Raw genomic sequence first — 144,179 nt, forward strand, 5'->3', positions numbered from 1 at the left:
TATAGTCATCTTTAAATACAATAAAATAATTAGCTTGACATAACGAAGTATGTGGCATCTTTCCACATACATCAGCATGAATAAATTTTTCTGGAACAAAGGCACGAGTCTGAAAACTTTATCTAAATCCTTTTCTGTGCAGTTTACCATGCTGACATTACATAAATCATTTGATTTTATCTCTGGATCGCATCACAGTTAGCTATTTTCTTCAAATTTTGGAAATTTATATGTCCTAACCACCTGCGCTGTAACAGAGCTAAGTCAGATGATGCACAGTTTGCTTGTTCCACACTGCCCACACAAAATAACATTCTATAACACTGATTTTCAGCTTTTACATCATTTTTCACTAGCCTCTTACTAAGTACCTCAATCTTATTGTTGTTAAATGTGATTTCCAAACCTTTACTGGCTACCGTTCCCACTGAAAAAATGATTTTTCTTCCCAAACCAGGTACTTACAATGTTTCCTCAAGTGCGTGAGGTTCCCATACACTATTTAGTGGTGCATTTAACTTGACTGATTCAAACCAGTTACATACAATGTATCCTCCAGTGTACAAGGTTTCCATACGCCATTTACTGCTGCATTTAACTTGACTGGTCCAATACTTTCAGCGCAGACAACTGAATTATGTCCTATCTGAACAGAAACGTCGAACAGCCCTAGTGGGTTAATCATTAAATACCATTCCTTTTGCGACCTCATTTGTTTGGAAGAAGCACCATCAGCAAGCTAAACATTATTACAATTAGCACCCAAAATGTTCATGATTTCTGCACTGAAAGCATGTTTAGCTTCTTGGTTTTCTCTTGACGATTACATCACTCTTTTCTTGCACTTTTATTATGACAATAATAGCATTCTTCTTATTCATAGAATTTTTGCTGAAATTGCTTTGCAAAGACGGATCCTGATATTTATCCCTTACCATTAACAGCAGTGAAAGCAGTTTCCATTTCCTCAGCCTATGACAAATGTGCCTCTTCTTTTAGTAACTTTACTGGTAAATTATCGAAAATATATCTACTTTGTTCAGATGAGTCCCAAGCTGTAACAAACGAATCATATTTTACTGGAAGTCCGTCTAACACTTTGGCAATTTTGTCTGTATTTCCCACTCGTTCACCAGCATCTGCAAGAGCTGTGCTAAGCTTCAGCTTTATTAACACTTTCTGCATACTATCACAGAGTCACATGTTATAACTAAAGAACTGTTGTTTCAATGCTACTTTATTTGTTACACTTCGCTCTTCACGAATTGTCTTATGCCAATTCCACATACCATTTGCTGTAGCACATGACAAGACAGTTTGCAACTGGTCAGATTCCATACCAGACGAAATAAAACGCACAAATTTTGCTTTAAGCTCATCCACAAGTTCTGGACATGTGTGCCTTCAAGTAGTCTAACTTTACTTCTTCAACCACGTGGAATAATTTCTCAACTAGAAAGATAATTTCCATTTGATACATCCATAACTGAAAATTATATCTGTCAAATTTTTGGATACTGTAAACTTGAGTTCGAACCATCTTCTTCCTTTTCAAATTCCAAGTAAAACCCTTGATGTAAGGGAACACAGTGTGGCGTGCAGTTAGATTGCAGTATTTTACATATCGTGGGCAGGACTACAACAAAATCAATTTCTTATTATTAGCGTAATATGAGGTTTCATTTAATCGCTGCCTCTCCCAACTAAAGAGAGTTATTCTGTTAAAGAGCGTGTAGCAATATTGTCTGTCAAGCAGTGTAAATGGTATTAAGTCCATGCACAGGAGTGATCTCATGCAATTTACCGAACTATTATTCAAGGTGGCAAAACTTTTCCTTAGGCAGAATGAACAGGTCTTACACACAATACCACATATGCACAACACTAATGTATTCTTTCCTGTCAAAAATATTTCATAGAAGTCCTTACGAAATAATCGGGGTTCATACCTTAGCAGAGAACAATTTTATCACGTAAGATGCTGTTTGCATTATATTTAGAGATTATTCGCAATCTAAGTCGAATTCATTATTTCTGAGTGGGTTCTGTGCCACCACTACAGAATTATTATGGTAAAAATTGACCATCAAGGTTCATGACTGTTTAAAAGTATGATTTAAAATTGCCGCTGCAATGTTTCACTAAGATGGTGGCTAACATAAGACAATCACTTATCGATTCTGGTTCAGGCATTGTTTTACTATCAACAAATAATATACATCTTAAATCTTTTCTCTACCTTTATTATATGCATTAACATTTAAAAGTATTTCTTAATGTTACTCACTGTTATTCTGCATTAGCCAATAATGCATACTGAAGATCAATAGCGCTAATGGCTGCATTCCTTTGTAGCTGATCAGAAAAACTTAACATTTATATATGACGAGAAGGACCATGAAATAAAACTCCAATACAGTAGATTCTTTTCAATGACACAAACTCTGTTTCTGAAATATTAAATTAACAACAAAATACAGTGTTTTACCGACCTCAGTGCTTCAAGACATCAGTCACGTCCGATCATTACAACAGTTCAAATAAGAAGAAGGAATTATTCTAGAAAAACCATAGGTAGAAAAAGATGGAGATTTTCATTGCCTTCTTCCATAGGCTTTGTCTGAGAGACAGGTTTTCACAGAATATTAAATTATGTCACTGACAATAATTATTTATCAGTTTAGTAACAAAGACCTTTTTTATTAATATCTCGAGAATGTTCACTCAGATTCCATACACAATAATGTTGTATATTCTGAATAAATATATGCATGGATATTACAGCATGTTGGAGACTTGATTGACATGAAGAAAATAAAATGTTACCTCAGTAAATTAACAAGTTCTTCTGTGCCCATACAGGCTCTAATCAAGTTATAACAACATATGATGAGCGAGTTTTATTTCTCGAATAAAACGAAGGCACTTGAAAACTCATGACACAGAACATTTCTCATTTCTGTGAAAAAAAGAAGAAATGTAGGTATAGGAATAAAAGACCGTATATTGGTCAGAAGTGGCAAAGATAGTAAAACATCATGCATACAAAGACACTTGATCAGAATAGCAAACCACAGACATACATTACTAGACTGACAAAAGCGCATCTCTTACTGAAGCCTGACGTCATAGTGAGGTAAGATGGCGTCAAGATGATTGTGTATGATACTAACGATTTTCTGGAACGAAGTGATGCTGTGAGCTGTGCTAGGTCGTCTAAACAAGTTCAGCAGTTGAGCAAATATTGGGTCTAGTGCAGCAGAGGATACAACCCGTCGGCTTTGAACAATGACGTCATTCCTTAGTCATAGATCGTAATGTCTTCACTTCGAGGCATTGATAATAAAGCAGTTCTGTGTTCTAATAAGCACTATCATTAAAATAATTGAATGTAAATCTAAAAGCGATCGCTTGATATTGGGTGCATCATTTTACTGATTGCTTAATGAAGTAGGATCAGTTTATTCTATCTCGTGAGATCTTTTTTTAAAAAAAGCCAAAAAACTCTTATTACGTACTGAAGGGAGCTAGAACACTAAGAAGAATCGCTTCTCGGCTTTTGACAAGATATTGCTTAATAAAGTAGGATCAGTTTATTCTATCTCGTGAGATTTTTTTTTTTTAAAAAGCCAAAAGACACTTATTAGGTACTGAAGGGAGCTGCTTAATAAAGTAGGATCAGTTTATTCTATCTCGTGAGATTTTTTTTTTTTTAAGTCAAAAAATCGTTTCTTTACTGATTGCTTAATGAAGAAGGATCAGTTTATTCTATCTCGTGAGATTTTTTTTTTAAAAAAGCCAAAAAACTCTTATTACGTACTGAAGGGAGCTAGAACACTAAGAAGAATCGCTTCTCGGCTTTTGACAAGATATTGCTTAATAAAGTAGGATCAGTTTATTCTATCTCGTGAGATTTTTTTTTTAAAGCCAAAAAACACTTATTAGGTACTGAAGGGAGCTGCTTAATAAAGTAGGATCAGTTTATTCTATCTCGTGAGACTTTTTTTTTTAAATTCAACAAACACTTATTACGTACTGAAGGGAGCTAGAACACTACGAACAATCGCTTCTCGGCTTTTGACAAGATATTGCTTAATAAAGTAGGATCAGTTTATTCTATCTCGTGAGATTTTTTTTAAAAAAAAGTCAAAAAACACTTATGCTTCTGACAAGATCAATGTTTATCTCTCTCCCATTCCTTTGTTTTTCAACATTCTCCTCAGCTCTTTCATCTCTGTAATACATGCTCTCTGGCGACTTGTGACGTCATTGTTCAAAGCCAACGGGTTGTATCCCCTGCTGCACTAGTCCCCAAATATTTACATATTAGTTGACTTTTCGCACATTGTAGAACCTGTTATGAAAAGAACAACAAGTTACATATACAGACGTTAGGCTGCAGTTTTCGTAATAACACTCAAATTAATAAAGACACATGTTATCAATGGCAAATAGCGCATCTAATTATAGGAGCATTTCCATAACTAGTAAACTATTCGAAGAAAAGCCGAAGTTGGCCAAAACTGGTTAAAAACACATCATTAAGCTACGTCTAATACGTGTAGTACAAAAACAAAAATACGTAAAGTGTTCCTTGTTATGCTTGCATTGAGGCACGTTACTTTTCTTGTATCTTCCGTCTGCTGTACGAAAAGTTACAGCCATACACGACGCATGTACTGACCATTATGTCAAAACTCTAAAGGTAGCGTACTTTTATCAATTTATCCCCATTTATTACGACTGCTTTATCAGTAAACATCAGCTGTTTACACGTCCTTCGCGCCAGCCACTGTATTGCGATTCTAAAGATCTACTTCAGTGATACCAAAGACAATTTATACAATGGTATCAGTCTAGTAATGTATGCCTGTGAAACAAGCAATAGTAAAAGTAACCACGTTACGATGATAATCTGAAAAGCGCGCGTCAGACGGCGATTATCATTATCTCTGACTGTATCATGTGCTTTCCTGTGTAACTCTGGGAGCCCGGAGGTAACAGCGGTCAAATTTCTACTTAGCTGAACGCATTGTGCTAAGTACATTTAACGTTGATGCAGTGCAGGCACCACTTAATCGAGATTAAGCTTTAACCGTGATGAAGGGACCCTCTGTTATTTTGCGTTTTATTGATGGTGGTGCAGTCGGCCATTAGTGTAAAACCAATAGACAGTGTGTTTTTGCCTTTCTTCAGTTTCCTGTATCTCCCAGGGCAGACTATACCGACATCGATTAAATAGCAAGATAACCTAGGGTTCCAAGGTCACAGTTGAAACTTAGTCCTATTAAGATGTCTCTTATGCTGCACCAACGTTAAACGCAAGCTTGCAAGGTACTTTCAGCTAACCCCAATTCAACCACAGTCAACTCCATGGGTTATAGAGGAAACCGCGCATGATAGAGTCAGAGTTAATGATAATCGCTGCCTGCTGTACGTACGCATACCGTATTTATCAGTTTTTTTGTTGTAACATGAGTGTTGTTACAGTGCTACGGAGAGCAGGTAAAGAAGCCCAATTTCTCAAAATTTGAATTTGATACCATTCACAAGGGCACTTGTCAACCAGCTGATGTGAAGAAAAGGGAAGGAGTTGAAACCCTGAAAGTCATTCTTCCAAAACAGAGGAATGGTGAAGGCTGCTCATGAGCCCAAAAAAAGTGGGCCACATTTGGTCATGGTCAACCAGAAATAATGTTATTACCTCAGACAAAGAGTAACAAATACTCAGTTTCTGAGCTTTGGCCTCATCTTTACATTGCTGTACTTCAGCTACGAGACTTTACCTGCAATGTGCTGGTACTGTTCGTCAAGATGACTTCCGCCTTCAGGACTGCTACCTGCCACTGTGAGTTGCCAACTATACAACTACTGATGAGAAGAGTTGGAGGCTTCTACCTCCAGCTTGCTGAACCAAACTGATGGTGTTTGGTGCACTGTCCACCTGTCACAGTACCTAAGAGACGCACTAACTGCTGCTGACTGACTAGTACTAGTCATTGACATTCCTAATCTTACTTGGTGGAAGGTCTATGCTGCTGCTCATCTCCACACCATGCAGAGCTGTTGAGAGATTACCTGAGCACATCTGATCAGTGTCTATGAGAACCCTCTGGTAAAAACATATCTCCATCCTGGGAAGCAACTCTTGCTGTACAGGCTAGCCGATCACCAATGCAACCAGCCAGCCAGCTGCTTGACACCGCAGTTACTGGAGCTGGACACGGCAGTGTGAGTTCGGGCAGAGATTACTGTGGTAGCATCAGGAAGTCCCAAAGCCATGCAGTGCACTACCCCTGGCCTGGGCGCCAGAGAAGAATGCTTTAATGTAATAAATTCTTGTTCCACTTATGTCGGATTGTTAGCATGCAGTGTAGCAATGGACCTGCTCCACTGCACTCTTGATCCTTTATCGCACCACAGCAGAGATCCAACCCGGGGCCATACAATATGTATTGTATCTTACCCACTTGGCATTCACTGCATCTCAAAATTTGTGATTCCAGTTCAAACAGGAAGAGCGTATAAGTCATTGTTCTCCACTGAAGTCGCCAGAAAACTTCTTATTACAAAACTTATAGTTGGCATCCATAGAATTGTCACCTAGATTCAGATCATCATCATCATCATCATCCTTGGTGTCTAACCGCATTGAGAGAACAACTTGACATCTTTGACTTTCTTTTAACTTTCCTCTTAGTGTTGGTGGTAAGATTGCCCTTTTGCATTGCTCCTTGTTGTTGAAGCGTCATTTGAATTGCTTGTATGTTTAGAAGCATAAAAGATTTCCAGCTTTTTCTTATAAGGAGAACTTTTCACATTTTCGGTTTTGAGATGGTAGTTGAAATTTTGGCACAGCTTTTATATCCTTAGGTGAGAGTGAGATGGGACCAAATGAGGAATGTGACTTGGGTTGAGGTTCACTTCCACCAGCAGACTGAATATGGCTGTCAAGACTATATGAAAGAGGCCTAAATGCTAGATCAACTGTGGCTAGATTTGCAAGCAGTTGAGGCCCACACTGAGCTTCAGATTACACTTTTGTCAGTTACCGTTTGGTCCATGAATAAAACCAGCTTCTGTAAGTACTGAGTTGTTATAAGGATAGATACGAGTGCCACGGAAACCACTCAGTGCGTTACTCGTGATTGCTGCTCCAATGAGTGCTTTGGTAAAGAGTGCAGCGACTTCATATTGCAGCACAGTTCTAACCTCATTATTGGAAACCTGCTTGTCAATTTCTTGATTGTAGAAAGTTTTAAATGGCTTCGTGAAAGCAATATCCAGTAGATGCACCCAATGTGGGCTATGAGGTGGAAGGCAGACCATTATGATGTGATTTCCTGTAGCAAGATTTATGACTTCTAGGTTCCTTTTGTGTAACTGGGTCTTCTGCAGTAGGCTTCACAAAAAAGGCAAAATGCTTCATACACTTACAAAAAAGTCATATTGAATCCACACTGATGGGTGAATCCTGGAATAGCTCCAGGACGAGTTTCCTTTATTAGCTTCAAGTCCCGCTTTTTCTGTGGAAAACTATCAACAGAAGGACATATTGTCTGGCAGCTAATATATATATATATACTTAAAAACAAAGATGATGTGACTTACCAAATGAAAGTGCTGGCAGGTCGACAGACACACAAACGAACACAAACATACACACTAAATTCAAGCTTTCGCAACAAACTGTTGCCTCATCAGGAAAGAGGGAAGGAGAGGGAAAGACGAAAGGATGTGGGTTTTAAGGGAGAGGGTAAGGAGTCATTCCAGTCCCGGGAGCGGAAAGACTTACCTTAGGGGGAAAAAAGGACGGGTATACACTCGCACACACACACATATCCATCCACACATATACAGACACAAGCAGACATATTGGTCTTTAAATATGTCTGCTTGTGTCTGTATATGTGTGGATGGATATGTGTGTGTGTGTGCGAGTGTATACCCGTCCTTTTTTCCCCCTAAGGTAAGTCTTTCCGCTCCCGGGACTGGAATGACTCCTTACCCTCTCCCTTAAAACCCACATCCTTTCGTCTTTCCCTCTCCTTCCCTCTTTCCTGATGAGGCAACAGTTTGTTGCGAAAGCTTGAATTTAGTGTGTATGTTTGTGTGTCTGTTGACCTGCCAGCACTTTCATTTGGTAAGTCACATCATCTTTGTTTTTAAGTATATTTTTCCTTCGTGGAATGTTTCCTTCTATTATAACTATATATATATATATATATATATATATATATATATATATATATATATATATATATATATAGGCAATTATGGTGGTAAGCTTTCTCCTCTCTGCTAGTGACTCTTTTAGACTGCCAATTTTCCTATCCTACAAATCACTTTCACCAGTTTTCTGTGGATGTTTGTGATTCCAGTTTCATCAACATTAAATTTTCTGGCAGGGTTGAACTTGATTTACCAAGTTCTACTCTGAAAAGGCAGAGACACGACCTCACTTTGTCTTGAGCTCTTGTCAGTGACTGTGGTGTTCTTATTGTTAACTGGGAACAATTTCATTTCAAACACAAGTTCATCTACTTTCACCTGCCATGTTCACTGGTTTAGAAAAGACATAGGGCAGATTGTTCCTTAAGGCAAGTTGGAACACCATCTGCTTTACATCATTTAAAGTCAAACCAAAGAAATTCTTTTCCATTTCCACGCAGTACTTGGCCAGCTCTTTCTCTACCTCAGGTATCAGCATTGGTTTCCTTCGAAGTTTAGTCTTTTCCTCTTCATTGTCTGCTTTTGCACGTATTTTAATGTACTCTAGAATCATTGATGGGCATTTCAAGCATCTTTGACACACTCAGCATTTCTATACCATTTTCTGGACAGCCCAGCATGCAACCACAAGGTTTGACATGCTCCAAGTCTCTTCTCCTTTACCCTAGGCATCTTGTGTATGAGCCATACAACAACAAAACTGAGGAATTTAATAAAGTACAGTCAGTTTTAAGAAGAAAATGAGTTTGGATAACAATGAGATAGATCAATTAACAAATTAAAATAGGTGTTTCCAGTATCGCTGAGGGGCAATATTAGGTCCAAATAAAGGGCAATATTAGGGACGCACTTCAGTCAACACAAACATACATGACAGACCTTCAAAACAACTTTTCTCACTATTAATAATACAACTGAAATCCTTATTTAAACGTACTTCCTAGAGATATAAATGAAATTATTAAATGTAAACACTTACCTGCTAGATTCCTTGATTCACTGCAGTCAATTAAAAATGTTTGACACATGCTCAAACACTTCCGATGCCATATTGTTTCCGTTATCACTCCACAGAAGCTTGCAACTGGCACTGGCTGTGGCACAACTGCAAGAGCTCAAGGCTAGTACAGCAACTCACAGGTTGCAGACATAGCAGCTTGGCAATACGAGTAAGGGGGTAGGGGTTACATTTGGGACACCCACCCTAAATATATCAAAAGCAGTACCTGATGTCCCCATCCCATTAATAGGCCTCTGCAGCATGCTCTTGAATTCAGATCATAAATAATTCATATTACACATTAATGCAACTGGAAAACTTTAGTTCGGCCTGATGAGGTAACACCAAAAAATGATCCCGTATGACTTTGTGGAATGAAAGTAAGTGAAGTATGCCAGCTTTTCTATTTATATAGATTACTTATATCTGACAACATCCACATTGCAAATAATGATTTGTTTAGGCACTTCAGCAGCTCTGTGGTATGCTCCTCCCAGTTGAATTTATTATCAAGCTATAATCCCAAGAATTTAACACTGTCAATTCCTTCTGTCTGTGTGTCATCATGTTTTAAGTACATGCTTGGTGGAAAGCTCTAAATTAAACAAAGTAGGCTTTTTTTTATTTTTTTAAAAAAGTTAAGTGATAAAGAAGTGGTAATTAACCTCTTAATAACATCCATGAAAATTTCATTCACTGATCTTTCTAAAACTATTTTTCATTTGCTATTTATAGTAATGTTTGCATCATGTGCAAACAAAATGAATTTGGCATCTTGTTTTGTTACAGATTGTACCGGGTGATCAAAAAGACAGTATAAATTTGAAAACTGAATAAATCACGGAATAACGTGGATAGAGAGGTACAAATTGACACACATGCTTGTAATGCCATGGGATTTTATTAGAACCAAAAAAAAAATACAAAAGTTCAAAAAATGTCCGACAGATGGTGCTTCATCTGATCAGAGTAGCAATAATTAGCATAACAAAGTAAGACAAAGCAAAGATGATGTTCTTTACAGGAAATGCTCAATATGTCCACCATCATTCCTCAACAATAGCTGTAGTCGAGGAATACTGTTGTGAACAGCACTGTAAAGTGTGTCTGGAATTATGGTGAGGCATTGGCGTCGGATATTGTCTGTCAGCATACCTAGAGATGTCGGTCGATCACAATACACTTGCGACTTCAGGTAACTCCAAAGCCAATAATTGCATGGACTGAGGTCTGGGGACCTGGGAAGCCAAGCATGACGAAAGTGATGGCTGAGCACACGATCATCAACAAACGACGTGCGCAAGAGATCTTTCACGCGTCTAGCAATATGGGATGGAGCGTCATCCTGCATAAACAACGTACGTTCCAGCAGGTGTTTATCAGCCAGGCTGGGGATGATGCGATTCTGTAACATATCGGCATACCTCTCACCCGTCACAGTAGCAGTTTTGCTGTCCAGCACCATCTGTTGGACATTTTTTGAACTTTTGTATTTTTTTGGTTCTAATAAAACCCCATGGCATTCCAAGCATGTGTGTCAATTTTTACCTCTCCATCTACATTATTCCATGATTTATTAAGTTTTCAAACTTATACTGACTTTTTGATCACCTTGTATGTAGGTAAAAGGAAGGGACTTATTTGGGGCCTTGTGGAACACCAAATGCAAACAGCTCCCAGTTGTGTAATGGCAGATAGCTTAACACAAGACAGTTTCCTCTTGGCACGTTTTGATTCCGTCAAAGAATACAATTTGAGCCATTTTACAATGTTTCCTGTTACACTGTAATATTCTAATATACTTAAAAGGAGATCATGAAACAGATCTTGATTTTGTCAATATAAAGACATAAAAATTATTGAAGTTTTGGAGAAGAACAGCACCTGAGTAGTCTAATAGGAGGGAAGATATTTTTAAGTACTGGTATCTGCTTTTTTCTTATATACAAAAACATGCGTATAGTAATTTAGAAGCAATTACCATAATTACCAGCATAAGTATATTAACACTAATCATAACTTATTGCCAGTATACTTTACAGAGGCAGTTTCATGATGGGATTTATGAAACATGATGTATGAATCAACAGAAGAATAACAGTGATATTGACTTTTTTTAGTATTCAGGTTGTCGCTCTATATTCTGGTCTAAATGATAACAACAAGGCCCAATGTGACATGAAAAAGGATCTTAGAATTGCTTAAAAACACGTAATAAAATATACCTTGCTAGCCACTTTCTGCAGATAATCTAATTCTCTAGATTGAAGGACTTTATTATTACTGCACATAGATAACTGTTGTTATATGTTAGAAATATATGTTTCCATTAAGTAATGGGAGATACAAATGTTCTATTAGTGCATGTGAGTGTTTTTAAAGTTCTAATTTCCTGTTAAATTTAACTTGACTATGCACAAATAGTTTATAGCAGTTTCAGAACTGTTGATTATTAACACAATTTTTGGTAACTGCTTCACTTTAATAATGCATATCTTGAGTCATTCCACACACCTGATGAGTTGTAAAGTATATAACAAAAGGAAGTCACCACCCTCCTCTATTTCCACTCTCCCTTTACACATCTGTTGATTTCTTTGCTTGGACCAGAATCTATTTTTTTAACTATGCACATTGTTAATTTCTTATGTTTGCTCAATTAAGAGGGTAAAAAGACAATTGTTAGCTTATCAAACATAAATTACTCATAGCCAGCTTCACTTTGCGAATAAGTAATATATGAATGTTTTGTTGTTTCTCCTGCTGTTAATTCATTAAACATTGTGGCCAAGTTCACTTGGTGTTCCCTCTCCATTAATGTTAAGGTTTTCATCACATAGGATAGTAAGATACTATGGCATAGAAATTGAGCATAGAAATTGAAACAGCCAGTTAGTCTACAAAAACTGGCTCCATCATTAGTCATTTGGCTACATGACTTTCTCTCAACCACACACTAATGCACTAATAAATTTACAACAGACCCTTGGACTGTCTGACACATTCTGTTCCTCACTATATAATCCTCCCCAAACTTCAGTATTCTTGCGTGCTTTATGCAGCTAAGTAACTAAGCATTTTATCTCCACAGGACATCCCATGGGTTATTCTGCCACAAAACTATTGGCTATGACAAAATCCTTTTGGAATTCGAGTTTTAAGCAGTACCTTATTAACCACGATGGAAATTTTTAACCAGAATAAGCCATTTGCTTAGGTCATTTCTGTACTTCCTTCACAAAAAAATTTACAGCTGGTACCACATTGAGTGACAATTGTATCAGTTTAGCAACTTAATTTTAACCCAGTAGACCTGCAATTCATCAAGGGGCATGTATGACCTAACACCATTTTACATATGCCTGTGTGCCTAAGGTGGAGCAATATGCAACATAGGATGCTATATTTGACAGAGAGTGGTCATGCAGCCAACACTTGCATGCATGCATCTCTGCGCCATTTCTTTGTGTACAGATACCATTGTGTAACAGCAGACTTTAATTGTAAAATTCAATTGAAGATGGCTACTTGCTTGTCAGCTGAAATATTACAGCAAGAAATAGACATAATTTGCATGCAATCTTGAAATCTCTTGCTTTACTATTCTAGCTTACCACAAGGCATGCTATGCAGCACAGTTTTCACAGTATAATGGAGTGCAAGAAAATCAAAATTTTATTTCTGAATAGGATCTTGACTTAGCTCATTGAATTTGTTTCAATGAGATCACATTTTCCCCTTGGAATAAAAATTCATTTCCATTTATAAAAAATACAGTTTAAACCTCTTCATTTGATGGTAATTTCTTGTCTCCATGCTATTATTACACTTTTGGAAACTGAAAATGTCACAGGCAGCTAAATGTAGGGAATAGGTTGGGTGGGGTGTACTCCATAGCTCCAAGTGAATATACTTGCCTCTACAGCGGCTTGGGTGTGATCATGCTCACTGTGTTTGTGCAAGGACACTTTGTTTTTCTTGGTCACCTTAGTTTTAAACGGTGTATGAAAAACCTTAGCTTTGAACAGTCTATGAAAATGATGACTCCACATTTCATTTGCAGTCATTCAATGACACCAGAAGTCCTTGGATTACACTCCCTTTATTGAGTATTTGTCTGTGTCAACATAAACAGTACACATCTCACACACGTTTTTCACTGAGTGAAGTTGCAAGGCTACCATGTGCTCTGTCTGCAGGAGATTACAAATGATCCTAGAGCGAGTTTCTGGTTCTGGGCTCCTCAGAAGATCATTGGATATGTATTATGTGATCTATTTGCAGTAACGATGATTGTACAGTTGTCTTCTGTTCAGTGCCACCTCCTGTGTATTTAGCTGGTAAGTTACTTTAGGAGATTATATACATAAACAAATTGAAAACCTGTGATGGAATAAGAACACTATGTACCATAGATTGCAACTAAACATACAGGAGTGGGGCACTGAACAGAAGACAGGCACATTTAAAACTAGAATGAAGGAATGATTAAGCTTTGGATTACATCCATCACACACACACACACACACACACACACACACACACACACACACACACCACGGCCACAGCCTCTGTAGCATCAGGGCACAGTGGCCCGACTGATATATTACCACTGCATGGTACTCAACTTTGCTCCACTGATATGAGTGACAGTAATAAATTTTGGTAGCTATGAGAAAAAAACAAATATGCACTGCATTTGTTCATTTAAACAAAATTCATATGAAAGTCATTTTATTGTGATAACCACTGGTCACTCCTATCACCAACTTATCCTACTACTTACCCAGCCACCAGTGTAAAACAGCCTTATTCAAATATCTTGTGTGTTACATCATTGTCAATAATTATCACTGAACTGAACTCAAAGGAATGGCACTTTAAACATTTTGTTTGTGAAAAAAATGAAAACATTTTCTATAGACACCTAGTGTCACAATTTTTTACCCATAAGTACGAGCAGAATTTGATGAGTGTATTCACTATTTGTGTCAAGTGTAGGGCAGTGCTTATGAGGTGAAGAACTTTGTTCAATATAACCAGTGGTACACACAGCTATGTTGGTACTATTTGCATCTTGACTGGAGTTGCATGTGGACTCTGTGGTTTACATGCACCTAACAATCCTACTACTTGGTGTTATTTGTCCGTTAAACACTGAGTGAAGTTGCAAGGCCACCATGTGCTCTGTCTGCAGGAGATTACATGTGATCCTAAAGTGAGTTTCTGGTTTTGGGCTCCTCATAAGAATATTGAATGTTTATTATGTGATCTGTTTGAAGTACTGATGATTGTGCAGTTGTCACAGTTCACGTGTATGTCCTGATGTATGCTTGAGGACACAACTACTCCAGTCAAGGTTCCCTGATATTGAGTGCCATCTGTAACTGTGAGTTAATAATTGCTGGCTTCAAATCCCATTTCAGGATAGCTGTGCTATTAGCATAAATGGTTGCTCATAAGTGAGGTAAATTTTTAAAATAGTGTTAACACAATAAGAGACCCTTTATGTTACACCCATTTGGAACCATTTAGTTGCCATCAGCAATCCTCTACACAGGCTTAAGTTGCCAGTTTTATTTTTCTGTGACTAGACAATATAAATGAAGCACATAAAATCTAATGTTAACTCTTTATAGCTTGGGTTCACAGTCATGTAAAATTTTGTGAACATCATGCTCACCTCTGATTGTAAAATTATTTCATTCTACAAATATATAATTTTACACTTAAAAGGCAACCACAGTGTAATTTATGAATTCTAATATTCTGTGCATCATCTTTCAATTTTGTGTCATTTATTGATGAGAAGATTGTTATAATTGCTTCTTCTGAAAATCTTTTATGTGTGTCTAAATACTGAACATACTTTTGCCATTTGAAATTACCTTTTCAATGTGAAGTCATCTTCGATAAGGTACATTTCTGCATTGAGTAACAATGGCTGAGAGCACCTGGATGTTATTCCTCGTGAGTCAGCTTTCTGAACATTCTGTAGCCAAGAACTGAATAGGTTTCTGGTAGGTAAGAAGTTTAAAGAAGGGTAGTGTGCCGTCGTCTTGTATACAAAAGTTGAATTTATGGCTTATAATTCAGGTGCTCAAGAAACTCTTCCACAATGCCTATGAATGTATCTTCAATGTACTTTAATGGTAAAGGGATATTTTACACATCTTTTAGCATTAGCAGTTTCTATCAGCAAAATAATGAGGACTTTTGTGTGCAGAGAAATGTAAAGTTTCGATGGAATAAAATCTCATCAGTGATAATAACACTTCACTAACTATGCTTGTAGTTATTTGATGGTTTCTGTTAACTGCAGAAACCCACTTTGCAACATATTCCCAAGTTTTGATGGTATTCTTTTATGGACATTTTACAATGTGTGAAAACAAGCAGAAATACCCTAGTTACCATTGCTCACTGTGCACTGGTAGACTGTAATATTAGGGACTTAATTGAAGAATGCCCTTCCTTAATTCACCATTAAAAGTTTATAAGTGAATTAGTTACATAGAACTGAAAATTGTGAGACGAGGTCAAAGGGAATGATGAATGCACAGTAAGTATACATGGTAACCATGCATTTATTCAAGCATGCACGGTACTTTCTCAAATGGACTTGACCCAACCCATCTGCCATCAAGGTTTTCCTACAAGCCACTGGCTTGCAGTCTGTTATAATGGCTCAAAAAGATTAAGTATGGTAATGTAAGGTCTTCAGGATATAAATGATATAACTGCATGTTGATTTTCTCTGTCTTGTTTAGTGTAACATGTAAACATTCATGGTGTATTTCTTAACAGATTCAGCAGCCATAGCAGGTAAGTGCACCAATGCAAATCTTCATTCAATGTTAAAAAAAATTAGTAGACTATGGTTCATTTTCCTAAACTGACTAAACTTCAGTAACAAATGACACCAACACCTATCACTTACTTGAAAGCAATTATGTAAGAAGAACCATAGAGAGCAGCAACATAATATTTTAAAGTGTACAAAATTATATTTTTTGGACTATGATAGCTCTCTTAAGAAAATTCTTTAACTCATTACATTAGCATCTGACTGCACCAACACAACAATGAACTATGAATTGTTGAAATCATAAGGAAAAAATTTAGAGATCCCACCACCCTCCTAATTTTCCAGGTTTTCCATGTGGACATAATAATTTGAGTTATGTTTAGTCATCAATTGTGTATGTCTTTCATTATGTGACACTATTATATATACTGATCCAAACATTGTGAACACCTACATAATAACCAGTATGTCCACCTCTGGCACAGATAACAGCAATGTCACATCATGGCATGAAAGCAATTAGGGCTTGGTAGGTCACTGGAAGGAGTTGGCACCACATCTGCACACACAAAGTCACCTAATTCCTGCAGATTCTGGGGAGGGGGCTGATGAGTTACGTCGTCATGTACATTCACATCTCAGATGCATTTGATCGGGTTTAGATCTGCCGAGTTGGGAGGCCAGTACATCAACTGACATCAATTGGAACTTGACACTGTCTTCCTCGAGCCACTCCATCACACTCTTGGTCTTATGATATGGTGCATTATCTTTTTGAAAAATGCAACTGCCTTTGGGAAACATTGTTGTGAAGGGGTGTACGTGGTCTGCAACCAGTGTATGATACTCCTTGACAATCAAGACCCCTTGCATGAGCTCCACTGGACCCATGGATGCCTACATGAATGTTCCCCAAGCTTAGTGGATTCGCCACCATCTATCTCTGTCTCGCCGCAGGTGTATCAAGAAGCTGTTCCCTTGAAAGTCAGTGGATTTGTGCCCTCCCGTCAGCATGATAAAGAAGGTATTGTAATTCATCAGACCCTGCAATGTTCTTTTACTGGTCCAACATCCAGTGCCAATGGTCGCATGTCCATTTCAGCTGTAGCTGCCGATGTTGTGGTGTTCACTTTGACATATGCGTGGGTGGTCAGCTGCAGAGGCTCGTCGTTAGGAGTGTTCGGTGCAGTGTGTGTTCACACACACACTTCTGTCCAGCACTGAAGTCTGATGTTAGTTTCCTCACAGCACACCACCTGTCCTATTTTACCAGCCTGCAACATCTAACACCTGTAATAACAGATGGTCGCCCAACGTCACAATATCTATAAGTGGTTTCACCACACATTGAAGACACCAAAGATAGTTGTTCTCAAACACCTGACAAGTTGTGCAGTTTCCAAAATGCTCGTGCTGAGCATCTGGGGTCATCACAATCTGCCCTTGGTCAAACTCAGGCAGATAACGTGCCTTCCCTATTCTACACACACACACACACACACACACACACACACACACACACACACACACACACAGATAACGTGCCTTCCCTATTCTACACACACACACACACACACACACACACACACACACACACGTGCGCGCTCACCGATACTACATGCACCATGCATGTGTCTGACTAGCAGTTATTCCTCGCCAGGTGATGCCGCTATCACCTGGATGGGTTTATATCGATAGCAGGTCAGTGGTCATAATGTTCTGGCTAATCAAGTGTACTATGCTACATATAAATTTTGGATCTTGTGGTTAGTGAATAGCGCAATGTCTATGTAAATTAACATTCCTATGCTGGAGTAAAGTGTATAGTTAGTGTTTTGTTTACAAATTTGAAGAATATTTTTCCTCTCTTTTCATAGTACAACTTCTCTTTTCAACTACTTTCCCTTTTGTAACTTGTTATAGACACTTTACAGGATTTATTGCATAATTTCATGTCAATGACTCATTCAAGAGTTGAAAAACATGCAGAGAAAAACCAGTTACAACTGAAGATGGATAGTAATTCTGGCTTCTGTGCTGGAGATTATGAAGTGTCATACTGGAATATAATCAAATGTTGATTTTCAGAAAAACATTTTATTAGACTTTTTACATAAATATGGAGTTAAGTTGTGTAAAAATAATTATTAAGTCAAGCATCCTAGGAACAATATAAAACTGCACCAGTTATCTTAATACTGCAACAACACACAGCAGAAGACTGCAGAATATTAATACTGATTATGATCTAAAAATTAAAAATATTCAACAAAGTCAGGACTGAAATCCTGAAAGTAAAGTCAAAATTAAGCTGAAATAAAGCTAAAATGATAGCACTTAAAAAATTACAGATATTGGTAAAACCATCCAAACTTCAAAAGCTGCCACTTAGTGTAAGCCTAAGTTTTCAGAATCAAAAGTTCATCAGAAATGGGGAGAACATGAAATGACAGAATTGGTAAAATGTGATAAAGATAAGACTAAGTGGTACACAATTTATGACTAGATCCTGCAGGTACAATGAAGTAGAATATAGCATACAGTATTCAAATTCTTGGGAAGCATTACAATCTTCTGTCTACTGGTCATTCATTGATGGTCCCAGGGATCTCAATACTGTAGGCTGTGTTCCTCTGTACTCTTCACCTATCTTTCCTCTCTTCTCTATGCTCATTTTTCTAAAATGTGAACCTGTATTTTCTGGTTTCACATTCTGCATCTTGTTTCTGATTGCACTTAACATATGCAGCTTCCAACATGAAATAAGTGCTACTGGAAACTAAAGAGTGTAATGAAATGTTTAGTCAAATTGTAATCCTTCATTTTATGAATACAACCATTTTAGAGATACGCAACACAATATGTTTTGTTTATCAAGGAATTCAGTGACCTGCCTAGTGGTAATAACACTCACACATCGCTTAACTTACACTCAGTGACCATTTCAGACAAACATAAAATTTGTGAACATTCAGAATTTTTGTTTATAGAAGTGTGTGCAGTCTGATGCCCTAACTGCAGATCCATTAAATGCTCAATATCCTGCAGCTGACAATCTGAGTTGTTATGGATAAGGTATCTACTGCTGTTACCTGTACTACCGCTACTAATGTTATTAGGATCATTCACACACGAAAACTTTCCAAATTGTTCATCTGTGAGGCCATCTTGGTCACATTCCACCTGAGACTGCAGTTTACTGTTTTTACATTCTGTATCCAAAGAAAAGTCTATTTTAAATGGATGTAACCACAGTTCCTCTTCTAAAATATCCTGTGAAGTAGTATTTGCTGTGAATGGGTATGCACACATATATTCAACAGCCATTTCAACGCCACTGGACAATGGAAAGAAATAGTTCTCTGGATCAATGTCCAATTTTCTTAGCTCTGACCTGTATTCTTGCAGCAACAGGTCATCGTCAAACGGATCACATATTCCTGTCTCTTCAGGGGATGTCTTTCCTGTAATACTGTTTATAACAACATTACACTTAGGTACATTTGTATTTTTACAGTTTTTGTCCCTAACGAATGATCTGTAAGGCGGCTCCTTTTCCGGAAACTTCTCCTCATAGACATCTTCATCCTCCACATCTAGCTGTTCCATCAATTTTTTCACTTCTTGAATCATTTTTACCTGTGAAAAGATAAAGATAAATTTAATTTGTATTACACGAGAAAAAAAGGTACAGCAGAACATAAGGATTCATGCAAGAACAATGTTTATGCAAATAGGCTACCAGTTCAGTAAGTAGAAATAAAAATCTGTCCACTTAACAAAAAAAGATGGTACTACCATTATAAGGAGGAGTATCTAATTACCTTACAATATAAACATGAGGTTTTGTTTTAAGATTATGAAATTTGTAGTATGTTCCAATTACATAATTTAAATTGTCAAATCCCTGGCTAACAGGATGAGGATTTAAAAAACAAGTAAAATAAATGTGCTCCTGTGGACTGCTGTTAGACAAGAAGATGCAGCACTCTTGAATATGCTGTGTCAAAAACAAACACGACTTGTTCCAAATACTCTGGAGCATTCACCATATTTGTTAGTAACAAGCGAATATTTGTTGAAATCTAACAAAAATATGTATAAATCAATAATTATTTACTAGCAGATAGTTACTGCTGGCACCCTCATAAGGATTATTGTGGCTATCTCTAATATTGACAATATTTCAATAAAAAACGTCATTTCTTCAGCATCAAAACAAATAATGAATAATTGGAATTGAGGGTGCTGTACACTAGAAAAAAGAAATATATCACCTAGAAAATGCTGATGTTATGCACTTAGTGGGCATACTTATCAGAGTAGTTGGTCACACTGGTTCTAATGATTTTATGAAATTTGTTGATTTCACTATTGATGCAGTCTCTGGCACTATCATGAAAATGAAACTAACATTGACTAAAATCATGTAACATTGTAAATGTAGTAATTCAAACACTAGGTTGACACATGCATTCTGAGAGTGTATGCATTACAGCTGAATAGATTATGCATTAATCAGCAATATGTTTAAGACAACATTAAGAATGACAGTTTTAGAGTTTTTTTATTCAGACTTCTTTTGTTAGATGACAGTGTACATAAATGTTGTTGTGCCACAAATGATATAAAGTGTTGAATAGTGCAGCCTCACATATGACTATGGTAAAGTGACGTTTTATCCAATGTCTACCTAAACAAAAAATGATGGCTGCGACAGTTGAAAGTAGTTTTATTAGTAAGTAGTTTATAATCACAAACTGTTTGGAAGGTGGTGTTACTGCTTGTGCATGTAAACTGTTACAAATGGATCCCACGTATCTTCAAGGAGGGATACTGCTGGCAGTTTACATGCAAAATGGATATATTGAAGTTTACTGTGCATTGTGATATCTGGTGGTTTGGCAGTTACCCCAGCTGCTGCAGAATAGGAGGAATTGCCAAAGACAAAACTTTTTCAATTTGTTTTCAGATTTTAGTTTTCCTATTTCTTCTTGTTTTTTTTTTTTTTTTTTTGTGCTTTCATATACCACACTGGCACAGGGTTTGTGTGGCTCTTAATGGATTTGGCACAGGTAGCTGGATGCCCTTTCTTTCACCACCTGTTACCTGCCCAGGACAGAATATGTGTTGGTTGAAGTGTTGATTTAGGGGAGGGGACCAAACAGCGAGGTCATCGGTTCCATCAGAATATGTGTAACCCAACTGTGTGCACGTAGTGTTATTAATGTGAAAATAAACAAAAGTCTTCTAAATGTGTGAGGCAGACTTGGGTAACAGCCCTGTAATCACCTAGTTAGATGTGGAAAACTGCCTAAAAATCACATCCAGGCTGGCTGGCACACCAGCTCTTACTGTTAATTGACCAGGCAGATTCAATCTGAGGCCAGAATGCCTCCCTGTCCCAGAAGTGACACTTTAAACAGCGTGGCTTTCAGGGTGGATAAATTTAACTTTTGCTGCTTGTCAGGTTTATTTATTTTATTTAGCTTACCATAAAAATATTTACAATTGTCTCAAATTACAAAATAATATCCAAGCCACAACTGTAGTCTACTGATACGTGCATCATCACCAGGAACTCTTTGGATCACGAGGGAAAACTCTCTGAGGGTTCTTGAATTAAATAGTGAACAATCTGCTACCCCGTGCCACAGTCACAACTTGGAGAAGTTATTTTCTTCCACTTGCACAGAGAATTGGCACACTTTCCAGTGTTGGCTCTTATTCAGTTAAGAATCAGCCAGATCTTTCATAGCAATTCAAAGCAGCAAGGTAGGTGGTTGATATCCGTGGCATCTTTCGTTGTTCTGCAGTAGCATTAATCTGCCTTGTCAGTCTCCAGCCATTATCAATTAACATCACTGCAGTTGCTAGGGGTGGGTGATGAGAGCGAAGCCTTCCTTTGCTAATGGTTGGAATATCTGAGTGAACAGGGAGATAAGAATTTTATTGTAATTTTTTGTACTCCCATACAAGCGCACTTTCCTGTTGCAGATGGAGATGGGTAGCCAGAAAGTAGGTGCGGGTCTGATTGTACTATTATCAGGTACATGATACGGTTGAACTGTGTGTCACCAAGGTATGTGCTCCCAAGCTGAGGAGAAACATTCCACAAAAAGGTGAACCAATCCCAGAGTTGAAAAACCGAACATTGATGCACAGGATCCCCATGATGTACCACGCAGTTTCTAGAGAATGTTATACAAAGTTTTCGATTTTAACAGCTGTTCTTAATAGATGTTGTTTGTGACTGAGCATTCTATCAACTGTGATGCCTATACATTTTGTGTTTCTGTTATGTCTGTGAGACAGTTCATATCACAGGTCGATGATGAAATATTTTACTGGCAGCACTGTGCACCCCTTTTTGGGCTAAAGTCAACCTTAATGTGTAATAATAAATGTCATTTTTTCTTCTGGTATTTTAATTATACACATAAATGTTCCTTTTGAACTGTAGTTGGTTATGTACAACAAACTTCATGACACACACACACACACACACACACACACACAGTCAAGCAGTAGCCAAAATACCTACCTCCTTAACCAGATGCCTACAAGATAACCATGGGTGCATCTCATACAATTCTTGTACCATGTTTTTGAGCAATGAAAATTGATTGAAAATACGCAATATATGTTAACTTAATGATTTCTCTCTCCCCAAGATTTGCAGTGATTCAAAGTGCAAATGTAGGTGGACTGAGTTGTTTTAGAAGATCAAGAATATGTTTTTTCCACTTCAAATCCTCATCAATGTGAAATATGGGTACCTGAAAATTTTGAAGCTTTCACGCTACAGTCCAATCAAAATTGCTTGACAGTTGACCTCCGCGCTTTGGATCTGGTTTCCTCCAACCAGAGCACTCAACGTCACACCCCAACTGTTTTACATTGCCAACCTGCCATAACAGTTGGTCAGTTCACTTCCAATTCCTTCTCCAGCTTCCTTTCTTGTGTGTTCGGATCTCAAATCATGGGTCTGGCACTTTTATTTCATATTTCATCACACACGATAACTACATCGAAAACAACACACACACACACACACACACACACACACACACACACACACATATATATTTCATACGCGCCACTAAACAAGCACTACTTGATACTTCCATACAAGACCACAATTCCTTGTCAATACACAGTTCTCAAAATCACAGCTTACATGTGATAAGCTTTGCTTACATGTGATAAGCTTTGCAAGACATTACATGAAGCTGAATTTTTGAAGGCTGCTATTCATGACAGCAACCAGGTCAGCAAAGTTGTATCTATAACAACTTCACCCAGTGTTTCTAATAGTTTGCGTTTCATTTTCATTACCTCATTGACATTTTTACTTTCTCTTATTTTTCTTCCTATCAATCATTCCTTTTTCATTTGGAATCTACCTGTTCTCCTATAATCTGCAATCCAGTGCCAAAATGGACTGCTTACTGGTTAGTAATACAGCAGCTCGTGTAGCCAGTGTGAGGATAGTTTCAGGTGCCCAATGATAGCAAGAAATTACAGTTTCCTTTTAGTGTTGAATCTGAATTTTTTCTGTCCTGAGTTCATTCATAGATGTTAGCTTTAACCACCATGAACAAAGCGATTATGATTTTATTTCTGCCACAGATTGTTGACCACCATTTTCTGAGATACATTGCACATCGAGAGGTTGTGACTAGTTTAGGACAAGAGTTTAAATTCAGGGCTACAAAAAGCATTGCTTGATGCAGTTTAATTATTGGCCACTTAAAATCAGCTGTTGATATAGCATCTCACATTTCCGACATACCTTGTGGTGGCCACTTCCAACATTACTCCACATTACACATTACCAGCATTTGTGAAGTGACCTGTCTTGTTTGTGTGTGTCACCTACAACTGAGCATTAGCTGGCAGCTGACGTGACAACACTGCAGCAGTAAGTGACAGACATCAACTATCAAGTAATTTTAATAAGACTTAACTTATTTCCTCTGCTTGTTTTACATATCGCTAATGTAGTATCAGCTGAGGTGCAGAACTGAATACACTTCGTCTTTTTAAAACTGAGAGACAGACCATTTGCAGAAAACCATTTAGATAGTTTTAAGAACACACCACTTCTTTTCTTAGTGTATGTATGTTTGGATTGATTGCAAAATTAGTGTCTGCCGCAAAAAGAACTAATTGGGGAAAGTCATCTGGAACTTAAAAACAAAAGCTGCTGGAAACCCATATGATTTGGAAGTCACAAAAATGACTTCAAATTACTTGCCTTGCCTTTGGAGATCTTTCAATACAAGTAGATGATAACAGCAATCAGAAAAAAATATCATGACAGACAACAAGAAGAGAAGAATGAAATTTTATGGGCATATCCACAGACTCCCAACAACAAGACTCACTCGGAAGATCATGATCTATGTAGAACAACTCAAAACCATTTCCTGGGTCCAGCAAGTCAAAACGGATTTAGAGAGGCTCATGTGAGTTCAAAAATGGCTCTGAGCACTATGGGACTCAACTGCTGTGGTCATAAGTCCCCTAGAACTTAGAACTACTTAAACCTAACTAACCTAAGGACAGCACACAACACCCAGCCATCACGAGGCAGAGAAAATCCCTGACCCCGCCGGGAATCGAACCCGGGAACCCGGGCGTGGGAAGCGAGAACGCTACCGCACGACCACGAGATGCGGGCGCTCATGTGAGTCCAGATGGGAAGTACTGCAAGAGAATTAAGTCACCACTAGACCAAGAATAAAGTGGACTGAAGAAAGAAAAAGAATCCACAGAGAAAACATGAGAGCTGCTTGGAAACTCCAAAGACTGAATCCTAATAGCTTTGAGTGATCTGATACGGTCCAATCACAAATAATAATAATAATAATAATAATAAATTAAAAACAATAGTGGACATAAGATTGAACCTTGTAAAACACCATAAGTGATGTCTCGCAAGCCAGAAGACTCTCCTCCACATACTTTAGTTCAAGTATTAAGTACAACCTTCTGCACTGTTCATCAGATACGACATCATCAACTAAAGGGCTCTACCTCACTATATTTAGGAGGATACTGTCATAAGCCATAGACAGGTCACAGAAAATATCAACGGGTGGTATTTTTGTTATTTCATGATTCTAAAATTTTATGAGTGAACATGTAAAAGTTACTCTTAGTTAAGCAAATCTTCTGTAATCCAAACTCTGATTTACTTCTCAACTCTGTGTTTACCACATCCAGCGTGTGTGTGTGTGTGTGTGTGTGTTTTTAGTTTCTACTTCTGTTCCATCAGGTCACTCCTAATGCTGTAGTTTCTGTCTTTAGCGGGGCTGTTCCCTGCTCCACCCACTATGATCATCTCATCCTTTTTGTCACAATCCTTACGCAACTTCCCTACATCCTCTGTCAACTGGCCAAGGCTTGCACTTGGTTTCATTATACATGTGACATGGAACCCTGTCCCTAAATTGATCTGTATCATCTGGCCTCGTGCCAGGACTACAGTTTAGCAGCACATTTTTTTTTCTTCCAATCTCTTTTGTTAGCTATCTACAGTTAGTTTCTATCAAAAGTCCACTACACCCTACTACAACCCACAGCTGGATGAGGCTCTTCCACCCCTACTTACGGTAACAAGTCAAACTTGCTGAAAACTGTAAGCTCAAATGTAATTGAAGTTTTGCATGATCTAATTCCGCATGAAGGGCATGAATCCTTGATTCCTGTTTAACAAAGCTCTCCTGTTTTTTCAGAGCCCACTGTTCCATGAGAGCCTCATTGAGTTCTCCATTCAGTTTCTCTTTATGATCACTCTAATGGAACTTCAATCCACAATGTCCAAATACAGCTGCCTTATTCTCCTACAGCAACATCCAGAGTTATCATGCATTGCAACACAAATTTTAAACTTAAAAACTGACCAGGGTGTATATGTGGACAAGGAAAAAAAAATCCCAGATTTCCCAGTTAAAAATACACTTTCTCCCGGGTGAAAATACACTTTTTCCGTGTTAAGTGACAGTATACTTTTCCTCGGAACTGTAAAACTTATCAATTTATAGATATTGCAACGCGCTTTTGTAAGCCAGTCGTAGTTCATGTCATGTGATCTCGCCACCCGATACAGCGGACATTCAAAGCAAAGGACACATCATGTTGTAAGCCAATAGCATTATCACTGTTAAGTAGCGCGTACACACAAATAGGAAAAGTTAATGGTTTAAATTAATATACATAGTGGTGCTACAAGAAAAGCAAAGCTTTCACATATAATATTGGTATCAACGATTAATAAGCTGCAAGAGAAGCTTAACTTTCATGTATAACGTTGATCTTCTTTGCGCGTGTTACACTTTAAGATACATCACACAAATGTGCCAGTAAAATTTTTAATAACGACATATATGTATGATCTTCTAGGCTCGAAATTTTTCTAAATGGTCATCCTCAAAGAGTTGATTTTTAAATGAGAGTCAAACACTCTGTGATTAAAGAAATTCATCACACATAGTTCATCTTGGGCAAAAGGAAATTTACTTTGAAAGTAATGCTTTTGAGTCAATCATTCGCAATATTTTCCCGCGACCTGTTAGAAAGAGGTTCGTTTGTGCAGTTGCCAGAGCGCGCCAATTACAGGCGTCACACCGCTTGCGCAGCTACGGATGCAAGACGTGTAAAACATTAAAAGATCTTACATTACATCATAAAAGAAACAAGACATCAGAGGATATTCCAAGAGCATCGGAATTTCGTGAACCATAATAACATGCATAATTCGGTTTAAAGTACACATTCGTTCGTCCAGATTCGGTTGTAAATTTTCTTGGAATACCAGTACTGTATTATTTCATTTTTGGTTGTTTATTATGGCATAATGCCATACTTACAAGAAGACGAAAACAGGCTCTTTTGAAATGCACAGAACAGTTGAAACTAGCCAATAGTGTGGAATTAAGCATTTGGTTACAAATAAATTGACTGCCTCAGTGTAAAAGATTAATAAAAACCACTTTTCTTTAGCAAATAGACAAAAATAACTTCATTGTTCTGCAAAGTGATTAATGTTTGACTGAAATTGCCACCCGGGGCAGATACCCCGGTTCGCTCCTAGTGAATATGGCAGCTTGCGCGCAACAGTAAAATTTTTCCGAATAGCATCTTGTTGCTACTGCTTATATAGCTAACAGACACACTTTAGTAGCCAGAAGCGGGAGAAGGTACTACACACACGCGACGCAACTGCGTATGCGCATGGGCCCCCACACGCAACTGCTTACACAAATCTAATGTAAACAGCTGTGACGTCACGCTCATCGGAGGCAATTTGTTGTTATGAAGCATTGCATAGTCTTCCTAAAGCCTCTGACACATTTTGCTGCTGGCAGATGCTTGTATGAGCACTGTTTTATTGTTGTGCATGGCACATTTCCTTTGAAACTTAAGTTTTATTTTAGTTTTTTTCTCTCGTCCATGTTTTATTGCTGCAGTATTATTCTGCAGTAGCAGATGGAAAAATTCCCGGGTCTCCAGGTTGTCCTGGGTCGTATACACCCTGCCTGACGTAAATTAAATAACACAGTTGAGAAAACATAAATGTTTGCTATTTATGAGCTGCAAAAATTAGGCTTATAGATATGCACTTTGGATGTATGATATAACATCCAAACTTACTTCTTCCTGCTTAAAACAAAAACTCAACACTCACTTAACTGCAGTTCATGTTAATTAACTTATTCACAAGTAAATGTCATGTTCAATCACAGCTTAACATGAGTATTACTTGATATTTGACAATGTTTATTACTGATAAATCATGGTCCACTTCACATGATGTGATACTACATGACAATTGACATACAAAACATCAGATAATGAAATCATCATTAAATTGTATGAAGTCAGTATAAAGAGACATGCCTGTATATAAAATCTGTTTCAAACAATTACTTTTTCCTGTTAAAGTTCCATAAGAATAAATACTCATCTACACGGAATGGAAAATGGAGAAGAGTGTGTACTTCCCTCCAGGGATTCCCATTTGAGTTAAAAGAGAATTTCCGTATCCTTGTGTGTTGATCAAACCTATCAGTAACAAATCTAGCAGTGTACCTCTAAATTGTTTTGAAGTTTTCCTTTTACACTGACCTTGTGGAGAGCCCACACTTGTAGTACTCAAAAATGGACAGCAAAAGTGTTCTGTGAGCAATCTTCTGTACAGACAAGCTACACTTTCAATGAATTTCACCAATAAATTTAAGTAGCATCTTTTAAAGCCACTCCCACAGATCAGGATAGAATCCCTGTCTCTGTAACCTTGAGCTCCATCTGTCTAATTGTGCATAGTTCAATATTCTGAACCATACATCAGAGCTGGTCTTATCGCGTCTTTGTATATATCTTTCCTTCGACCTCTATAGGCATTTTTCACATTGCAGATGACTCCTGTTAGTGACTTCCATTTCAACCACCCAGTTTTTATACAGTTTCAATGTCTTTATCTCTAGAAGCTGTGGGTGTTATCATCATCTAAGGTACTTGAACTGATTGGGTGATGTTATTAGGGCACGGTCCAGATGCTGTTACGCTTTCAAACTGATGGCCATTCCTGAGAAGTTACAATACATATTCTCAGTTTCGGCCCTACTTACTGGAAGGTGATTGGAACCTGCTTTTGATGTTTACTGCTCTTTGAAACATTGTTCCACCAGCCTGCCTTTGCTAATATCTAGTACTTCCTTAGCTATTGTTATTATGTAGCTGTGGAAATCATCCCAGAAAGTATCAATGCCTTTCACGCAGATTACATTAAGGATTATACAAAGCTATCTGGAAATTTTGGACAAATTGCACAATCATGTCAGACAGTCGTAAGTGCTAAATGCAGTCTGTATTAAGTCCACTGATTTCGAATCTTGCGGGAGCATGTGGACTCTTGTGAAAGAATACTTATCCCCAAATTGTTACACACATTTCCTAAATAAATCTGCAAACACTAGCTTATTTAGGTGAAACAGCAGAATGTTCAGCATAGAATCTTAACCAGGTCAACAGACTTTTTAAATGAAGTCATGAAAGATATGAGCAGACGTGTCTTCAGCAGTAAACCCAGTGCCAAGTTTCGTATTTTACATAAAGTCCAAGAAAAAGAAAAAGAAGAACACGAATGTAGATTCTTTCTGCATATGCTGTCAGGAAAATGGGCACAGAAACCAAGACTGCTAACTGATGATGAACCTGTAGGGTAGGTGAAAACAATGAATTGTTGCTTCTTCAATGTGTATACACAGACAAAAAATAATAATAATAATAACAATAATAATAATAACAATAATCCTGGATTTTTCCCGAATTTCCCAGTTAAAAATAAATTTTCTGCCAGGTGAAAATACACTTTTTCTGTGTTAAGTCACAGTATACTTTCCCTTGGAACTGTAAAAGTTATAAATCTTTTGAATGGCTATGGTTTTATACACTGGCATAGAATTTCTCTGCACTATAGGAAACGAAACTTAGGAGGGGGGGAATACATTTTGGAAAGATCTTTGATGTGTAGCAACATGTACACTGCATATTTTCGTATTACAAAAGTATAAATGTGAATTCCACTAAACACCGCATGTTACTTTCCGAAGCATTGAAATCGAGATTGCGATGCGCTTTTGTAAGCCAGTCACAGCTCATGTCATGTGATCTCTCGCCATCCGATGACAACGGATATTCAGAGCACAGGACACATGTGTAGTCAGCCAACAGGAACATCACTGTTAAGTAGTGTGAACACACAAATAGGAAAAGTTAATGGTTTAAATTAATATACACAGTGTTGCTACAAGGAAAGCAAAGTTTTCACGTATAATATTGGTCTCTAAGATTTGTGGGGACGTAGAACCACTTGCTAATCCCACAATAATATCGCTACCCTACGGCAGCGAAAACAGCTGTATGGTTGCCAGATCAGTTCTCTGTAGTGCATGCTCTATGCTACACGCATTGTGTGTATGCTGCGAGAATAAAAGTATTCATAGTAAGTGACAGGAGAGCGTGTGGTTGCTTATCATCATAATTACCACGCCCGTTCCCCACTGCCTATAGATTAAGAAGCTCCAAGAGAAGCTAACTTTCACATATAATGTAATCTCCTGGGCTCAAAAGTCTTCTAAATGGCTTGTCCTCAAAGAGTTGATTTTTAAATGAGAGTCAAATGCTCTGTGATTTACGAAATCAGTTTCAGCAGTTGTCAGAGAGCGCCAGATAACAGGCGTCACCACTCTTGCGCAGCTACAATGATGTAGGAAGCCCGTATGTTCGTATGTGTAACACATTTAAATCACTAACCGTAAACACGGGTCATGTGGAGACTACCCACCTACCCACTACAGCTCAGACTGCTCTGCGCATCTGCCCCGGATCTACAATATTTCCCCCCGCCCCAAGTGTTCGAGATAGAAGGCCAAAAATTTAAAAAATCGACTTTTCAAGAAATGTTCATATTGTGGCACACATCTTACTGAACAGTCTGATACATAAAACACACATGTTTGAGGAAATGAAAGACAGGATATTTGGTCTTCAGCGTGCCAAATGGCAGTGATGTTTCTTCTAACGCATTCACTGTATTTTGCTCTGTGAAATTCAAATGTGAGCATTTTGCACTCGGGTAGTCTGAATCTATGGATTTCGCTGGTAATTATGACAAAGTTGATCATTCGCAAACCCTCTCAACCACATAACAAACAGCAATTGGCATTCACCCATTTGGCTTTATTCCGCTCAGCTCATATAGCCCCGTCCCCTTTTGTTTGCAGGAAAGTTTATTTCTAGATGCAACCAAGATTACTCTGGCAGAGACATCACATACACTATGCATGCATTCAAAAATCAACTTTGATTCATTCAGAAATCAACTTGGAATATGTTCAAAAGTGTTAAGAAATAAACAGCAATGCATTTCAAAATCATATGAATAATCGATAGACCAACGTGCGCTGGATGCTAGATGCTTTGTGAAACAAGGTTTTTTCCCTCAAGAATATGAATTTGGCATCCCCTCCCTGAAATTGCTGCCCGTGACAGACATCCCAGTTTGCCCCTCAACCACCCACTAAGGACCCTAGACCCAGGCTTGGTGCGTATGCATGAACTGGTAGCTTGGGCCCATCTGTAAAATTTTTACAGGTAGCATCTGGCTGCTTGCTGCTACTGCTTATACAGCTAACAGCCACACTTCAGGAGCCAGAAGCAGGTGAAGGTACTACTCATATGCAACTCAACTGCGCATGCACATGAGTCCGCTCGCAACTGCTCAAACGAATCTAATGTAAACAGTTGCGACGTCACGCTCATCGGAGGCATTCCGTTGTTAGGAAGCATTGTTGTATATGGCGCATTTCCTTTGCAACTTAAGTTTTAATTTCGTAATTTCTCTTGTTCATGTTTTACTGCTGCAGTATTATTCTGTAGTAATGGGATACAGTAATATCCTTTGTTAGAGTATTGGTTCTTACCAGCCAAAATTACAAACATTTAACTGAAAACTAAAACAATGAAAAATTCCTGGAATTCTAAAAAATTCCCGGGTTTTTCCTAAATCTCCCGGGTCGTATACACCCTGTTCTCATGTCTTAGAAGTATTCATCACAAAAACTTATGTTTCAAATGAGATAAGGCCATTTATTCCAAATTCAAGGCCAAACACTTTCTTTCTGTGACAGACATAACGAGGCAAATACAATTCAGGTTTTTTTTATAGCCCCAAGTTTCACAACGTATGCAAACTGTCTGTTGAAATATAACAATTCGCAGCAGTACACTTGCTCTGACATCTTTGCGAATACAAATAAATCAATATTTTTCTTATCTATCATCAAACAAAAAAATTAAAAAATTGGTAGTTGCACCCAGAAAGATATAAGCAAGTATGTCCACTCAGCCACCAGGAAGAAGAAATCCTGGAAGCTCTAGAAAAAGATGGAAAAAACACCATGAATTTGAAGTTGGAACAGGATTTTTATCTAGACCATGAAATGCAGTAATTATCTGAAATTTCAAAATTCTTTTATGAAAAAGATTTTTCCAATTATTATTTTTTAAAGTGCAACTCATATTTGATTGTTTATCATGACATAAATAATTTATTTAGCAACATATTCCACATTTAAGATATAAAAGACAAAGTGTATTAAAAAATTAGACCTCAAAAATAAATGTCTGTTGCAGGATTAATACAACTTATTAAAAAGCCCTAATTATCCCAAGAAAAAGAAGTCTATCTTGCTTTTAAAAAATGTAATTTTGGCAATGCTATTTCCAAAAATGTTAAAGGTTACGTGTAAAGAGTCTGTGTTAATATCTGAAACCGAGCCACTTCTAGAACTGTGGCTTTTAAAATAAAAGCATGAGGCATGTTATGTGATGATAAAAATTTGATCTGATTTGCCAGTTGAAAACAGTTTAAAGATCTCCTTCATAGTTACTAAGGCCTTGGTATTGTATTTAGGACAATACCATAATGAGAGGAGGTCTAACTGTTGTATTACTGCCATAGTACAGGGGGAAAGGTTGTTATGTAACACTTTAATGGTAACTAAAGCCGGAAGAGTCGCCATAGGTTTTGTGACAGTACATTTTCATCCAGTACACATATAACCTTTAAGAAATACCACAAAAACAACATACGGTCAGAAACATTACACCACGTATGGTTCACAAGACTACTAATAAGATTAAAATGACACACGCCATTTTAGCTACTGGGATATGGCAAGCTTCAGTCAACAGACAATATGGAATCTTTGTGATTAAACACAACAGAAGTTATAACAACAAAGATGACTTCCTTCTAATCGTCTTTCAGCTCCTTGTACTTGAGAAGGAAAGTTTGTTTTGAAAAGATGGGGCATCTGAACAAGTCTCACATTTCTATTACAGCATCTGAGAGACAAAGTCAAACAATGGAAACTCCAGGTTGGAATGTCAACTATGTAAGGAAAAGCTAAATTGCTACTTACTGTAAATATGACACATTGAGTTGTAGACAGGCACAATGAAAGGACACTTTTACATTAGCTTTATGCCAAAACCTTTGTCAGAAAAAGAAACACACATACAACCATTCACACAAGCAACCACACCTCATGCACACATGACTGCCATTTCCAGCAGTTGGGACTGGAATGCAAGAGTCTTGTAGAATGGAAGCAGCAATCTGGACTGGGCAGGGAAGGGGAAGGGATAGCAGGGTGGCAGGGATACACGTGGAGAGAGTGAAGAGCACTGTTTGGCATCGTGTGCAGGGACTAGACTGCCAATAGGCTTCCTGACAGGAGGCTGTGGAGGTTGGGGAGAGGGGGGAGGAGGGAGCAAAAAAAGGAGAGGAGCGGGGAAAGATGGTCAGGTGCATTGGCAGAGGGTGGCACACAAAGAGAGTGGAAGACAAGAACAGAGTGCAGATGATAGGACAGAGGGAGTGGAACCTGTTGGGTGGGAGGTGTGGCAACTGTAGGTTGAGGCTGGGATAATTTTGGGGGCAGACAATGTGTTGTACAAATAACTCCCACCTGTGTAGTTCAGAAAAGCTGGTGGCAGATGGGAGGATCCAAATAGCTCAGGTAGTGAAGCAACCATTGAAACCAAGCATGTGATGTTCAGCTGCATGTTGTATCACAGGGCGATCTACTTTACTCTTGGCAACAGTTTGGCATTGGCCATTCATGCTGGTGGACAGCTGGTTGATAGTCACACCCATATAAAAAGCTGCACAATGTTTGCAGCAGAGCTGGTACATGACACGGCTGCTTTCACAAATGACCCAGCCTCTGATGGGATAAGCCTGTGATAAGACTGGAAAAAAAATACTGGGTGGGTGCATTGGGCAGGTCTTGCACCTGGGTCTTCCACAGAGATATAATCACTGTGGCAAGTGTTAGGCTGGTGATAGCAAAGGGATGGACTAGGATGGTGGAGGTTGGGTGGGGGACGAAACACTATTTTAGGAGGGGTGGCAAGGATCTTGAGTAGGTTGTTCCTTATTTGAGGGCCTGATGCATGATGATAGCTAATCAAAACCCTGATGAAGGATGTTCCAGTCTGGAGTGGTACTGTGTGATGAAGGGGGTGCTCTTTTGTAGCTGATTCCTGGGGTGGTGGAAGGATTGGGGGTGTGAGGGGAAATAGCGTGGGAGATGTGTTTGTGGGCTATGTCTGGAGGATAGTGCCTGTCCGTGAAGGCACTCGCAGCATACAGGGCAAGGGAGTTCTTGTCACTGCAGATACGCATATCCAGCGTGGCAGGCTGTATGGAGAGATTTCTAGATTTGGAAGAGATGTCAGTTGTCGAAATGCAGGTACTGTTGGTGGTTGCAGGGTTTAATGTAGACAGAGTTCTTGATGGAGCCATCAAAGAGGTGATCAATGTCCGGGAAGGTGACACACATATTGAGGAGAACCAGGTGAAGTGGATGGGAGAGAAGGTGTTGAGGTTGTTTAAGAATGAAGACAGATGTCTTGGAGTATCTTCAGCGACAGGAACTCCTTTGGCCAGTATGCTGATGGTCTCACTAAGCCCTTCACAGAAAGGCAGTGTCCCCCAACCTTAATCTGCAAACAGATCTCCCATACCATTTCCCCTCACACCCTTCAATCCTTCCACCACCAACAAGAACTGAAGAATCAGCTACAATGGAGAGTGCTTTTCATCACCCAATAGCACTCTGGTTTGTAACAACTGAACCACATCCTTTGTCAAGACTTTGAACACCTATCATGATGACCTGATGTTAGGGAAAACCTACTCAGGTCTTTCCCACCCCTCCTAAAGTGGTGTTCTGTCTCCTACCCAACCTCCACAATATCCTAGTCCATCCCTATGCCACTCCAATTCTCAATCCTTGCCACAGGGATCATATCCCTGTGGAAGAACCAGGTGCAAGACCTGCCCAATCTCATCCACAATCCAGTACTGTCACAGGCTTATCCTGACCTATCACAGGCTGTCACCTGCGAAAGCAGCCACGTCATATACTGGGTCTGCTGAAGTCATTCCACAGCTTTTTATACCAAAGCGCCAAAGAAACTGGTAGAGGATGCGTATTCAAATAAAGAGATGAATTAACAGGCAGTGCTGCGGTCGGCAACGCCTATATAAAACGATAAGCGTCTTGCGCAGTTGTTAGACTGGTTACTGCTGCTACAATGGCAGGTTATCAAGATTTAAGTGCGTTTGAAAGTGGTGTTACAGTCCGCACATGAGTGATGGGACTCAGCACCTTTGAGGTAGCGACGAAGGGGCATTTTTCTGTATGACCATTTCACAAGTATACCGTAAATATCAGAAACTGATAAAACATCAAATCTCTGACATCACTGCGGCTGGAAAAAGATCCTGCAAGAACAGGACCAATGACAACTGAAGAGAATCATTCAACATGACAGAAGTGCAACCCTTCCACAAACTCTGGTACTGCGCACCGCGCATTTGGAATACGCGCCAGATGGCATGGATGTCGAAGACCCCTAGAGATCTCTGCACCATCGCGCAGTAAGCCGTGGCGGCGCGCGCCTCCTGGCCCACGTTTAATGTGAGGGTACCACAGTGGAACACGTGGTCCCAGTGGCCAATACCGGTGCACCCAATCATGTATTTAAGCACCTGTCTCTCGCTCAGCCAGTAAGTCTAATCGTTGCGTGCATCTTAACATATTGCCTTGACAACAGACAGCTTGTATATCGATCTTTGTTTTCATTACTAGTGGACATCTTGGATTCGTTTGGCTGTCTGTCTCTGTCTCCCCATTGCTTCTTGCACGATGTCGTTGTAAGGTCTCTCTCGATTGTCAGTCGTCGTTTTGTGTCTGTCCTTTCCGTTTGTTTGTTTGCGGGCCGATCTCCGTTTGGTCCCACTGTGCTTTCTCGGCCACCCCGCGACCGGAACGGTCACTGTTACAACAGAAACTGCTGATGATTTCAATGCTGGGCCATCAACTAGAGTCAGCTTGTGAAACATTCAATGAAACAGCATCAATATGGACTTTCGGAGCCAAAGGCCCACTTGTGTACCCTTGATGACTGCACGACACAACGCTTTACGCCTGGGCCCATCAACACAGTCACTGGACTATTGATGACTAGAAACATGTTGCCTGGTCGGACAAGTCTCGTTTCAAATTGTACTGAGCAGATGAATGTGTAAGGGTATAGACAACCTCATGAATCCACGAACCCTTCATGTCAGCAGGGGACTGTTCAAGCTGGTGTAGGCTCTGTAATGGTATGGGGCAAGTGTAGTTGGAGTGATATGGGACCCATGATACGTCTAAATACAATGTGACTTGTGACACATACTTAAGCATCCTGTCTGATCACCTGCATCCATTGATGTCCATCGTGCGGATGGACTCAGGCAATTTCAGCAGGACAATCCAACACCCCACAAATCCAGAATTGGTGCAGAGTGGCTCCAGGAACACTCTTCTGAGTTTAAACACTTCTGCTGGCCACCAAATTCCTCAGACTTGAACATTATTGAGAATACCTGGGATGCCTTGCAACATGCTATTCAGAAGAGATCTCTAACCCCTCTTCCACTTCAGGATTCATGATGTCAATTCCCTCCAGCACTACTTCAGACAATAGTCGATTCCATGCCACGTCATATTGTGGCACTTCTACATGCTCCTGGGGGCCCTACACATATATTAGGCAGGTATACCAGTTTCTTTGGCCCTTCAGTGTGTATTGGTAGGACTACCAACCAGCTGTCCACCAGGATGAACGACTTGCCACCCAGCTGTGGCCAAGAGCAAAGTAAACCACCATGTGGCACAACATGCAGCTGAAGATAACATGCTTGATTTCAATGGTTGCTTCACTACCTGAGCTATCTTACACAGCCACCTTTTCTGAACTGCTCAGATGAGAGTTATCCTTACAACACATTCTTCACTCCCGAAATTATTCTGGACTCAACCTACAGTAACTGAGTGTCCCTACACCCTCCATTCCCCCTGTCCTATCATCTTTTCCTTATTCTCATTTCCCACCCTCTGCCAATGCACTCACCCATCTTTCTCCTTCTCTGCTACTCTCATTTTTCACTCCCTGTTCTCCTACCCTCTCCTTCCCACCTCCGTGCCCCACACACTGTCAGACAGTGCTTTCTTATCCCCCCACTTGTACCCTGCTATCTCTTCCACTTCTCCACCCCCTCCAGACTGCTTGCTTCTGTTTTATGTGGCAACTGCATTCCAGTCCAAACTACCAGAGGTGGTGGTCATGGTGTATGTGAGGTGAGCTTGTGAATGTATGTGTGTTTCCTTTTTTGACAACGGCTTTGGCTGAAAGCTGATGTGTAAGTCTTTTTTCATTGGTGCCTGGATGGAACCCAATACGTCATAGTCACAGTGAGTAGCAAGAGAAAATCACTAATGGGAGACTGTGAGCTCTAACAACCAATTAGGACATCACCTTAATTGGCCATTCTCCCTCGTCGCACACATCCTTAGTGGTGCATAGTAATTCATTGCACTCACATTCAAGAAGGCAGCAATTTGAGGAACGGCCATCCAGATTTAAGTTTTCCATGGTTTCCATAAATCATGTAAGGTGAATGCCCACTTGGTTGGTTTAAATTGGTCAGGACCAATTTCCTTCTGGATCCTTCCCAATTCCAAACACATCCTTTGCCTTTAATGACACCTCTGTAAACAAGGCATTGAACCACAGCCTTCCGTTTCTTTCTTTCTTTCTTAGTAGGAAAAGAATGGGTGTAATCATTAATACACAACATCCACTTCATTCAAAATGTTTTGAATATGACATCTGATAAGATGGCAAGTAGCTTTTGGGATCTAGAGATAAATGATATTAGTAAATAATAGAACAAACACTGGCTCAGAGGCAATGGTGTTCTTCAAGAATTTTTGAGGTATTATTTCCCTGAAGATAGATACAGTGTCATATATTTATCTCAGCAGAAGAATGTCTTTCTTTGCAGAAGCATTAAGACAGGAGAAACACACCTACACTATTTTCAACATAGGTTTCAAAGGAATGAATAACTGAAGACAATTGGCCAGAAAGGACTGTTGTGTGGTGTGGCAGACATCTAATCTCTATTCCACTTCTCTCCAAGTGTTTTGCAGCACCGCAGGTATAATGTTTGCAACAGCTACATGTTTGCCATGGTACAGATCTGGTAGGTCTTGAACTGGTATCTGGTAGAATTGATTTTTGATAAATGTCAACAGAAAAAAATAAAGTGGCATAATGTCTGGGCTTCTAAGGGGACAAGCAATAAATGGAGTATCTCTGCCAATCCAGAGATCAGGGAACTCATGATCCAAGAAATCCCTCACAATGTTTGCAAACTGGCATGGTATGCCATCTTGTTGAAAGATCACATCACATGGAAGTAGTGGTACAACATACAGCTCCAACATGTCTACGTACGTTGTTGCGATAACTGTAGGCTCCACAAAGAACAGGTCTATAACCCTATCCTTCAACAATCCACACCACACATTCACTTTTAGAGAGCCACATTTGCACTCTACCACTACTTGAGATGGGGAGGGGAGGGGGGTTTCAGTTTCCCACATGTGTCAATTGTGTATATTTACTGTGCCAGAAGTGCGTAGTACTGCCTAAGAAACTGACACAATTGAGGAATGCTTCATTTTCATCCATTTTTTCCAGAATTGTCTCCACAAATGTTTCTGTCACGGGGTGTACTGAGGCTTGATTTTATGATGAAGCTGCAGTGGTGTCCTCAGGCTTGATTTTGTGAAGAAGCTGCAGTTTTCACACCGAAAGGTGCAACCTTTTATGGATGACATCATGTGCAGTCGAACGAGGTAACTGTAACGGCCTACTTGCTTGTCAGGTTGACTTATGAGGGCTCCACTGCGACATGAATTAATTCAAAAATAGTCTCTGAAACTGCATGCTCAACATGGTGGCCCAACATCAAAAGCAAAGTCCCAATTTCCCAAAGCCACTTGTTCCCTTTCTTGATTGTTAAAATGGGATCAATCATCAGTTGGTCACAGTCCATACTTATGTCGAAAACAACAACGTACCTGTGTAACAGACTACAGGTCCACAAGAGAAAGTATCTTCTGCAGTCTGTAGTGGAGTCCACACAGCTGCTGACATGCATTTATGTGAATAAAACAGTTACGCGCATGCACATGCCGTACAAACTGCCACAGGCAAACACAGGAAATATTCTGAGTTACCATACTTGTAGACGCAAACCGTCAATAAATATAACAAATACCTTTCACATTATTATATCTTAGATTATTACATGTTTAATCCACACAACCTGTATAGGACTCGTTATTTCATTAAGCAACAGTAGAGATTTGATATGAGCCTCATAACAACAATAACAACAAATAATAATAATTGTGCGTGACTTAATGGTAAAGTGCAAGTCTTTGACTGGACACCACTCTGACAGCTGCTCCAGTTATCAAAAAAGGGGGCCTACAGTTTAACATGGAATCTGATACATGTGTCATTCTTGGCAACTTCTTACATCATTGGGAGAGATTAAAAGTAGAACGAAATTTCCTTTACTCTGGCCAGGATTCAACTCCACAACCTCTGTTTCCAGGGGTTTTAATTGATTCAAAATGTGAATACAAAAATGGTTTTTATTAATGTCTTTACTTATCCAGCAATCATCTCACAAAGATATGGGATTTGTCATCACAATATAATGAAAATAAATAGCTCACAATATACACAAGCAGAAGATATAACTACTATGCTTTTAAGAGGATAACATAGGTGGTCAGCTGTGGTCTTGACAAAGGAACCATCATGAAATTTTCCTGAAATAATTAGGAAAACCTTGGGCAACATAGAATGGCCAGTCATAGCAAACTCCATTCACCCGAATACGAGGTCAATTTCTACTCAGGTGCAAAATATAAATGTGGAATACATAATGAGAAATATGGTGAACACCTTACCTTATCCAGTTTGCCTTCATATTCAGACATGCACAGCTTTATTACGTTCTTTATCCCACTGTTTGATAAAGTATTATTTTTTATTATTGTGTTTACAATATCATTAGTGAACTGGAGGGTTGCATCATTTCTGGAAAAGAAAATGTTTTTCATATTATGGTAGGATGAAAAGAATCTGCAGGTTAATTAAAAAAAATAGATAGATAAATTGCAAAGTTTGGTAGCAATATCTTGCTATCTAAAAGATGAATGCATTCACATTAAAATCTTTAAATTGGCTGTGTTTCATTTGTACCATGCTAATGTACTTTGGGAATCTGCGATTGAAGAGAATGTGGATTAATGTTACCTGGCGATGAAGTCAATTGGGTGAGTGTCCCATCCCTCTCCCCTCAAAGTTTCATAAGGGATGCTGAGATAATGCAAATTTGCCAAGAGCATTACTAGCTAAGACAGAAAAGGCAGCAGATGATATGGACTGCTGGCATCCAATACTCCCCCCCCCCCTCCCCCAGCGCATGCGCGCGCGCTCGCACACACTTCCACATGTGTGTGCCCTTAAACTGAACAACAACAAGAAGTAATAAACTGATGAAATGTTGCATAGAGAGAGAATAATGTGTTACACAGTAGAGCCTTGCTGGCAGGCGGCCCATCACAAGGTTCCTGTGAGTGAGGGAGACTGCGCATGCACTTAAAAAACTTTGGCGGAAGTTGCCAAAGATTACCGTAGCTGCCTACATGACAACTGAGTGAACACTTTCCACAGACATGTGGAGGGCACAGCCAAGTGAGTCCTTGTTCATGGCACGCAGATGTCACGTGCTTGCAGTCAACTGCACAAAGGTTGTGAGTTAGCAGTCAGAACATGTGCAATGTGCTTCCCTTACAAGAGCTGGGTTAAATTTATTTGAATGACAAATAACAAATACACACAAAAATTATTATTTTTTATTTGTGACTAACATATAACAGTATTTATTCAAAACATTATTCACTTACAAGAGTAAAAACTTTTATTTGTCATCTGTGAATAAAAAGCTTTATGAATAACAGATAAACTAGCAATCCAATTATATGAATTGCTTCAATTCTATATCATTTATGTACTTTTTGTTGCTTTTAAATTATTTTTCAGAACAACTCATCCGTTCAAACATCTCACCAGAAACTTTATTTGATTTCCAAATACTTGCCACTGTGAAAAAGAAAATACATGCTACATATGCAAAGAGGATATTGGTGTGTTATTTCTCCCGAAAGTGTCTATTTCATGACAACAAATATTCAGCCATTGTTGAGAAACCATCAAGCCAGCTGTAGTTTTTGGTAAATAACTAGTTATGATTCCATGTTAGTTTCACTTCTCAAATCACATTCAAAATAAAATTTTCATTTTATGTTGCAGCATTATTCGAAATGCTTGACCAAATTTCTTTGGATATTAGATGTCTGTAGTTTGTTGTTAGCCTCCCTTGGTTCTGGGCAACAATACAGATGAACTATGGGCTAAATCTTGGGTACGACATAGCTACAATAATTGCAGCTGATGTAGAAAAGTGAAAAAAGTCTTCCAATTGTCGACTGACACTTTCTTGATAAAAAATGTTGTCAATGTGCTGCAATATTAAGAACTTACGTATTCAAATCCAGCGAACCTTCCAAAATTTTTGAGTATCAAAGTTCTGTGTAAATGCATAGATGCATGGAAGATCAAAAAGCTATTCCATATTCAAACAGAAAGGTAAATCAGAGTTAATCCTAAAACACTTTTGGATTACTTTGGATGTCCAGTAGCATTCATTCAACAAATGTTTTAGAAGATTTTTTTGATTTGTGTGTTGATGTTTGTTATTAGCAACCGAGTTCTAACTTTGTTCACTCATTTTCTAGCACTATAAACATTAGCAACTTGTGTAATTATATTAATGAGACACCCCTACCTGACAGTGTTAGCAATCTTGGTACAATGGAGGAAAATGCTGCAGATTAAGGGTTTCTTTTGACTGCGTTCTTATCTTTGGCTAATTACGTACAAGGCCCTTGCATGTTAGCAGACGGAAGTGGGAGGGGGGGAGGGAAGTACTGGCAAGTGCAGAGTCAGTGGAATTGGGCTGCATCAATACTGTAACTGCTAAGGCCATTCACCTATGAAGTACACTCCTGGAAATTGAAATAAGAACACCGTGAATTCATTGTCCCAGGAAGGGGAAACTTTATTGACACATTCCTGGGGTCAGATACATCACAAGATCACACTGACAGAACCACAGGCACATAGACACAGGCAACAGAGCATGCACAATGTCGGCACTAGTACAGTGTATATCCACCTTTCGCAGCAATGCAGGCTGCTATTCTCCCATGGAGACGATTGTAGAGATGCTGGATGTAGTCCTGTGGAACGGCTTGCCATGCCATTTCCACCTGGCACCTCAGTTGGACCAGCGTTCGTGCTGGACGTGCAGACCGCGTGAGACGACGCTTCATCCAGTCCCAAACATGCTCAATGGGGGACAGATCCGGAGATCTTGCTGGCCAGGGTAGTTGACTTACACCTTCTAGAGCATGTTGGGTGGCACGGGATACATGCGGACGTGCATTGTCCTGTTGGAACAGCAAGTTCCCTTGCCGGTCTAGGAATGGTAGAACGATGGGTTCGATGACGGTTTGGATGTACCGTGCACTATTCAGTGTCCCCTCGACGATCACCAGTGGTGTACGGCCAGTGTAGGAGATCGCTCCCCACACCATGATGCCGGGTGTTGGCCCTGTGTGCCTCGGTCGTATGCAGTCCTGATTGTGGCGCTCACCTGCACGGCGCCAAACACGCATACGACCATCATTGGCACCAAGGCAGAAGCGACTCTCATCGCTGAAGACGACACGTCTCCATTCGTCCCTCCATTCACGCCTGTCGCGACACCACTGGAGGCGGGCTGCACGATGTTGGGGTGTGAGCGGAAGACGGCCTAACGGTGTGCGGGACCGTAGCCCAGCTTCATGGAGACGGTTGCGAATGGTCCTTGCCGATACCCCAGGAGCAACAGTGTCCCTAATTTGCTGGGAAGTGGCGGTGCGGTCCCCTACGGCACTGCGTAGGATCCTACGGTCTTGGCGTGCATCCGTGCGTCGCTGCGGTCCGGTCCCAGGTCGACGGGCACGTGCACCTTCCGCCGACCACTGGCGACAACATCGATGTACTGTGGAGACCTCACGCCCCACGTGTTGAGCAATTCGGCGGTACGTCCACCCGGCCTCCCGCATGCCCACTATACGCCCTCGCTCAAAGTCCGTCAACTGCACATACGGTTCACGTCCACGCTGTCGCGGCATGCTACCAGTGTTAAAGACTGCGATGGAGCTCCGTATGCCACAGCAAACTGGCTGACACTGACGGCGGCGGTGCACAAATGCTGCGCAGCTAGCGCCATTCGACGGCCAACACCGCGGTTCCTGGTGTGTCCGCTGTGCCGTGCGTGTGATCATTGCTTGTACAGCCCTCTCGCAGTGTCCGGAGCAAGTATGGTGGGTCTGACACACCGGTGTCAATGTGTTCTTTTTTCCATTTCCAGGAGTGTATTTCTGTGTTGAATTTGTTCTGCTGTACAGTAAGTAAGGCTGTGCTCAACCCAAAGGTTAGTTTGGACACTGCAGTGCTTCACTAGGCATGGTGCGGTGTATTCAACTCCCCCCCACCTCTGAACCAACTTATGCAGTTCAAAATGTACTCGAAAACATGGTGCAACTTCACTTGGCATTTTTCTCATTTTACAAATGAAAGAAGTGATAAGTAACAGAAAAAAACTGTAGGACCAATGGAGGATCAAACACAAAATCTCCATCTGAGCTACCGAAGCACGACTCACGCCCGGCCCTCAAAGCTTTACTTCTGCCAGTATCTCGTCGTGAGTCGTGTTTCGGTAGCTCAGATGGTAGAGCACTTGCCCGCGAAAGGCAAAGGTCCCGAGTTCGAGTCTCGGTCGGCGCACGCAGTTTTAATCTGCCACGAAGTTTCATATCAGCGCACACTCCACTGCAGAGTGAAAATCTCATTCTGGACAAAATCTCCAGTTTTGTAGACTGGAACTTAATGCACTGAGTCACATTTAGGAACAGTCAATTAATAAGTTATTCATATGTAGAAACTGCACTGAGTCAAGGGAACAAACAACTTCAGTACAAGAAGTAAACAAAGAATATAGAGTGGTATTCTATGTGATTCATTAGAAAAAAAAAAAGGAGATATTTTTGAAAGCAATTTTTTTCCCCCAAGACATATGATTAACATACTAGACTTTACAACAAGCTTAAAAAGCTCCATGTCTTCATTTCTTAGGAGCTATAACACCAATACAATGTACAATTAAGCAAAGGAAAATCCAGGATGGAATGTAACAATATAATGAAAAGGATAGTTGCTACTCACCATATAGCAGAGATGCTAAGTAGCAGAAAGGCACAACAAAAAGACTGGAAGTTAGCTTTCGGCCAACAAGGCCTTTGCAAAAAGTAGGTAACATACACACATGAACACACTCACGCAAACTCAAACCACACACACACACACACACACACACACACACACAGTCTCTGGCTGATAGAGCCAGAGTGTGAGCAGCAGGGCATTATGGGAGAGGCAACCGGGTAGGGGTAAGGAGGAGGCTGCGTTGGGCAAGGGGAGGGATCGCAGGGTGGGGTTAGGGATGATAAAGTGCTGCTGGGAGTGTGCAGGGATGAAATAGAGAGGGAGCAGCTAAGTGCAATCAGGAGGTTAGACAGAGGGTGGGGGAGGGAGGGAGGGAGGGAGGGAGGGAGGGAGGGAGAGGGTGAGGGAAGGAGGGAGAGGGTGGGGGAGGGAGGGAGAGGGAGAGAGAGAGGGGGGGTAGTGGAAAGGTGAGAAGTAAAAACACTGGGTGTGTTGATGGAACAGAGAACTGTGTTATGCTGGAATGGGAACAGGAAAGAGTTTAGATGGGTAAGGACAATGACTAATGAAGGTTGAGGCCAGGAGGGTTATGGGAATGTAGGATATACTGCAAGGTAAGTTCCCACCTGTGCAATTCAGAAAAGCTGGTGTTGGTGGAAAGGGTCCAGATGGTACTGGCTACAGGCTGTTAAGCAGTCATTGAAATGAAGTGCATCATGTTGGGTAGCTTGCTAACAACAGGGTGGTCCCATTGTTTCTTGGTCACAGTTCGTCAGTGGCTGCTCATGCGGATATACAGCTTGTTGGTTGTCATGCCCACATAGAATGCAGCACAGTGGTTACAGGTCAGCCTGTAGATCACATGACTGGTTTCACAGGTAGCTCTGCCTTTGATGGGATAGGTGATGTTTGTCATAGGACTGGAGTAGGTGGTGATGGAAGGATGTGTGGGACAGGTCTTGCATTACAGGGACATGAGCTGTGAGGCATGGGGCTGGTGGCAGGGGTTGTGTAGGGATGGATGGTAATATTGTGTAGGTTCAGTGGGCAGCGAAATACCACTGTGAGAGGAGTGGAAAGGATAATGGGTAGGGCATTTATCATTTCAGGGCACGCCAAGAGGTAGTCAAAACCCTGGTGGAGAGAGTAATTCAGTTGCTCCAGTCCTGGGTGGTACTGAGTTATGAGGGGAATGCTCCTCTGGGCCAGACAGTGGGGTTTTGGGAGGTGTTGGGTGACTGGAAAGATAAGGCATGGGAGATATATTTTTGTACATGGTTGGGAGGATAATTATGATCTGTAAAGACTTCAGTGAGACACTTGGTACATTTCGAGAGGGACCACTTGTCACTACGGATGCGATGGTGACGGGTTGCTAGGCTGTGTGGAAGGGGCTTCTTGGTATGGAATGGGTGACAGCTGTAGAGATGGAGGTATTGCTGGTGGTTGGTAAGTTTGATATGTACAGAAGTACTGATATATCCATATTTGAGGTGGAGGTCAACATCGAGGAAGGTGACTTTTTGGGATGAGTAGGACCAGGTGAAGAAAATGGGGGAGAAGGTTTGAGGTTCTGGAGGAATGTGTATAGGGTGTCCTCAGCCTCAATTCAGATCACAAAGAAGTCATCAATGAATCTGAACAAGGTGAGGGGTTTGGCATTCTGGGTGTTTAGGAACGATTCCTTTAGATGGCCCATGAAGAGGTTGGCACAGGATGGTGCCATGCGGGTACCTGTAGCCGTACCCCAGATTTGTTTGTAGGTAATGTCTTCAAAGGAGAAGTAATTGTGGGTGAGGATATAGTTGGTCATGGAGACTAGGAAGGAGGGGGGTTGGTTTGGAATCCATCAAGCATTGGGAAAATTAGTGTTCATTAGTGGCAAGGCCATGGGCATGAGGGATGTTAGTGTAAAGGGAGGTGGTATCAATAGTGATGAACAGGGCACCATGTGGTAAAGAGACAGGAACCGTGGGGAGTCGGTGGAGAAAATGGTTGGTACCTTTTATGTAGAAGGATAGGTTGCGAGTAATAGGCTGAAAGTGTCGGCCTATGAGAGCAACAATTCACTCAGTCGGGGCACAGTAATTGGCCACAATGGGGTGTCCTGGGTGGTTGGATTTATGGACTGTAGGAAGCAGGTAGGAGTGTGGGGAATGGTAGGGGTGAGCAGAGAGATGCTCTGGGGAGAGGTTCTGCGAGGGGCCTAAGGATTTGAGGAGAGATGGAGTCCCTGCTGGATTTGTGGAATGAGGTCACTGTGGCAGGGTTTGTAGGTGGGTGAATCTGACTGCTGGCAGAGTCCTTCTGCCAGGGTACCCTTGCACTTCAAAACAACAGTGGTGGAGCCTTTGTCAGCAGGTAGGATAATACGGTCGAGATCAGTTTTTAGGCGGTGGATTGTGGATCCTTCTGCAGATGTTAAGGTTAGTTTGCATGTTGAGCAATTTGGGGAATGATTGTGAGACAAGGTTAGAGGTTAAGAAATTCTGGAAAGTTAATAGGGGGTGATTTGGGGGGCAGTAGGGTTGGGTCATGGGTTGATGGAGGATCAGGCAAGGTTCAACCGTTTGGCCAGGAGAAAGAATTAAGATATTTAACAAGTCCTGCATGACTGAATTTGTGGGTGGGGCAAAAGGTGAGGCATTTAGAAAGGACTGATATTTTTGTGGGCTAAGACTTCAAGAGGAAAGGTTCACGACTATGTTTCCAGTCTGTTTAGGTTCTGGATTATGTGTGAAGGTGGAAGGGAGTTTTGGAGGGTGGTGTAAATGTAGTAGGTCTGCAAGACAGGGTTTATCAGCTATGAGGTGACATGGGGGAGATTTGGAGGTTGTTGTGGACAGTGGTACTCCAAAGTGGGAGTAGGAAGTGAGCAGGGTGGAGAGTTTTTTTGAGGTGAAATTGTGCATGTTGCTCCAGTTCCTGGAGGGCAAGAGTTTCAATGTGTGTTACGGGTTCCAGGGATTTAGGATTGCATAGCAAGAGAATTTTACAGATGGAGGGAAGGTACTGCAAGGATGTTTGGGCTTGGTTGATATGGTTCGCAGGACTATGATGATGATGATGATGATGATGATGATGATTTGGGTTGAGCAGGGTGCTCGAAATTATGGTCATCAGCGCCCTCACGAAGTCAGCATGTAAATCTCAAGGGTGAGGACGGAGGCTGTCCCCACATGCAGAGCAGTTTATAATGTATTAAAGTCTGCTACCCTTCCCCACCACCCTGACAGTTCACAAAATTTCACTAGCGTAGTAACACTGGAATCGGTATAGGCGAGGATGGTGAGCAGATTGCCAGCGAGACTGAGGGCTGCCCTAATATCAGTACGTAGGATACGCATAGCCACAATATGCAGAACTGAAAGTGACACGCCACAAACTTCACAGACTGGTGGATCCTCCTGCCAGAGGAGGGAGCCATGTGTTTTAGGGCTATGCCCAACACACAGACTAGTAAGCAAAACCTCCTTCCAGCAGTGAGACTGACATGAAGTCCGCCAAGCCTTTGTGGTTGATTTGAGCGACTGCAGTTTGTTGTCTGTCACCTGCAACCATTTAGTCTCCCACTGATGCATGATTCCATCCGTCAGAAAATGAGATGATGGCATGCAATGGGATGGGACACTGATGGAAAGCACTATCACAACAAGCTTCTTTGGCGGCTTTGTCAGCCATGTCGTCCTCCTGTATCCCAATGTGACCAGACACCCAACAAAAGATCACCTCCTTGCCACGGTAAGGATTCATGAATGAACTGAATCAGCAGGTCTACAGGATACATTCGGTGAAGCACTTGCGGTGCACTACGAACAGACAAGAAACCATGTACGGTGATGTCTGTAACCCCTCTCCAGTGCCATCAGAATGCCATATAATTCCGTACCATAATTTGTAAATTGTTGTGGAAGACGCACTTTAGAACCCTACTAGGGAAAACAACAGAACAACTGAGAGCATTCTCTTGCTGGGATCCATATGTATAAACAATAATAAAACAGTGGTACATACTTAAAATGGACGAAAAAAATATGGAGTGCAAGTTTTCTTGTACTGTGTCAAGCTTAAAATCACTTTGGGCCTCCGAAGACGCCAAGGTGGCAATGAATTCCCATTCCTGGCTGTATATTTTGATGCCCGAGAGATCCAGATCCTTGAGACAGTCTGTAGCACGTATACCAAATGGCTTTGTTGCATGGGGCCAATTCCTGAACAGCCGTTCAAAGGTGGGTTGGGCCACTGAACTAAAAGTCAATGAATGAGGTGATGCTGAGATTTTCAGCACCTGTTGAGCCAAAAGGATATTTTGGCAAAACCAGAGTGGTGGTTCTCCAGCCTCTGCCCACACACTCAGAACTGGGCTGGTCCGAAAGGCTCCAGTCGATATCCGAATGCCCTGATGGTGGACAGCATCCAACATCCTGAGGTAGGGAAGGACGGGCCGGTCCGTAGACCACACTGTCATAATCTTAGCGTGATAAAACGAATGCCCTATAAAACTGCAGGAGGCGGGATCTGTCAGCTCCCCATGTTTTTCTGCTACAGCACTTCCAAATATTCAATGACTGGAAGACCTTTGTTCGTAGGTCTTTCAGGTGTGGGAGCCAAGTTAATTTCGAATCAAATAATAAACCCAAAAAGCGCACAGTGTCTTGAAAACATAAAATATTGTCCCTATTGTGAGCACTGGTTGGTTAAAACTCCAATGAGCACAGTTAAAATTGACACATGTAGTCTACTTGGGTGAGAACCAAAAACCAGTTGTCCAGGTCCAGGTTTCCGGCCTCCTAATGGTCAGTTGTAGCTGCCTCATCGTTGTTGTAAGTTGAGAGGAAGAGTAGAAGATTGCAAAGTCATCCAGAAACAAAGAGCATTTTACAGGGCTCCTGACTGTGGAGGAAATGCCACTGATAGTGATGGCAAACAATGTGACACTGAGGACATTGCCCTGGGAGACCCCATTCTCTTGAACATAGCAGTCAGACATGGCATCATCAACGTGATAATGTAAACACCGGTTCTCGAGAAAGGATTGGATCAGAAGCGGCAGGTGTCCACATAGTCCCATTCATGAAGTTGGCGAAGAATGTTGTACCTCCAAGTAGTGTCATATGCTTTTTCGAGGTCAAAAAACACAAAAGTTTTTGGTGTAAGAAGGATTCCTGTATCGCTGTCTCCTGTAGAATTAAGTTGTCAAGGGCGGCAGTTAACCATGCGTTCAAGACCCTTCCCATGCAACTGGTAAGGGCAACACTACAGTAACTGTTAGGGGTGCTACGATCCTTGCCTGGTTTCTAGAATGGTATTAATATATTGGTTCCTTCCAAGTCGTGGGGTACTGTCCATCAAACCAGATCTGACTGAAACAAGAGAGGAACTGTCCTTTCACTTCCGGGCACAGAAGGAACTGTCCTATCACTTCCGGGCATAGATGACAAAGCATGGCATCAGGTCCTGGCTGCAGACAAGGCTGATTCCTGTTCCCACATGGAGAACGGAAGGTTGTAGACTTCCTCCTCATTATGCAAGAAGAAATTAAGCTTCCTCATCTCTGCAGTCCTACGGAACACCTGAAAAGTGTCTGGATGATGTAACAACAGTAAAGAAGTGTTCAGCTAAAACCTGAGCCATGTCTTCTGGCGTGACCACCAAGACCCCATTACTTGACAAGGTCATAAGGGGACATGTACTGCCCTTGCCTGAAATCCGCCTTATTGATTCCCAAACTTGCGCAGGGAAGTGGATCGATTACTGGAAGCCATGAATTCCTGCAGGAAGCCCTCTTCTGTTCTTTTGTCACTCACCTTGCATGTGCACTCACAGACCTGAAGGCATGAAGATTGTCTGTAGTTGGACAGTGTTTGAAGTTCCAGAGAGCTGTTCGTCTGACCCTGATTGCCAATCAACAGTTGTCATTCCACCAAGGTACAGGCTGTTGTCTGAGGTGGTTACTAGACCTGACGAAAGACGATGCGGCAGCCCGTTGGATCTCACAAGTGATATGGGCCACTGCCTCCTGTGCACAATCCTTTTGTTCAAAAATAGCCTGTTGACTGTACTGTAATCAATTTGCCCTTCGTATCACCCATCTGCATTGTCTCCTGTTGGCCACCGTGCTAGTCAGCAGACAGATCCACATTGGGAAGTAGTCACTAGAATGTAAATCTGGAGCCACTTCCCACTGAACTGAGTCTGCAATAGCTGGGGAACAAAAAAAGGTCAATGGCTGAAAAAGATGGTACAAATGTGGAAAAGTGTGTCATCTGACCTGCATTCAGAAGGCAGATATTCTCAGAATGGATGAATCGTTCGATCATCTGAACCCTGTAGCAAGTGTTAGCTGAGCCCCACAGTACACTGTGTGCATCCAAGTCCCCCACAAGAAGTAATGGGTGCAGGAGTGCCTGGAAGAGTTTCACCAGTGTGTCTGCATCCAAAGCATCATTAGAGGGCAGATACAAAGAACACACTGTGATATTAAAGGGTGCGAGAACTTTCACAGCAATTGCTTGCATGGTCGTGGTAAGAGGGACTGGAGAGGAGTGGCATCTGTCATGAAGGAAAACAGCCACTCCACCTTTAGCACTGTCTCCAGTGCCCCATAATGCAGGTGTGTCAGTGACTTTAAGATGCATTTCTTGTAAGCAGATGCAGAAAGGTTTCTCCCGGACCAGTAGCTGCAATTCTTCCAAATGTGAGCGATATCCATTCAAATTCCACTGCAACACTGAAGTCCCTGTAGAAACCATTGTTTAGCAATGGTTGTTCTTTTCTTTCTCCCTCACAGGTGGTGTTTTACCAGGGTGGTCAAGGGGAACGTTAGGGGGTTCCTGCTCTCCAGTTCCTCTGACTGGAAGACCATATTCTCCTGAGCATAGTGCCCATCAGAAATAGAGAGAGCTCACCGATCTACTGCTTTCTTGGACTTAGAACTATTTTTCGAAGGATGTTTGTCTTTGGAGGAGGTGGTTGTCTGGGTTGCGAGGATGGCTTAGTTGGCTTCTGATGTTGGGTAGTGGTATGTGGCTTAGATGGTAAGCCTATTGCTGGACGGCTTCTGAATGACTTCAATTTCAAGTGGAGCATTTCCCCCACAGGTACATTGACAAGTGCATGTGCTCATACTTGAATCTGTGGTCTGAGTTTGTGTGGAGGCATCACATTTAGTGACTGGCGTCTTAAGGGCTGATGCAAAAGAAGTAGCAAAAACCGGTGGTTGCATAACTTTGAAAGCTTTTTTAGCTTCACATACATTATGCGTCTCTATACTTTCAACTCCTGAATTTTCCTTTCGTCACTGTAAACTTCACACTTTCTGCACCACACCGGGTGATCCCCGGAGCACTTTACACATTTCGGAGAAAGTGTACAAGAATTGCCTAACCCATGAGCCAAGCCACACGGAGCCTTTCCATTTCAATTACATCCCATAGTGGTATGGCCAAATCTTTGACATTTGTAGCATCGTATTGGGTTAGGAACAAACAGACGAACCTTAAGATGGATATAGCCTGCAAGGAAAGTTCAGGTAATTCTGGATTATTAACCGTGAGAATAAATGTTGCCAATTTTTCCAATTTGCCATTGACTCTCCTCATATAGTATGCATTTCCGTGATGCCCATATTTTTCCATTCTGCAGCCCTTACTAAAGTCAAGGGTGTTATGCAGCTCAGCCTCGACTGGGTAGTCACCTAAGGCCTTACATCCCAGAAGCTTAGATATTTGGTTGGAATTAGCAGTTTCACCTACAAGTGTTCCATTACGAAGTCGTTTGAAACTTTTCAGAGACCCAGAATACCTTCCAATGCCTTGTGAATATAGAAAGGGGAGATCTTCTCAAAGTTCTCCCTGTTCACTTGATTACAGTGAAAGCGTTACGGCACACTAATGTTCTGTTACTATGATTCTGAGACTTCTTTTCGTGAGGACTGACCAACTGAGCTCTTTTGAGGAGTGGGTGTAGGTACTACCTGACGGTAAACCTGTCCTGTCAGAAGTAGTAGTTTGACGAGACCTTTCCATAGGGATCCCATGAGATGCTAGGGAAACGAAGGTCGACCCAGGCAGAAACCTGCAAGCCTTATACAACAGGGGGGCAGCAGATGCCCCAGAAGGCGCCCGCTAGAGATTGTTTTACCTCAACAGCCATTCACCTCATCAGCACATAACACACACCTTGAGGGCTTTTTTATACAGGTGTATGCTTTCCTCATGGACCAGGCAGTAAAGCCAAGACCCCCATTCTCCGAAACACACAACATTCCACTGCTGCGCTGCACAGTGGTGGCTGAAGCATGCCCAGAGCTTACGGTGACAGAGGGCTGGCAGCAGTTAACGGACTCCAGCTCAGGAACCCTTGGGTCGCCAAGCTTGAACTCGGCAAACGAATGTTGAGCCCCTGAGGGGAGGACTATGTTGGTGAGGGGCAAGCATTGGCAGAATCTGGACAGATGGAGGTCATTGAGGAAGGACCCAGCTGGAGGTGGGTAATTTGACAGTAAGGCCATTTTGGGGGATAGCATGAGCCAAGCAACAACACAGGAACAGTATGTGGGACTGGGTTCTAGCTAGAGATAAGGAAACATTCCTGTATTGATGTAAATGGAAGGAGCAAGGATCCATGGTGTGGAAAAAACGCATAAAAATATGCAAATAATGTAGAATTATGTTCAAAAAAATTCACATAAATACACTCAAATATGTGAAAAAAATTATGAAAAGAAAAGAAAATAACAGATGGAATAAGGGGAAACAAGGTGAAATATGGGGCAGTATGCCAACGGTGAGAGATGAGAACCAATTGAAATTTTTTTTTATATCAGTAAAGTGGGTTGCAGGTTTGTGGGTGGATAAAGGTCAAACAGGAGATGGCAGAAGTGACTAGGTTAGAAGAAATTAATAGGTGTGAACTGGAATAGAGAGAGGAGAAGGAATGGGAGGTGGGGTGGGGTTGGCAGGACGAGAGATAAGTTTGTGTGGCACAGGAGAGAGCTCACAAAAATATGCGAGGGTGATGCAAGAAGAATGATTAATATGAAGAGGTAGGATGAATTATATCAGTGGGTGTAGTGTGCGACATAAGGTGCTGCACCAACGATCAGCGTGATCTTGTAGCCGTCTGCTGTGCGCGGCTGAGATGGTTGGTACAGTGTGGCTCGTAAGTAGAGTGTGACGTGCAGTTTGTAAGGCAACAAGAGAAACACAGGAAAGAAGGATAGACACTGAGTATAGAAATGCATTAGAAAATAGTAACAAAGGAAAACAGCACTGGGTTACAATGGAAGAAAAGCCGTAGGGCAAAATCAAACAATTGAAAAATGCAGGATGGAATGTAACAATATAATGAAAAGGATAGTTGCTACTCACCATACAGCGGAGATGCTGAGTTGCAGAAAGGCACAACAAAAAGACTGTCTGAAAGTTAGCTTCCGGTCAACAAGGTGTTTGTCAAAAGAGGACAACATACACAAACACACACAGGCAAATGCAACTCACACACACATATACACATGACCACAGTCTCTGGCAGCTACAGCCAGACTGTGGACAACAGGGCATTATTGAGGAGGGAATTAGGTGGGGTAAGAAGGGGGCTGGGAAAGGAAGGGGGAGGGATAGCAAGGTGGGGTCAGGGATGGTTAAGTCCTGCTGGGAGTGAGCGGGGACGAGGTGGAGAGTAGGGCAGCGAGGTGCAGTCAGGAGGTTAGACGGTGGGCGGCGGAGGGAGGAGGGGTAGCAGAAAAGGAAGGAAGTAAAGAGACTGAGTGAGTTGGTGGAATAGAGGGCTGCATAGTGCTGGGATGGGAGCAGGGAAGGGGCTAGACAGGTAAAGACAATGACTAATGAAGGCTGAGGCCAGGAAGGTTATGGCAACATAAGATATATTGCAGGAAGACTTACCACGTGTGCAATTCAGAAGAGCTGGTGCTTGTGGGAAGGATCCAGATGGCACAGGCTACAAGCTGTGAAGCAGTCACTGAAATGAAGGTTGTCACATTGGGCAGTGCGCTCAGCAACATGCTGGTCCAATTGTTTCTTGGCCACAGTTTGTCAGTAGCCATTCATGTGGACAGAGAGCTTGTCATGCGCACGTAGAATGCAACACAATGGTTACAGTTGGTTCAGAATCATTGATGACATCTTCGTGATCTGGATGGAGGCTAAGGACGCCCTATCCACATTCCTTCAGAATCTTAACACCTTCTTCCTATTTGCTTCACTTGGTCCTACTCAACCCATCAAGTCACCTTCTTCGATATTGACCTCCACCTCAAAGATGGCTATATCAGTATTACCGTCCACATCAAATCTACCAACCATCAGTAATATCTCCACCTCGACACATGCCACCCATTTCATACCAAGAAGCCCCTTCCATACAACCTAGCAACCTGTGGTCGTCACATCTGTAGTGAACAGCGGTCCCTCTTGAAATATAACAAGGGTGTCACTAAGGCCTTTACAGATTGTAATTACCCTCCCATCATTGTACAAAAACAGATCTCCTGAGCCTTATCTTTCCAGTCAGCCAACACTCCCAAAGCCCCACAGTCTGGCCACAGAGGAGCATTCCCCTCATAACTCAATACCACCCAGGACTGGAGCGAATGAATTACATTCTCTACCAGGGTTTCAACTACCGCTCACCGTGCCCTGAAATGAGAAATGTCCTACCCACTATCCTTCCCACTGCTCCCACAGAGGTATTATGCTGCCCACCAAACCAACAAAATATTTTTGTTATGCCCACACAACCCCTGCTCCCAGCTCTTTGCCTCATGGCTCATATCCCTGTAATAGACCTATCCTATCAAAAGCAGGGCTACCTGTGAAACCACTCATGTGATCTACAAGTTAAGCTGCAACCACTGTGCTGCATTCTACGTGAGCATGACAACAAACAAGCTGTCTGTCTCCACGACACCAACAAACTGGGGCCAAGAAACAACGCGACCAACCTGTCGCTAAGCATGCCACTCAACATGACGTCCTTCATTTCAATGACTGCTACACAGCCTGTAGCCTGTAGCCAGTACTATTCATCATTTAGTGGAGATGCTGAGTTGCAGATAGGCACAAAAAAAAAGACTACCAGAAAATGAGCATTCAGCCAACAAGAGCATGCACGTGTACACATGAGCACGCACCCCCCCCCTCCACCCCCCCCCCCCCCCCCCCCACACACACACACACAAAAATCACAGTTTCTGGCTGCTGAGGCCACACAGCGAGTAGCTGTGCATGATGGAAGACGCAACCGGGTGGTGGGGTAAGGAGGAGGCTGGGCAGGTAGGGGGAGGGATAGCAGGGTAGGTGTGGGAAATGGTAAAGTGTCCTTTGTGGGAGCATAAAGGGATGAGGTGGAGAGGGGGTGCGGTGGGATAAAAAAAACTATATGTGGTAGAACAAAAACAATGGTATTTTTGAATTCATGTGAACAAAGTCAATATAAAACAAGTGTCATAATCATAAAAGGAAAATCATTGTTGACCTGTGTTATTTAAGTTGCAAATAATTTATATGTGAATAAATTAATTTGAATGATCTACTTATCCCAATAATTTTCCAGATAGAAATTTATTTGAATAATGCCTATCTCTGTATACACTACACCTTGCACTTCATCCCTTTTTCCAGTCTTTGCAGTTAATGTTTACAACTATAACAAGTCCTATTAGTACATTTGCCTAATTTACTTAGAAGATACTACATTGTACCTGGAATGAAGTTTATTTGTTAATTATCAACAAATTTGACAATCATAATCGGTTTACATGGTCATCAAAATAAATCTTTTTTATTTGTTCTGTCCAAAATGTATCTAAATTTCAGTACTATTTTTACAGCAGACTGAAATGCGAGCACTATTTCATCAGCTATTCTCCCACACTAATTTACCATCCCACAGCTAAGTCAATGACCATCAGTAGCATTCAATATCAGTCATCACTTTAAATTTCACAATACATGGTGATACACAGTCACTTTGATAATTCTTGGTGAATCTGAGGTACGCGGCATACACTTTACCCATGGAAAATCGACAGCTAAATATAAATTCTGATTCTAAATGCATTCTAACACTTGTTGGGCCCGTTACTGTCACCCGACTGCGATGAAGCCATTTAGAGTCCATGTTTCCTTGGCCACATGGCAGGACCACTCACCTGAGTGCATGTCCACAACATACTGAGAGATGAAACTGTTCCCACAATGCATGCAAAATGAGTGATGGCTAACGAGTGCTGCTCACAAGGTTTCACCACACGGATGCAGCATTCTATTACACAACACATAACTACAGAAGATATCATCAATGGAATAAGCCAAGTAAGCCTGCATTTTAGTACATTCAGACTCTTACGGCACACGCTTACAGTTCACTCAAGGTTTTAGCGCTTAGGCGCCAACGCCCGTAAAAATACGGGTGTGCGGGGCCTGCCCGAAAGTCCGGCGCCTGTAATTTTACGGGCGCGGGTTCTTCTTCTTCCCCTTCCTTCCTTTGTGTGTTCTTATGGCTCCCGTTGTCTGCGAGGCGCTGCATGGACTGTAGTTCGAGTATTGGTCACTAGATGGGCCGGGCATGTTGTGGAAGGGTGTGCTTCCCTTTTCATTTGTCATGTTTTGTAAGCGGCGATTTTTTCCCGCGCGGTCTCAGTAGCGCCAACATGGTGAAGCGTGGCTTGACGGACTAAGAAATTGCTCGTGAGTTACATCGTGATTTAGAAGAAAGTGACGTTGATTTGTCAGAGGAAGATATTGTAGATGGCTCTGATGATTATGTGGACTATGTTCAAGAAGAAGTTTCTGGCAGTTCAGGTAAAGAATTCTGACAACAAAACATGTATAATTTTTGTTCAGATTTTCACTGATAAAACTCTCAATACGTAATTATGATTTTATTTGCAAATACTACTCTTCTGATAGATTCAGAAGAGGAGAACAAACCGGTGTCCAGGCACTTCAGCAACAAGTAATCCTGTCTACATTGTGCCTGAAGAAAGAGCGAGGCTGACGGTGTTTCATATTCAAACAATTATTTAAGAAAATGTCAACAGCATTTACCAGCACACGCAGGGTACTTCTAGGATTGGATTATCACCTCTCTAAGATCTTTAAATTAAGGACTTCATAGTAGTGAAGCTTGCAGACAACAGAAGCCAAATTTTCTTAATCAGAAATAAATGTTATTTAGAGTTCTGTCAACAGATCTTTACAGATTTATCTACAGCACATCAAAAATGAAACTCATACCTCACAGCAAACAATGGCTAAACAAATTTTGCCTACTGAGAAAGCAGCTGTTCTGCTTTTATGACCCTTGTCCAACAACGTCAAGAGAGAAATTATTAAACAAAGGAGGGGAGGAAAACCAAGCTCCGAGTCTCTAGAAATGACTATGTTCGCATAAAAACACCTCTAAAAAGCCGTTTCAGCAAGACTTTAAGAGACTGCACTTTTACTACTTTAAGAAACTACTTTGAAAAGAAGTGAAATTAAATTTATGAAAAAGCAGAAACTTGTGTAACTTTCCAAAAGTTGTAAGTGTCCCTTATACTAAAAATTATTATTGTAATGTGAAGTTTTATAAATCTGAAATTCAGGTATGGCTGTGTACATATGCACACAGAGGAAAATACTATCAATTTTACAAAAAAACAAAAAAAATGCAACTGGAGTAAATATTATATATGCAGCATAAGGAACAAATGTTGCCACAATACAGACATCATCTTACCTGTCATGATCTTGACCTTATGAAAGAGGAAATGTCTTTGAACAAGCACACACAAAATCTATAGAGTATATGTGCTTCATTCTCATAAAAATCATCACAAAGAACAGGATGAAGAAAAAGAAAATAAATGCAACAAAGTGAAGAAAGAATGTTCATACCACTTTAAAGAGATGTCTGAAATTAAAGGAACAAATAGCAGGATGAAGAAGAATACGTAAGTCTTAACAGTTTTTCAATAAAATTTTATGGCATGTAACAAGCCAGCATTCTTTTTCTTTTCTTAACAATAATTTCCATCAACAAAAGATGAAATTTTAATTGTCTTCTCCCTTTGCAATAACCCTCCCCTCCCACTCCCCTCCCCCCCCCCCTCTCACTCTGAGATATGAGAAAGAACAATACACTGGTGAACTCTTAATCAAATTACAAAGTCAGCAAAATAATATCCTTCCAAAATTTTTTCACTCATCAGCCATACTTATGTTAAATAAAGCTTAAATTGAAATAAAATAAACTGCTTACATTTCATCTTCATTTCTTCTGATGATGGAGATGTCACTTTCTTGATTTGTTCTTAAGTCAGTGTTGAGAGTATGACTCCTATTTTGTTCAGGACTAGACCCTCTACTTTCACCTGCTGAAGATATTCCGCCATTGTATGCAGAATCACAACTGGATAGCTATCAAAAGGGGGAAAAAGCCAAAATTATATATTTTATCACATTATATTATTCTTGCAAAAATAAAATATAAGTTATTTGACCAGCAAAGATCATACTATGCATAACAAATGGTATTAATAACTATGGGTTTTAAAATTAAAATCACACAACTCTTGCCTATTTAAACCAACTATGCACAATATATTTCCACTTTAACATAAAATTCTTTTAGGGAAAATATTATGACAGTAACAGCATTCTCTTTGGCAGATGGAGGTATATCTAATAACATATAACCTTAGGCCACATTAAAAAATGATTCTGCAGAAACATCAAGCAAGTCTTGTAAGGTTCAGTACATGACCACTTCTCTTGTTGACAGATATAAATCATTTATGAAAGACACAAAAGGACTCTTCAAAACCTACGGGTATGCTGATTACTCCAGTATACTGATAAATAGCCAGAATGCATTTGTACCAGAAACAGACTTGTAATTAGTTCACTGCAAACAGCCAATACTTCATCTTAGAAGCACTCATGAATTCAAAATAAATAAAAATTACTTACAGGTACAGAGTTGTGCAGAGAAACAGGAAAATTTGAAATAATTACAAAAACTTTATTTGATGCTCAAAACTGTGTTCTACAACAGTGGAAATGGCATTAGCCACCAATGTTTAAAAATTATGCATTTAAGGGCTGTCCATTTCACCATACACATTCAATAAGTCATTTCTTAAGATTTTGCACCTTGCGGCGCAATGTGTTCTCCATTATTTTCACGATGTTTTCTTAAGTCTGGGCAAGGTTCTTTGGTTTCGTATGGAATACAGTGAACTCCATTTGTCCCCACAAAAAACAGTGACAGACTGAAAGGTGTGGAGGTAGGGGTGGCCATGCGATGTCAGCATTCCTTGAAATTATGCGATCCTCAAACTAACGTTTCATTGCAGCTGTAGACAGTTGGGCATTGTGGGAGGTAGCTCCATCTCTTGAAACCTAGTGTGCCGAATGTCATGATCTGGAAGACAATGGAGCTGAAACTCCAAAACTGTCACTACCATGTTGACAGGACGTGCTTACAGACCTAATACTGACAGTGGAGCACGCCTTCATCTTCAAAGACGTAAGGATCTCTCAGCCCACAGCATGACACTGTACCCACACAGTAACTTTAGCACTGTGTAATGAACACTGGTGAAGCAAAGCAGGATTTGTATGAGCTTAGTAACGCATGTTCTGCTTATTCACATATCCACTTGGGTGAAAATGGGCTTCATCTGACATCAAAAAATTTTCAGTTATGTTAGCATCCTTTAGCCAATCGTTTTTCACAAAACTGTAAGTGCAGTACAGAAGCATTAGGTTTCAGTTCTTGGGCAATCTGAGGTTTGTAACAATGAAATTGAAGTGTATGGAGTATTTTTTGTACACTCCGACATCCAAGCCACAATGACTATACTATTTTTTGCGCCAAACAAAGAGGACACTTACTACTGCAGCTTGTACAGCGGCAATGTTGTCTGGGGTACATACAGACAATACATATACACTGCACTTTGTCATCCAAACAAGACACAGCCAGGGCAAAAGCACCACAGGCACAAACATGTAAGCTGGTGCCACTGCCATAGACACTCATCACTTGCTGGCAGAGTACAATCTGTCAGTAACTGGGCAACAAAGGACAGAGGCCGACTCGGAACATAGAAGAGCAGCTCTCATCCACTTGGTTACAGATCATCATCCAGCACTGACTCTGACAAGTAAATCTTAGATGTGAATAGACAGTTGTTGTAAATTGCATTTGCTATGAACTGTGAAGTTTACCTATGATTATTTGCACTTAGCCACTGAGAGCCTTTTCTGTGTTATAATTCTTAGTTTTGTTTACATTTTAAGCATAAATTTCATGCAAGTGTAATCTTTATTTTTTTGACTAGACTTAGCGGTTCAAAGTTAAAGTAATTCATGTCTCTCATATAGAATTTAGGTAGTTAATTAAAACTTTCGAAAGTAACAAAGTTTGTTTGCATTAGTGTTTAGTTAAGTATTAGTACAGGCTACGAAACTTCAGTGCTCTTGTGCCAAGTTATTCTCTGCTTTTGTGAAAATTTTTCTATCAAAACATGTGTGACAAACATGGTGGTTGCCATAGAAACCTGAAGGAGGGGGTTTTCTGTGAAGGCTGTAGGTTATGAGGCGAACATAGCAGCAAGGAAACTGGGGTTGATAACAAGGTTCTTCCATGACAATGTAGGTTATGTAGAAAGGGCGGGCAAAATTTTGTGCCCTTAAGGCTGAATTAGAAAATGTGAATTTGAAATTTTGTAGGCTATGTGAGTAAGAAGATATGTGGTGCTGGGAAAAAAAGTAGCAAGCAAAGGTCGAAAAAGGGAAACTGTTGAAAAACTTTAGGAAATTTAGTTAGCAAATCAATCTGGCTTGCTATCTGAGGTAGTGGAGGAAGGGCCTCAGGCAGATGTAGTTGAATGTAGGTTGAAGCAGGATATTAGCTTAAAGAAAAAAGACAGGAAAAGAAGAATTCTGCTTCTAGGTAGCAGTCATGGGAGGGGTGTAGGCCGGCACCTTCAGGGTACAGGGTACTACGTCACAAGTTTTGTGAAACCAAGTGCTAGCCTTAGCCAGGTGGCAGAAAACTTAGGTCAGCTATGCAAGGTATTTGAGAAGGAAGGTCAGGTAGTTATAGTTAGAGGAGCATGAAACAGCCTGGCTATGAATCCAAGATACAGTATTAGGAGTGACCTGGAGAAAATAGGAGCAGAAACTGGGCACTCAAATGTGGGGTTTGTGGAGGTCTTTCAATGCCATGGTTGGTCCTGGGTAAGGCATGTTAACACAGAGCTAAACAGATACTCCAGACACTGGCAAAATCTCACATAAGTGTTGTTCCATTTGATGCTATTGGTAGGTGGGGACACCCCCACATGGCCTGCACCTAAATAGGAAAGGGAAAGATAAGTTAGTTTTCTACTAGCAGATACTGTAAGTGGGCCAAAGTTACACAAGGGATGATCCCTGTGGTTATTGGGACCAGGCAGACAGGTTTTTTAGGTTAAAGCAAAAGTCCAAACAGACAACACTAAAGAAAAATAGAATAAAAGAAGCTTCATGTACACTAAATAGGGATAAATCCAAGGGTAGTGTCAATTTACTTCATCAAAATATAGGAGAAAATAAAAAATAAAGTAAATGAGCTGTTAGTGTGTGTAGATGATCTCAAAAATAAGAATGGGACTGATATACGATTTCTATCTGAACACCATGTAACTGTGGGCTGGAAAGTGTCAGTATAACTGGGTATAATTTAGCATCTTACACTTGAACATCTAGCAAGGATAAAGGAGGAGTTGCCATTTACACAGAACAAGGTATAAGTACAAAACTGCAGAAGTAAGCAAATATTGTGTCAATCAGCACTTTTAAGCTTGCGCATGTGAACTACGGCAAGATAATGTAGTGTTGATATTAGCAACAGTGTACAGGTCCCTATTAGGAAAATCAGAGCTATTCATAAAAAAGTTTGACTCCCTATTACGCTGTCTGTCAGAAAAAAAGCAAGTTATTAATCTGTGGTGATTTCAATGTAAACTTTCTAAGCAATTCTGATATGAAAAGTGAACTAGAAGTGTTAATAAAGAAATATAACTTAGAACCAGTGATCAACATCCCTACATGTATAGCTCAAGACAGTAGCACTCTAGTAGATAATGTAGTTGTACACCAGAGGATGTAAAACTAACACATGCTTTCCCTGTGACAAAGGGTTAATTAGACCATGATACACAATTGATTAACTTACAAAACCTAGTAGGGTGTACAGTTCAGTAACCATTAAATAAAACCGAAAGGCTGGTCAACCCGTTATCTATAGAGCACTTCAGAGAAAGTTTAAGAAATGTTAACTGGGGAGCTGTATGTAATGAGCCAAATGCTAATGATAAATGCAACATATTTCTTGATAAATTTATATCCATTTTTGAATACTGTTGCCCCAAAAAATTACTAATGCCCCCCAAAAATTAATGAATATAACACCAAACAGTTTTCAAAGAAACTTTGGATTACTACAGGTATTAAAGTGTCTTCAGGAAGAAAATGAAAATTGTAAGACACAGCAAGAATTAGTAAAGACCCAGAAGTAATTTTACACTATAAAAATCATTGTAACATACTGAGAAAAGTTGTCAGAAAATCAAAAAATATGTATATTGGCGGTGAAATTAACAACTAGGGCAATCAAATCAGTATGGAATATTGTTAGAAGAGAGACAGAAAAAGTAACCAATGGGGTAGGTAGTACTACTATTAAAGAGAATGAGACCATCTTAAATGACAGTACACAAGTAGCTAATGTATTTAACAACCATTTCTTAAGTGTAGGTGAAAAAGTTTGTGAAAATAGTTTAAAAGAAAAAGTCAAGCAGTGCATGGAAGAGTCAGTTTTGAGAAATCCTTGTCAGATTAATTTTCATCTAACAACCTGTTGTGAAATAAGGAAAATCATTAAATCTTTGAAAAATAAATGTTCTGTTGGGGTAGATGACATCTCTAACAAGATATTACAGCAATGTGGAGCAATTACAGCTGATGTTCTGAGTCATATCTGTAATACATCACTAACTCAAGGCATTTTCCCCAACAGGTTAAAACATGCAACTGTGAAGCCTCTCTCCAATTTTCTACTGCAAGGAGTACAGTTCCTTCAATAAATATAACGCATCAGTAGAAGTCAGTAGCCAGGGTAGAGCATACTAAGTTTTTGGGTGTACATATAGATGAGAATCTTAATTGTAAATTTCATATTTTGGATCTCCTTAAGCAACTAGGTCCAGCAACTTTTGCAATCAGAATAATCACTAATTTTGAGGATACAGAAATTAGCAAACTAACATAATTTTCATACTTTCACTCTCTGATGCCATACAGAATAATATTTGGGTAATAACGCAACACGTAGGCAAAAAGTATTCACTGCTCAAACGAAAGTGGTTAGAATACTGTGTGGGGCTCATAGTTACACATCTTGTAGGCATAAAAGGTTAGGAACTCTTACAACAGCCTCACAGTACATTTACTCAGTAAAGAAATTTGTTCTCAATGACACGGACCAGTTTGAAAACAACAGTGACACTCATGATTATAATACCAGAAGAAAGACTTACACTATCCTTTACTTAAGGGGCATAGGACTTATAGATTTATTTATTCCTATTTAAGAATTCATCTTTGGTATAAAAGGAGCTGTCAAGGAGATATGATTTCAATTTATTTTTGAAACTATTATTGCTGTCTGTCAGACATTTGATTTCTTCTGGTAATTTATTGGCATATTTATTAGCATATTTTACCTCTTTCTGTGCCAAAGATAGGTTAAGAAGGGGGTAGGACATCAAACAGGCTGACCTGGAGCAGAAGAGGCACCAGAGGACATTTAATTTCCACTGTCTATACTTTTACAAATAAATTCATAAAACTTTGTCAACATGACCAGGAAGGATTCAAGTTTCACACTCATAGCAATGAAAGTTCAAAAATATGATGAAATAAATTTTTTTACATGTTAAATTTCATCATTTTTTCACTTACTATTGGCTGCATTTGTTGCTGTAGGTACACTTTTCTTCGTAAGTAAGAGAGATTCTTTGATGAATTTTTCACGGCATACAAATCATACTTACAGGTGTATGAAACTCTAGAATCTATTTAATTTATGAAAAAAATGAATGAGCTGTTACATTTTACAGTTCATGTTTAGAAAAAACTCAAATTTTATAGATAATTATCTCAATTCTTACCACAGTTTTTAACAGATTTGAAAAATTCTAGAGTCTCATACACCTTTCAGTATGGTTTGTATGCTGTGCAAAATTCATCGAAGAATCTCTCTCACTTATGAACAAAAGTGTGCCTACAGTAACAAATGCAGCCAACAGAAAATGAAAAAACGATGAAATTTTACATGTAAGAAAAAATTATTTTGTTATGTTTTTGAACTTTCCACTGCCATGTGTGTGAATCCTGAATCCTTCCTGCTCATGCTGGCCAAGTTCTATGAATTTATTTGTAAAAGTATAGACAGAGGAAATTAAAATGTCCTGTGGTGCCTCTCCTGCTCCGTCGGCCCGTTTGATGTCCTACCCCCTTCTTAACCTATCTTTGGCACAGAAAGTGGTAAAATAAGCTACTGTAAAACTTTCCAATAAATTACCACAAGAAATCAAATGTCTGACAGACAGCAATAATAGTTTCAAAAATAAATTGAAATCATACCTCCTTGACAGTTCCTTTTATACCATAGATGAATTCTTAAATCATCATCATCATTTAAGACTGGTTATGCCTTTCAGCGTTCAGTCTGGAGCATAGCCCCCCTTATACAGTTCCTCCATGATCCCCTATTCAGTGCTAACTTTGGTGCCTCTTCTGATGTTAAACCTATTACTTCAAAATCATTCTTAACCGAATCCAGGTACCTTCTCCTCGGTCTGCCCCGACTCCTCCTACCCTCTACTGCTGAATCCATGAGTCTCTTGGGTAACCTTGCTTCTCCCATGCGTGTAACATGACCCCACCATCTAAGCCTGTTCGCCCTGACTGAATTCTTAAATAGGAATAAATAAATCTATATGTATAATATATGCATTTTGTGCCATTTAAGGGAATGAGGTAGGTAATAAAAGTTTAAGCTTAAAAAAAACCTTGACTCATGCGCATTTCTTATGCACTTGACACGTTCCATATCATAACGATTACCATGAGATTGATCAATGGAACATGAAACCCTAACTAACTAACTAACTAACTAGCTATTACATGCAGTGTTGCAGACTTAATCATTCAACAAGTCACAAATATAAGTAAACCTTTTTAACTCATTTGTGTGACTTTGTTACTAATTTGTTAGAGTGTTGTAGAACCTTCGTTTTCTCATCCTGTAACCTGACCCTGAGACATAACTGTGTAATAGTGGCAGGGAGGAAATTGTCTTAGCAATGTTCTGCACCAGGAGCCATATCACAGACTCACAGACTTGACCTATTGTAATAACAGTGACAATTCAACCTCCACAGCAGTACCAACGAGGCCGTTACAAAACTGGCGACAAGTGTTTACAAAACTGGCAACGAGGTGGCAGATTCCCAAGCCAGAAGCAGTGGTGATAATGGCTGGCATGACTTTTGCTTCAAATTTACAATGTTTTGTCTTGTTTCTACTAACCCAACACTGCACATTTGATTTGATTTTTTGTTCTAGGTGTGGGAGCATGTCATGTGACGTCACCTATGCCTGCACCGACTTTGGCACCAAATACACAGAACCCGCCAACTGTATCCGTTCCTACTGATCCATTGCCTAATGTGGATGTAAAATCACCACAGTATCTTAGGATGTTCCTTCGATTTCAGATGCAGTCACTTCAGAAGCTGACCGAAATCATGACAATTCTTCACACATCAGGCAGCAGCTCAAACAATAAGCAGCACAGAAGACTTGACGGAGTATATTTTACAGTTCAGGTCCCACCTACCAGCCCGCCAAATATCAGTACTGTGACAAAGGCTTACTTCCTTTCCATCATTGGTGCATCAGTTTACAGAAGTCTTACAAAACTCTTCCCTATATCATGGCAGGAAGACGTCCCCTTTGCAACATTAGTCAGTGCATTAAATAAATACTGTGAAGACCGTAGCAACATTGAAGCTGCCAGGTTTAAGTTTCTTCATTTAAAGAAGCAGCCAGGACAAACATATTGTTAGTGGGTGACTGAATTACAAAGGCTTAATGTAGAAACGCAAGTTCTGGTGAGAAAGTGGACAATATTACAGTGACTATATGATCAGGACGCAGTCATACAGAATGTGTCAGATAACAGGATCACAGAACAGTTTCTGAAATATTCCGATCCTGCTTTTGAGCAGGTATTGCAGATCATTGATTACCAAGACTCCTGTGATTTTGCTCTAGACAATTTTCAGTAGTCTGGTAAAGTTTGTGCTGCAGAACACAAAGGCAGAAATAGCTCTAGTGCTACACGGTCCCATAAACAGCTACACTTAATGGCACACAAACAGCCTCACGCATTGATTGCCATAACACATCAAGCGCAAGTCACACTTCGCTCACCAATAGCGTGGTACAAAATCTTGTCCTCAATGCTATACAGCACATACACGTGAACATTGCCCATCACGCCAAGTCACTTGCTACTCCTGGTCATGTACACAGTTTTTGCTTAAAAAGACAAAAGTTCCCGGGTAACAATGTGAAACAACTGTGCCCCATTGTGCACGTGCATGTTGTAAATTCACAACAGGTTGCTCCCACGGAACAATCGTGTGCAGTTATTCGGATCACTAGTTGCCCTGTGTAATGTTTCTCTAATAAACTGTATGTGTCTTTAATGATTGCAGGCCATACAGTAAAATGTCAATTGGATATGGGTCCATCAGTGTCCTTGTTAAGCTATGAAATTTATGAACTGTTAGGTAAACAGAATCTGTGTCAATCTACAAATACGCTTATAGTGTACAATGGCCAGAACATTCCAGTGATAGGAACACTTAACATTGCAGCCACTTATCAGCATCTGCGGATGACAGTTTCCTTTTAAGTGCTACAAAGTAGACAATCACCTAATATGTTTGGCCTGACTGTTTGGACAAAACATTGTGGCCAATGCGCTACCTGTGTCTCATTTCAATTCAAGTGACAGTGTTGCTCAGCTCTGTGATGAATTTCAAGAATTATCCTCAGACAGTTGTGTATACTTATCCATCGCCTCACCCTCATGAACTCATGGATCGCTTGGGCACAGGTCGCTATTTTTCAAAAATTGACCTTTGCCATGTCTACCTTCAGATTCCTCTCGATGAATCTTCACAAAATATGTTTGTCATCATTACACATTTAGGACTTTTCAAGTTCCTTCATTTCCCTTTAGTAGCGCATCAGCACTTGAAACTTTCAAACACTACCTAGAACAGTTGACTGCTTCTGTACCTTCATGTACAAATTACCTGGACGATATTGTAGTTGCTGGCCGCACAGCAGACTGTCTGAGGCCGGACTCAAACGTAATAAAGAAAAATGTGTCTTTTTTCCAGACGGAAATAGAATATTTGGGTAATGTTGTGAATCCTCGAGGTGTTCATTCAACACAGACACATTTGCAAGCAATACGTGATCTCAAACCACCTCATAATGTCAAAGAATTGCAGTCTATCTTAGGAAAGCTCACTGCCTTTGGCACAAAAATGTTCCATTTGTTTGGTCCCAAGACTGTTATATAGCCTTTCAGAAACTGAAAGCAGCATGGCTCAGTGATCGACACTTGACTCATTTAAATCAACAAAAACCTGTCATTTTGGCCACAGATGCAACATCCTATGGAATTGCTGCTGTTTTGTTACAACTGTTTGTAACATCAGACAGACCTATTGCCTTTACTTCCAAGCTTCTGAACAAAGCTCAGCAGAACTATTTCCAAACAAAACAGGAAGCTCTAGCCATTATTTTCAGAGTGACTAAATTTCACCAGTACTTATGTGGCCAAAAATTCTGTTCGGTCACAGACCACAAGGCTTTACAGTCACTCTGCAATCTGGCCAAACCGATTCTTATTCGTACTGCTCAGTAATAGTAAATCTGGGCTGCTCTTCTCTCCCACTACCAGTTTGAGATCATTTATCGGCCCATTTTTAAGCAAGTGAATGCAGATGCTCCCTGACGTCTACCAATGGGACCTGATGCTGACTTCGACACTTCTGAAGCAGCATATTTTCAAACTGATGCATGAGAGACTGACATTGTTGAGCAGCTTCCTCTTGATTATTGCACAAAGTAGCACAAGCGACTTCTTTCGATCCTCATTTCACAAGTGACTTCTTTCGATCCTGATTTGCTAATTTCGCTCCAGTGCAATTCCACTGGAAGGCTTTATCAAGCACATTGTTAGCCCAATTGTTAGTCAATATTTTGCACGTTGACATGACCTTTTGGTTGTTCACGGAGTCATTCTGCTTCACACAGAGTCACGACATTTGTGTGTGGTGATACCAGAAGTGCTTCAATGACATGTACTCAAGTTATTACATCAAGGTCATTGGGTTGTTGCCCACACAAAACAATTAGCATGCAGACATTGCACATAGGTTGGCACGGACATGCAAATAGAATGGATGTCTGAACAGTGTCAAACACGTGTGGAATATCAGGCCACCCCTCCACAGTGTTTTTTCTGAGTAGCCCAAGGCAGAGGAACCTTGGCAGCATGTGCACACAGACTTTTCTGGCTCTTATTGGAACTCACACTAGTTAGTAGCTGTTGATGCATATAGTTTGTTGTTCTCATGTCATCAACAACATATTACTCCACTTTGCAAGCATTTCAGTCCATATTCCGATTGAAGGTCTACCTGAACTGCTCATCACGAACAACAGACCTCAATTTCTCTCTGCAGAATTTGAAGATTTCTGTACGGCAAACGGCATACGCCATCTTACCTTAGCACCATTCCACACATAATCGAATTGTGAGGCTGAACAATTTGTCCACAAGTTCCAATAGTAAATGGAGAAACTTTGCTTGCATCATCCATGCGAACAAACCTTGCTACGCTTCTTTTCCACTTATTGCTTTCAGCCCCACTACGGCCCTTTGCCTGCAAATTGTTACATTGGCGATGCGACCACACGCTTTTGCATTTTCACCATCCCTCACTGTGCTTGGTGCCAACAGACTTCAGTCAGCCAACATACTGGATTAATCAATCTGTGTTTAACAGAACCAATGGCAGAAAGAAGACATAGGAGTGTGGCGTCATTACTAATTCACTTCGTTCGGTGTGTTTCAGATCCGAGGTCCCGATGGATTGCAGAAGCAGCCCCTAAATCAAATTCGCCCTTGTCGCTTGCAGAGTTCTGCCACTTCTCATATGTTCACAGATTCCTGGCCTTCCAGGTCGACGCAAACTGAGCGTCATCCATCAGAGAGGGGTCATGCGGCACTGTTTCCAGACCTCAAGCCAATGGACATCAATCTGATGCCACATCCATCCATTAGCGGATGTCTGGCGGAGCCTGCCACCCCACCACCACTGGATCAGCCCTGCGCCAAAGCCTACCACGTGACCTCCAGTCAGGAAATACCGTTGCAGATTCACACCATCAAGAAGATGCCCTTCTGATGGGTGCTGGGATGGACCATCTGTGTCATTTTTTGGCCAGTCTTCCCTCGCAGTCTCAAGATGGATGTCGGGGTGCAAACAGCGATTCAGCATTGGCTACAGCAACGGTCATCATTCCAACACCCACATCTACCCCTCACCGTCGGTATGTTGCTCAGCCGTACATCAAGATGGTGTAGTAGTTTGGGGAGGAGTGGTGCTGTGTCATCCGAACAAGACACAGCCAGGTGGAAAGATGCGAGCTGGTGCCAGTGCCATAGAGACTCGTCAATTGTGTGAGTTCCACCAGCACCATGGGTGGCACTGAGGAAGAGGGTACCATCTTCACCTACAGCTACTGACGGTCAATTACAATCCCCCAGTGACCAGACGACAAAGGACAGAAGCTGACTCAGAAGATAGGAAAGGGGGTCTCGCCCAATTGGTTGAAGATCAACGTCCACGGCTGACTTAAACAGGAAATGTCATTTGATGAAGTCTTAGAAGTGAACGGACAGTTGTTGTAAATTGAATTTGCTATGTACTGTGAAGTTAACCTACCATTATTTGCATTGGCCACTGAGGGCCTTTTCTTGAGTTATATTACACGCAGTGTTGCAGATTTAATTGTTCAACAAGTCACAACGATAAGTAAACCTTTTTAATTCATTTGTGTGACTTTGTTACTAATTCATTGGAGTGTTGCAGAACCTTCATGCTCTCATCCTGTTACCCAATCCTGAGGCTGTGTAATAGGGGAGCGAGAAATTGTCTTAGCAATGTACTGCACCAGAAGCCACTTCACAAACTCACAGACTAGGCCTGCCATAACAACAGTGGCAACTCGGCCTCCATAGCAGTAGCGATGAGGCCTTTACAAAACTGGCGATGAGGGCTTACTAAACACTGGACTTGATTTTCCCAACCCAAATCAGTCAAATGAAACTCCTTGTGTGAAATTTCTATGCACCCACATGCATAACGAACTGAGGGGCCAACACCATGCGGATTAAGTTAGCCAGAAAGCTCAGCTCTATTGGTTTTGCATGTAGATGTTTCTCACAGTGTTTTGATCTCCACAGAGGTTTGGTTGCACACTTTCACTCAGTACAGCTTAAAACGAAATCAAAAAAGGATCTTTTGCACAGAGGTGTGCAGAACGAATGTTAAGTGACATTGATAACCAAACATCTTACAGAAGACCCTTCAAAGACCTTTGCATTTTTGCACTCATATGCCAATACATTTACTTGCTCATAGTATTTGCGGTTAATAATAGCAAAAAAGGAGAATTTAAGAATAACTGGGAAACTTACAAATACAATATTAGAAATAAAAATAATTTCCAAACAAACTATTGCATTCCTGTTCCAGCCTGACAATGGAGTTTAAATTCTGAGCCTCAAAAATGAAATAAAACAGTTAGTAGCCCCTCCCATAATTTATCATAATAGCAGGACTTGGGAATGTAAACTCTAGTTAACATTAGTGTTCCTATTAAGTAAGATTTTCAGCTTCTTCAGTATATAGAAAGTTGGCACTATTCTCTAAAACCAATAATTTGATATGACTTTCCTGAAGAAAGGATGATTGCTATGCAGAGGTGGTGGTCATCTTTTTCCCTGTAAATTATGATAATTAAGATTAATGTAGACCTAGGTAGGTAGCGAGGTGGTAGAGAAGTGTGTCCTGTCTGACTAATATGTAATTCCAGTTCAATGCAAGTAACTGATCGGTGGTTTCCTCCTCGTGAGCATATTTATGTGTACAGAGGCACAAATTTTGTGCGCTACATCATTCTGTGACTAATTCCTTATTAAAGTACTTGTGTCATCATCACTACTTACAAACCGTTTGTGCGTAGTGTCAATTTCTCAGCACAAAGAAATCTAATCATCAAGCAACACAGTATCAGTTATTAAACTCACATTTCAATCTAACTGCATCTAAAACATTATTGTTGAAATGGAGGCTATCATTGAGTCGCCATATACATCTAGCTGAATTGCAACAAGCAGAAAGCAGTTTTCGGTCATTACACTGTGCAGACATCCAATATAAGTTCACAGATACCCTTTCTGCTGCAAATGTTAGTCTTCAGACAACAGAACAGAATAAGATTATAGAAATGAACTCAACACATCACTAGAAACAAACCCTTAGTCCAGATTAAATACTATCAATTTGGCCAAAATGAATGGAGTTACACTGTTATAGCTCAAGACTATGAACAACCATAGGAAAAGTTTGGAAAACACCTATCTACATCTGATATAATATAGGCATACAAACTTCAGCCCAACTCATCATGCAGCCAGGAAACAATTCTCACCATAGTTATGACTGTGATCAGCAACATGCACTTGGGGTGTTTTCTTTTTCTTTTTTTATCTTTTTTTTACACAATTTTCTTGTTACATGAAAGAAAATATCACATTGTAATTTTTAACATAACAATCACTACTAAGGCCGTTATCACAATGAATAACTTCAGAATTCCATTTACATAAGAAACTGCTGCCTCGTTTGACACCACTGCTGAAGAGTCATTTTGACATCATCATCATCAATGTTGTGGTGCTGGTTGCCTAAATGTCTCCCCCCCCCCCCCCTTAAAACTCCAGGAAAGGACGAAATCCTAAAGGACCTGTTTTCATATAAATTTGCATACAACTTTCTACTCCAAGTCTTAAGAGACAATAGATGGTCACCCACTTTGGACTTTGTCATGAATATCTTTAAATACCCGAATCTATTTTCTTACCATTTCATCACCCATAGTGTTTTCTCCAGAAACTTTCCTACTGTGTCGATGAATTTTGATCATTTTCACTTCTTTTACATACATAAAACAAATCACTACATGTATTTCACACTCAGTGGGATTTTCAATTAAGTGTAATATTTTACAGAAGCACAAATAAACACCCAAAAAGGTGAATGGTTCCATTATGGCATTTGTGGCCAGCCAGTAGGTTCAAGTACTCAGCGAGCATGTACAGACTGCCAACAGCAGCATTGCAGTGGCCATATATAAACATGGTACTTATTTAAATAGCACACTTCATAGTTGTGGATGGCTGTATTTGGGCATTTCCTCGAAAATAATCCACTAGCTTCTAACAGAACGTAGCTGACATGCAGTGCCTCCTGTGCAGCCACTCTATAATCTTTGATGGGCAATTGTCCACATCTTATATGATAGAATGTTGATAATTATTACGTAAACTGAAGGTGGATGGGGCAGAAAGGAAAGGGAAGACACTACTAATGTCAGCTGTATCTGGAATTTGTACAGAAACAGTCGCAACAAGTGAAAATGTGTGCCGGATCGGGGTTTGAAACCCGCTCTCCCACTAACTAGGCACATACGTTAATCACTATGTCAGTTAACCACTATGCCAACCAGACATAGTGCTTATTGCAATTGCATAGACTATCTCTGAAGTCCCTCAGCCAACCCACATTCCCACCTAGTGTCACCTATCCGCAGCCCATGTCTATGTCCTCCTTGTTCGCTACTTTGAGATTCCCACAGAAGGTCGAACGTTATTGTGCATTGGCACTGAAGGTGGTGGATTCATTGCCCATCAAGACATATTAATTATAAAGGGTGCGGCAGAACCAACTAAGCAGTTTCTATTGATTACCGCTGGGGCTGCGGTGGGGGTAGGCAGTTGCACGTGGTCTGCCTTTGTTCAGTCGTTGACCCCATTTCAGTAAACAACACAGTCTGGACCAGTGCACATCGTGGCTTTGTCATTCACAGTTATTATGAAAACAACAGTTCTATGATTGCTACACAACGAGCTTTTTGGCGACAGTTCAACATTCCACACAAAAATGCCATTCCTAATGCAAACACAATTTAGTCTTGGGATCGGCAGATGTAGGAAACTGGTAGCACACTAAGAATAGATACACATGGCCGACGCAGATCCATCAGAATGCCAGGAAATGTGCAACGGGTGAGAACAGCAATTCAACAATCGCCGCAACGTTCTGTTCGATGACATGCTGTTGCATTGGGGATTTAAGATCGCAATTTGAGAAGAATTCTGCAGTGCGATTTGAAGTTCCATCCTTTCAAAATAGTGATTGCTCAAGAACTACACACAGCAGACTACGCCAACTGTCAAAATCTGTAAGAGCCAAGGGTTGCTCAGATCTCTCCAAATGCAGCTTTCTTCAGTAGTGACAAGGCACATTTTCATCTTATTGGGTGCATTAATAAGCAAAACTTTCGCTACTGGGCTGAAAATAACCCCCAGATTATTCATGCAAGACCGCAACATTCTCCTGAAGTGACAATGTGGTGTGCCATATCACAATTTGGCATGGTAGGCCCTTACTTTTTTGAGGAGGAAGAAGTGACCGTGACAGTGAATTCCACACATTATGTTTCAATGTTGCAAAATTTTCTGCAACCCAGAATGGATGATATTGTTGAAGAACATGGACTGGGGGACTTGTGGTTCTAACAGGATGGAGCTACTGCTCACACAGCTCGAATTTCACTTGCTGTTTTGAGATAAATGTTTCTGGGACACCTAGTCTCTTTGAGGGGTGATGTCAGGTGGCCTGTGCGGTCACCAGATTTGAGCATTTGCTACTACTTTCTTTGGGGATATCTGAAGGAAAAGGTTTTCAAAAGCTGCCCTCACACCCTACCAGAGTTAAAAGGGCGGATTATTGATGAAGTGAATGCCATATCCTGTGATATGTGTGCAAGAGCTGCTCGAAACTTCATGAATCATCTGCAACAATGTATTGATGCTAATGGCCACCAATTTTAGGACATTATTTTCAAAACTAAATGAATGTAAAATGGTATATTGTACTATTTCAGAAAATAAAATGCATGGCGTCTCTTCTTTTGGACATGTTAGAACATGACGAATTAATTATATGAATGCGTGATGTCTGTTTTTTCGGACACATCATTTCAGTTTTTACAACACAGAGAAATGCGTGGTACTAAAATGATTAAATTAGCAGATCATATTTCTAAATTTCTTTGTGTTGTTTAAGAATAAATATCCAAAATCAAATGAACATGCCATGGTAACATGAAAAAGTTTCAATAATTGACAGATTTCCTATGAAGACAAAAATTACTTCAGCTTTTCTTTTTCATTCATTTGGGATTGAAACATTAACATAATGCAATACAGTAATGCAGGCACTATAAAATATCCACTAAACATAGTAACGAAGAACTGGAGATGAAATACCTCACTTGCCACTTTTCCCTTTCCTTTCCTGAATGTGTAATTTGGCAGGAACTGTACTTCTTGATCTGCATTCCAATTGCTTTGAGAATCAGAATCTGCGGAATAAGCTGAAGTCTGAGTCGAAATCTGGTCTACCACCTTGAATATAAATTAATTTTAAATAAACACATTTGTTTTAAATCATTGTTCAAGAATAATGTCTTGATAACGAAATAATGCCAATAAAGGACACATAACAAGTTAAATAGAACGCTTGAAAATTCTTGTAAATCCCCTGTATTCGAGGATGATAATTTTTTACAGGTCCAGCTTTAATTTTAATAGCTGCTTTCTGAACTCTCAAAAGTGAGCTACAAAATGTTCAAGATATCCATTAACATAAACGTAAATATATGATTACTTCTTGCCTCCTTTAGGTCTTTCATAGATTAGTCAGAAGTCAGGCTATTATTTTATTTTTAATGTACAGGATGTTTCACAATGTTTTGATGATTTCAAATTTAAATAACATGTGTTAAAAACAAGATACAGCAATGGTGGCACTGTCCATTAGTACTGCAGAGTGCCAAGTTTCATCCCATATGCAGGTCAGTAATCAGCTTATACTGGTCGAAGCAACAGCATGCATTTGCAGTGGTGTGCTATTTTCGTTACGGTGAATCCAACATGCCTTTCCTACAAATTTCAGGATTCAGCTGTGATATCCAATTGCTGTTCATGGAACAATATTGAGATGGACAAGAAACTTCCATGCAACTGTCAGTGCACTGAATCGAAAGTCAACTGGCCCCCAGAAAACCATCAGAAATCTCAAAATACATGTGTAGTAGTTTACCGGCAAGTCCCAGTCATTCATTACAAAAACTTGGTTCCAACAAGATGGCGCGACATGCCAAACATCCAACAAGACCTTGCAAGTTCTCCATGAAACATATGGTAACCACATAATTTCCAAACATGCTCATGTTGAATGGCCACCTAATTAAACTGATTTAACCATGCCAGACTTGTATTTATGTGGTTATTTGAAGTGAGAGTGCACTCCCTCCCTGGACAAGAAGTTGTAACAGTTAAACGATGGAATTCACAATGAAATTTCCAGGATTCCAATTACAAAGATGTGTTCAAAAAACTGGATGAATGCCTCAGTTATTGCGTAGCCAAAATGGTCATCATTTGTCTAAAGCAGTATTTCATAAGTAAACTTGAATAAGTCATCTTGTGTAAAATGATCAACCACACTTTGCAATTAGTTTGTGTGTTTACAAATTTTAAATCATTAAAATATTGTGAAACAGTCCTAGTTTACAAATAATTTTGAAATACTTCACTATTTTTCTCGTAATTACTCATGTAACAACAGTGCAGCATTAGTTGCTCAACAATAAAATGACACAACATTCACACACATTCTTCTGTCTTGTGTTTGATGTACATACAACAATATTGGCAGTTTACATGTTGTTGAGTGTGATTATGATCTTGCTGTTGGTAAATTTGTCAGAATAACTAATGCCCAAGGACACAATATTTAAGTTGAAAACTTCAAGAAACTGTGCAGTTAAATTCCTGATCAATTTCTGAATGTTCACGTACAGATAAAGCTATCTTCATAAATGAAAGTACGAAAAGAACAATTTTTAGCTTCACTGTCAGAGATGTTTCAGCAGAAATGATAATATTTGTACTGTAAAATAGCTTACTTAACTTTCATTAATTGTTACAAGAACAATTTATCCCAAAACATAAAATGTGGCATTTTAAGGAAGACACACCAACAACCACTATAAAATATTCAAATGATGAACAATCTTGTAGACTTCACAACTGCTACAGCCTCAACATTGTAATGTGATTAGGGGATGATCAAGAATGAAGAGTGAGCTAATACAGGTAATTTAACACAAATTCAGCAAAGAATCAGGTAATAGGAGAGTGAGGATGCAAGGAAAACAATTACGTATGTAAAATGGGAGGAATTTATAGTGGGACCAGCAAAAGAAAACAACAGGAAGTAAACTGATTCAGAAGAGCACAGCAAGAGAGAACACTGGAGGAATAGCAACAGTGTTGGAGGAATTTGGAGGATTGGGTGCAAAGGAGGGTGCGAGTGGACAACATTTGTGAGATATCAGGATAGTAATAGACTTAAACATGCGTACATTTTATATCAACAATATAGGAAAAGATACACTGCTACTTACCGTAAAGAACACAATTAAAGAGACACATACACTATGTGATCAAAAGTTTCTGGACACCTGGCTGAAAATGACTTACAAGTTCGTGGCGTCCTCCATTGGTAATTCTGGAATTCAATATGGTGTTGGCCCACCCTTAGCCTTGGTGACAGCTTCTACTCTCACAGGCATACGTTCAATCAGGTGCTGGAAGGTTCCTTGGGGAATGACAGCCCATTCTTCATGGAATGCTGCACTGAGGAGATGTATCGATGCTGGTCGGTGAGGCCTGGCATGAAGTTGGCATTCCAGAACATCTCAAAGGTGTTCTATACGATTCAGGTCAGGACTCTGTGCAGGCCAGTCCATTACAGGGAGGTTATTGTTGTGTAACCATTCTGCCACTGGCTGGTGTATTATGAACAGGTGCTTGATTGTGTTAAAAGATGCAATCACCATTCTCGAATTGCTCTTCAACAGTGGAAAGCAAGAAGGTGCTTAAAACATCAATGTAGGCTTGTGCTGTGATAGTGCCATGCAAAACAACAAGGGGTGCCAGCCCCTTCCATGAAAAACAGATCTCACCATAACGCCACGGCCTCTGAATTTTACTGTTGGCACTACACACGCTGGCAGATGACGTTCACTAAGCATTCGCCATACCCACACCCTGAGATCAGACTGCCACATTTTGTACCGTGATTCGTAACTCCACACAACAATTTTCCACTGTTCAATCGCCCAATATTTATGCTCCTTGCACCAAGCGACATGTCATTTGGCATTTACAGCGTGATGTGTGGCTTATGAGCAGCCGCTCGAGCATGAAATCGAATTTTCTCACCTCCCGCCTAACTGTCATAGTACTTGCAGTGGATCCTGATGCAGTTTGGAATTCCTGTGTGATGATCTGGATAGATATCTGCCTGTTACACATTACGACCCTCTTCAACTGTCGGCAGTCTCTGCCTGTCAACAGACGAGGTCGGCTTGTACGCTTTTGAGCTGTAGGTGGCCCTTCACATTTCCATTTCACTATCACATTGGAAACACTGGATCTAGGGATGTTCAGGAGTGTGGAAATCTCGCATACAGACATATGACACAAGTGACACCCAATCATCTGACCACATTCGAAGCAAGTGAGTTCCGCGGAGTGTACCATTCTGCTCTCTCACGATATCTAATGACTACAGAGGTCGCTGATATGGAGTACCTGGCAGTAGGTGGCAGCACAACGCACCTAACATGAAAACATATGTTTTTGGGGGTGTCAGGATACTTTTGATCACATAAAGATTTTGGTCACGGCCTTCATCAGCAAAAGAGAAACACACCATTTATACATACAAGCAAGCACACCTCATGCACATGTGACCACCAACTCCAGCAGCTAGGGTTGGAATGCCTATTTTATATATTTTTCGCTGCATTTTTTTTTTTGAAAATTCAGTTAACCACTGCTGTGAGTGATGTTCTGTTTACTTTCCTCCTGCTATATGAATTTTAATCTTCCACAATCTCAGTTTTCAATAGTGTGTAGTCTGTGACTTCTAAAATTGCTTAAACAGAAATGAAGTGAAGCTATAATGAATGTCATTTTCTGTTACATGTTTCTGTGCTTCACAATACCATCCGCTAAGGCCAACTGGTTGCTTTTCCCTGATTTTACATGTTACGTAGAAGAGGCTATGATAATCCAAATCAAGTAAGTCATAATCACCATTTAATTGTGAACCACAATTGCAGCACAGAAGATGCACAACTCTGGTCTGAACCTCTGAGATTTTAAATAGTCTGCTGAAATATTACAACTGAAATGTTGTTGTAGTGGGAATTCAGTACAATGCTTTTCAGCAAATTGCTGATGGATAATGACTACTTTTGTGACTGGTCTGAGAAAATTCTGAATTTAAAAAAATTGTTATTCATTAAACATAATCAAACGTCTAATTAAGAACAAAACTGTACAGTGATAAAGCAAAACATTATGACCACTTCTCACCACAGGACTGAATGCTATCTGACGGTATTGTGGCACATAATGTGGTAAAGAAAGGAATGGAGCAGACACAAATGAGGAATCATTCTAGCAAAGGGACAGGCCACAAAGGAAGGAAATCTGCTAGCATAAGCAACTCTGGCAAAGGGCAGCATGCTATGGCCTGGAATTTGGGAACAAACACCTCGGAAATGGCAAAGCTGGTTGGCTGTTCACAGGCTACTGTTACGAGCATCAATGGAAAGTAGTTCAAGGATAGAAAGATCATGTTTAGACGACAAGGCATTGGACGTCAAAGCATAATCAAAGAATGTGTAAGTCAGATGCTTGCCCACTCTGTAAAGTAGGATAGTTGACAATCTGCAGCAGGTCTGATAGCAGAGTACAATGCAGGTCAGTCATAAGTGTTTTGGAGTACATCACTCAGTGCAATTTGTTGGACATGGGGCATCTATAAGCAGACGACCCCTGTGTGTAACCATATCACCCAACGACAGTGTCTATTAAAACAGGACCATGACGATTGAACCAAGGGTCAATGGGAATGTGTCACCTGCTCAGATGAATCACATTTTTTATTACACCAGGTTAATAGTTGTATCCAATTATGCCACCATTCAGGCAAACAGCTCCTCAAAACTTGCAATGTGCCACTGTCATACGCCAGTGGGAGCAGTATTGTGCTAAGGAGGACATTCGCCTGAGTCTCCATGAAACCTGTATTGGCAACAGAGGGCACTATGAGAGCTGTTGATTACATGAACATTATTGCAGACTACCTGCTTCCCTTCACACTTGATACCTTCCCAAATGGTAATATCATCTTCAAGCTGGTTAGCTTTTCACACCATAAGACCAGAACTATGCTAAAGTGGGTTGAAAAAGGTATTACTGAATCTATGTTGATACTTTGGCTCCAAAATTCACCTAATCTAAAACTCTATGGATAGTATGCTTCTGGGATACTCTCAGGTATCAGTTCTGCATCCAAAATCCACCAGCCTGTAATTTAAGGGAATTGCATGACCTCTGCGTAGACGTGTGGTGTAGTGTACCACTGGAAACTGGCCAAGGATTTGTCGAATCCATGTCATGCTGAACCACTTCTGTATTGTATTCCAAATGTGGACCAATAAGCTATAAGCACATGGTCATAATTTGAAGTGTATGCTCAACAAACCAGCCTACCACATAAGGCCAACCTTAGCATACATACGTGTTCCCAAGCCCCCCTGCTGGCCAGTTGATATTCCAGGAAGGTGAACAGACTCAATTCATCATGCTGTCAGCGACACACACCCTCAGAGTGACATATTTTGAGATAGTCGCTGAGTGTTCCTTTGACGTGTTTGCACGCATTTACAAGTAAACAATATTAACATGCAGAGGGTGATGAACTGGTGCCTACACATTCGTTATACAGTTGCTAATTTTGTAGTACATGGAATGTGAGATGCTCCCACTGCACGTTGGAGAAGAAAACCAAGAAGGAAATTGATAAAGTGAAGGAGAAAGGAGAGGGAGAGATGTTCTTAGTACAGTGATCGGTGGGTAGCAATCACGAACTCAGCCAATCATAAAAACCTAACCAAACCCCTTGTATTAAGCGAGGAAAGGAAGAGTACACAAAGTTTTTACATAGACATGGGAAATAAAATTGACAGATATTCTGCCCTAAGTTGTGGACTGGAAGAGTCTTTCATCTGAGGCTGCGGGAGAAACTTCAAATCTTTGCTGGAAAGGTCAGTCAACAGCCATCACCAGAAAACAACAACTACACACTAGAACCTAATGACCCAAGCTCAGCAGAATGCAGGTATAATATTTGCTTGCTAACCGGAGCTAGATAAAGGAAGCTTACAGTTTAATATCCTATCGAAATCGAGGTCGTTAGAGTCAGCAGAGCTGAATAAAGGATCTGGATGGTAACTGCTGTAGCAGCAGCATTTCTCATAAATGTCCAGCAATGTTATGAACTCCCCTATTTCCAACATAATTCAAGCATGCTAAGAAGCACCAGGTATTCTTGTTCATTAGTGTAATTAACTGTTTACAAAGTTACACAGAATACATGTTCTCTCTTTTACCTCAATTAAAATTTTCTGCACAGGTCCATTGAAAACCCTAAAAAATATCTATCTAGTATTTAATCTAGGTCTGGTGTCAACAGCAGGAGATAATACATACAACATAGAGTTCATGGTAAGCATAGGGCAATCTCAATGATAAAATTATTCCCACTGAGGTAACCAGAAAGGGTTATGTAATGTTTATGCTCATCAATGTATCACATCTGGAGAGGGAGGGAGGGAGGGAGGGAGGGAGGGAGGGAGGGAGAGAGAGAGAGAGAGAGAGAGAGAGAGAGGTGGTGAGGTGTTTAGTTAGTTTTGCTAGTAAAACTTTGTTTGGCTCAAAAGCTAAGTGTCAGACCACAAATTCACAAGTCTGAGATTCAATCCTCAGGGAGTCTTAGGATTTTTCTGTCGCTTCTCACTGCCTTCATTTCTGGCAAGGGTTTGTTAATGCGGAAAACACCATGTTCAGTATCATTCAAAATTCTCATTAAAGTGAAGATATCTCTAGAACTAGCTGGATACGTCAGTTCCATGCTTAGAGGAAGGCAAGGGCATGCCAACTCCAATAGGACTATGCCTAGTAAAATACTGTGTTGTTCAAGTGCACAACAACGACAATTTATTACACATGCAGTTACTCCAAGTTGAGTAAACACACAAACATTTTCCATTTTAAAAGGTTGTTTAGGAGCTTAAAGACTTCAGATATGCAATCACGATTTTGGACATTTCTGTAATACGAACTTAAAATGCTAAAGTAATGGGTAGTTTGCAAATAAAAGTTGGACAAACTAACAAAGAGTGAGTGCATCATGGGGAATATTTAGCTTCCTCAAAATCAGAACTCATAAATTCTGTTTATTGTAAGTGATGATATTATTTGCAGACCTCATCAATACTAAGTAAAACTATTTGAACATTTTTGATACATGTGGTTTAGGATCCAATAGAAACTATTAAATCTGCACTCTGACTGACAAAGTGAAGCAGAATCGTCAGAAAATAGTGAAATATGTCCAAGAAGAATTCGGTGAACGCTATGGTTGCCAACTGATTTGGATGAATCTGACAAAGAAGACAGTGCACAGTGGTCAGACTTTGATTTACCGAGGGCCAATAATAAATTTGAAGGATCTTCGGGTCCAAACATAGTTCCCAAAAATACGCAGACCATCGAGGATATTTTAGAATTATATATTGGGAATGATCTATTTGAATATATTAGCAACGAAACCAACAAGTACTACAGTCAAAATTGCAATAGAAGGAAACCGGATTTTTAAAAAAATGCCAAATTTGTCGACATTACAGGACCCGAACTTAGAAAATGGTTTGGGCTTGCTATCCTAAAGGAGCTGTAAAAAAAAGCAAGGATCGATGATTATTGGTCATCAAAGCCATAGATAGACACACTGATATTTCGCAAAACGATGTCCCACAACTGATTCAGACAAATATTATCATTTTTTTCATTTTTCCGACAACAATAAGCAAGATAATGCCGACTGGCTTTTCAAAGTGCAATTCGTAATTGATTATTTTTCCAAAATGTTTAAAGAAACTTTTAATCTAAGTCAAAACATCTCAACTGATGAAGGAATGATACTATGGCATGGAGAGTTAAATTTTAAAGTTTACTATCCATCAAAAATTACAAAATATGGCATACTCATTTGGATGCTGTGTGATTCGAGTACAGGATACGTTTCCTCATTCAAGATATATTCCGGCACTGGACAGCTTTTAGCAAAAACAGTGATGCAACTGACACCTTCTTATGGAAAGTGGCAGCACCTCAACATGGATAATTATTATAACAGAGTAGAACTTGCAGAGAAGTTACTCAAAAAGAAAATTCAAGTTTGTGGAACGATACGGCAAAATAGAGGATTTCCAGAAAACGAAAATGTCAATGTGTTTGAAGCTTGTCATCAATGGAAAGATGAAGTACTCACGCAGGTATGGATACCTTCGAAAACTAAAACGATAGAAATGATCTCTACAATACATAATGCCACTTTGACTGACACTCAAAGAAAATGTAGAAAAATCAATCACACAATAAAAAACCTGAAAATATATTAGACTACAACTAATATATGAAAGAATGGATCAGGCAGACCAATATTTAAGTTATGAGGGTTGTAACAAAAGTAATGTTCCCATATTTTTTACAAACAGAAGACATTGTTTATTGTTATTAATTTATACATTGTTGGAAAGCTTACACTTTTGTCTATTTTTCAACATAGTCTCCATTTTTTTCGACACACTTTTGAAGACAGTGCTCCAGCTTTTGTATTCCTAAGTTGAAGAAGCCTCCTGCAAACCCATTGAGGAGGCGTGTGACCTCCAATTGGACTTCACCATCGCTCTTGAAGTGTTTGCCACCTAAGTGTTCCTTCAGCTTGGGGCAGAGGTGATAATCGCTGGGGGTTAAGTCCGGGCTGTACGGGGGATGGGGCATAACTGTCCACCCAAATTTCTTCAAGAGCTCCTGTGTTTGACAAGCGACTTGGGATCGAGCATTGTCACGTAGAAGCACTACTCCCTCCATCAGTCGTACTCTCTGGCGATTCTGAATTGCTCACCGGAGTTTGGTGAATGTTTCACAATATCTGTTTGAGTTTATTGATGTCCCAGGTTGTATGAAATCAATGAGGAGTACGCCCTTCTGATCCCAAAACACAGTCGACATAACCTTTCCTGCCAACTGCGTTTGTTGGAATTTCTTAAGTGGTGGTGAACCAGAGTGACACCACTGAAGAGATTGTTGTTTTGTACCGGGATGGGGGTATGAAACACCCATGTTTTATCTCCCATGATGAAAGAGTCCAACAATGTCTCCTTGTTGCCTCCCCCTCACACTGTTGAAGGAACCTTCGAGCACAGTCAAGGCATTGCTCCTTGTATCCATCAGTCAGCATCCGGAAGACCCAGCAAGCACACACCTTGCCATAACCCAATGTTTCTGTTAAAGTTCTTTCAATTGTGCAGTGGGAAGCTTCAGGAATGCATTCAACAAGTTCATGGACAGTGACCCTCCGATCTTTGAGCAGCTCAGTGTTGACCTTATGAACAATTGCATCCAAAACCAGTGGTCTTCCACTCCGTTCTTCATCATGAACTTCCAAGCAACCCTCAGCAAAAGCCCTGCACCATTTGCAGACATGCTAAAAGGACATGCCCTCTTCACTGTAAACTTTAGTCAGTTGACAATGAATCTCCACGGGCGGTAACTTCCTTGTGTGGAGAAACCAGAGTACAGCTCGAAACTCACACTTGACAGGAGCGGTGATCAACACTTCCATCTCTGATAGCTGCCAAGCCAACACTGAGCAACATAGCGAATCGCGGACGGATGGGCTCGAGAGTGGGGAAACCACTGCACACGGCCCTGTTGTCAGATTTAGCCTAGCAAATTCCCTCAAGGCTGTAGCTCATTGGGAACCTCACTTTTGGTACAACCCTCGTATTACCCTACATATAGAAAAACTTTAAAATCGTCAAAAAATGTTTGCATGTACCTCCTAAATTGCGCATTATTTAATACATTCCGTACATGGAAATATTTCAATACAGAACACAAGAATCTCCGACATCACGATTTTTTATTGAAAGTGTCTGATTCGCGGATAAAAGACCATGCACCTGCGTCTGAGCAAAACTTGGTGGTTGCCACTACACCGCGTACGTCTCATCATGATCCAGCTGACAGACTTTCTGGTCACATAAAGCAACACCAGCTAATACTTATTTCTGAAATGAATAAATGAAAACAAAGAACTGCCATGTATGTTCCAAAAATAAAAAAAGGAGAAAAACAAACTTAATGTGCAAGCCTTGTGGAGTTGCATTACATCTTGGAGACTGTTTTGCTGCATATCATACGAAGTACCAAAGACAATGCAAATAAACAAATATATGCAACAAACAAATTTTGTATTTATTTACATATGTATATCTTCGAAATTTCATGAAAGTAGGATAACAGGGTTGTGAACTTATGACAACTAATGATGAGATTAGTAAAACTTAACAATTTATAATCTGCTGACAATGCCAAGAACGGCTGGCGTAAAACCAAGTAATCCGAATTAACGCTGCCGGCACCAAGTGAATACATTTGTACGAGACATGCAGACGGCAAAAGCGAATAAATTTGTATGGGACGTGCGGATGGCAAAGTGTTAAGTAAAATCCAACAATGGAAAATCCTGGATGGAATGTAACAATATTATGAAAAGGATTGTTGCTACGAACCATATAGCAGAGATGCTGAGTCACAGATAGGCACAACAAGAAGACTGTCAGAAAATAAGGTTCCTGCCAACAAGGTCTTCATTGGCGAGAGAACACACACACACACACACACACACACACACACACACACACACACACACAATCACAGTCTCTGGCCTCAGCCAGTCCCTGGCTGCCGAGGCCAAAGGCTGTGTCCGGGTGTGTGTGTGTGTGTGTGTGTGTGTGTGTGTGCATGTGCATGCGCGTGTTCTATCACCAACGAAGGCCTTGTTGGCTGAAAGGTCATTTTCTGACTGTTTTTGTTGTGCCTACCTATGACTCAGCATCTCTGCTATATGGTGAGTAAGTAATTAATATAAGTAAGTAATATAAGTAAGTAATTAATATATAAATGCCTCAGGCGCATACATTCATTCAATAGAAGACAATGCAGGTCAGCTTACAGATGAGAGTTGTTAACGGCTATATTGTTTTTCACATTACCTATGAAAAACTCCATGACAAAAATGTAATAAGATTTACGTACTTCACACCGCTCTTCATCGGCTTCTGCAAAGTCATTCTCTTTTACATCTGTCACTACTCTTTTGTGATGTACTTTTTTCCTCGGTGGGTAGTAAACTCTTAGATTCCGAATTCTTGGTTCGGCATCAGTTTTAAGAATTCTTGGCTTGAATGGTTTACTGGGTGAAATAAAATCTTTGCTGTGTACCTCCATAATATCAAAGGAACTTTTTTCCTGCAAACCAGAAATATTTTACATATAAAATCCTCAAATTAGAGGTAAAAGACTGAAGTAAAAGCTTTCAATTGTTTTCCACGTAACTGAAGATAATGACAACAACTTGCAGCAAAATTTTTAGTCAAAGTATTTTCTGTACACTGAAAACATTTTTTTTAAATTTAAGTCTACATTTTAAGGTAATCCCTGTGCCATACTCTTTCAATACAACACGAAAAGAACATCACTGTTGTAATATATGTGGACACAATAATCACAGACAAGACTCGTTTTGCCAACTACCTTGTAGATGATATTATGTGGGTACTTCAATATGACAGTTTCTGGAGGGGAGAGGAGGGGGGGGGGGATTTGCACTATGGTCGTGTAAGGAACTGGTTGAGGCAGAGGTTTGGGGCTGAACTACTAGTTTATGACAGTGCCAGCTTAAGCAAGCAACAAAACAGTAACTGTTATCAAATGCTTTGCGAACTCCACTTTGCTTGGGGTTGTGTTTTGCTTCTAGGTTTCTTATTTTGAAAGAAGAGAAGATGGTAATCCTGATTCATCAAGAAGTTAAAGTACTACTCTCACAAAAACAGAAGGGAGTGGTAAATGCGTCTACGTAAATGTTATAGGAGTCCAAATTTCTCCTCATTTTGCTCAGTTTAGGGCTGCTAAGAATAGTGTTGATGATAAAACAGAATCGCTTTCCATCAAAGAATTTGTCAGCATTCTGATGAAGGCTAGTGGAAGCTGTGGAGTTGATGTACAAATTCTTCAGAATTCTAACATGGTTGAACTAGCACCTCATTTTTCAGCAGCTGTTAATACACAACTGAATTCAAGTTCAAATTTAAGTGCTCATGGCTGTTCAAGCTTGAGCCCCAATGACCAACTTTTAGTGTACCCAAAACTGAATCATCATCGTTTATGGTATAATCAATCAAAGACAAATCTCACGTTGGCAAAAATACACTGAAAAATGAAGGATGCAGGCACATAAAACCACAGTCACAGAATTTTTTTGGTGTTTGTGACAAAACAGATAAAGCAACAAGTTTGAGGCAAAATGAAGGGGAGAAAACTTTATACAGTAGTACAGGATAGAGCAACAGGAGTGCTCCTACATGAAGAATAAAAGGAAGAAAGACATGAACAAAATTCTAAATTAACCGCTCATCTCTTCCCATCTCTCCACAAATGCAGAGTTCATTGTAGAGTTTGAGTCAGAAGGGTGAATAATAGATGGTTAAGGAATAGGCAACAAAGATCCCTGCTCAATGTGATGAAGAACCATGGAAGAATCATTCTGTCAACTCCTTTCTGTCATAGTTCTGATAATCAATTAAAGTAGCATTCTTAACATATATTACCTTTTTATGTATATTTATACTATTCCTTTCTGATGTTTTATAACACGTCTTAGACTTTGTAATGGAATTATGGCAGCATTTAACATTACATTGTAGACTGATGGTAGACTGTGTGTTATGCTTGCAGCTCTTGGAAGGTCTCCTACACTTTGCATTAGGCACAGGCCTCTCTTCTTGTTGCTCTCTGAAAACATAGCAAAGTACTGTACAAGATAATGTTGTGCATAAGCATGTATGGCAGTTACTGTAAATTGATAACTAGTAACAACAAAATACGAAAATTATACCATGAACAAACTAGTGAAGAGTATGTTTTGTTTCTATCATCCCCCTCATTCATAAAAATGGTTTATTTATAAATACAATTACCAATGATTAAAGGTGTAAGTGAATTTGTTTACCATATAATCAGTTCACAGCATAACTACATGCCTAATTACTAACAGCTTTGCCACAGAAATAATGCATAAAATATAAATTCTCTTTTAGTAATAAAACTATTCCGACAATGACACATTTTCTACAGTAAATTGGACCACTGGGTACTTCACTTCACAATGTGTGTTCAGACAGTTGAATGCAGCTGCACAAGTGTGTGTGTGTGTGTGTGTGTGTGTGTGTGTGTGTGTGTGTGTGTGCGCGCGCATTCTCTAGCCCATTAAAGATGCTAGTCAATGCAGTTAAGGAGCTGAGAAAACACAACAAAGATACTTGTAATATGACACAGATAGATTATTGATGCTTGGAACATGACTGCTTGCTGTAATAGTCAACAATGAACTCTGGTTCTACAAAGTGTTTGAAATTTAGGAAACACACACAGTAGGAAGACACTGACATATATAAATTTGAGTTAAAAATATAACTTCAAAGAAGAGGAGAGATATAACAAACGGGAATATGGAGCTACAGGAGTATGGAGTATTGTGGTCAAATCTAAGGTTACTGAAAGTGAGTGGTTGGGTGTTTATCAATGTGGAATTGAACTTGGATCTCTTTTAACATCTAAGAGCCCTCAGATTTCATATGGAAATATAGTAGGTTTAAATAAAGATAATAAATTTAAAAATACAACAACAAAAATTTTAAAAATGACTGTACAGAAACTGAGATGATGTAAAGAACTGACAGGTGTAATTTTAATGCAGAAAACATCCAGTTTTTGGAATCAATGTCTGCACAGAGGATTTTTATTTCTTGCAGATTAATAAAAATTTTAGCTAAAAGAAGTAAGAAGCTTGGTAGTGGTTGTGCTGAAACAGCTACTGAAATCAAATATGATGAGCTGTATTTACGCTGTTCAATGACTGAGGATGTGCATATGTCACACACTCCTCAACTTTTAAGAAAGATGTACTTAACAAGATGCTAAAGAATTCATCTGATCCATTCTAAGACCGAGCGAGGTGGCGCAGTGGTTAGCACACTTGACTCGCATTCGGGAGGACGACGGTTCAATCCCGTCTCCGGCCATCCTGATTTAGGTTTTCCGTGATTTCCCTAAATTGCTTCAGACAAATGCCAGGATGGTTCCTTTGAAAGGGCACGGCTGATTTCCTTCCCCATCCTTCCCTCACCCGAGCTTGTGCTCCGTCTCTAATGACGTTGTCGATGGGACGTTAAACACTAATCTACTCCTACTCCTACTCCATTCTAAGAAAGCTTATTGTTTAACATCCTGTTCATAATGAGAACATTAGAGACAGAGTACTAACTTGGGTTGCACAAGGAAGGGGAAAGACTTGCCTGTGTAGTTCAAGACAAACTGATTTATGAAAAACATGGGAAATCTAAATCAGGAATGAGGGAGAACAGGAAAAAAGCTTTGGGAAAGGTGGACACTGAGGCCTAGAGAGTTGCACAAACAAAGGATATATCGCAAGAGACATCCCATGTGTAGGTTCCTCCCTCTGATAGACACTTCAACTTCACATTCCCAGTGCTACACTTTTACTCCACCTGCTCTCCCATAAATTCCTTTCCTTTACTCTTACTCTAAGTCCTCCACTTTCCGATGTGCTTTTGTCACTGAATTCTTCAAGCAGTTCTAATGCTCAACACATTTCCTGTTTGGTGAGTAATGAACTATTCTTGTATACATATTACATTTCCTTCCTCCACACACAGGTAACGCACATTTTCTTTATTTTTCCTAACCCACTCTTAGCCTGTTCCTTCCACTCACCAGTACGCACATCTTTCACTTTTTCACCACACACACCAGTCATGCTGCAGCAACAAGGATGGGGGGGGGGGGGGGGGGGGGGAATTTTGCTCAAATTTAGTGCTAACAAATCTTGTGTTCTGTTTTACATGTAATTACACTATTGTTATTACATGATAACATGCCTCTCAGTTTCTTTCACAATTTGAATGATTCGAACTTTCCATTTCAGTAGATTAATTTTAATTTAAGAGTCTCAGTCCCATGCTCACAAAGTGGAGTTACCAATAAATGTATTTCATAATTCCATGGAGAAAGGGCCTCATTCTGTGACTGGCGCTGTTTCTGCTTACACCAGTGGCAGCTCTGAATACAACTGACTCACATATGTACTTCCTATCTCTTTGCACTTTCTTATCTTGTAGGCTACAAGGGAGCGGATTATTGCTGTTTGCCATGCATTGTTGTGATCCAACACAGATTACTGCTTTTTGTGGAATAATGATGTAATGTGCAAACGGAGACATAGAAATTTGTCTTTTGATTAGTAATCAAAACGTCTTTGGTCCCGGGTTCAAATCCCATCGCTGCTTAAATTTTGATTAATAATCAGCATTAGCAGCCGAAGACTTCTGGCATAAGAAGTCACCCCTCATTCTGCCAATGGCCTTGTCAAAGAGGGTGGAGTAGAGGACAGAGGTTCACGGCACTCTCTTGTCCTAGGGGTGGAAAACTGCTCCTAAAGACGAGAGAAACAGTAATTATCTACAGCATGAGGATGCAGAAGGCAATGGAAACCACTGCATTAATGACACAAACATGTATCCACGGGACATGTGGCCTGTAGCTGAAGAAGTGTTATGATGATCTCTCCATTGGCAAAAAATTCCAGAATAGTCCCCCATTCAGATCTCCAGGCAGGGACTGCCAAGGGAGAGGTTACCATGAGAAAAAGATTGATTAATCACGGAAGGATAACATTCTACGAGTCGGGGCATGAAATGTCAGAAGCCAGAAAATCTGAAAAGGGAAATGCAAAGGCTCAATGTAGATTTAGTAGGGGTCAGTAAAGTGAAGTGGAAAGAAGACAAGGATTTCTGGTCAAATGAGTATAGGGTAATATCAACAGCAGTAGAAAATCGTATAACATTAGTACGATTCGTTATGGATAGGAAGGTACGGCAGAGAGTGTGTTACTGTGAACAGTTTAGTGATAGTGTTGTTCTTATCAGAAGCGACAGCAAACCAACACCAACAACAATAGTTCAGGTATACATGCTGACGTCACAAGCTGAAGATGAAGAGATAGAGAAGGTGTATGAGGATATTCAAAGGGTAATACAGTACATAAAGGGAGATGAAAATCTAATAGTCATGGGAGACTAGAATGCAGTTGTAGGGGAAGGAGTAGAAGAAAAGGTTACAGGGGAATATGGGCTTGGGACAAGGAATGAGACAGAAAAAAGACTAATTGATTCTGTAACAATTTTCAGCTAGTAATAGCGAATACTCTGTTCAAGAATCACAAGAGGAGGAGGTATACTTGGAAAAAGGTGGGTGATGAAGATAGAGATTCCAAAATCAGATACTGGACTGTAAGGCATACCTAGGAGCAAATATAGACTCAGATCACAACATAATAGTGATGAAGAGTAGGCTGAAGTTTAAGACATTAGTCAGGAAGAATCAATACACAAAGAAGTGGGATATGGAAGTACTACGGAATGATGAGATACACTTGAACTTCTCTAAAGCTACAGATATAGCAATAAGGAATAGCTCAGTAAGTAGTACAGTTGAAGAGGAATGGACATCCCTAAAAAGGGCAATAACAACATTTGGGAAAGAAAACATAGGTACAAAGAAGGTAGCTGCGAAGAAACCATGGGTACAGAAGAAATACTTCAATTGGTCAATGAAAGGAGGAAGTACAAAAATGTTCCGGGAAACTCAGGAACAGAGAAATACAAGTCGCTGAGGAATGAAATAAATAGGAAGTGCAGGGAACCTAAGACGAAATGGCTGCAGGAAAAATGTGAAGACATCGAAAAAGAATTGATTGTCGGAAGGACAGACTCAGCATACAGGAAAGTCAAAACAACCTTTGGCGACATCAAAAGCAAGGGTGATAACATTAAGAGTGCAATGGAAATTTCACTGAAAGCAAGGCTGATAACATTAAGAGTGCAACGGAAATTCCACAGTTAAATGCAGAGGAGAGAGCTGATAGGTGGAAAGAATACAATGAAAGCCTCTATGAGGGGGAAGATTTGTCTGATGTGATAGAAGAAGAAACAGGAGTCAATTTAGAAGAGATAAGGGATCCAGTATTAGAATCATAATCTATAAGAGCTTTAGAGGACTTAAGGTCAAATAAGGCAGAAAGGATTGATAACGTTCCATCAGAATTTCTAAAATCATTGTGGAATGTGGCAACAAACAACTATTCATGTTGGTGTGTAGAATATATTAGTCTGGCAACATACCATCTGACTTTCTGAAAAGTATCATCCACACAATTCTGATGATTGCAAGACCTGACAAGTGCGAGAATTACTGCACAATCAGTTTAACAGCTCATGCATCCAAGTTGCTTACAAGAATAGTATACAGAAGAATGGAAAAGAAAACTGAGGATGCATTACATGATGATCAGTTTGGCTTTAGGAAGGTAAAGGCATGAGAGAGGCAATTCTGACATTGCGGTTAATAATGGAAGCAAGACTTGAGAAAAATCAAGACACATTCATAGGATCTGGTAACCTGGAAAAAGTGTTTGACGATGTAAAATGGTGCAAGATGTTTGAAATTCTGAGAAAAGTAGGGGTAAGGTATAGTGAGAGACGGGTCATATACAATATGTACAACAGTAAAGAGGGAATAATAAGAGTGGGTGACCAAGAATGAAGTGCTCATAATAAAAAGGGTGTAAGACAAGGATGTAGCCTTTTTCCCCTACTGTCCAATTTGTACATTGAGGAAGCAATGGCAGAAATAAAAGAAAGGTTCAGGAGCAGAATTAAAATTCAAGGTGAAAGTATATCAATGATACGATTCATTGATGACATTGCTATCCTGAGTGAAAGTGAAGAAGAATTACATGATCTGCTGAATGGAATGAACAGTCTAAGGAGTAAACATTATGGATTGAGAGTAAATTGAAGAAAGACGAAGGTAATGAGAAGTAGTAGAAATGAGAACAGCGAGAAATTAACATCAGGATTAATGACCATGAAGTAGATGAAGTTAAGAAATTCTGCTACCTAGGCAGTAAAATAACCAATGACAGACAGAGCAAGAACAGCAAGAGCAGACTCTCAATGGCAAAAAGGGCATTCCTAGCCAAAAGAAGTCTACTAATATCAAATATCGGCCTTAATTTGAGGAAGAAATTTCTGAGAATATACGTCTGGAGTACAGTGCTGTATGGTAGTGAAACATGGACTGTGGGGAAACTGGAACAGAAGAGAATCCAAGCATTTGCGATGTGATGCTACAGACAAATGTTGAAAATTAAGTGGACTGGTAAGGTAAGGAATTAGGAGGTTCTGTGCAGAATCGGAGAGGAAAGGAATATGTGGAAAACACTGGTAAGGAGAAGGGACAGGATGATAGGACTTCTATTAAGGCATGAGGGAATGACTTCCATTGTACTAGAGGGAGCTGTAGAGGGCAAAAACTGTAGAGGAAGACAGAGACTGGAATACATCCAGCAAATAATTGAGGATGTAAGTTGCAAGTGCCAGTCTGAGATGAAGAGGTTAGCACAGGAGAGAAATTTGTGGCGGGCTGCATCAAACCAGTCGGAATACCAATGGGAAAAAGAGAGAGAGAGAGAGAGAGAGAGAGAGAGAGAGAGAGAGAGAGAGAGAGAGATAGATAGAGAGAGAGAGAGAGAGAGAGAGAGAGAGAGAGGAAGAAATATGAGATCAAACATGCAACACTGATAGCCAAGACTTTTATGAATTATAAGGGCACTTTCATCAGGTATAATTCTTTCCTTCATTGCTACAAAGACTTCTGTCTAGAAAACAATTGATAATGGAGCATGACTGAATCTACAATATATATCAGATGACAGAGATCACTATAAACAGAAGCAAAAGAAACAAGTTTCTTGCCAAAGAAGCTCCGACAAAGAATGTTTTTTACTTTAAGGCTATCTGGCTGATTTTCTATAAAAAAAACTTGCCCATCAGAAAGAGTTGCTAAGAGAATTGGCTGAAGGCAGCCAAGTGAAAGAAGCAAAATAAACTAAAATAAAATAGTCGTGCCCAAAATCTTTACAGAAGATTCTCCCCCAATTTAATTTTTAAATTATCACTGTTCACAATTAGTTTCTTATCTACAAACACAATCATTTATTTGTTGTAAAGGCTGAATAATGTTATCAACATTTAAGTGACATATAGGTACAATCAATATTTTCTACAGCAAAGCTACCACTTTTCTTTTTTTTATGTTGACTCACCTAGGCCTGCCCACTCTAACATCTCGGATTTCGTTGAAATTTTATGTGAACTTTCGCTCATGTTCCCAATGAATGTTGGTAAAGTTTAAAATTGTTGAAGCATTACTGACTGACGTATTTTTATGCAAATCAAGTTTTAACTGATTTTATGGAAATTTGGAAAGCAGTATGTTATTGAGATTTTATATTGGAAAATATATGTTGCTAAGTTTTTATGTCCAAAGTTTCATGTTTCTTATCGCTTTAATCAACAAGACATAAGAAGCCAAACTACAAAACTTTATTCACAGCATGATTTTTCTGGCTACTTTGCCTTAATTCATGTAGCATTGTCAACCCTTGTTGAAAATTAAACTCACTGTTCTTGTGGAGCTTAAAACACATTGTTTAGAATGAGACTGGTTTTGAAGCTTCAACAGAAAACTGTATTTTTCAAAGAAGTGTTAAACACACCATATTTTCATCTTTTTACAAAACTCATCATCTTTCCTAAGAATTTGTAGATTATTGGAAAATAGTAGATGAATGAAATTTTATATTCCACATCCTTGTGCTACTGAGATATTGCATATTCAGTTTCACGTTCAGTATGCATTTACCTTACGAGACAGATATAACCATTCGAAGTTTACATTTTTTGTGCCACGATTGTCACACCCAAATTTGATTCAAATTATCTCGCTTTGTTAGCCCATGTTTGATAATCAAATCCACTTTGTTTTGCAGATAGACCATGGTCTTTCTAGTGAACCCAGTTTAAAGAGTAATTTATTCAGCATTGGGAAGTGGTACATAAATGAAACTTTACATTTGAGAATGTTGTATTGTTAGGTTACTGTATGCCAAGTTACAAGTTTGTCATACCATTATCTCCTGAAATCAAAAAGCCAAACTTTAAAATTTTTTTGGGCACCAATTTTTAGGGCAATGTTGTCTGAAATTTTCTGTTTGAAGAAATGTATGATACACACTGTGCTGTCTTTTAATATATTTATTCACTACTGATTTCAATCATGGATCAACTTCACAGTGGAAAAACATCTACCTTGACAATTTCACATGGCATACATGCTATTTAACCAGAAAAGTATATGCCATTGCTGTAGTTCTTACCAAATCTTCAGTTTGCTTGTATCATATAATACTGCACTATTACGGCATTGCAATAGCAACATACGATGGTAGGTTCTGCAACTACCATGGTTGTAATGGGTAAAGAGACTCAGGGTTTGATTCCATAGAGAGAGCCTGTGTGTACATGATAAAAACAAACTGACCAAATGGTAAGAACTGCAGAATGATGTATACTCTCCTGGTTAAACAGGTGGATGCCATATGAAGTTGTTACAATATATATTTTTCCACTGTGAAAATGGTCCATGATTGAAACGGATAGTGAATAAACATATTGTAAGACAGCACGGTGTGTATCACGCATTTCTCCATATAGATCATACTACTGATAGTAACTTGAAATTTTTTTTTTTAGAATTTTCTGTCTGACTACAGCTCATAAAATTCTTTTCATTATTATTCAGACAATGGAAACTCCAGTATTATTAAGAGAACACACAAAGTTGTACAAGATGGCCAAATTTCATTTCTTTCAATAAAATATTGCACGAGATAACTGCTTAAAGTTACCAGAAATTCACACTCACTCTACGCAAAGTTGCACATGGAGTCAAGCATGTGCCTGGATTTCAGCCAGTATTCCTTCCATGAATGTTAAACTTTACCAATGTTCATTGATGACAAGTGTGAAAGTTCATATAAAATTTCATCAAAATCCTTGATGGCCGAGCAGGAAAATACCCCGAAATTAGGCAATTTAACATGGAATGATCCACATTTAATAACAGATTAATAAATATTTTTTTAAAAAAATTTCAACCACATGGCAGTGAATCAGGCCTTTCAAAAATGTACACACAATTATTTGCTCTGTTTGCTGCGTGGTTGGTGTGTTACATTCAAAGAATAGAATATTATTATCAAAATTTTATTTTGATAAACTGTTTTTGTTTCACAATTTTTTTTCTATTATAATTACCTTCCAGATATAGGGCCCAGGTTGTATTTCTCACAAGTATGTGTAAGAGCACTATTTGTTGTCTCAGATGAACAATGAAATCCCTGTCTGAGTGAACCATCAGAACTGAGTGGAGAGTGGCACTCTGTACTTGGTTTCTTCCCTCGTCGTGTTGAAGCACTACTGAACTTACTATGGGAAGGTGCTGATGTGTCTACCACCTTTCTAGCACTTTTTATACGCTTATAGTGCTTAGACATTTGCCAATAAATCATGTTCTGGCTGATGATGTCAGTCGATGTTGGTGCAAATACTAGAAGAAAATACAAAAACATGAAATCATACACAACAACATGCCAATACATGATTTGTATGCCTAATCATTTTTATCATTGTTTCTGCACAATGCAAGCAATGAGAAAGTTATTATTGCCTAAACAACGGTCTTGTTAAAAACTCGTAAATTGTTTTTAAAGATTAGATTAGATGTGCTTTCTGCTTCATTATATCCACAGCGAGGAGATCCTCCAGGATGCAGAAAATGTCAGAATACAGAAATGCACAAAAAATATTTACAAAGAAAAACAAATATGCTAATCTACTTTACAAAGATTCCAAATGAAATGGTCCTCATGGATGTGGAATAAGTAAAAATTTCTACAATATATTTTCATTTAAAAAGATAATAGCAAACTTGCTGCAAAAAACATTTATGTTCAGAACATTAAGGTACATACAATAATTCTTGTTATTGTAGCCACGCATCATCAAACAGAAAAATTATTATACATTTTTTGACATGGAAAACTTTATCTAGGTTTTATGAATTAACCCATTAAGAGGAACTGTACATTCGGAGTAATTCTTACTGAAGCATCTACATGGTTAGATATGTGTACGCACAGATACATAGCAGCATAAACCCTCACATATAGTCACACAGGAAGAATAAGTATAAATGACCAAATAATTCTTTTATTCAACTGCCTGACTACCAGTGAAAACATAGGTAACCAACTACATTTTAACACATTTAATTTCCTCAATCAGTTTAGGGGAAATTCTGATGCACACAAAATGATAAAATTTTCTGCACATTAATTTATAACTGGCTAAAACTGATGACAGAGACTCCACAAAATGAGGGTTGTCAAATTGTTGGAAAAAACTGTTGAAATAGGTTGTACAGTAATTTATTTGTTTTAAGAATCACATTCTAGTATATCACCTGGCTAGAGGTAATCATGTAACAATGGGTGTTGCCTCTGCTGACTCTCTCTATTGTTCATTCCCTCAATTTTTGTGGTCACAGTTGGACATTTGACTTACTTATGAAAGATTATTGTTGTGGCGGTATTACTCTTGATTTCCATATTCTTCAATATCTCTCTTCCTACCGTCAAGTGAGGTGGCACAGTGATGAAACGAATACTTATATTTTGGAAGAGCAACAGCCAAATCCCTGTCAAGCCTTCCAGATGTAGTTCCATATTTCCCTTAAATCTATAAGATATTAAATGTCAGAAAAGTTCTTTGAAAAACATACAGTCTGCTTCCTCCATGAACCTCGCCCAATTTTAGCGCATCCTCACTCTTTAATGACATCGTCACTAGCTCAGTGCTGAACTCTAATCTTTCTTCCATCAATAATATCACTGGATTTACGTGTGCAACACGTGTATGGATATTTTGGATTTACAACATGTACAATAGTGTGTAGGTATTCTATTTCACTCTCTCTGCTGGTTACACTTGTTTAATGCTTGAAGAGCATTCTGCCCACATTTAAACGCCAGTAATAGCAAATGTGATAAACTGCAATCGTAACTCACATCCTTCTTGACACTAGATTTCTCTCACAACCTTCCTCATATATAGCTTCCACTTGGCTTTTGTAAATATTGTAATACAAGGGGCATTTGCAAAGTCCATGCAAAATATTAACTACTTACTTGTTTGGGGTAAACTTTTTTATTTTTGAACATAGTCTCCTTTTAGACTTATAAACTTCATCCAATGCTCTTCTAATTTGTTGATCCCTTCCGAATAATAGGAATTGTCCAAGTCTGCAAAATAGCTATTAATTGCTGCAATCCCCTCCTCATTTGAATAAAATCTTTGTCCTGCCAGCCATTTCTTCAAACCGGGGAACAAATAGTAGAGGGAGCCAAGTATGGAGAATAGGGGGGATGTGAAACAAGTTGGAATCCTGTTTCCATTAATTTTGCGACCACAACTGCTGAGGTGCATGCTGGTGCATTGTCGTGATGGAAAAGGACTTTTTTGTGGTCCAATCGCTGGCATTTTTCTTGCAGCTCGGTTTTCAAACTGTCCAACAACGATGAATAATATGCACCTGTGATAGTTTTACCCTTTTCCAAATAGTTGATGAGGATTATCCCTTGCGAATCCCAAGAGACAGTTGCCATAACCTTTCCGGCCGAAGGAATGGTCTTCGCCTTTTTTGGTGCAGATTCTTCCCTGGTAACCCATTGTTTAGACTGTTGTTTGGTCTCAGGCGTATAGTAATGTCTTCATGTTTCATCCTGCAGATTCTTCCTGAACAGCTGCAAAACCATCCTTGCAACACTTCACACGATTCCGTTTTCGGTTAAGAGTGCGTAATCGTGGAACCCATCTTGCAGATAGCTTTCTCATGTCCAAATGTTTATGCAAAATATTATGTATCCATTCATTCGAGATGCCCACAGCACTAGCAATCTCGCGTACCTTAACTCTTCTGTCATCCATCATCATATCATGGATTTTATCAATGATTTCTGGATTATCGCTTGTGCCCATATGGCCACTCCAAAAATTTTGAAACCACTTATAAACTGTTCTAATCGAAGGTGCAGAGTCACCGTAATGTTTATCAAGCTTCTCTTTAGTCTCCTGAGGCATTTTGCCTTTCTTAAGGTAATGTTTAATCACCACACGAAATTCCTTTTTATCAATTTTTTGACAATCACACGACTTCCTCGATTCACACGAATACCAAACACAAAGAAATAGACCAATATGGCTGAAACTTGGTGTGCGTTCTTTCCAAAGATGCTACTAACTAAATATCACCTTGATACGCACCGGTGATGCCATCTCTCGGACTTTGCACGCCTTTTCAAACGCCCCTCTTACACTCATTTTTTCTCTGTTCTTCATTACCAGAATTCCAAACATCTTCCACTTTCTTGACTTATCATTCCAAAATGAAGTGTAATGCCAGAATTATTTAACAGGTGTTTTTACCTTTTCTACAAGCAAACCGATTACCCTTTTCCTATTCAGCTCTTTATTTATAGCTTTCAGCACCTCATTCTAGCCAGTTTACAGCAGAAGATTCCCAACTGATCAAATAAAAAGATCTCATATGTATCTCCTTTTGCTTTATTGGTGTGCTGTTGATAGTGTTTTCCTGGAAACTTAAAAAAACTGATTATCCATTTCAACTTGTTCACTAATGAGATATTCATGATTTGGACTATCCTCATTCCTTCACAATCTCAACGCCTTCCGTCTCGTCTGCTTCACCTTGTCCCCCTCAATCCAATCCAGTGTGCCACCTTCCTGGACGCTGAACTCTTCCTCTCTGACGGCCCCACCCACACATCTGTCCTCATTAAACCAATCAACCACCAACAGCATCTGCGTTTCAACAGCTGCCATCCCTTCCACACCAAAAAATTCCTCCCATACACCCTAACCACCTGTCAACGGTGTATCTGCAGTGATAAGGTCTCGCAGAGGCCTTCACAGACAGGCAGTACCCTCAGATTTAGTCTGTAAATAGATTACCTGTGTCATAACTCCACACACCCCCAATTTCCTACCACCCCAAGAATCAGTTACAAAGGAGTGACCCTTTCAGCACCCAATACTGCCCCAGACTGTAACAGTTGAACCACATCTTTCATCAAGGCTTTGATTGTCTATCATCATGCCCTGAAAAGGGGGACATCCTACGCAAAATTCCCCCCCCCCACCCCCCCCCACCCCCGCCCAGAGTGATGGAGTGATGTTCTGTCACCTACCCAACTTCCACGACACTCTAGTCCATTCCTATGACACTCCCAATCCCAACCCTTTGTCACAGGAATCATATCCCTATGGAAGACCCAAGTGCAACACCTGCCCAATACATCCACCCTGTTGTCACAAGCTTATCCTACCCCATCAGAGGCCAGGCCACCTGTGAAAGCAACTATGTCAGATAGTAGCTCTGCTTCAATCACTGCAAATATTTTTATATTGGTGTGACGACCAACCAACTGTCTGCCAGGACGAATGGTCACTGCCAAACTATGGCCAAGAGCAAAGTTAACCACCCTGTGGCACACCATGCAGCTGAACACAACATGCTCGATTTCAATGGCAGCTTCACAACCCATGCTATCTGGAGCCTCCCCTCCACTACCAGCTTTTCTGCTGCCCAGATGGGAGCAATCCCAGAATCAATCCAGACTCAAACTATGGCAACACACTTTTCCCACACCCTCCATCAGCAGGTTTCAGCACCAATGTCCTATCACCTCCTCCCAATTCATGTCCCCTTAGCCTCATTGTGTGACACTCTATGCCAACACATCCAGTGGTCTTTTCCCTTCCCTGCTCCTCTCCTTTTCCACTCCCCATTACGCCACCCTCCCTCACCAGCAGTCTCTCGACGCTCCGGCAGCTTTGTCCTGCCACCATCTAGTCCCTGCACATGGTGTCAGAGGTCATCGCCCCTCTCTCTGAAATCTATGGGAATTAGGTGACTTGTGTGAGCACAGATGTGATGCCAAATCCCTCCAACGATCTACCAATGGCTCACTGCATCCATACCACGATGCGCCACTGCTCCTATCAGTGCCAGAGGTGGACATACTGGCTATTAAGTAGCCATGGTTGTCATAATGTTCTGGCTGATCAGTGTACATCATTTGCTTGATCCAGTTTTTTTATTTATCTTCTACACAAAAAGTTATTTGGGATGGTAAAGACAAATGGAACATACTGTAGGCTCCAGTTGGTTTATTTTTCACACTAGAGTGAAGTGCTAACAGTTTAAACAGATTAGCTTTAATATGTTTGACATATTTTTTTCAGTAATGCACATAAATGAGATATTACTGTCAATCAATATAATGTAATGGTTGACATATTTTTTATTTCCAAAATAGCACTACAAAACAAGGAAATATGACAAAAATGAAAAACATATGGAACTTCACAAACAAGTCAACAGAAATTATCACATCCGGGAGAAAAGACAATTTTGGCAAAAAATAACACTAAAATCAGCCATAAAATATAACGATCTTTTCCTTTCCCTACTAATCAAGAACCTTAGTTCAGCATTTTTTTCCCTCAGAAGTACCTTCCATAAGGTTGGCAAGATGTCGAATTATTTTGCATGTAATACTTGTGACAGTACTAGCCATACCACACATGCCAGAATTTGGAAATCCTGCTGCCAGCCACAGCATGGGAAGAGCATACAGTTACAAAAAACACCTGGGCTGCCGTAATGACTGGGGGTGCTGTAGCACAGCTTGGAGTCAGTCAGCATTAACAGGTGTTGGGAGTTGGTTGTGCCTCTCAGTGAGCAGCGAGTGAAACATCAACTCTGCCTGCAAGGACACAGCCTGCAAGAGCCAGGCTGGTGAGTGGTGAGACAGTGCTCTTAGCATTTCACCAGCTGGGCTGCCAGCCATCAAACATTATTGGGTCGATACTAATCTGAATGAGTAGGCACAAGGGAGGATCCCAAATAACATGATCTCATCCATGTATCCTGTGGTCTTAAACCCTTATGGTTCATTCTGTGGTTAGAGTAGGTCAATCTCAAAGGGTGTTGTGCAGACATTGGTATATTTCCGTGCTCTGTCAACCTGTCGCTAACTATTGCTGACTTGACCTGTTGTGAAATTTGTTGCACTGTTTACTGGTGAGGCGTGTTTGTAGCAGAGACTTTTACAGCCGAAGAGCAGTTTGCATGTAAGTGATCTTGTTGTTGTGGGTAGTTAACTACAATTTAGACTTTGTGTAAAAACTGCTATCCACTGGTGGGGGTTGATTCTGTGTTCATGGGAGCAATTGGATCTTAATTAAAGTGGAGTAGATTCAGGGGTTGTTTATGGTCTTTTTGAATAGCTGAACATAATATCATATAAGTATCACCCACCCTGCTGCTCTCCCCTTCGGCAGTAAATATCATTTGTGTAATCTATTGTGCGTCATTGGTATTTTGTACTGAGAATTCTTTACAAACGCATCATGTGGACGTGCTTGGCAGTGTATCTTAAAATTGTGGTATTACCCGTTAGCTGCTTTAAACACAGGTTTACTTTTGGTAGGAATCTTGGAGCTTCTCGAAATACAGTATAACCTCATTAGCGCAACCTCACGTAAGATGAACTTGCGGTTCACGTTAAAAAAATATTGGTCCCACCAGGAATACATTAGTTCTTATGGTATGTTTTATCGGTTAACACGAATTTCAGTTCCTAGCACAATTAAATTTCACTGTAACACAAACTTCCGACCTTAGAGTATTCTAAAGCATAATTTCCCCCCCCCCCCCCCCCCCCGAAATGAATGTAGTAAATGTAGCTACAAAGCTAATTATACTTATTGTTGACTCGTTTTTAATGTATTGTAGGTTGGTAGCCGCGATTATCACCTCAACAATCAGCGTATGCTGTACATTGTAAGACATTCAATAATGTGTGCAGCAGCATTTAGGAATGTACTCAGTGCCAGATTTGACAGGTGTTCTGTTAGCTATATCGAGTTGGAATACTGAATAAAAACTACAGTTACAACCGGTACTGTAGCACACGAAAATGGCAAAGAGGAAACAGACAGCTCTAAATGTACAGTCAAAGCTTAAGATTCTAGATGAAGTGGACCATGGTACCAAGAAAACAGCAATTGCAGAGCACTTTGGAATACCTAAATCTACTTTACCTACAATTATGAAGAATCGAGAAAAGATTATTAATGCTGCGGCATCAGGTTCTGGAAACAAATCTAAACGACTTCGTACCGCCAAGTATGAAGACATCGAGACGTTACTGCTAAAATGGTTCAATCATATGCGTGCATCTAACATACCTTTAACTGGCCCTGAGATTCAGTCAAAAGCGAATGATATTGCTAAAGATGTGGGCACCGAAGACTTCTGTTGTTCTGCTTATTGGTTCAATCGGTTCCAAAAGAGACATTCAATTTCATCTGTACAAATTTGTGGAGAAGCAAATAAAGTTGTTGATGAAAGTGCGAACAGCTGGTTGCACGAATTCAATCGAGTGGGGGAAAAGTATGGCTCATGTGATGTGTTTAACTTGGATGAAACTGGATTTTTCTACAATCTTTTTCCAAATCACACCCTGGGGATAAATGGTGATAAGTGTCACGGTGTAGCACGAAGCAAACAACGTGTGACTGTTGTACTGTGCTGTAATGCTGACGGCAGTGAAAAGTTTCGTCCCTGGGTTATCGGTAAATCCGAGAAACCACGTTGTTTTAAAAACATAAATATGGAAACTTTACCTTGCATCTACTCTCACCACAAGAAAGCTTGGATCGATGGGACACCATTTTGCAAGTGGCATCTTTGTTTCATCAGTCGACTGGTTGCTCAAAATAGCCATGTTCTTCTTACATTGGACAGATGTACTGCCCATAACGTTCATGATCTGAACGTATCCAACATAAAAGTTCAGTTTTTTCCACCCAGCGCCACAAGCCGCCTTCAGCCTTGGACCAAGGCATAATCTCTCTCATAAAGAGAGCTTATCGTAAGCGACTTGTAAGAGCTACAATTCGTGCTGCTGAAAACCATAGTGCAACCCCAAATTGGAATCTGCTTGACACAATAAAAGCCATCACAGCAGCCTGGAGCTCAGTATCGCCACATCATATAGGTAAGTGCTTTAACAGAGCTTGGAGACATAGCAACACTGAAGATGTCCACGAGTTAGAAGAAGCCACTTCACCTGATGAATGGACAGTTCTGCAGGACGTTGCAAACCCTGGGATTAGTTTCGAAGAATTCATTAGTGTAGACGACGATGTTGCTGGATGTACCAAAAGCTGTGAACAAGGTGCAAGAAGGACCATCAGAAGAAAGTGAAGAGGAAGAGAATACACATACCATTCCACCTACCCATCAGGAGATGTTTAAAGCCTTGAACTGTTTAGAACAGTTCGCTTCAACATCCGACGTCACTGCTGGGTTTACGCACACTATCATTGCAATTGGTTGTGAAATTACAAAATATTATCGTTCCCATGAATGACAACAAACCATGACCGAATTTTTTCCAAGAAAGTAATGTACATAATTTGTGAGTACTTGTAATTTTGCAATCACTTCATAGTGTTATAAGTCAACAATAACGTGATTGATAGTGTAGTGTATTACACATTAGTGTACTGCTGTACATGTATACTTATTAAAATCTGTGTTTTTCACTTAACACAATTTTTTTTAAAACAAACTCTTAATTTTACGGTCCTTTCGGATTCGTGTTAATGAAGTTTTACTGTATTAATTGAAGCTGGAGGTTGACCAGAACTTGTGTTCTGGAACTGCAACATATGTAGGCTGAAAAATGTGGGTGGATAGTTTGTTTAATCATTTAGAGGTGTTAATTTGAGTGTGCTGTAGCTGGAGCTTGACCAACCTGAATCTGTCAGACTTGGGTTATGAAAACTGTAAATTTGGAGCACTAATTTACTATTTTCATATTACAGTTTTTACAAACTGCACTAATTTTTTATTTTGTTAGGAGAGAGTTTTCGTATTTTGTGGGATAATTGTTTGTTCATAATTGAGAATGATTTTAAATTGTGCACATGTCTCTCAACACAGCACCATCTCTCTCCCAATCTGAATTCCTGCTACACTTTGGTAGCATAGTGCGGTTCAGCATTTGCATTTTGATGTGTCCGAGGCCATTTCAGGGACAAGCAAGTGAGCTGATGAGTAGGGTACCTGAACTGGGTGCTAATGTGGTGGAATCCGGTTTAAGGAGTTGTACGAACAATTCAATGAGTTATTTGGGCTGGTGCAGGAGACGAGTAATGTTATTCGTGAGACGATACTGATGAGGTACCCTTGCCCTCGCAGCCGAGAACTGGTGAACTTGTCAGGTGAGGCTTAAGGGAAGGGTTCCCTAAGACGTTTGCTAAAATACCAAATCCCGTGAGTGCACTGCTGCAGTAAGGGGAGGTGTTATCAGTTACAACTGTGGAAGAGGTTGGGCGACCACTGCAATTTCTTTTTGGAACTACAAGATCGGGTTGTAGCACTGAATTTAAGTGATAACATTATTGCCTGCTGTTGAGCCCTATGGTTTCTGGTAGGCTAGGGATGTTTATGAGGCAAGCTAAGCATAATTGATTTTCATTTTTTTATTTAAGGTGTTCAGTCAGTAAAAACTTCCTAGCGGCACGGACACACCATCAGTTAAATGGGAGAAAGTATATTGGCATCTAGTACAATGATGAATTGTTAGAAGTTTATATGATGAGGGTACTGGATTTGGTACAGAGTATGTGTTTGGAATTCAATGGACAAGAGATTATGGCTGACATCTTGGAAGACTTGCAACTCAATGATTGTTGCAGGATTACCTTCCATAGGAGACTGACCAGTTTAGAGCAATTAGTCATGCTGACAGGGTGCAAACGGATGCTAGGGCAATGGTACGGTGTGACACAAGATTGGATGGTTGTCTGGTTTGCGGTATAAAGGGACCAAACTACAGGGTCATCAGTCCCTTTTTCCTGACGCAAGCAAGGCTCAAAGTACAAAAACACTCAACACTGGACCTAAAAAGAAAAGAAATGGAACAAACAAAAAACGGGGAAAACATACACCACAAGGAAAAGTACAGAGTGGGCTGGCTAATCACAATAATGAAAGAGAATGAGCCAGGCACTCTGCAATACATTAAAATGTCTACCCCAAAAAGACAAGGCAAGGTTAGCACATGTAGGGAAAAGACGACCACCAAGACAAAGAAATGCAAAGAAAGTGCGACAGAGTTAAAATGGAGGGAGGGTGGCGACTTCAGAGAGAAGGCTAAGTGCCCACCCTTAGATGGTATGATAACCCCCCCCCCCCCCCTCACGAATAAAACCTAAAACTAAATCTGCTGTCGAGGCACTGTTGCCTGACACCGAAGGTAGGGTGCTGGGAAAGTTAAAAGTCCGCCACAGAGCGGCTAAAGGTGGCCAGTCCAGCAAGATGTGGACGACAGTCATATGTGAGCCATAGTGCAACTAAGGTGGGTCCTTGCGATGAAGGAGGTAGCCATGTGTTAGCCACATATGGCCAATGTGGAGTTGGCAGAGAACCACAGAGTCCCTGCCAGAGGCCTGAATGGAGGTCTTCCACACATTCGTAGTCTCCTTAAGGGCACACAGTTTGTTGTGCATACTGAGATTATGGCATTCCGTCTCCCAAAGATGAAACACCTTGCGGCATAATAATGATCGCAAGTCAGTTGCACAGATGCCGATCTCCAGAAGCGGTTTCCGTGTAGCCTGTTTGGCCAGCCTGTCGGCAAGTTCATTTCCTGGGATTCCGATGTGGCCTGGGGTCCACACAAACAACATGGAATGACTAGACCATTCCAGGGCATAGATGGATTCCTGAATGATTGCTACCAAAGGATGGCGGGGGTAGCACTGGTTGATAGTTGGTAGGCTGCTCAAGGAGTCAGTACAGAGAAGAAACAACTTGTCAGGGTATAAGCGGATGCGCTCAAGAGCATGAGAAATGGCCGCCAGCTCTGCAGTGAAAACACTGCAGCCATCTGGCAAGGAGTGCTGTTCAATATGTCCTCCATGAACATACGCGAAGCCATCAAGCCTTCAGTGTAAACCACTTCATGGTCCCCATACATGTCAAGGATTGAGAGGAAGTGACAGCGGAGAGCTGCAGGGTTAATTGAGTACTTAGGACCATGTGAAAGTTCCAGGCAAAGCTTTGGCCTATGTGTACACCATGGAGGTGTACGTGAATGGACCTCAAGTATAGGTGGTAAAGGCAAAGACTCCACTTCAGACAGAAGAGATCGCATGCAAACTGCAATTTTAAGCCCTGACCTGGGCCTCCAATGTGGGACATGAACCACCATGGATGGGAAAAGGAGCCAGTAATTCAGATGCTCAGGAGAACTACAAATGTGTGCAACATAACCGGTGAACAGTTGTGCACGCCTGACCTTCAACGGACGGACTCTGACCTCCACCAGGACGCTGGTCACCAGACTTGTCCTAAAAGTTCCTGTTGTCAGTTGAACGCCACAATGGTGCACTGGGTTGAGAAAACACAACGCTGAGGGTGCCGCCGAACCATAAACCAGACTCCCATAGTCAAGGCGGGATTGAGCAAGGGCTCTGTAGAGATTCAGCAGTGTAGAGCGATCTGCATCCCAGTTGGTGTTGCTCAGGCAGCAGAGGGCATTGAGTTGCTGCCAGCACTTCCACTTCAGCTGACAAATATGAGGAAGCCATGTTAATCGGGCATTGAAAACCAGTCCTAAGAATCAATATGCCTCCACTACAGTGAGTGGATTGTCATTGAGGTAAAGTTCTGGTTCCGGATGAACGGTACGATGCCGACAGAAGTGCATGACACACGACTTTGCAGCTGAAAACTGGAAGCCATGGGTTAAAGCCCATGACTGCACCTTGTGGATGGCTCTCTGTAGGCACCGCTCGGCAATACTGGTACTGGAGGAGCAGTACAAAATGCAGAAGTTGTCTGCATACAGAGAGCTAGAGCCCATGACTGTGCCTTTTTGATGGCTCCCTGTAAATGCCGCTCAGCAACACCAGTACTGGTGGAGCAGTATGAAATGCAGAAGTCGTCTGCATACTGAGAAGGTGAGATGGATAGCCCTACAGCTGCTGCTAGACCATTAACAACCACTAAAAATAGAGATACACTCAATACAGAGCCCTGCGGGACCCCACTCTCCTGGATATGGAGGGAACTATGGGAGGCACCAACTTGGACACAGCAAGTAAGAAGCAACAGGAAATTTTGGATAAAAATCAGGAGAGGGCCTCGGAGACCTCACGCGCGTGCCCGCGAGTGTGTGTGTGTGTGTGTGTGTGTGTGTGTGTGTGTGTGTGTGCGTGCGCGCGCGCACGTGAACGCGTGCATGCATGCTCATGCGTGTTTTGACTTGTTGGCCACAAGCTCACTTTCTGACAGTCTCTTTGTTGTGCCTATCTGCGACTCAGCATCTCTGCTATATTGTGAGCAGCATCTAACCTTATCGTAATACTGATCTATGGTATACTTTGGTTAAAAGATGAGTCAACTGAGTTACAAATTCAGTGTAGAATCGGACAGGGATTTGATTAGGTCCTGGAGCTTAGTTCAATTTTAAAAATTTCAATTGTTTTACAAATGCCACTGACACTAATACCCATTTCATTCATTTGTGCAATGGTACAAGACGAACTGGGGCTATCCTCCAGAATTTTCCTTTGTAAAAGACCATTTTAAAATGTGTTTCATACATGACTTTTATACATGAAAAGTTGCTTTTCTCCTTGGTTCCTTTATTCTTACTGAGCCTAAAGCGAGAGATATTTCAGTCGCATTATTTATACAACAGTTCTAATGCACACCCTGCTTTAAAATATTACTTTTTTTTACTCCACAGCTGATCAATATTAAGTTAAGCTATGTCAGTTACTCTTCATAAATGTAATAACTACTTCATGGTAATAATTATTGCCACAAATGGTCATGTGGCATTTATACAGCACGTGATTCCCTTATATCCAGACAGCTGTTGACTCACCATTACTCTTTACTCTTGTAAAGCACTTCATGATTCAACGTATACAAAACCTGAAAAATGAAAAGCACACAATTAAAATTAATTTGGTCATTCTATCAACATATAATTGTTAAATATTGTTAATTTTAAATATACTTACTGAGTGGGTACAAATAGAGAAAATAAAAATAGACAAGGGAAACCAATAATAAGATTTCTTGTATTGCATCATCCGGCACTAAAACGTAATAGGTGTGTATGATGAGGAAAAGAGATGACAGAATGGAAACTTTTTTCCAGGCGTAAAGGGGAAAATAAGCAGTAGGCAGGATTCCAAATATGCACAGATTGCCATCTACATCTACTTGACTTCTGAAATTCACACCTAAGTGTCTCGCAGAGGGTACATCAAACCACCTTCAGACTACAAGGCACATCCACAAAGTAAGTTTCCTAATTTTTTTTCCTTTAAAGTAAAGTTGTGTTTAGGCAAGAAAATTGCACCTGTGCAGCATATCTATGATATGACAATCAAATACTGGCCGGACAGACCCCAACTGGTGCAAGTAACGCTGAAATGGCGTCTCTTCTTCATTCTCTCGCCGCCTGTGAGGTTTGGTCAGTGATAAGGCTCCTAAATGCACAAAACATAGCACCCACCGAAATTCATCTTCAGCCCTATACGGTCTTCAGGCAGAACATCATGAGCAAACAGATGGTGCGTAGCTGGTTTAGGCTTTTTTCTGAAGGTCGTCAAAGTGTCCATGATGATGAGTGCAGTGGGTGTCCATCCCTCATCAATGACCATCTAGTTGAGCTGACGCAGCAGTGCATCCTGGAGAACCATTGCTTCATGATTACAGAGTTCAGCGGCCATTTTCCGCAAATATCACAATCCTTGTTGCATGAAATTTTTCTAAGCACCTGCTGTTCAGTAAATTGTGTGCCAGCTGGGTGCCACAAAACCTGGCACCTGAGCACAAAATTAAATGCTTTGAAGCAGCACTGATGTTTCTGCAGTGGTATCATGACGACGGCGACGAGTTTCTGGACACAATTGTCACAGGCAATGAGGCATGAATTTCTCACTTGACACCGGAAACCAACCAGCAGTCAATGGATTGGCATCACAGTGGGTCTCCGGTCAAGATGAAATTCAAACAGACTGTGTCGGTCCCGAAAGACATGTGCACGGTGTTGTGGGACAGCACAGGCATTCTGCTCATTGACTTCCTGTCCAGATGTGAAACAGTGAACACTGACCATTGCGGTGAAACAATGCAGAAACTGTGACATGCCATTCAGAGCAAGAAGTATGGAACGCTTATTGCAAGTGTTGTGCTGCTCCATGACAATGCTCGACCCCATACAGCTTGGCACACAGCAACTGTTTTGCAGAAGTTCGTCTGGGAGCTGTTTGATCGTGCAGCATACAGTCCTGATCTGGCTCATTGTGACTTCTATCTTTTCTTGCGACCCAAGAAATTCCTGTCCTCTGGCCAGTGTTTTGACAACAATGAAGAGCTTAAGATGACTGTCACATGCTGGTTCCATCCACAGAGGGTGGAATTCTATGACACAGGAATACGACAGTTGATCCCACAATATGACAAGTGTTTCAGTTCTTTTGGTGACGATGTCAAAAAATAGCTCAAACATTGCTGTAACTGTTACCAACAAAGTTTTTCATGCAACTTTGTTGTCTTTGTTCTTCTTAAAAAAAAAAAAATAGGGAAATTTACTTTCTGGATGAGCCTTGTATTTCTATAAGTTTCACACCCAAGCTCTGTGCAGGAAAAATGAATATTTTAATCTTTCCATGCGAACTCAGATTTCTCTCATTTTATTATGATGTTTATTTCACCCTATGCTGGTTTGTGTCAAAAAAATATTTTTGCAGTTGGAGAAGAAAGATGGTGATTGAAATTTCATGAGAAGATCCCACAACAAGAAGAAATGCCTTTGTTTTAATGTAACCCACCCCAAATCCTGCATACGTCAGAGACACTCTCTCCCCTATTTTTTGACAATACAAAATGTGCTGCTCTCTGTCCTCCATCAGTCCTATCTGGTAAGGATCCCATACTATGCAGGAGCACTTCAGAAGAGGACGGATAAGCATGTTGTAGGCAGTCTCTTTAGTAGATCTATTGCATCCTGTAAGTGTTCTGCCAATGAAATGCAGTTTTTAGTTTGCTTTCACATTTTCTACATGATCAGTCCAACAGAAGTCGTTCATAACTGTAATTCCTAGGTACTTAGTTGAATTGATAGCCTTTAGTTTTGTGTGATTTACCATGAAAACGAAATTTAACACTCACATAGACCACCTCACATTTTTCATTAATTAAGATCAATAGCTACTTTCTTAACTATACAGCTATTTTGTATAAATTATTTTGCAATTGGCTATGCTCTCACACTTTTCATTAAATAGGATCGATAGTTACTTTCTGCACCATACAGCTATTTTGTATAAATTATATTGCAAATTGGATATGCTCTTCTGGTGACTTTACTAAATGGTAAACGACAGCATCATCTGCAAACAATTTAATAGGGCAGCTCAGATTGTCTCCTACATTGTTTATATATGTTAAGAGCAGCAGAACGTCTATAACACTTCCTGTTTCACTTGATGACATTCTATCAATTACTACAAACTGTGACAGGAATTCACAAATCCACTCACACAACTGAGAAGATACTCCACAGGCACACAAGTTGCTTGTGAATTTAAAAACATTGAATCAAATTGAGATCCTGTTGACAACATTCATTACTTCATGTAAATCACGAGCTAGTTGCATTTCACAAGAGTGATATTTACTTAATCCGTAGTGACAGCGTGTCAACAGATAGTTTTGTCCAAAGCACTTTATAATGTGTGAACACAATATGTATTCAAAAATCCTACCACAAATTGTAATCTGTGATATGGACTTAAAATTCAGCATACTGTCCTATTTCCTTTCTTGGGCATTGGTATGACCTGTGCAGCTTTCCAGTCTTTAGGTACACATCTTTCATCGAGCAAGCAGTTATATTTCATTACTAAGTGTGGGGCTATTATATCAACATATTCTAAAATGAACCACACTGGCATAAAATCTGGACCAAAAGACCCGCCTTTCTTAAGTGATTTAAGTTAATATGTTACATCGAGGATATCAAGATCTAAATTTCTGTTTGCAACAATATTATGAAAGGAAAGTTGCTACTCAACATATAGTGGAGATACTGAATCACAGATAGGCACAACTAAAAGACTGTCACAATATAAGCTTTCAGCCATCAAACAAACAAACAAACAAACGCAACTCACACCCAGTACCTCTCCCCAGAGTCCATCTCTCTGCTAATCCCCACCACTCCCCGCACTCCTACTTTCTACATGTTTCCTTAAGTAAATAAACCCAACCACCCAGGACATCCCATTGTGGTCAGTTACTGTGCCCCCAAACAGAACCTCTGCTCTCGTAGACCAACACCTTCAGCTTATTTCCCAGAACCCACCCTCCTTTATAAAAGATATCACCCATTTCCTCCAATGACTCTCCACAGTTCCTGCCCCTTTACCCCATGGTGCTCATCATAATTGATACCACCTCCCTTTACACTAAAATTCCTAATACCCATGGCCTTGTAACTGCTGAGCAGTACCTTTTGCAATGCCCGATGGATTCCAAACAAACAACCCCCTACCTTATTGCCATGACCAACTATATCCTCACCCATAATTACTTCTCCTTTGAAGGCATTACCTACAATAAATCCAGGGCACCTGCATGGCACCATCCTACGCCAACTTATTCATGGGCCATCTAGAGAAATCCTTCCTAAACATCCAGAATCCTACAGCCATCACCTGGTTCAGATTCACTGATGACATCTTTGCGATTCAGACTGAGGATGAGGACATCCTATCCACATTCCTCCAGAACATCAAAAGCTTCTCCCCCACTTGCTTCACCTAGGCCTACTCAATCCAACAAACCATCTTCCTAGATGCTGGCCTCCACCTCAAAGATGTCTAAACAAGTACCTCTGTCCATATCGAACCTACTAATCCCATGCAATACCTCCACTTTGACAGCTGCCACCCATTCCGTATCAAGAACTCCCTTCCAAACAGCCTAGCCACAAGTGGTTGTCACATCTGCAGTGACGAGCTGTCCCTCTCAAAATATACTGAGCGTCTCACTGAGGCCTTCACAGACCGTAATTATCCTCCCAAACTCGTACAAAACCAAATCTCCCATGCCTTATCTTTCCAGTCTCCCACAACGTCCCAAGGTCTCACCCCCCGGCCACAGAGGAGCATTCCCTAATAACTCAGTACCACCCAGAACTGGAGAAACTGAACTACATTCTCCGCCAGAGTTTCAACTACCTCTCATCATGCCCCAAAATGAGAAATGTCCTGCCCACTATCCTTCCCACCCCTTCCACAGTGGTATTCCGCCTCCACTGAACCTACACAACATACTTATCCATCCCTTCACAACCCCTGTTCCCAAACCCTTGCCTCATGGATCATGTCCCTGTAATAGACCAACATGCAAGACCTGTTCCGTACATCCTCCCACCACCACCTACTCCAGTCCTGTCACAAAAATCACCCATCCCATCAAAGGCAGGGCTACCTGTCAAACCAGCCATGTAATCTGCAAGCTAAACTGCAACCACTGTGCAGCATTTTATGTAGGCATGACAACCAAAAAGCTAACTGTCCCCATGAATGGCCAACGACAAACTATGGCCAAGAAACAAGTGGACCACCCTGTTGCTGAGCACACTGCCCAACTCGACATCCTTCATTTCAATGACTGCTTCACAGCCTGTGCCATATGGATCCTTCCCACCATCACCAGCTTTTCTGAAATGCGCTGGTGAGAACTCTGCCTGCAATATACCTATGTTTTCCGTAACTCTCCTGGCCTCAATCTTCATTAGTCATTTTTCTCACCCTTCCAGCCCCTTTCCTGTTTCCATTCCAGCACTACACAGCCCTCATTCCACCAACACACTCCGTATATTTACTTCTCTCCTCCTCTGCAACCCCCCCACCCCACCCCCTCACCTCTCTCCTGCCCCCTGTCTAACCTCCAGACTGTACCTAGCTGCCATACCCTCTCTCCATCTCATCCTTGTGCGCTCCTCAGCAGCACTCCACTGTCCCCCACCCCTACCCTGCTACCCCTCCCCCTCCCCCTCCCAGGCTCCTCCTTACCCCCACTCAGTTGCCACTGCCATTATGCACTCCTACTGTTGCTCGCAGTGTGGCTTCAGCTACCAGAGGCTGCAGTCATGTGTGTGTCTGAATGCCTGTTGTGCATTTTTGTTAAAGGTCTTGATGGTCAAAAGCTTCTATTGTGACAGTCTTTTTGTTGTGCCTACCTGCGACTCAGCATCTCCACTATATGAGTAGCAGCTTTCCATTTCATAATACTGTTACATTCTATCCTGGATTTTCCACTGTTCGATTCTTCAGTTTGCAGTTAGACTTTGTCTGAATTCTGGAATATTTACTTCATCTTCACTGGTAAAGGAATTTCAGAAAACTGTATATAATAACTCTGTTTTAATGGCACTGTCATTACTACCATTACTATTACGCAGTGAAGGTAGTCATTGTGTCTTACTGCTGGTGTACTTTAAAAACGACTGGAATCTCTCTGGATTTTCAGCCACATTTCAAGATAAAGTTTCATGGATGAAAGAATCTCAAAGTCAACGCTAAATATTCAACTTCAGTAAAACCTCATCAACCTTGGAGCTTTTGTGTGTTTTTTAAAATTTTTATGCTTTTTCCATTGCACCACAATAGTGTTCTGAACTGTTTTATGTCCACTGGTGATCAGTTCCATTTCTTATTAATTTATTTGGTATAAATGATTAATGGGTAGTATATAAATGATTAATGATTAAATAAAAATAAATGATTAATGGATAGTATAGTAGAATATCTTTGGCTTCCCTCTGACACCCATGCCTCCATCTTTGCTACCTTCCCTGTTTACCTTTCCCCTGTTGCATTATAACTTGGGGTGTAACTGAATCCACTTTCCCTTCTTCCCCTTTTTTCCGCTCTCTCCTCCCTGACGAAGGAACAAAGTTCCAAATCTAGGATACATAAATTTTCTGTTCTGTTTTGTGTATCTATCAGCTGTACTGAGCTGAGGTAAGTACTGACCAGCCTCTCTATCTCTTTGTTAGTATTTATTTGGTATAAATCAATTGCCGTCGAAACAGCTTCCTGGAATTTAAGCCATATCTGATCTACATTTACACAGTGTGGAAGGAGTGTTGACTGTCTCTAATGAGGTTGCCAAGCAAATTTTTGTCCGCTTTTTTGTGTGTATTTTTTATGGATTTGAATGTCATGGTATTCAGTCTTGCTAAAATGATCTTGTTGTTATTAATACCTGTATTCATCATGATGCCCCCTATTGTTTGCTGCTAAGAGATCAAGTAGGATTCCACAACCACCCTATGAGACTGAAGCCCTTTTTGTATTTTCCTGAGATGGTCTAACCTAAAAAAAAAAACTTCCTAGTCCACTCCACACAGCCCGACTACCCATGTAGATGGCTTATGTGTGTAATGGACCTCTGACCTATTAAGCAGAACCCAATACCACAGCATTCTACAGCGCAAGTTAAGGAATCTGCAGCCTACATGCTCACAGAACTGTCTGAGGTTCTGATTCACGCCCTCCAATTGGCTCTGTACCAAAGGCCCACAAATGATCCTGTTGCCGAAGCTACAGATGGTACGCTCTGCCCTCATCTGACAAACTGTAAGACTGGCAGTCTTTACCACTTGAGATAACTGCTGGAAACCGAAGTCAATCTCTTCCTATCCAAATCGACAGACATCATTAGTACTGACAAGAGCCACCACCTGCATTTGACTGCATGATGTGCCCTTGAAGGCACCCTGAAAGATCTGTTACACATCTGGAATAACTCTCTCTGAAATGCACACAGGGTGCACACTTTTCTTCTTTCGTCTTAGAAAGCTATATCCCAAAAGGGACCACTACACACTTAACATTGGAGCTCCCAGCCACCAGTAATCCCACTCTCTGTGAATGCCTGGCTCTTGCAGTCTGAGAGGCTTTCTCTGAAACAGGGCACATGACTAAATCTGGCTCAGGATTTTTATCAGTCACAGATAGCAACTGAAACCTGTTTGTCAGCCAAACCAGGACGGCCTTTTGATTGGTTCCCTGGAAAATCTTTCGTTGGCTGCCACACCTTGAAACAACCTCCCTCTCGACCACTGATGAAGGGTCAACAGTAGGGGAATGACTGCATGCACACTTGGGATGTGATGGGCATTCCACAGATCCCCATGTCCTGCCCCTTACACTGATGCAAATTGTCAAGTGCATCAAATCAAATGTGGATGAAAAAATTACACCATTGAGGCAGCAGGTGAGAAGAGGGCCTTACAGAGAAGTTATATAAATGTACTTTTTAGTCATAGATATCTTCATCCATGGCTTGAACAATTAATCTGGTAGAAAATTAATCTGATGACAACCTGCAAATCCTCATACGATATTAAATCATTATTTTTCTCATTCTTAAGAGATCTTAAACCACTATTTCTCTCATTCATTTTAAATGGACACTATATAATTGTATTACTTATATTCAGGAGCAAAATGCCACAAAAGAAAAAATAACAGAAAATAATATAAATGCAACAGAATGTTTATTCCTATTTTCTACAGATAAAAGGGGGATAGATAAATAATCAGTGGAATGAAAACAAGAAATAAAAGGATTGGATGATATATTAACCAGAGTTATTAAGTACTGCTTGCAGCATTTAGTACAGCCCCTAACATTATTAATAAACCATCCTATGGAACTAAGAAGATTCCCTGAATTCCTCAAAGCCAGTGAAGTGATTCCCATATACAAGGGAGGCAACAAGTATGACCAAGTAAATTACAGATTCGTCACTAAAACATAACTTTTGTCAAAAGTAACAGAGACACTAATAGAAGACAGACTGGTACACATCACAGAAAGGAACAAGATCCTTAGCAATGACGAACATGGTTTCTGTAGACATAGATCATCCACATCACCAACTGGAAATTTCATAAGGCAAATAATGACAGCATTACGGTAAATCACCAAAAGAATATTTGTAGTTCGTTCCTGAATCTCCAAACCTTACAATTACCATGATACACTGTTGCAGAAACTTCACCACTACAGGAAGAAAAAAAAAAAAAAAAAAAAAAAAAAAAAAAATATATATATATATATATATATATATATATATATAGTGTGTGGAAATAAAACAAATAAAATAGTGTGTGCCTCAAGGGTCAGTACTGGATCCACTGCTTTTCATTCTTCACATAAATGATACAACTACACCAGAAGGTGCAAAGGTCCATTAAGCCCATGATACAGGTCTTACAGCTACGGATGCCACTGAGAATGAACTGCAGAAAAACCTTGTTCTGAATATAAAAAATGACATCCAGTATTGGGTGAATGGAAGCGTTCGATCCCACCCATCTGCTTTGACCCGTGACGTAAGGCTGTTGTGGTGTGTGAAATCACGACGGCACGGAGTTTAGTTTGTGAGAGTGGTGTGTTTGTAGGTGTCATTTTGATGTGATCAGTGGTGCTCTCTGGTGGTGTGTTTATGTGTTGTCTGTTAGGTGATGTTTTTGGTTTAGTTTGCATGTGTGGCGTGTTTATAGGTGGCATATTGTAGCAGTCGGTCGTTCTCTCTGGTGGTGTGTTTATGGGTAGCATGCTATGTGGCGTACGGGGTTCACTTGTGTGGTAGCACTGTACGTATGTGCATTCAGCGGAATATTTTTCAGTGAGTTAACGATTTTGGTTTTGTTGTGTTGACGTTATTGTATTTTTTTTCTGTTCATCGTGTGTGAATTTTGGTAAATTGCTTTGTTTATGTCTTTGATAGGTATGGATATGACTGACAAGGTCAATAGTTTTTGGTTGTCGGCATTGATGGGGGACAGTGCGTTATCTCTAGTAAAATATCTCCAGCTATTCGGCCTGTTGGCTGAAGTCATGAAGTGTTCAGTGTGTCGTGGAGAAATGAGGCTTACTAAAGTTCCGGCATCTCTGACCAGGGTTGGCTATATGTGGAGATGTCATAAGGATAACAGGTCAAGGGAAGTGTTCGATTGCAATTTTGATTTTCTAGGTGTTTCTTTGTGGGAGGGTTAAGTGTAGTGGATGGTCGTTTCTGCCATCTTTGCGACGTCATGGGTCAAAGCAGACGGGTAGAATCGGACGCTTCCGTACTTCCAGTAAAAATTTGTTCATATATGAAATAAAAACAATTTACATGCAGGCCTATGTCAGAAGAAATGTTCACACTGAAAATATCAGCCTTAAAGTTGGAAACACAAACTTACACAAGACAAAGCAGCCATGAGAATGTTGAAGAGAAAAATTCAGTGATCCCAAAATCTTAATAATTCCAGCACATAAATCTAACTTAAAGAAGCTTCTCTCAATAAAACACACACTTCCTGTAAGAGAACAAATAAAACCACTTTGTGCAAGTGTACTGAAGGGAGTATCAGTTATTTACACCTTAAAGCTAAAAAAGTAGAAAATCTAAAACATACACAGGTATGGCATTAAATATGTGATAATTCAAACAAATACGCACAACAATAAATAAAACACTACATAAAGTAAATTAAAATAAGTTGCTAACTACGACTTCTGGTAGTGAACATTAGAAAACTATGGAGTGGCAGATAAGACAAGTAAGAAAAAACAATAAATCAGGTAAAAGAACAGGATACACAATGTTAAAACAACTGTGGACATTTTGAAGAAAATGTTGGCTACTTTCATTCTAAGTTGCATTACTGGGTGTACTGCAGAAGCATAATAGTGAGACAAACACTGAGCAGGGGTTTCTAACAACACAATAGTAAATAAAGTCATTAATCCAATGTTTCTGATATAAGTAGAGATCAGATCGACCTAAAAAACGTCATGAATAGTTCTTTTGAAGCAATTAAAGTAACTGACGCCTAAAAAACATTTGGCGCCAGTATTATTCAACAGTAACAAGTGGCAGCGAAATCGAAAAACCTTGTAAGTATATCCGTTTGTAACATATAGGCTACTACGTGACCAGTTCAAAATGGTCCTGAGTAAATGCACGTCAAGTCTCATCAGAGCATACACAAAGAACACTGTCAGCAAATGTAATGTAAACTGTCGGTACATGTACGGTTGTACATAGGCATCGTCCTACAATCCACAAACACAAAAGGAATATATGTTGCAGAAACAAGTATCTCTCCATTATCGCGTTGTGGATCACGTTATTTCTGACTCTTACACAGTTTAATTATATACTGTATTGGCGTCGTCCTCCTCAGACCAACACCTTACACGATGCATCGATAATTACATAAAATTGTTTAAAATGAAATAAGATATGCAGTAAAGGCACAAGCTGCTTTGCTACAATAATCAGTCATTTACAATGCACTTACAATTATTTATACCAATACCAAACACGCTTCGTTCCTTTTCACAACAACAAACCACGATCAGTAAATACCAATCCTTGACACTTGACAGAAACTTATACATAAGTCAGAGATATTGTATTGTTTGAAACGAGCATAGAGTATGCGTAAACCAGCAAACCTGTTTGTCAAACGCACACGTGTCTAGCCGCAAATTTGTCAAACAAGCCCGTAAACGTACAATCACTTCGAAGCACACGCTGTTCGTGAATATTTTGACAGCAGTGAGACTTGCCAAAAATGCAGACAAAGCAGTCCAGGCATTGACTCTGACACTGTGTTTAAAGAAGAAGGAAGAAACAAGACGTCGATCCAGGGAATGACTTAAAATGAGAGAGATTTATCCATAAAAATTTTCTAAAACAAATATTACTCTCTGAACCTGATGACTACATCAACTTTGTTCGAAAGGACAACGAAACTTGCAAAAGAGCGAACTTGTCTGACAAATTCGCTACGGATGGGTCGAACAAACTGTACACCTGCCAAGAAAGTGCATCAATTTAATCTTCCTTTGAATCAGACTCATTTCGTGTATACTGTATTTTGGCACTAGTGGGAATGACTAAAAATGCAGAGGAAGTATTTGTAGCATTGACTCTGGCACTGTGTTTAAAGAGCAAGAAGAAGAAAACAAGACGTTTGGCCAGCGAATTTCTTAAAATGAGAGAGAAATATACACACGAAATGCTGTTAACGGAAATGTTAAGCCGGGTTCACATTACAGCCAGTGGTATAGTACAGTTTCATGTGTGAACTCCCAGTTTTTAGTCGGGTAACTTAAGAGACTCAACTTTTGTCACGCCACATAAAGTTCAGCTTGGTTGTACTTTGTTGCGCCACTTTCCAACCATCACTGCTCTCTGGTGGCAGTATCTGGAAACACGAGCATTTTGTCGCAGTTATCGCGGTGTGATTGCTGCTGTATGCCATTCGATTTCCGTGTTTTTTTTTTTTTTATTTCTGAAAAGTGAAAACAATGGTCGGCAGGTACACTTTCGCCACTTCTAGAAGTACGAAAACAGCAGCCTATGCTTGACTTTCTGCGGTGGTGTGTGTGTGTGTGTGTGTGTGTGTGCAAACCAATGACGTATCCCACAAAAAGATTTTGAATAACTAAAGAAACGTAATTTATTTAACCAAAAATGCGAGTCATATAAACTTCGTAATTTGTAAGACCAAGCATTATATAAATTGTGGGCTATACGCAGGAAATAATTCCAAGAGAGTGATGTGGCAGCTGTTAAACTAAAAATTAGTTCCTAGAATGAAATTTTCGCTCTACAGCGGAGTGTGCGCTGATATTCTAAATGTCTGTATCAATGACTGTAACTTTGGCCTACCCTTGCGTGATATAGTTGGAGTGGTACGCAATAATTTTCTTCCACCGGTTGTGAACGTGTAGCTGAATGCATTGCACTGTACTCTTTGCGACCTGGCTTTCCATTGTCACGTATTGGTTCGGTATCTTGTCTGACTAACCTTGCCGCTTCATTGCACGATCCAAACTGTCTCGAAACATACATTTGTGGTTCCGCATGTGTTTGTGGTGCCGTTGGTTCATGAAGAATTTCGAAACGTGTTTGTTGCTGTGCAGGCTGTCTGATTTCACGTAAGTTTGGATTGGAATCGCAAATGCATGATATATTCGTTAATTGCTTGTTTTTCCGGTGCTGTTACAGATACGGATGTGGTTGCTCACTCAGTGCTTGTTCGATCCTGTTCACTACGCTCTTCAATGGTTTGCATCAACTCTGTTCGCAATTTCTGAAATTGTTGCTTCGTTTGCACTTGTATTTTGACTACGCGATTATCGCGTTTTCTTCCGACGTCCTACGTTCTGTATTTACGCCAAAGTGTTGGTTTGCAACCGATAGCATTGAACTGTGCAGTGACACGTTTCAGCGCTGCTTTTGTGATACGTTTGTGTAAAACACTGTTTTCAACAATTTCACGCGCTGTACCTGCTGCTTGTCTAGTAATTACGTTTATCTGTTTCTCTAGTTTCTTGACTTCTCCGTGGGTGTTGTTAGGTAACGTTTTGATCTCGTCCTGAATGTCATTACGCAATGTTGTACGTCCACTTGTACCTTGTCAATGTCTGTTCTCAATTGATTGTGACCTGTTATTAAGTTTCCTATCACTTCTCGAGATTCTTTTGCCTCGTCTTCAAGATGAATTAGGTGTACTTGAATTTTTTTTTATTTTGTTCTTTTATTTCACGCATTTGTTTCGTGGTTTCTACGATTTGTTCCCGCATTTGTTTCGTCGCTTCTGCATTCTGGATTTTAATTTGGATCGCAATTTCTTTATTTTGCCTTGTCATGGTTTCCGTCATTTGTTGTAATAATTCTGCCAGATTGGTGGGTCCTATTGCGTTTTCTTCCGACGTCCTACGTTCTGTATTTTCGCCCAAGTGTTGGTTTGCAACCGATAGCATTGAACTGTGCAGTGACACGTTTCTGCTCGAATTCTTGTACTCTGTTGCGAGGGAGCTCTGATTATTTGCACTATGGGTTCTACATATTCAAGACGCAAGTTAGAATCCTCATCGGCTGTCTCTCTACTTTCCTGCTCCTCTGTCGTATGCTGACCTACGTCTTCTGTGCCTTGGCGTACTTTATCCTCGTTATGGTACGTTATCTGTCCTATTTCTCGCGATACTGCTTCGTCTGTTGCACTGTCCTCTATTCTCTGTCCGTCTTCATGCTGGGTCTCTACCTCAATTCTGTCAAGGTCCCGATCTGCCATTGCTAATCTTTCCGATTCCCTTATTTTCTATTTTAAAAGCAATTCACGCGCCCTACTTCGCGTTAACATGCGCTCATACGATCTCACGCGTTTCGTAAACTTTTTGCTCACACGACTTGACACTTATTATACCCAAGACTGACAATCCATTCACTTACTTGTCAACGATGTATCCGCCACCTGTGCGCTTGCATTGGAAAGAAAACTTAATTCTAACACTATTAAAATTCAATACTTAATTATGCTATATTGTCTCTGCTAGAATGTCTTACTTTCTATGATTACTTTCTTACTATCTATCGCTGCAGCTACTGTTTTCGACTATTTATACCTTTCAGAAAAATTTTTCGTCACGAAAATTTTTCAACAGGATATTTTTCTGATCTTTTCTGTTTGTTCTAAGTCGTGTCCCCCTACAACTTTCGCGCAACGACGCTCTGAGCATGTTTTTTAGGGAATTGACTAGTTTGAACCTGGGACCTGTTGCTGGTAAGGAGATGCCAGACCACACATGATATGTAGAGTTCAGAAGAGTTCAGTGAGACTAGCGATGATATAATCAAATACTTAATGATTTCAGCGTCAGCTCCACTGCACTCCCTGTAAAAGAATCTTAATACTAACTAAATTTAGTGGCAGGGGTTCAAGGCTTTCCTATTTTTAGTTAGCTGGTAAAATAACGACGAAAAAGCAGTTAAGTTTACCATTGGAATTTTTATTCTACTCACAAAACATTGTTTATAAATTGCACTATTGATGAAAGGAAATATTTTAATACAGGATGATAAAAACCAACTACGTTCAACAAAAATGTGAACGAATATTCCCTGAATGGGTTTCCAAGTTCTACAATGGATCGAAGGATGACCCTTGCCATATCACATCTATAATCTAGGTTTAAATTAAGTTTCATAAAAGAGAAAACTATCACTGTAGAGTGACCCTCAATTATCTTTAATTACTCATTTAACTTATCGTAAATTACAGTGGCTGATGTAGCTTCTCAATAATTATATAACAGAAAAATCATCGCGTTTCAGATTTTAAATGTGAATACCACGAAGTTTAATTGACGATCGACTCTAGTATTACGTAAAAAAGGGGATGTAACGGATGAGACTTCTGCAGTTCTGAGTGAAGCTTTATGCTCTCTTATGCAGCATTGCGTGCATTCATTACCTTGTCGGTGGTTAGGCAGCGTCAGCGGCGGCGCAGCTCCACACACCTCGCCGTCTCGGTAGCAACTCTCTAACTTCTCTTTAGTACAATTTACTGAAGTGGGTTTAAGAAAAAGGTATCTGGCTGTGTTTTCAACTGACAAATCAGGTTCTCAGTGTTAACCTTAAGCTCCGCCTACAAAAATTCTGTCTATCCAATGAGAAACGTTATACTTTTCGTGGGGGGCAATGTTTTCAATGTTTGCAACGTAACAGAGACGCGTATAGTCTCATGCTAAAACATGCAGCTGGTGTGGCCCTTTTAGTTATCGTAAGATCTATACTGTTCTTCTGGAGGGCTCTATCTTTTAACATGGGCTGGGGGCTGCTCTTGGCGATCGGCCCTTATCGTAGGGCCTTCTAGCTTACACGGCTCTGCTCTCGGCTTCTGTTCTCGTTTCTCCCCTCGGAACTACGTCTGTTTCACGGTGGGAAGGTATGACATGCATTTAGGCGTTCTTGTGTTAGTCTGTGGTATTCCATTTGCTCACTCGTTGATCGTATTACTTTGGTTAATTTAATGTCAGGCTTTATTCGGAGCTATGTGACATACTGCCAGATTTGCTATCATGTCAGGGTTTTCATGGAAGGTGTTGGATTTTCCTGACATCTTACAACCAGACGTTTTCAGTTGGTGAGAGATCTGGATAATGTGCTGGCCAGGGCAGCAGTCGAACATTTTCTGTATCCAGAAAGGCCTGTACAGGATCTGCAACATGCAGTCGTGCATTATCCTGCTGAAATGTAGGGTTTCGCAGGGATCAAATGAAGGGTAGAGCGACGGGTCGTAACAGATCTGAAATGTAACGTCCACTGTTCAAGGTGCCATCAATGCGAACAAGAGGTGACCGAGACGTGTAACCAATGGCACCCCATACCATCACGCCGGGTGATACGCCAGTATGGCGATGACGAATACACGCTTCCAATGTGCGTTCACCGCAATGTCGCCAAACACAAACACGGTTGCGACCATCATGATACTGTAAACAGAACCTGGATTCATCCGAAAAAATGACGTTTTGCCATTCGTGCACCCAGGTTCGTTGGTGAGTACACCATCGCAGGCGCTCCTGTCTGTGACGCAGCGTCAAGGGTAACTGCAGCCATGGTCTCCACGCTGGTAGTCCATGCTGCTACAAACTTCTTCCAACTGTTCGTGCAGATGGTTGTTGTCTTGCAAACGTCCTCATCTGTTGAGTCAGGGATCGAGACGTGGCTGCACGATCTGTTACAGCCATGCGGATAAGATGCCTGTCATCTCGACTGCTAGTGATACGAGGCCGTTGAGATCCAGCATGGCGTTCCGTATTACCCTCCTGAACCCATTGATTCCATATTCTGCTAACAGTCATTGGATCTCGACCAACGCGAGCAGCAATGTCGCGGTACGATAAACCGCAATCGCGAAAAGCTACAATCCGACCTTTATCAAAGTCGGAAACGTGATGGTACGCATTTCTCCTCCTTACACGAGGCATCACAACAACGTTTCACCAGGCAACGCCGGTCAACTGCTGTTTGTGTATGAGAAATCGGTTGGAAACTTTCCTCATGTCGGCACGTTGTAGGTGTCGCCACCGGCGCCAACCTTGTGTGAATGCTCTGAAAAGCTAATCATTTGCATATCACAGCATCTTCTTCCTGTCGGTTAAATTTCGCGTCTGTAGCACGTCATCTTCGTGGTGTAGCAATTTTAATGGCCAGTAGTGTATATCGAAAACAAATATCGTCTGTGTGCTGATAACGAGCATATATGGCGATTCTATTAAATATACAGGTATTCATCCAGTCAGTGAACGAAGTCGCTTGGAGAGACTATTGTAGCACTTCATCGCCTGTACTGTAGGAGGGCCATAACCACACGGACTATCAGTCGCAAGAGACGATCCCTGTTTTGTTGTCTGATATATTGTTTTTTTCTGTTGTAACATGTCCAAACAGCACATGATACAGCTTTTAAATGGCCATACAGTTTGTTTTTTCCACCACGACTTCGAAACCTGTGCCAGCCTCTAAACTGACATTAACATGTTTCGATTCATTGGTTATCACTCAAAACTGGACATTGCACGGTGTAAATCAGCCTGCTGCTCTCACAACACACACTTTGGATGATTTTAAGTAAAAGATAGTCATGACATATGGGAACTGGATGATTTTTGCAGCGTTGTGGAGCTTTACCAGACAGCTGTCCAAAGGTGACTGATGACCTCTAAATTTAAACTCATTTTTCACAGTGATGTCGCGTTCCGTTTCGATTGAGTCTTCATACTGCAGTCAAGTACCCGAAAACTGTTTCGGTGCTGGCCATCCCCGGAAGGTGTTGCCCCTCTACCAAGACTCTTTCTCCATCTCAAACAAGAGATGTCTGTCAACCATTATGTAATAATCAACAGCATACCAGTGGACGGATGGGATGGAAAAGACACCGTCGGTGTACTGTGACAGACAGCACAGTTGATAGTACGATCAATTTTAGCAGTTTTACCAATTTTTTATGTAATTTCAGTGCCAATCAGGGACACGGTAGCACAAGTTTCCCAATTCCTGTATCATCGTTAAAGCAGCCCCTCCTCTACTTTGCGAGTACTTTTGTGAATGTAGACAGATGACAGTGCACTTCTTTCACTCATTGTTAATTCTCGACCGTATATACCAAAGTATACCAGGCAACGATCTACATACTTCTAGCACTTCGACCATAGTGCGTAATTTACGATTATGATTACCCATCTTTCCCTATACAGATAGGAGTCACAGAGCGTTCTCGCCTTCTTAGGATAAAGTCAGAGACTGAAAAATCTCCTCCCATTATCTTTGACCAATCCTCCCTGCAACCATGAGACCAATTTAATGTGCAGCTGAACAGAAGCAGACCACTATGATCCACATCTCATGAAGTAGCAGAGCTAGACGAGTCCATGACTGCTATTCCGGACCAGTCTTACTCATGGCACCCATCCAAGTACAGTATATTTCCCAGATGCACGCATGTCGTGGAGGTTAGTGTCCCTTATCGGTGTATAGTAGATATGAAAGTGTTGTGATTATATAACAGACGGTTAAGAAGAAGAAGAAGAAACGTGAGGTTCTTACGCCTGATGAACCTCCAGATGGACGCATTTTACGTAAATCAACAGTGCTATCAATTCTACAGTATTGTACTAGTGTATGGGGTCAGTATCAAGAAGGATATAAACACACGCACTCCTAAGGCTACATGGTTCTGCACTTAAATCACGCTAACGCTAATGCTAATGCTAGAGCGGCGTAATTAGTTGTGCAGAACGGAACACTGTTGAAATAAATATATCCCCAGAGCATGACATACATTCTCCATGCAAGTTTCTCTTTGATATACTGTAGTGACAAACTGTAAAATGATAAAACTACTACCGTGCACACCAAAGAAAACATCGATTGTTTGTAGCACAAACAATACATTGTGTTCCAGAGGTATATGGCACTTGCTCTTTACGAAGTTCATGCCTGATTATAGTTCGGAAATTATGATATGTTCATAACAGCCCTATAAAATGAACGTCAGCAGGCAAAAATGTATACAAACAAACAGTGGCATCTTAGCAGAAATAAACACTACGATCAGTAGCCAGAGGAGAGTAACAGTTTTATCGCAGTTTACCACCACTCCTGGTAACTTTCCTCTTAACATAGAAGTCTCCACTATTAAGATGTGTATAAGTAGCATCAGTCTGCTCTCCTCCTCCATAACATGCAATTTTATTGATTTTGCTCAGTACTCTTTTCATGTCTCTAATTTTACGTATTCTCAGTTTCCTTAATTTTGCTGGGTTTTCGCGATTTTACGTTTTTGATGGTATTTCCCTCAATTTTTATGTATATCACATCACTTTTTCGTGATTATACCTGATTTCCCGCGAATTTCGCCGATTTTATGTTATCCATATTTTTCCACAGTTTTTCAAATGTACAAAAATCAAAAAAAGTTTTGCATCACCTCGGTTCCAAGAGTTCCGGAACCTGTACAGAAAACTGGAATAGAGATAAACATAAACATCATCTGTGACATTTTTATTGCTCCTGAAAGCCACACATTACATGTTATAACGCCATACAGTGAGACCTTCAGAAGTGGTGGTCCAGACTGCTGTAGACACCGGTACCTCTAATACCCAGTATCACGTCCTCTTGCATTGATGAATGCCTGTAGTCGTCATGGCATACTATCCACAAGTTCAACAAGGCAGATTGTACCACTCCTCAATGGCGATTCGGCGTAGATCCCTCAGAGTGGTTGGTGGGTCACGTCGTCCACAAACAGCCCTTTCCAATCTATCTGAGGCATGTTCGACAGGGTTCATCATGTCTGGAGAATCTGCTGGTCACTGTAGTCGAGCGATGTCACTATCCTAAAGGAAGTCATTTACAAGATGTGCACGATGGGGACGCGAATTGTCGTCCATGAAGACGAAAGCCTCGCCAATATGCTGCCGATATGGTTGCACTATCGGTCGAAGGATGTCATTCAAGTATAGTACAGCTGTTACGGCGTCTTCCATGAGACCAGCGGCGTACGTCGCCACCACATAATGCCACCCCAAAACAGCAGGGAACCTCCACCTTGCTGAACTCGCAGGACAGTGTATCTAAGGCGTTTAGCCCAACCGGGTTGCCTCCAACATGTCTCCAACGACTGTCTGGTTGAAGGCATATGCGACACTCGTCAGTGAAGAGAACGTGGTTCAATTCCAGAGCAGTCCATTCAGCATGATGTTGGGCCCATCTGTACCGCTCTGCATGGTGTCGTGGTTGCAAAGATGGATCTCTCCGTGGATGTCGGGAGAGATGTTGCGCATCATGCAGCCTATTGCACACAGTTTGGGTCGTAACACGATGTCCTGTGGCTGCACCAAAAGCATTACTGAACACAGTGGCGTTGCTGTCAAGGTTCCTCAGCCCCATAATCCGTACGTAGCTGCCATCCACTGCAGTATTATCCCTTGGGCGGCATGAGTGAAGCATGTCACCAGCTGTTCCTGCCTCTCTGTATCTCCTCCATGTCCAAGGAACATCGCTTTGCTTCACTCCGAGAGATCTGGAGTTACATGTTATAACGCCATACAGTGAGACCTTCAGAAGTGGTGGTCCAGACTGCTGTAGACACCGGTACCTCTAATACCCAGTATCACGTCCTCTTGCATTGATGAATGCCTGTAGTCGTCATGGCATACTATCCACAAGTTCAACAAGGCAGATTGTGCCCTTGCTGGCACGAAGTAACAATGCGGACGCGATCGAACCGCGGTATTGACCTTATAGGCTTGGTTGAACTTCAGACAACATGAGCCGTGTACCTCCTACTTGGTGGAATGAGTGGAACTGATCGGCTTCGGAACCCCTCTGTTTAATAGGCGCTGTTCATGCATGGTTGTTTACATCTTTGGGCGGGTTTAGTGACATCTCTGAACAGTCAAAGGGACTTTGTCTGTGATACCGTATCCAGAGTCAACGTCTATCTTCAGGAGTTTTGGGAAATGGGGTGATAAAAATCTTTTCTTGATGTGTATATATGATCATGTTCCTGACATACCCATGTGCTGTTTGATTTTCTACGAGAATATCTATGCTTCTTCTTCACCAACCCACTAAAAAATCCTAACACTTGAGCTCTCCCCGATGATCCACTTGCCTGCCCTTAGGATAGGACGAGCATGAAAAGTATGGTAAAAGTCGTTTCGTACCTATATGAAACTGAACCTCGATTTATTTCTAAGATTTGGCAATGAAATGACCTACTTCGCATACATCTTCGTTCATCTAGACAAGAAGAATACCAAAACAGGTTTTCCATTGAAGGACATGTTACATCATACATGAGTTGGGAGTCGTCTGATCACTGTGGTTTGGAGATGTTTGCTGTGTAATCTACTGCTTGGACGTGTTATACCAAAAAAAAAGTATCAGACAACAACACAGGGATCGTCTCTTGCGGCTGATAGTCTGTCGGATACGGTCCTCCTATGGTACAGGCGATGAGGTGCTACACTAGTCTCTCCAAATGACTTCAGTCACTGAGTGGATTAATACCAGTATATTTAATAGAATCTCCACATATGCTCGATATCAGCACAAAGACGGTATTTGTTTTCGATACATATATTGAAAGACAGGGTCACGGTAAAATCTTATCGAGTTCTCTGTCACATGAAGTTAGCAGAGCTCTTATCATTCGTAGTTTTTCTCGGTTTGATGGTACAAACTAACAATAACAGAGAGAATGTTTGGGTTACAGACGTGAATGCACCCTGAGATGCACAGGTCTCCTTTTGACTGTAATACCTGTACGTAGTTAGGAGACACACAGCAGTGCAGTAGCAAATTCCTCATCCTTCCTTCAGTTCCCGTACTGTCTTTTACACTGCCTCATGTTGCAGGAAGAACTTCATTTTGGCGCTGACTTTACAAATCGTACACCATTGGCGGAGCTACGACATAATGTCCCAATTTCCGCCGAGTTGTCAAAAAAGACCATCCTGTAGCTATAAATCAGCTCAACCAGTTTCTAAATGAGTTGTAGAAGGTGGTAGATATAGCACTCCAAGACTTCAGCTCAGTTCGGACATAAATTGGAATGATTACATGGACAAAGCTGCAGGGAGGGCGGGGCAGAGACTGAGAAACAGTTACATGATACAGAGGGACTGTCTAAAACTACAGTGGAGTTTTGCTGTAGCAGACAGGTTCGAAAAAAGCTGATTCGTTTCGAGATATGAGAGTGGCATGAATATGCTTCATCAGTGGCTGTGATCATCAAAGGACGTCTCCATAGGATTGAATGCAGGTATACTATGTGATCAAAAGTATCCGGACACCTCTAAAAACATAGGTTTTTCATATTAGGTGCATTGTGCTGCCACCTACTGTCAGGTACTCCATATCATCGACCTCAGTAGTCATTAGATATCGTCATAGAGCAGAATGGGGTGCTCCACGGAACACACACACTTCTAACGTGGTCAGGTGATTAGGTGTCACTTGTGTCATATGTCTGTATGCAAGATTTCCACACTCCTAAACATCCCTAGGTCCACTGTTTCCCATGTGATAGTGAAGTGGAAACATGAAGGGACACATACAGCACAAAAGTGTACAGGCCGACCTGTCTGTTGACTGATAGAGACTGTCGACAGTTGAAGAGGGTCTTAATGTGTAATAGGCAGACAGCTATCCAGACCATCACACAGGAATTCCAAACTCCATCAGGTTCCACGGCAAGTACCATGACAGTTAGGCGGAAGGTGAGAAGACTTGGATTTCATGGGCGACCGGCTGCTCATAAGCCACACATCACGCCGGTGAATACCAAATGATGCCTCGCTTGGTTTAAGGAGCAAAAACATTGGACCATCGAACAGTGAAAACGTGTGGAGTGACGAATCACAGCACACAATGTGGCGATCCAATGCCAGGGTGTGGGTATGGCGAATGCCCAGTGAATCTCATTTGCCAAAGTGTGTAGTGCCAACAGAAAATGCGGAGGCCGTGGTGTTAAGGTGTGGTCGTGTTTTTCATGGATTGGGCTTGTGCCCCTTGTTGTTTTGCATGGCACTATCACAGCACAGGCCACATAGATGTTTTCGGCATCTTCTTACTTCCCACTGTTGAAGCGCAATTCCGGGATGACGATTGAATCTTTCAACACAATCGAGCACCTGTTCATAATAGACGGCCTGTGGCGGAGTGGTGACACGACAATAGCATCCCTGTAATGGACTGGCATGCACAGAGTCCTGACCTGAATCCAAGGGAACTACCCTGGGATGTTTTGGAACACAGACTTATCACCAGGCCTCTCCTCAATGCAGCACTCCGTGAAAAATGGGCTACCATTCCCCAAGAAAGTTTCGAGCACCTTACCGAACGTATGCCTGCTAGACTGGAAGTTGTCATCAAGGCTAAGGGTGGGCCAACACCATATTGAATTCCAGAATTACCGATGGAAGACGCCACGTACTTGTAAGTCATTTTCAGCCAGGTGTCCGGATACTTTTGATCACATAGTGTATGTGGCTGAATGGATAGACTTGATTCCAAATCGCAGACAGCCTTTCTGCCAGAAATCGTATGCTTTCAGTGACTCTTATGTGTGCCTGTAGAACGTTGGCCGCTTTTAATGCAGGGTGATAGTAACATAGTAGTTGTGATCGTGTTTTTAATAGCACGGTACTTAGGCGAAATGTATGTTACCTACAGTAGAGTCCTACTGTGGTAATATTCAAATGTGGTTCTCAGTAATGTTCCATGAAAAGATCATCGTCTTCCCTCCAGGGATTTCCATTAGAACTACCTGGTGAGCATAATCTGACTACAGAAAAAGAAAAATTACTCGACATGCAAAGTGACTCTCACGGTCAATTTAATTAATTAGCCTATCAATATGATACCAGTGACATGCCGCCTAGCGGGTGGAGGCAATTCTTGACTTGGCGTTTTTTCCGTTGTGGCGATATCTTTTAATGATGTTTGAATCTCTCACCTAAATAGGGAGAGATTACCATCATAATAAAATCATACGTATTACTGAATTTGTAAAGTGATATGTAGCATGAACCCTATATTTATAACTTCTCTATCGTGTTATCTTAAGAGAGAGTCCGAAAGTGAGGAGGCATCCTATGGTAGTGGTAGATCTTAACACTTCATCACAAGCCAAAAATTGGATTGATATTCTAGTCCTACGCTGCAGAGCGTGACAGATAAGAAAACATATTGTTCTACCTGATGTAAGAATAGTTAGACGGAGTATAGCCTATGCCATAGTCCTGTACAGGATTATCACAAGAAGTAACGATACTTCAGCGATGTGAAAACGTATGTATTGCCTGATTTCTACTGACTTCGAAAATAGCTCGCTTAAACTGGAGGAATCTATATTTCACGTGATAAATTCGAGGTGCATGGTCAACAACATTGCTGCCTCAAATTGGGTAAAGTGGATTTTTTAGACTGGTGGATCTACACTCCTGGAAATTGAGATAAGAACACCGTGAATTCATTGTCCCAGGAAGGGGAAACTTTATTGACACATTCCTGGGGTCAGATACATCACATGATCACACTGACAGAACCACAGGCACATAGACACAGGCAACAGAGCATGCACAATGTCGGCACTAGTACAGTGTATATCCACCTTTCGCAGCAATGCAGGCTGCTATTCTCCCATGGAGACGATCGTAGAGATGCTGGATGTAGTCCTGTGGAACGGCTTGCCATGCCATTTCCACCTGGCGCCTCAGTTGGACCAGCGTTCGTGCTGGACGTGCAGACCGCGTGAGACGACGCTTCATCCAGTCCCAAACATGCTCAATGGGGGACAGATCCGGAGATCTTGCTGGCCAGGGTAGTTGACTTACACCTTCTAGAGCACGTTGGGTGGCACGGGATACATGCGGACGTGCATTGTCCTGTTGGAACAGCAAGTTCCCTTGCCGGTCTAGGAATGGTAGAACGATGGGTTCGATGACGGTTTGGATGTACCGTGCACTATTCAGTGTCCCCTCGACGATCACCAGTGGTGTACGGCCAGTGTAGGAGATCGCTCCCCACACCATGATGCCGGGTGTTGGCCCTGTGTGCCTCGGTCGTATGCAGTCCTGATTGTGGCGCTCACCTGCACGGCGCCAAACACGCATACGACCATCATTGGCACCAAGGCAGAAGCGACTCTCATCGCTGAAGACGACACGTCTCCATTCGTCCCTCCATTCACGCCTGTCGCGACACCACTGGAGGCGGGCTGCACGATGTTGGGGCGTGAGCGGAAGACGGCCTAACGGTGTGTGGGACCGTAGCCCAGCTTCATGGAGACGGTTGCGAATGGTCCTCGCCGATACCCCAGGAGCAACAGTGTCCCTAATTTGCTGGGAAGTGGCGGTGCGGTCCCCTACGGCACTGCGTAGGATCCTACGGTCTTGGCGTGCATCCGTGTGTCGCTGCGGTCCGGTCCCAGGTCGACGGGCACGTGCACCTTCCGCCGACCACTGGCGACAACATCGATGTACTGTGGAGACCTCACGCCCCACATGTTGAGCAATTCGGCGGTACGTCCACCCGGCCTCCCGCATGCCCACTATACGCCCTCGCTCAAAGTCCGTCAACTGCACATACGGTTCACGTCCACGCTGTCGCGGCATGCTACCAGTGTTAAAGACTGCGATGGAGCTCCGTATGCCACGGCAAACTGGCTGACACTGACGGCGGCGGTGCACAAATGCTGCGCAGCTAGCGCCATTCGACGGCCAACACCGCGGTTCCTGGTGTGTCCGCTGTGCCGTGCGTGTGATCATTGCTTGTACAGCCCTCTCGCAGTGTCCGGAGCAAGTATGGTGGGTCTGACACACCGGTGTCAATGTGTTCTTTTTTCCATTTCCAGGAGTGTATAACGGGGTGGAATTGTTTAGAACTGCTGTGTAAGTACAAGCTGCAGCTGCTTGCTCTGCAGCGGATCGCGGCTGGCTGCAGTGGTGGTCACGAGGAATTGGCAACCAGAAGTAACGAATCTGCTCAGCCTGTGAGGGCTACATAGGATGCCCCGCCCTGTGTGATGTTGCCCAAGGAAGCGAGGGCTGCAAAGTGACCGGTGAGCTGGGTGAGCGCAACAGAAGCGGACATGTGGGTGTTATGTGAGAGAAGACTGAGAATGATGGACGTTGGCGCTGCAGGTATTGATAACATCCAAATTCCTACCACTCCAATCATCCCTGGATGTGTTCCACGGCTGGGGGTGGTGCACTCTGGCATATACGTGCATCCAAGACTGCAGCTGCGGCTGCGGCAGTAATTTTCACCAACCTCTTTACGTGGCAGTGCCAGTTTACATGGAACAGGAGCGCACATGGTGTGCATGTGTTTCCAACTATCTTTGACACCTAGTCATGACAACTACTGATATGCACTGGATCGTGGTTTAAGTGTGCCATCTTTAGTGTTTCTCAATACATCGCAGCAGGCTCTGTCTTGCAGTGGTATTTGCTGTTGTCTCTATTGTATCACGCACATTCTTCCCTCTTTCTGAATGTCGCAGAGAGAACCAATTTAGGAAGTCTACAGTACTTTTAAAAATTCTGTCGCAACATCAAATTCCCTTTTGATCAATTTATTGTTTCAAGTAGTTATATTGTGTGCATGCATGCGTTCTGCTGTGGGTCTCTCCCGGCTGGTGTGGATGGGTGCTATGCAGTAGATAGCGAACAGCTCGAGGATCGCGATCGTTACTTTGTGTGATCGGTAGGATATTTTTTTCCATCAGACATGTTTAGTGGAACGTTGTGGTGGGGGGAGGGTGTTTGTGCTCTCAAATGTTGATGTGTTCAAGATCTTGGATATATTTAGGGCTATTTGTGGAGGAAATTTCTTTACTTGATTTGCTTAATGTTTGTGTGTGATACTCAAATGATGGAAATATGTTTTGTTACGAAGAAGGAGCATTGTAAGGTGAAGGTGAGTATTATAAGTGATCTATTTGATTCCTGTAAATTGTTAAACAATTAATTTCAAAGGGTAGTGCAAATGGATTATTTAATCCTATTTTTGATATCGAAATTGCATCAGCTCTCCCTTTGTCTCCAGCATTAGCCAACAAGAACAATGTATTGTGAGGAGAGACGCAAAGCTCTGTCTGCATATTTACGGATGTTGGTTCACACAGACAATCAGGCTGTCTGCATATTTACGGATGTTGGTTCACACAGACAATCAGGGAGTAGCCCCTTGAGAAAGACAGAGACAGGAAGCGCACCAGGAATTTCCCACTCAACACAATGTCGCCACTTTATTCTTTGCTTGGGGGCTGCAAGATCAAAGGAGGCTGATATGTGGTCCATGGTTGGTAGTTTGTAGTTTGCCTGTAATTAAGACATTGGCCGGTTTTGACCTTCGTTGCGGTGCCCTGACGATAGAGACTTGCACAGGAGACCCCAAATGGTGGCTATTATACCACACTTCATTCCATTCATGATCTGTAGATCAGTTTTGCATGGTTTAACTGTCAGTGCAGTATGACTGCTGTATGTTTCTCGGTCTGTATAAAATAGTTTGTCACTGAGATTCTAGTCATTTGTCCGTCTGCAGAAAGTGACGGTGGGTTTCGAAATATGTCATTAACTTTTAGATTTGTAATTGTGCTGATTTTCCCATCTGTGCTTAGACACCAGTATGCTTCGAAAAGTGAGGGAAATAGATAGCCTTAAGCCCGGCAGCAAAAATATAAAGTAAGCATACTCAGTGTTTCCAAGCGCAATCAGAATATAAAATAGCCTCAATTGTTTAAAAAATTCCATACTGCGATCGATTTCCTGAAAAATTCTTTATATTAATAAACTATGTTCCATACACAGTTTTATATCTTGTGAATTGTCTAAATAAACAGTATTTCATACTCTCCAGTCAATTTCCTCCCAAGTTCTTTAACTAAATAAATAAAATATATTCCAAACTCCGCCTTGCATTACGTAAATCATGTAAATAAACAATATTCCCCACATTGTCCAAATTGTTTAAACAATATTCCATACACTGCAATAGATTTCCTGGCAATTCTTTAACTAAATAAATAATCTATGTTCCATACGCCACCTTGAATCCCATAAATTGTTCAAATAAACAACATTCCACACATTGTCTAAATTGTTTAAACAATATTCCATACTCTGCAAGCGATTTCCCTCCAAATGACCGATAAACTGAGTCTTTTCTGCCGCCAATTTCGGGGAGGGGGAGGGCTGGTAAGGTTTCCCAGAGGGCATATTTAATTAAGTGATCGATTTAATCAATTAGTCAATCAAATTGGTATCAAAAGTGTGCTTATATTGGCGAGGGGAGTTCTGTGAGTGATGTGGGAGGAGGAGGTGGAGGGAGAGGAGGAAAATGAGGAGGGGCACGGGAACAATAGGTAATGGACCTGTCAATCAAGAGGAAGGATTATCCCCAGGTTGTCACAGCCTGTCAATCAAAAGGATGGATTATCCCCTGGGATCTTAATCCTCTTAGCAGAACATTAGGTTAAGGACCTGTCAATCAAAGGAGAACAATAGGTTTGTCCCTGAATGTATACTTTCTCTGCTGTAGGCACCCCCCCCCCCCCAATGTGGGGCAATGTCCTTATTCCCCTACTACTTATATAAAAAGAGATCGCCCCAACATGTGTAACTTACATAGAATCTAGTTAATTGGTGGATTCAGTGTGAACAAAAAAGTTTTCCTACCAATTACAGAGTATGGATATTAAGAATACTTGAATCTGAGGTAGTCATGAGCTTTCTATTTAGCTTCTTACCAGAATTTCCTTATTAATCTTATTATCCTTCACATTGTAATTAGTATCAAATTGCAAGATTAGAATGTTTGACAATACTTTACATGCATATCTGAAGCTTAAATTGCTCTTTGGAAGGTATCCTGTAACAGTCAGAGGCAGAGGTTGTAGTGTAACGACGTATAGTTTTGTTTATAAATGACTTTCTTTTGATATATGACCATGTGCAGACTTCGTCACCTACGTCAGTTACAACCCACTTCAAAATGATTTACATTCTTTTTAAATTGTCACAGAATGGTTCTTGAACGAAACTGTAAAACATCAGTTGAGTCGTAAGCAAAGAATTTCGTCACTTGGGACAATTGGTTTGCGTAAACTCTTTCAATTTTAGACGTCGTTTGTTTCTCCTCAGAACTTATATTGATACACGTTATCTTGACTTAATCGAAATTAGAACCACACATTAAATAAACTTTTGAGATTCGAAGTTGCGATGAACGCTGTCAAAATCCAATAATCTTGTGAAACATATTATTAATCAGTTCACATAATTCTCCATAAATAAATCCTCAGAACACATGTTTCAACTTTAGTAACATCCACTATTTTTATTAGCTTCCTACATACAGTTGTGAACTTGAACGTTGATACGACAGGACTGACTTTTCAACAAGATTAAGCTCTCTATGACGTCATTGTTGTACAAAAAGAGTATACAAATTCATTTTTAATTTTTAGAAGCACGACGCAACAACTCGGTTCCAGGATCTTCTGTTGCTCCTCGGCTGTCGACCCGCGACGTATAGCGGCCAGCAATTTCCTCTCTGGTCGCGGCAACGAAGATGCTGTCTCCGTTCGTTGCGCCGCCCTCTCCGTACATGAAACACATAAAAAAAATACAAAACTTTTAGATAATTCACATCTATTACCAATAATAAGAAAAATATATAAACAAACTAAATTAAACTTATAGTCATCTGCAAACTGGGCTGACACGGGTGGATGGGTGACGCTTCAATTTCGCGTCCCACTACATACCCCACCCACAAGCTCAGTTTGTCAGGTTTTTAACCGAAAATAAGACCTTTTCTATATACCATATTTAACTGTTAATACATTTTCCTCACATTTTACATAATCTAGAGTCCTTGTTCTCAGATAGATTTAATCCTTTTAATACGATATTGTTGTGACTATTTGTCATTTACTCTTAATTGTGCTATTGTGGTAATTCATAACCGAATATATGGAGATTACTCCTCTTCATTTAATAGTTGCTAGTAAATACTACTTTGGTACGTTCTTTAACGTTGTTACATTAGGACAGAGCTTTCAAATTGTGGTAAATTAGTCTCAGTTTTATTCATTTACTAGAGTTTCTCTTTCCTAAACTGCACATTACTAATTAGTTTCTCACAATAACTAATAGTACTACTTACTTTACTTCATTCTTTTCCCTAATACCTTATTTATGCCTGAGGTCAAGAAGAAATCAAGCAATACTTTCTATAGAATCTCGGCACGGGTTTCTTTGCCTTCGGACACCTTGTTGGGTAATGGCAATTTATTTAGGAGAAACATGCGAGAGAGCCCCGTTTGGTGTGTTCTATATTAACACTATTACAAACCTCTATTAAAGGCACTCTGCTATGTTCTCGTGAGCCATATAGCTCTGGACGCCCATGGTCCCTAAAACTATTAACCATCCCCTTTGGTTCCTACTATCCGAGTAAACATGAAAATATACAAAATTCCTTTTGACCTAATAGCAAAATTTCTTCCATATAAATCCCCTTTTTGGTTATCTTTCTCTTTTTGAAGTACCAGTAGATTATTGTAGAACACTTGTTTAAGCTTTCTGTTATTTCTTTAAATAACACGTAACTATCACGAAAACTTCACATGAATAAACTATGAACGCTCTTCCGTATGTAACATATACTAAATATTAACTTATTTAGGAATGAAGGGTTTCATTTGGTCAACACTATATAAGCCTTTAATTACACCTGATGAAGGTTCCATAAGAAGTAACGCTTTGGGATGTACAATCTTATGTACAACATATGGACCTTCAAAGATAAAGAAGAATTTTCTACATTCCTTACCGATCTTAGAACTTTTAGGATGAGATCGTACTAGCACAAGATCTCCTACCTGAAATGAGGGTTCTATAGCATGTTGATTATAACTTTTAATTCTCCGTTCGGCATTTTTAATAATCTGTTCGTAAACTTTTTCGTCTGGGATGCATTGTTGGATCTCATTTACTGGTGGCCAAGGTAGAGCAGCTAGTAAAGGCTCACCTATAATTCGTAGAATAACATTTTTCTTTCCTTTACATAATATGGTAATCCACTAATTAGGACTCGTATTAGGTGACTTTCAATAATTGGTTCTTCAATTAATTTAGCACGGTTTAAATGCCATTCAAAATTATTCCTATAACCTCCCCACCGTTTAGAATGTGGAGGAGGGTCTAGCAACTCTAAAGTTAAGTGTTGTTGTTTTCCTCTTGACCAATAATGTTGTTTAAACTGCTTAACAAAATCATCCCAGTCCCTAAATTCATTTCTATGCAGTACTGCCCACTCCGCAGCTTCTGCTTCTAAATGTCCTATTACAAATTGAATGCGTTTTTCATTACTCCATTTGGGAGATAATGATGTTTCAAAAGCTTTTATAAAGATTATAGGGTGAAGTTCGCCTCCTGGTTTGAATACAGGGAATCGACTTGCCACATTTGAATTTATCGTTATGTCATCCAAACATTCTGCGAGAGACATAGTTGGATTTTGTTTAGATTGCAGAGACGGAGTTGCATCGGATTGGCTTGCCGTGATTTCTTTATTTGTATTGTTGTCGTCCGAGCTAGCAAACACGATGCGACTGTTGTCTCTGATTACGTTATTACTTCTGCTACTTGAAATGTTTTCATTATTATCTAATTCCGATAACCGTTTAGTAATTTCCTGTATTCTCATTTCTGTATGGGATACTCGGTTAGCTAATATCGATTCTTCACTGTGTTCACGATGTAAACGCTCTGTACCTTCGTCAATGTTATTATCTTTGGCAGTCTCAAGGTTACTGCATATTTCAGTAATTAAAAATTTCATGTTTTCGATTTCGGTATGGTCCTTTTCTACTTGATGAGTTAATGTCTCTAATTCTACATTGTCTATTGAAGAAATCTCTACAGGTTTGGTAGAGACCTCTTTAATAGATCCCAATAATTCTCTACGAACAGTTTCCGTTTGCATAGAAAATTCATCTCGTAACATATCGTTATTTTTCTGTATTTCATTTACAACTAAGATATTGACACTATCTAGTCTCTCGGTTAAGTCAGTAATATCGTTTCGCATACGAGCTTTTTCCTCTCGTGATTCCTGGATATGTTCTTCTAACCTTTTACAATTATTTGCAATCTTATTACTAAGTCCTACTAGTTTTTCCTGCATTTCAACTTTAGAAGACTCTATTTTATCACTTAATTCTCGGCTGGTTTCATTAAGATATTCCTGTAACTTGTCCGTAGATTTTGTTAGCTCCCCTTTAAGTCTAGCAGTAGATTCCTCGTTAGACTGTTTTGACTCCTGTTTTAGTTCCTCTTTCAATCTAGCAGTAGATTCCTCGTTAGACTGTTTTAATCTAGCCATAGATTCTTCGTTAGACTGTTTTAATTCCTGTTTTAGTTCCTCTTTTAATCTAGCAGTAGATTCTTCGTTAGACTGTTTTAATCTAGCCATAGATTCTTCGTTAGACTGTTTTAATTCCTGTATTAGTTCCTCTTTTAATCTAGCAGTAGATTCTTCGTTAGACTGTTTTAATTTAGCGATCGCCCTAAAAAGGGATCTCATGCTCCTATCGGACATAGACTGCTCTTCGTCTAACATTTCACTTCCCGACATTACTGTAAGATATTAACTAGTTACACACGCAGACTTGTAATCAACAATCCTGTAAAAGCACACTCCCTATGTACAACACTCCACTTCCAACTTGAAACAGACTCACCGGACACTAATATTGTAATTTGTAGTTCTCGGTGATCAGTGTGCTGCTATGGGCTGCAGATATAACAGCCGTCGATGCAGCCGCTGAGATGCTGCGACCCCGCTTCCGCAACCGGCAGGACGCTGAGTCGAACACCGGAGACGTCACTGGCTGCAACCAGGCCCGGCACCGCCGTAGACAGGCGAAACCCTCAGCAACACCTCTAATACCAGCCGGAGGAACGCCCCGCAGCTGACGTACTGGGCCTGTTAGTTTAGGGAGAAAAAGGGTTGTCGGGATTTGCAGCGTTCAGCTGCTGCCCAACAGATGCGCCTTCTCGTGGAATAACTGCGTGACCGTACTGCTCGGCTGCGCTCCGTCAGATGCCCACACCCGCGAAGTCGCCGCTGGCTGGTGAAGGCTCCACGAAAACTCGCGTTGCTCTCCCGAAGGACTCTTGATGTTTTGTTTCGTACCTGTGTGCCTTAGTTGCACACAAGTCCTGTTTATAAGGTCACCACAGTGTAGTGTAACGACGTATAGTTTTGTTTATAAATGACTTTCTTTTGATATATGACCATGTGCAGACTTCGTCACCTATGTCAGTTACAACCCACTTCAAAATGATTTATATTCTTTTTAAATTGTCACAGAATGGTTCTTGAACGAAACTGTAAAACATCAGTTGAGTCGTAAGCAAAGAATTTCGTCACTTGGGACAATTGGTTTGCGTAAACTCTTTCAATTTTAGACGTCGTTTGTTTCTCCTCAGAACTTATATTGATACACATTATCTTGACTTAATCGAAATTAGAACCACACATTAAATAAACTTTTGAGATTCGAAGTTGCGATGAACGCTGTCAAAATCCAATAATCTTGTGAAACATATTATTAATCAGTTCACATAATTCTCCATAAATAAATCCTCAGAACACATGTTTCAACTTTAGTAACATCCACTATTTTTATTAGCTTCCTACATACAGTTGTGAACTTGAATGTTGATACGACAGGACTGACTTTTCAACAAGATTAAGCTCTCTATGACGTCATTGTTGTACAAAAAGAGTATACAAATTCATTTTTAATTTTTAGAAGCACGACGCAACAACTCGGTTCCAGGATCTTCTGTTGCTCCTCGGCTGTCGACCCACGACGTATAGCGGCCAGCAATTTCCTCTCTGGTCGCGGCAACGAAGATGCTGTCTCCGTTCGTTGTGCCGCCCTCTCCGTACATGAAACACATAAAAAAAATACAAAACTTTTAGATAATTCACATCTATTACCAATAATAAGAAAAATATATAAACAAACTAAATTAAACTTATAGTCACCTGCAAACTGGGCTGACACGGGTGGATGGGTGACGCTTCAATTTCGCGTCCCACTACAAGGTTTAACAAGATTCAAAACTACATCATCTTTGTATATGTTAGATATAATATTATATAGATAAGCAATCTGCTTTGTAGACTTATAGTTAATGAAAATGTAATTTTAGGACTCACAAGTATCCAATAGTAGTCTACTTTTAGAATTTTGCGTCATCACGTCAGTTTTAAGGACACCAAATACTAAAATTTTACTGTTTTCATACCTAAGCAAGTTCATTAAAGATTACCTATATTTTAGATAAAAACTTTGGTGCCAATATTGGGGGTACAGTATATCGCTACATCGGTATTGCTTTCAGGGAAGTGAATGAGAGCAGTTTCAATTTCTCCTCCATATATTAAATGTTTGAGGCCTATTACCATAACTTTTGGTCGTAGGGCTGAGTCTAGGTCATCTGAGTGGTAGTCTTGCCTGTTTAGATTAAAATAAATAAGCCACAAACCATGTATCCTTTGCTGGGATGACAATGACTTTATTCATTCGTAGATCAAATAATATGGACTGTCTTTTTAGATGCAGTGTATGCAGAGACAAACTCGACAGAGAAAGAATAAGCCTCTTGTTGACTCGTTACAAAGGACTGCACGTAATCACAGAACTAAACATAGAGTAAACAGGAACAGATAATTTGCTATAAGCTAAAAGTAAAAGCCCTAGAATTTGTAAACAAAACACAGAACTCATTGGGGTCAGCACAGTATTAATTTGGCAGCGCGAAATCGAACACTCACGGCACGACACATGCCATCAAACACTCGCGCACTACCCTTTACCAGAATGCTGGCCGCACTAACTACAACAGTCCCTTGGCGGAAGCAGAACACCGTCCAGGAAGTGCTCCGGAAAGTGAAAGTTGAGTCCACAATAAGCCGCATGCAGCACACGATATGGAGGCAGCGGATGCGGCGGCGGATGTATAAGCTGGCAAGGTGTGTCCAGCCAGCCAACGTGATGAAGAACACTGTGCAGATGTAATGGCCGGTGCCGCTGCAACCGGTGCAACAGGGCGGTGGACCCGGGAACCAGCGCAGGTGGAACGGCCAACGCCATTACGAAAGTGAGCAGAAGCAGTCGTGAAACAATCACGAAGCAACGGTCACAGAAACCACCATGGTCGAGGTTACTGGCATCGCTGAAATGTCATACAATGGAGGTGCTGCGACACTATGTAAACGAGAATGTGCTACCCCATGCATTATAATGTTCAATTCACAGTCCTGGAAATTTTCAGGCACGCTAAGGCATTCCAATGGTAACGATGTACATAAAGGATAGACCGCAATGTCTTTAACTGGAACATCCTCCACGTTGTGGTTAGGTGGCAGGCACTGTCCATGTAGTGGCTGTCATTGTGTTGCCACGCTAGGTGGTGGGCATGGTGAACTGGGTTAGGTGGCTGCCAGCATAGCCGGTCGTAAATAGCTGTTCACTTTTAACCAAGTTCGAAGGAAGTACACTTGTCCACTCATGGTCGCAATTGGCAGAGTTAATGGGCCCATTACACTTGCACCGAAAGTCACAGGTAGATGCACTGCGGCGTAAACAATGCAGTCTGGCACGCGATGTGAGTGAATGACGAAAACAAGCACAAATAAAGCTG

At 40.6% G+C, this 144,179-nt stretch overlaps 1 protein-coding gene across 2 annotated transcripts; it reads right to left on the bottom strand.

Annotated features, from left to right (window-relative positions):
• Positions 1-18,148: 18,148 nt before the first annotated feature.
• Positions 18,149-119,990, bottom strand: LOC126183249 (spermatogenesis-associated protein 7 homolog). 2 transcript variants are annotated; one of them, XM_049925059.1, is made up of 10 exons: positions 119,876-119,959; positions 118,772-118,888; positions 109,369-109,418; positions 96,572-96,863; positions 87,884-88,067; positions 86,313-86,525; positions 75,267-75,404; positions 58,701-58,858; positions 40,007-40,136; positions 18,149-19,679 (listed from the first exon to the last, which is right to left on the bottom strand). In XM_049925059.1, the coding sequence occupies exons 3-10, from the start codon at positions 109,397-109,399 to the stop codon at positions 18,951-18,953; spliced, it is 1,875 nt and encodes a 624-aa protein (XP_049781016.1). In that variant the 5' UTR covers positions 109,400-109,418; positions 118,772-118,888; positions 119,876-119,959; the 3' UTR covers positions 18,149-18,950. The 2 variants fall into 2 exon arrangements, with proteins under 2 accessions (XP_049781016.1, XP_049781005.1); XM_049925048.1 differs by lacking the exon at positions 118,772-118,888 and having other exon boundaries at positions 119,876-119,990.
• Between the last annotated feature and the right edge of the window lie 24,189 nt (positions 119,991-144,179).

Source organism: Schistocerca cancellata, chromosome 1 (genome assembly GCF_023864275.1).
Source record: "Schistocerca cancellata isolate TAMUIC-IGC-003103 chromosome 1, iqSchCanc2.1, whole genome shotgun sequence".
Lineage (NCBI taxonomy): Eukaryota > Metazoa > Arthropoda > Insecta > Orthoptera > Acrididae > Schistocerca > Schistocerca cancellata.

What these genes read in the sequence shown, in the direction of transcription:
- LOC126183249 (XM_049925048.1), bottom strand. Translation starts at nt 109,399, where the DNA reads ATGAAGTGCTTTACAAGAGTAAAGAGTAATG. An exon ending in CCGATGAAGAGCGGTGTGAA is followed by an intron (nt 75,405 to 86,312) that starts GTACGTAAATCT and finishes TTTATATTCAAG; the next exon opens with GTGGTAGACCAGATTTCGAC. An exon ending in ATGAAGGCAAACTGGATAAG is followed by an intron (nt 19,680 to 40,006) that starts GTAAGGTGTTCA and finishes ATCTTTTCACAG; the next exon opens with GTAAAAATGATTCAAGAAGT.